Below are 144,179 nucleotides of genomic sequence, written 5' to 3' on the forward strand. Positions count from 1 at the left end.
CTCTATTCCCAATTCGTTAACCTTCTGATATTTGCACAAATTTCCTTTGGTCTGACAGTCTCACAGACTGCTGGAGATTTCTGTTAGTCAGTTTAGCTACAGATTGGTTATTGACTTATTGGATCAAGTAAGGCACAGCAACACACCAACTAGATTTTGCTTAACAACCTTATCTCACAGATTTTAAAGACAGCAAGATTACTGAAGTGTTTCACCATATCATTGGCTGTCCTGTAGGTCAATCTGCCAAAACTGTGGTGACGTCAACATTTTGAGTCATGAGAATATGGTATAAAGAGTGTCTGTCTACTTGGATGAATACACCAACACTACTTTCTGAGCATTTCCCTTTAGCGTATTGAGCACCAGATCCAGCTGGGAGCCAGATAAAATTGTGTGACTTTAACCGTTCATTCAAATCAGAAAGTTGAATATTATCCCAGTGAAAAATGGGTACGTTGACTATAGTTGCTTCCTTTAATTATAGAGGAGAGGGCAGGAGGTTGGTGAAAAACATAGCTTAGATCATCTGCCAAGTGTGACTATGATATGTTGTCCTATGATACTACTAACTATGCCAAGAGTAAGAGAGGCATCTCAAAAGCCTCTATTTTGGCAGTGCAGTCTTTAAACGTAGCCTCATATCAGGTTGGTTTGTATCAGAATTAATGTAGTCTACGCAATCTACCCTATCATTCTACTCTGGGTCTCTAAAAGGATACTCTTTACCACAGATTCTCTTCTGATACCCTCCTTGTAAAGATGCAGCAGTCACTATGGTTTAAACCTTCCTTGTGGCCTCTATATCACTGGCTTTCAGAGACCTTGACTTATCCAAAGTTGCAAAATGCCTATTGTGAGATTACTTCGCAGTAGCCAGAGAGAAGTTCCTTGCTCTACAGTCCAAATAATTTGGGGTAACAACGAAGAAATGTAGCAGCATATCATTTTCAAGTTACATATTGTATTCATTCACCCATTTTGGGTCATGTCTCCCCCAGGACCTGCCCGTACCTTGTCTCCCCTGTCACAAGGTGCTGCCGTATTCATCCTGCTAGTGTTGTTGGCGATGGGACGAACATCAGGACAAGAAGCTCCATACAGTGCAGACGATGTCCAGCCACTGAGAGTTGTATGTCAACCAGCCTGGCAATATGGATGTGTGTCCTGTCCAGCTGGCTTAATTGCTCTTTACCTTGGCCAATTGGACATCACCACACCCCACTACTGCTCCCATCTTACTGCTGGCAACTGGCAGATGCAGTTTTGTTTTCTCTGGTTCAGTTCTGTGCGTTTAGCTTCTGCCTCTTGTTTTCTTATATTCCTGTGGTCTGAATGATGCCTGTTTCCTTAGTCTTTTACTTGCTGATTTTGTACCATACTGCCCTCCTGGTTCTGGCCCAGTGCCCTGACCTTTCCGGCCAGCCTGCACCAACTTTCAGCAACTGTCTCTGCAGCTGTAGCACAGTGCAAGTCCAGGTCCCTGTAAAGGTAAATTCCAGGGCAACCCCTGGGATTTGGTGAACGGAGTATCCTACAGTCAAGGAAATAATTATTTGATTCCTTGCTGATTTTGGAAGATTGCCCACTGACAAAGACATGAACAGTATATAATTTTAAGGGTAGGTAAATTTTAACATTGAGAGATAGAATATCTAAAATAAAATCCAGAAAATCACTTTGAATAAACTAATTAAATGTATTTGCGTCTTGCAGTGGCAAACAAAACGTAATGCTTGGTGGCAAAAACCTTGTTGGCAAGCACAGCAGTCAGATATTTTTTGTACTTGATGATGAGGTTTGCGCACAAGTCAGGAGGAATTTTGGTCCACTCCTCTTTGCAGTTCATCTCTAAATCATAAAGATTTTGAGACTGTTATTTGGCAACTCGAAGTGTCAACTCCCTCCATAAGTTTTCTATGGGATTAAGGTCTGGAGACTGGCAAGGTCACTCCATGACCTTAGTGTGCTTCTTTTTAAGCCACTCATTTGTTGCCTTGGCTGTATATTTTGGGTCATTGTCTTGCTGGAAGACCCAGCCATGACCTATTTTTAATGTCCTGGCGGAGACAAGGATGTTGTCACTCAGGGATTTTATGGTACTTTGCTCTATCCTTTCTCCCATTGATACGGTGAAGTAGTCCTGTGCCCCCAACACACAATGTTTCCACATCCATGCTTGACAGTAGGGATGGTGTTCTTTGGGTCATAGGCAGCATTTCTCTTCCTCCAAACACGACAAGTTGAGTTAATGCCAACTATGGCAAAGTAGTCCTGTGCCCTTAGCATGGAAACACCCCCAAAACACAATGTTTCCATCTCCATGCTTGACAGTGGGGACTGTGTGCTTTGGGTCATAGGCAGCATTTCTCTTCCTCCAAACAAGGCAACATGAGTTAATGCCAAAGACCTTAATTTTTGTCTCATCTGACCACAGCACCTTCTGCCAATCACTCACAGAATAATCCAGCTGTTCATTGGCAAACTTCAGACAGGCCTGCACATGTGCCTTCTTGAGCAGGAGGACCTTACAGGCACTGCAGGATTTGAAACCTTTAGGCGTAATGTGCTACCAATGGTTTTCTTCGTGACTGTGGTCCCAGCTGCCTTGAAATCATTAACAAGTTCCCTCCATGTAGTTTTAGGCTGATCCCTCACCTTCCTCATGATCAAGGATACCCCATGAGGTGAGATTTTGCATGGTGCCCCAGATCGATGTCGATTGACAGTCATTTTGTATTTCTTCCATTTTCTTACTTTTGCACCAACAGTTGTCTACTTCTCACGCAGCATCTTATGTATGGTTTTGTAGCCCATTCCAGCTTTGTGCAGGCCTATGATCTTGTCCCTGACATCCTTAGAAAGCTCTTTAGTCTTGCCCATGTTGTAGAGGTTAGAGTCTGACTGACTCTGACTGACAGGGATTCAAGCTTCAGGAGGCTAATTTGCATATTCCAGGTGCCTTCTGGGAGAAGCGAAGTCTCCCTAAGCTAGAAGATCGTTGGGTACAGCCGGGACCAGCTGCTTCGAAAGCATCACCAAACCAGGGATTCAAGCTTCAGGAGGCTAATTTGCATATTCCAGGTGCCTTCTGGGAGAAGCGAAGTCTCCCTAAGCTAGAAGATCGTTGGGTACAGCCGGGACCAGCTGCTTCGAAAGCATCACCAAACCAGGGATTCAAGCTTCAGGAGGCTAATTTGCATATTCCAGGTGCCTTCTGGGAGAAGCGAAGTCTCCCTAAGCTAGAAGATCGTTGGGTACAGCCGGGACCAGCTGCTTCGAAAGCATCACCAAACCAGGGATTCAAGCTTCAGGAGGCTAATTTGCATATTCCAGGTGCCTTCTGGGAGAAGCGAAGTCTCCCTAAGCTAGAAGATCGTTGGGTACAGCCGGGACCAGCTGCTTCGAAAGCATCACCAAACCAGGGATTCAAGCTTCAGGAGGCTAATTTGCATATTCCAGGTGCCTTCTGGGAGAAGCGAAGTCTCCCTAAGCTAGAAGATCGTTGGGTACAGCCGGGACCAGCTGCTTCGAAAGCATCACCAAACCAGGGATTCAAGCTTCAGGAGGCTAATTTGCATATTCCAGGTGCCTTCTGGGAGAAGCGAAGTCTCCCTAAGCTAGAAGATCGTTGGGTACAGCCGGGACCAGCTGCTTCGAAAGCATCACCAAACCAGGGATTCAAGCTTCAGGAGGCTAATTTGCATATTCCAGGTGCCTTCTGGGAGAAGCGAAGTCTCCCTAAGCTAGAAGATCGTTGGGTACAGCCGGGACCAGCTGCTTCGAAAGCATCACCAAACCAGGGATTCAAGCTTCAGGAGGCTAATTTGCATATTCCAGGTGCCTTCTGGGAGAAGCGAAGTCTCCCTAAGCTAGAAGATCGTTGGGTACAGCCGGGACCAGCTGCTTCGAAAGCATCACCAAACCAGGGATTCAAGCTTCAGGAGGCTAATTTGCATATTCCAGGTGCCTTCTGGGAGAAGCGAAGTCTCCCTAAGCTAGAAGATCGTTGGGTACAGCCGGGACCAGCTGCTTCGAAAGCATCACCAAACCAGGGATTCAAGCTTCAGGAGGCTAATTTGCATATTCCAGGTGCCTTCTGGGAGAAGCGAAGTCTCCCTAAGCTAGAAGATCGTTGGGTACAGCCGGGACCAGCTGCTTCGAAAGCATCACCAAACCAGGGATTCAAGCTTCAGGAGGCTAATTTGCATATTCCAGGTGCCTTCTGGGAGAAGCGAAGTCTCCCTAAGCTAGATGATCGTTGGGTACAGCCGGGACCAGCTGCTTCGAAAGCATCACCAAACCAGGGATTCAAGCTTCAGGAGGCTAATTTGCATATTCCAGGTGCCTTCTGGGAGAAGCGAAGTCTCCCTAAGCTAGAAGATCGTTGGGTACAGCCGGGACCAGCTGCTTCGAAAGCATCACCAAACCAGGGATTCAAGCTTCAGGAGGCTAATTTGCATATTCCAGGTGCCTTCTGGGAGAAGCGAAGTCTCCCTAAGCTAGAAGATCGTTGGGTACAGCCGGGACCAGCTGCTTCGAAAGCATCACCAAACCAGGGATTCAAGCTTCAGGAGGCTAATTTGCATATTCCAGGTGCCTTCTGGGAGAAGCGAAGTCTCCCTAAGCTAGAAGATCGTTGGGTACAGCCGGGACCAGCTGCTTCGAAAGCATCACCAAACCAGGGATTCAAGCTTCAGGAGGCTAATTTGCATATTCCAGGTGCCTTCTGGGAGAAGCGAAGTCTCCCTAAGCTAGAAGATCGTTGGGTACAGCCGGGACCAGCTGCTTCGAAAGCATCACCAAACCAGGGATTCAAGCTTCAGGAGGCTAATTTGCATATTCCAGGTGCCTTCTGGGAGAAGCGAAGTCTCCCTAAGCTAGAAGATCGTTGGGTACAGCCGGGACCAGCTGCTTCGAAAGCATCACCAAACCAGGGATTCAAGCTTCAGGAGGCTAATTTGCATATTCCAGGTGCCTTCTGGGAGAAGCGAAGTCTCCCTAAGCTAGAAGATCGTTGGGTACAGCCGGGACCAGCTGCTTCGAAAGCATCACCAAACCAGGGATTCAAGCTTCAGGAGGCTAATTTGCATATTCCAGGTGCCTTCTGGGAGAAGCGAAGTCTCCCTAAGCTAGAAGATCGTTGGGTACAGCCGGGACCAGCTGCTTCGAAAGCATCACCAAACCAGGGATTCAAGCTTCAGGAGGCTAATTTGCATATTCCAGGTGCCTTCTGGGAGAAGCGAAGTCTCCCTAAGCTAGAAGATCGTTGGGTACAGCCGGGACCAGCTGCTTCGAAAGCATCACCAAACCAGGGATTCAAGCTTCAGGAGGCTAATTTGCATATTCCAGGTGCCTTCTGGGAGAAGCGAAGTCTCCCTAAGCTAGAAGATCGTTGGGTACAGCCGGGACCAGCTGCTTCGAAAGCATCACCAAACCAGGGATTCAAGCTTCAGGAGGCTAATTTGCATATTCCAGGTGCCTTCTGGGAGAAGCGAAGTCTCCCTAAGCTAGAAGATCGTTGGGTACAGCCGGGACCAGCTGCTTCGAAAGCATCACCAAACCAGGGATTCAAGCTTCAGGAGGCTAATTTGCATATTCCAGGTGCCTTCTGGGAGAAGCGAAGTCTCCCTAAGCTAGAAGATCGTTGGGTACAGCCGGGACCAGCTGCTTCGAAAGCATCACCAAACCAGGGATTCAAGCTTCAGGAGGCTAATTTGCATATTCCAGGTGCCTTCTGGGAGAAGCGAAGTCTCCCTAAGCTAGAAGATCGTTGGGTACAGCCGGGACCAGCTGCTTCGAAAGCATCACCAAACCAGGGATTCAAGCTTCAGGAGGCTAATTTGCATATTCCAGGTGCCTTCTGGGAGAAGCGAAGTCTCCCTAAGCTAGAAGATCGTTGGGTACAGCCGGGACCAGCTGCTTCGAAAGCATCACCAAACCAGGGATTCAAGCTTCAGGAGGCTAATTTGCATATTCCAGGTGCCTTCTGGGAGAAGCGAAGTCTCCCTAAGCTAGAAGATCGTTGGGTACAGCCGGGACCAGCTGCTTCGAAAGCATCACCAAACCAGGGATTCAAGCTTCAGGAGGCTAATTTGCATATTCCAGGTGCCTTCTGGGAGAAGCGAAGTCTCCCTAAGCTAGAAGATCGTTGGGTACAGCCGGGACCAGCTGCTTCGAAAGCATCACCAAACCAGGGATTCAAGCTTCAGGAGGCTAATTTGCATATTCCAGGTGCCTTCTGGGAGAAGCGAAGTCTCCCTAAGCTAGAAGATCGTTGGGTACAGCCGGGACCAGCTGCTTCGAAAGCATCACCAAACCAGGGATTCAAGCTTCAGGAGGCTAATTTGCATATTCCAGGTGCCTTCTGGGAGAAGCGAAGTCTCCCTAAGCTAGAAGATCGTTGGGTACAGCCGGGACCAGCTGCTTCGAAAGCATCACCAAACCAGGGATTCAAGCTTCAGGAGGCTAATTTGCATATTCCAGGTGCCTTCTGGGAGAAGCGAAGTCTCCCTAAGCTAGAAGATCGTTGGGTACAGCCGGGACCAGCTGCTTCGAAAGCATCACCAAACCAGGGATTCAAGCTTCAGGAGGCTAATTTGCATATTCCAGGTGCCTTCTGGGAGAAGCGAAGTCTCCCTAAGCTAGAAGATCGTTGGGTACAGCCGGGACCAGCTGCTTCGAAAGCATCACCAAACCAGGGATTCAAGCTTCAGGAGGCTAATTTGCATATTCCAGGTGCCTTCTGGGAGAAGCGAAGTCTCCCTAAGCTAGAAGATCGTTGGGTACAGCCGGGACCAGCTGCTTCGAAAGCATCACCAAACCAGGGATTCAAGCTTCAGGAGGCTAATTTGCATATTCCAGGTGCCTTCTGGGAGAAGCGAAGTCTCCCTAAGCTAGAAGATCGTTGGGTACAGCCGGGACCAGCTGCTTCGAAAGCATCACCAAACCAGGGATTCAAGCTTCAGGAGGCTAATTTGCATATTCCAGGTGCCTTCTGGGAGAAGCGAAGTCTCCCTAAGCTAGAAGATCGTTGGGTACAGCCGGGACCAGCTGCTTCGAAAGCATCACCAAACCAGGGATTCAAGCTTCAGGAGGCTAATTTGCATATTCCAGGTGCCTTCTGGGAGAAGCGAAGTCTCCCTAAGCTAGAAGATCGTTGGGTACAGCCGGGACCAGCTGCTTCGAAAGCATCACCAAACCAGGGATTCAAGCTTCAGGAGGCTAATTTGCATATTCCAGGTGCCTTCTGGGAGAAGCGAAGTCTCCCTAAGCTAGAAGATCGTTGGGTACAGCCGGGACCAGCTGCTTCGAAAGCATCACCAAACCAGGGATTCAAGCTTCAGGAGGCTAATTTGCATATTCCAGGTGCCTTCTGGGAGAAGCGAAGTCTCCCTAAGCTAGAAGATCGTTGGGTACAGCCGGGACCAGCTGCTTCGAAAGCATCACCAAACCAGGGATTCAAGCTTCAGGAGGCTAATTTGCATATTCCAGGTGCCTTCTGGGAGAAGCGAAGTCTCCCTAAGCTAGAAGATCGTTGGGTACAGCCGGGACCAGCTGCTTCGAAAGCATCACCAAACCAGGGATTCAAGCTTCAGGAGGCTAATTTGCATATTCCAGGTGCCTTCTGGGAGAAGCGAAGTCTCCCTAAGCTAGAAGATCGTTGGGTACAGCCGGGACCAGCTGCTTCGAAAGCATCACCAAACCAGGGATTCAAGCTTCAGGAGGCTAATTTGCATATTCCAGGTGCCTTCTGGGAGAAGCGAAGTCTCCCTAAGCTAGAAGATCGTTGGGTACAGCCGGGACCAGCTGCTTCGAAAGCATCACCAAACCAGGGATTCAAGCTTCAGGAGGCTAATTTGCATATTCCAGGTGCCTTCTGGGAGAAGCGAAGTCTCCCTAAGCTAGAAGATCGTTGGGTACAGCCGGGACCAGCTGCTTCGAAAGCATCACCAAACCAGGGATTCAAGCTTCAGGAGGCTAATTTGCATATTCCAGGTGCCTTCTGGGAGAAGCGAAGTCTCCCTAAGCTAGAAGATCGTTGGGTACAGCCGGGACCAGCTGCTTCGAAAGCATCACCAAACCAGGGATTCAAGCTTCAGGAGGCTAATTTGCATATTCCAGGTGCCTTCTGGGAGAAGCGAAGTCTCCCTAAGCTAGAAGATCGTTGGGTACAGCCGGGACCAGCTGCTTCGAAAGCATCACCAAACCAGGGATTCAAGCTTCAGGAGGCTAATTTGCATATTCCAGGTGCCTTCTGGGAGAAGCGAAGTCTCCCTAAGCTAGAAGATCGTTGGGTACAGCCGGGACCAGCTGCTTCGAAAGCATCACCAAACCAGGGATTCAAGCTTCAGGAGGCTAATTTGCATATTCCAGGTGCCTTCTGGGAGAAGCGAAGTCTCCCTAAGCTAGAAGATCGTTGGGTACAGCCGGGACCAGCTGCTTCGAAAGCATCACCAAACCAGGGATTCAAGCTTCAGGAGGCTAATTTGCATATTCCAGGTGCCTTCTGGGAGAAGCGAAGTCTCCCTAAGCTAGAAGATCGTTGGGTACAGCCGGGACCAGCTGCTTCGAAAGCATCACCAAACCAGGGATTCAAGCTTCAGGAGGCTAATTTGCATATTCCAGGTGCCTTCTGGGAGAAGCGAAGTCTCCCTAAGCTAGAAGATCGTTGGGTACAGCCGGGACCAGCTGCTTCGAAAGCATCACCAAACCAGGGATTCAAGCTTCAGGAGGCTAATTTGCATATTCCAGGTGCCTTCTGGGAGAAGCGAAGTCTCCCTAAGCTAGAAGATCGTTGGGTACAGCCGGGACCAGCTGCTTCGAAAGCATCACCAAACCAGGGATTCAAGCTTCAGGAGGCTAATTTGCATATTCCAGGTGCCTTCTGGGAGAAGCGAAGTCTCCCTAAGCTAGAAGATCGTTGGGTACAGCCGGGACCAGCTGCTTCGAAAGCATCACCAAACCAGGGATTCAAGCTTCAGGAGGCTAATTTGCATATTCCAGGTGCCTTCTGGGAGAAGCGAAGTCTCCCTAAGCTAGAAGATCGTTGGGTACAGCCGGGACCAGCTGCTTCGAAAGCATCACCAAACCAGGGATTCAAGCTTCAGGAGGCTAATTTGCATATTCCAGGTGCCTTCTGGGAGAAGCGAAGTCTCCCTAAGCTAGAAGATCGTTGGGTACAGCCGGGACCAGCTGCTTCGAAAGCATCACCAAACCAGGGATTCAAGCTTCAGGAGGCTAATTTGCATATTCCAGGTGCCTTCTGGGAGAAGCGAAGTCTCCCTAAGCTAGAAGATCGTTGGGTACAGCCGGGACCAGCTGCTTCGAAAGCATCACCAAACCAGGGATTCAAGCTTCAGGAGGCTAATTTGCATATTCCAGGTGCCTTCTGGGAGAAGCGAAGTCTCCCTAAGCTAGAAGATCGTTGGGTACAGCCGGGACCAGCTGCTTCGAAAGCATCACCAAACCAGGGATTCAAGCTTCAGGAGGCTAATTTGCATATTCCAGGTGCCTTCTGGGAGAAGCGAAGTCTCCCTAAGCTAGAAGATCGTTGGGTACAGCCGGGACCAGCTGCTTCGAAAGCATCACCAAACCAGGGATTCAAGCTTCAGGAGGCTAATTTGCATATTCCAGGTGCCTTCTGGGAGAAGCGAAGTCTCCCTAAGCTAGAAGATCGTTGGGTACAGCCGGGACCAGCTGCTTCGAAAGCATCACCAAACCAGGGATTCAAGCTTCAGGAGGCTAATTTGCATATTCCAGGTGCCTTCTGGGAGAAGCGAAGTCTCCCTAAGCTAGAAGATCGTTGGGTACAGCCGGGACCAGCTGCTTCGAAAGCATCACCAAACCAGGGATTCAAGCTTCAGGAGGCTAATTTGCATATTCCAGGTGCCTTCTGGGAGAAGCGAAGTCTCCCTAAGCTAGAAGATCGTTGGGTACAGCCGGGACCAGCTGCTTCGAAAGCATCACCAAACCAGGGATTCAAGCTTCAGGAGGCTAATTTGCATATTCCAGGTGCCTTCTGGGAGAAGCGAAGTCTCCCTAAGCTAGAAGATCGTTGGGTACAGCCGGGACCAGCTGCTTCGAAAGCATCACCAAACCAGGGATTCAAGCTTCAGGAGGCTAATTTGCATATTCCAGGTGCCTTCTGGGAGAAGCGAAGTCTCCCTAAGCTAGAAGATCGTTGGGTACAGCCGGGACCAGCTGCTTCGAAAGCATCACCAAACCAGGGATTCAAGCTTCAGGAGGCTAATTTGCATATTCCAGGTGCCTTCTGGGAGAAGCGAAGTCTCCCTAAGCTAGAAGATCGTTGGGTACAGCCGGGACCAGCTGCTTCGAAAGCATCACCAAACCAGGGATTCAAGCTTCAGGAGGCTAATTTGCATATTCCAGGTGCCTTCTGGGAGAAGCGAAGTCTCCCTAAGCTAGAAGATCGTTGGGTACAGCCGGGACCAGCTGCTTCGAAAGCATCACCAAACCAGGGATTCAAGCTTCAGGAGGCTAATTTGCATATTCCAGGTGCCTTCTGGGAGAAGCGAAGTCTCCCTAAGCTAGAAGATCGTTGGGTACAGCCGGGACCAGCTGCTTCGAAAGCATCACCAAACCAGGGATTCAAGCTTCAGGAGGCTAATTTGCATATTCCAGGTGCCTTCTGGGAGAAGCGAAGTCTCCCTAAGCTAGAAGATCGTTGGGTACAGCCGGGACCAGCTGCTTCGAAAGCATCACCAAACCAGGGATTCAAGCTTCAGGAGGCTAATTTGCATATTCCAGGTGCCTTCTGGGAGAAGCGAAGTCTCCCTAAGCTAGAAGATCGTTGGGTACAGCCGGGACCAGCTGCTTCGAAAGCATCACCAAACCAGGGATTCAAGCTTCAGGAGGCTAATTTGCATATTCCAGGTGCCTTCTGGGAGAAGCGAAGTCTCCCTAAGCTAGAAGATCGTTGGGTACAGCCGGGACCAGCTGCTTCGAAAGCATCACCAAACCAGGGATTCAAGCTTCAGGAGGCTAATTTGCATATTCCAGGTGCCTTCTGGGAGAAGCGAAGTCTCCCTAAGCTAGAAGATCGTTGGGTACAGCCGGGACCAGCTGCTTCGAAAGCATCACCAAACCAGGGATTCAAGCTTCAGGAGGCTAATTTGCATATTCCAGGTGCCTTCTGGGAGAAGCGAAGTCTCCCTAAGCTAGAAGATCGTTGGGTACAGCCGGGACCAGCTGCTTCGAAAGCATCACCAAACCAGGGATTCAAGCTTCAGGAGGCTAATTTGCATATTCCAGGTGCCTTCTGGGAGAAGCGAAGTCTCCCTAAGCTAGAAGATCGTTGGGTACAGCCGGGACCAGCTGCTTCGAAAGCATCACCAAACCAGGGATTCAAGCTTCAGGAGGCTAATTTGCATATTCCAGGTGCCTTCTGGGAGAAGCGAAGTCTCCCTAAGCTAGAAGATCGTTGGGTACAGCCGGGACCAGCTGCTTCGAAAGCATCACCAAACCAGGGATTCAAGCTTCAGGAGGCTAATTTGCATATTCCAGGTGCCTTCTGGGAGAAGCGAAGTCTCCCTAAGCTAGAAGATCGTTGGGTACAGCCGGGACCAGCTGCTTCGAAAGCATCACCAAACCAGGGATTCAAGCTTCAGGAGGCTAATTTGCATATTCCAGGTGCCTTCTGGGAGAAGCGAAGTCTCCCTAAGCTAGAAGATCGTTGGGTACAGCCGGGACCAGCTGCTTCGAAAGCATCACCAAACCAGGGATTCAAGCTTCAGGAGGCTAATTTGCATATTCCAGGTGCCTTCTGGGAGAAGCGAAGTCTCCCTAAGCTAGAAGATCGTTGGGTACAGCCGGGACCAGCTGCTTCGAAAGCATCACCAAACCAGGGATTCAAGCTTCAGGAGGCTAATTTGCATATTCCAGGTGCCTTCTGGGAGAAGCGAAGTCTCCCTAAGCTAGAAGATCGTTGGGTACAGCCGGGACCAGCTGCTTCGAAAGCATCACCAAACCAGGGATTCAAGCTTCAGGAGGCTAATTTGCATATTCCAGGTGCCTTCTGGGAGAAGCGAAGTCTCCCTAAGCTAGAAGATCGTTGGGTACAGCCGGGACCAGCTGCTTCGAAAGCATCACCAAACCAGGGATTCAAGCTTCAGGAGGCTAATTTGCATATTCCAGGTGCCTTCTGGGAGAAGCGAAGTCTCCCTAAGCTAGAAGATCGTTGGGTACAGCCGGGACCAGCTGCTTCGAAAGCATCACCAAACCAGGGATTCAAGCTTCAGGAGGCTAATTTGCATATTCCAGGTGCCTTCTGGGAGAAGCGAAGTCTCCCTAAGCTAGAAGATCGTTGGGTACAGCCGGGACCAGCTGCTTCGAAAGCATCACCAAACCAGGGATTCAAGCTTCAGGAGGCTAATTTGCATATTCCAGGTGCCTTCTGGGAGAAGCGAAGTCTCCCTAAGCTAGAAGATCGTTGGGTACAGCCGGGACCAGCTGCTTCGAAAGCATCACCAAACCAGGGATTCAAGCTTCAGGAGGCTAATTTGCATATTCCAGGTGCCTTCTGGGAGAAGCGAAGTCTCCCTAAGCTAGAAGATCGTTGGGTACAGCCGGGACCAGCTGCTTCGAAAGCATCACCAAACCAGGGATTCAAGCTTCAGGAGGCTAATTTGCATATTCCAGGTGCCTTCTGGGAGAAGCGAAGTCTCCCTAAGCTAGAAGATCGTTGGGTACAGCCGGGACCAGCTGCTTCGAAAGCATCACCAAACCAGGGATTCAAGCTTCAGGAGGCTAATTTGCATATTCCAGGTGCCTTCTGGGAGAAGCGAAGTCTCCCTAAGCTAGAAGATCGTTGGGTACAGCCGGGACCAGCTGCTTCGAAAGCATCACCAAACCAGGGATTCAAGCTTCAGGAGGCTAATTTGCATATTCCAGGTGCCTTCTGGGAGAAGCGAAGTCTCCCTAAGCTAGAAGATCGTTGGGTACAGCCGGGACCAGCTGCTTCGAAAGCATCACCAAACCAGGGATTCAAGCTTCAGGAGGCTAATTTGCATATTCCAGGTGCCTTCTGGGAGAAGCGAAGTCTCCCTAAGCTAGAAGATCGTTGGGTACAGCCGGGACCAGCTGCTTCGAAAGCATCACCAAACCAGGGATTCAAGCTTCAGGAGGCTAATTTGCATATTCCAGGTGCCTTCTGGGAGAAGCGAAGTCTCCCTAAGCTAGAAGATCGTTGGGTACAGCCGGGACCAGCTGCTTCGAAAGCATCACCAAACCAGGGATTCAAGCTTCAGGAGGCTAATTTGCATATTCCAGGTGCCTTCTGGGAGAAGCGAAGTCTCCCTAAGCTAGAAGATCGTTGGGTACAGCCGGGACCAGCTGCTTCGAAAGCATCACCAAACCAGGGATTCAAGCTTCAGGAGGCTAATTTGCATATTCCAGGTGCCTTCTGGGAGAAGCGAAGTCTCCCTAAGCTAGAAGATCGTTGGGTACAGCCGGGACCAGCTGCTTCGAAAGCATCACCAAACCAGGGATTCAAGCTTCAGGAGGCTAATTTGCATATTCCAGGTGCCTTCTGGGAGAAGCGAAGTCTCCCTAAGCTAGAAGATCGTTGGGTACAGCCGGGACCAGCTGCTTCGAAAGCATCACCAAACCAGGGATTCAAGCTTCAGGAGGCTAATTTGCATATTCCAGGTGCCTTCTGGGAGAAGCGAAGTCTCCCTAAGCTAGAAGATCGTTGGGTACAGCCGGGACCAGCTGCTTCGAAAGCATCACCAAACCAGGGATTCAAGCTTCAGGAGGCTAATTTGCATATTCCAGGTGCCTTCTGGGAGAAGCGAAGTCTCCCTAAGCTAGAAGATCGTTGGGTACAGCCGGGACCAGCTGCTTCGAAAGCATCACCAAACCAGGGATTCAAGCTTCAGGAGGCTAATTTGCATATTCCAGGTGCCTTCTGGGAGAAGCGAAGTCTCCCTAAGCTAGAAGATCGTTGGGTACAGCCGGGACCAGCTGCTTCGAAAGCATCACCAAACCAGGGATTCAAGCTTCAGGAGGCTAATTTGCATATTCCAGGTGCCTTCTGGGAGAAGCGAAGTCTCCCTAAGCTAGAAGATCGTTGGGTACAGCCGGGACCAGCTGCTTCGAAAGCATCACCAAACCAGGGATTCAAGCTTCAGGAGGCTAATTTGCATATTCCAGGTGCCTTCTGGGAGAAGCGAAGTCTCCCTAAGCTAGAAGATCGTTGGGTACAGCCGGGACCAGCTGCTTCGAAAGCATCACCAAACCAGGGATTCAAGCTTCAGGAGGCTAATTTGCATATTCCAGGTGCCTTCTGGGAGAAGCGAAGTCTCCCTAAGCTAGAAGATCGTTGGGTACAGCCGGGACCAGCTGCTTCGAAAGCATCACCAAACCAGGGATTCAAGCTTCAGGAGGCTAATTTGCATATTCCAGGTGCCTTCTGGGAGAAGCGAAGTCTCCCTAAGCTAGAAGATCGTTGGGTACAGCCGGGACCAGCTGCTTCGAAAGCATCACCAAACCAGGGATTCAAGCTTCAGGAGGCTAATTTGCATATTCCAGGTGCCTTCTGGGAGAAGCGAAGTCTCCCTAAGCTAGAAGATCGTTGGGTACAGCCGGGACCAGCTGCTTCGAAAGCATCACCAAACCAGGGATTCAAGCTTCAGGAGGCTAATTTGCATATTCCAGGTGCCTTCTGGGAGAAGCGAAGTCTCCCTAAGCTAGAAGATCGTTGGGTACAGCCGGGACCAGCTGCTTCGAAAGCATCACCAAACCAGGGATTCAAGCTTCAGGAGGCTAATTTGCATATTCCAGGTGCCTTCTGGGAGAAGCGAAGTCTCCCTAAGCTAGAAGATCGTTGGGTACAGCCGGGACCAGCTGCTTCGAAAGCATCACCAAACCAGGGATTCAAGCTTCAGGAGGCTAATTTGCATATTCCAGGTGCCTTCTGGGAGAAGCGAAGTCTCCCTAAGCTAGAAGATCGTTGGGTACAGCCGGGACCAGCTGCTTCGAAAGCATCACCAAACCAGGGATTCAAGCTTCAGGAGGCTAATTTGCATATTCCAGGTGCCTTCTGGGAGAAGCGAAGTCTCCCTAAGCTAGAAGATCGTTGGGTACAGCCGGGACCAGCTGCTTCGAAAGCATCACCAAACCAGGGATTCAAGCTTCAGGAGGCTAATTTGCATATTCCAGGTGCCTTCTGGGAGAAGCGAAGTCTCCCTAAGCTAGAAGATCGTTGGGTACAGCCGGGACCAGCTGCTTCGAAAGCATCACCAAACCAGGGATTCAAGCTTCAGGAGGCTAATTTGCATATTCCAGGTGCCTTCTGGGAGAAGCGAAGTCTCCCTAAGCTAGAAGATCGTTGGGTACAGCCGGGACCAGCTGCTTCGAAAGCATCACCAAACCAGGGATTCAAGCTTCAGGAGGCTAATTTGCATATTCCAGGTGCCTTCTGGGAGAAGCGAAGTCTCCCTAAGCTAGAAGATCGTTGGGTACAGCCGGGACCAGCTGCTTCGAAAGCATCACCAAACCAGGGATTCAAGCTTCAGGAGGCTAATTTGCATATTCCAGGTGCCTTCTGGGAGAAGCGAAGTCTCCCTAAGCTAGAAGATCGTTGGGTACAGCCGGGACCAGCTGCTTCGAAAGCATCACCAAACCAGGGATTCAAGCTTCAGGAGGCTAATTTGCATATTCCAGGTGCCTTCTGGGAGAAGCGAAGTCTCCCTAAGCTAGAAGATCGTTGGGTACAGCCGGGACCAGCTGCTTCGAAAGCATCACCAAACCAGGGATTCAAGCTTCAGGAGGCTAATTTGCATATTCCAGGTGCCTTCTGGGAGAAGCGAAGTCTCCCTAAGCTAGAAGATCGTTGGGTACAGCCGGGACCAGCTGCTTCGAAAGCATCACCAAACCAGGGATTCAAGCTTCAGGAGGCTAATTTGCATATTCCAGGTGCCTTCTGGGAGAAGCGAAGTCTCCCTAAGCTAGAAGATCGTTGGGTACAGCCGGGACCAGCTGCTTCGAAAGCATCACCAAACCAGGGATTCAAGCTTCAGGAGGCTAATTTGCATATTCCAGGTGCCTTCTGGGAGAAGCGAAGTCTCCCTAAGCTAGAAGATCGTTGGGTACAGCCGGGACCAGCTGCTTCGAAAGCATCACCAAACCAGGGATTCAAGCTTCAGGAGGCTAATTTGCATATTCCAGGTGCCTTCTGGGAGAAGCGAAGTCTCCCTAAGCTAGAAGATCGTTGGGTACAGCCGGGACCAGCTGCTTCGAAAGCATCACCAAACCAGGGATTCAAGCTTCAGGAGGCTAATTTGCATATTCCAGGTGCCTTCTGGGAGAAGCGAAGTCTCCCTAAGCTAGAAGATCGTTGGGTACAGCCGGGACCAGCTGCTTCGAAAGCATCACCAAACCAGGGATTCAAGCTTCAGGAGGCTAATTTGCATATTCCAGGTGCCTTCTGGGAGAAGCGAAGTCTCCCTAAGCTAGAAGATCGTTGGGTACAGCCGGGACCAGCTGCTTCGAAAGCATCACCAAACCAGGGATTCAAGCTTCAGGAGGCTAATTTGCATATTCCAGGTGCCTTCTGGGAGAAGCGAAGTCTCCCTAAGCTAGAAGATCGTTGGGTACAGCCGGGACCAGCTGCTTCGAAAGCATCACCAAACCAGGGATTCAAGCTTCAGGAGGCTAATTTGCATATTCCAGGTGCCTTCTGGGAGAAGCGAAGTCTCCCTAAGCTAGAAGATCGTTGGGTACAGCCGGGACCAGCTGCTTCGAAAGCATCACCAAACCGCGCGCCTTACGGCGCGCAAATTTTTGCCTGTAGGACATTATTGCAAGAGAGCTTGGCTGAGTAGATTACACAAGAAGGAAAACACACAGCAAGTCAGCAGGATCTAGGAGCAACATGGCAGATGTGACAACCTACATGGTGAGCTGCAGCATGTGCTACATGTTCACAGATCGACCAGAAGAAGAATCCAATTTCACCTGTCAGAAGTGTAGACTAGTGGCCCTTTTAGAAGAAAAGGTGCGGGGTCTGGAAGAAAGAATAGCAACTTTGAAACTCATCAAAGAGAATGAAGACTTTCTAGACAGAACAGAAGCATCTCTACTGGTCACAGAAGGTGAAAAAAGTGTCAGAGAACCTCCAAAAGCAGATGAGTGGAAGCATGTGACCAAAAGAAGCAAGAAGACCATGGAGAAATCACCAACCACACAACTGAAGAACCGATATCAAATCTTTGTAGAGGATGAAGATGGCACACCTAAGAATGAAGCAATACCAGCAAGCAAAAAAGAAAAGGGCACACAGCAACAACTGACAGCAAAAAGTACAGCCAAGAAGCAACGAAGAGTGGTGGTGGTGGGAGACTCACTACTGAGAGGCACAGAAGCAGCCATCTGCAGACCGGACATAACTGCAAGAGAAGTATGCTGCCTTCCAGGTGCGATGATCAAGGATGTGACCGATAGGATACCAAAGCTCTTCAGCTCCAAGGACGTCCACCCATTTCTTCTGATACATGTTGGCACCAATGACACGGCAAGGAAGGACCTACCGACAATCTGCAAGGACTTTGAAGAGTTGGGGAAGAAAGTAAAGGAACTGGATGCACAGGTAGTTTTTTCTTCTATCCTTCCAGTAGACGGGCATGGCACCAGGAGATGGAACAGGATCCTTGATGCAAACAACTGGCTAAGACGATGGTGCAGACAACAAGGATTTGGATTCCTGGACCACGGTGTGAATTACTGGTATGATGGACTCCTCGCCAGAGACGGACTACACCTCAACAAACCTGGGAAACACACATTCGCCAGAAGACTCGCTACACTCATCAGGAGGGCGTTAAACTAGAAGAGGAGGGGACGGGAAGAAAAACATTAGACTCGAACAAAGACGACCCAGGAAAACATACTCAGAAAGGAGGTAAGAACATTTCTAAAACAATCCACAGTGAGGAGATTGGAACAAAACAAAATCCTCTAAACTGCATGCTCGCAAACGCCAGAAGCCTGACAAACAAGATGGAAGAACTAGAAGCAGAAATATCTACAGGTAACTTTGACATAGTGGGAATAACCGAGACATGGTTAGATGAAAGCTATGACTGGGCAGTTAACTTACAGGGTTACAGTCTGTTTAGAAAGGATCGTAAAAATCGGAGAGGAGGAGGGGTTTGTCTCTATGTAAAGTCTTGTCTAAAGTCCACTTTAAGGGAGGATATTAGCGAAGGGAATGAGGATGTCGAGTCCATATGGGTTGAAATTCATGGAGGGAAAAATGGTAACAAAATTCTCATTGGGGTCTGTTACAAACCCCCAAATATAACAGAAAGCATGGAAAGTCTACTTCTAAAGCAGATAGATGAAGCTGCAACCCATAATGAGGTCCTGGTTATGGGGGACTTTAACTACCCGGATATTAACTGGGAAACAGAAACCTGTGAAACCCATAAAGGCAACAGGTTTCTGCTAATAACCAAGAAAAATTATCTTTCACAATTGGTGCAGAATCCAACCAGAGGAGCAGCACTTTTAGACCTAATACTATCTAATAGACCTGACAGAATAACAAATCTGCAGGTGGTTGGGCATTTAGGAAATAGCGACCACAATATTGTGCAGTTTCACCTGTCTTTCACTAAGTGGACTTGTCAGGGAGTCACAAAAACACTGAACTTTAGGAAGGCAAAGTTTGACCAGCTTAGAGATGCCCTTAATCTGGTAGACTGGGACAATATCCTCAGAAATAAGAATACAGATAAAAAATGGAAAATGTTTAAGAACATCCTAAATAGGCAGTGTAAGCGGTTTATACCTTGTGGGAATAAAAGGACTAGAAATAGGAAAAACCCAATGTGGCTAAACAAAGAAGTAAGACAGGCAATTAACAGTAAAAAGAAAGCATTTGCACTACTAAAGCAGGATGGCACCATTGAAGCTCTAAAAAACTATAGGGAGAAAAATACTTTATCTAAAAAACTAATTAAAGCTGCCAAAAAGGAAACAGAGAAGCACATTGCTAAGGAGAGTAAAACTAATCCCAAACTGTTCTTCAACTATATCAATAGTAAAAGAATAAAAACTGAAAATGTAGGCCCCTTAAAAAATAGTGAGGAAAGAATGGTTGTAGATGACGAGGAAAAAGCTAACATATTAAACACCTTCTTCTCCACGGTATTCACGGTGGAAAATGAAATGCTAGGTGAAATCCCAAGAAACAATGAAAACCCTATATTAAGGGTCACCAATCTAACCCAAGAAGAGGTGCGAAACCGGCTAAATAAGATTAAAATAGATAAATCTCCGGGTCCGGATGGCATACACCCACGAGTACTAAGAGAACTAAGTAATGTAATAGATAAACCATTATTTCTTATTTTTAGTGACTCTATAGCGACAGGGTCTGTTCCGCAGGACTGGCGCATAGCAAATGTGGTGCCAATATTCAAAAAGGGCTCTAAAAGTGAACCTGGAAATTATAGGCCAGTAAGTCTAACCTCTATTGTTGGTAAAATATTTGAAGGGTTTCTGAGGGATGTTATTCTGGATTATCTCAATGAGAATAACTGTTTAACTCCATATCAGCATGGGTTTATGAGAAATCGCTCCTGTCAAACCAATCTAATCAGTTTTTATGAAGAGGTAAGCTATAGGCTGGACCACGGTGAGTCATTGGACGTGGTATATCTCGATTTTTCCAAAGCGTTTGATACCGTGCCGCACAAGAGGTTGGTACACAAAATGAGAATGCTTGGTCTGGGGGAAAATGTGTGTAAATGGGTTAGTAACTGGCTTAGTGATAGAAAGCAGAGGGTGGTTATAAATGGTATAGTCTCTAACTGGGTCGCTGTGACCAGTGGGGTACCGCAGGGGTCAGTATTGGGACCTGTTCTCTTCAACATATTCATTAATGATCTGGTAGAAGGTTTACACAGTAAAATATCGATATTTGCAGATGATACAAAACTATGTAAAGCAGTTAATACAAGAGAAGATAGTATTCTGCTACAGATGGATCTGGATAAGTTGGAAACTTGGGCTGAAAGGTGGCAGATGAGGTTTAACAATGATAAATGTAAGGTTATACACATGGGAAGAGGGAATCAATATCACCATTACACACTGAACGGGAAACCACTGGGTAAATCTGACAGGGAGAAGGACTTGGGGATCCTAGTTAATGATAAACTTACCTGGAGCAGCCAGTGCCAGGCAGCAGCTGCCAAGGCAAACAGGATCATGGGGTGCATTTAAAGAGGTCTGGATACACATGATGAGAGCATTATACTGCCTCTGTACAAATCCCTAGTTAGACCGCACATGGAGTACTGTGTCCAGTTTTGGGCACCGGTGCTCAGGAAGGATATAATGGAACTAGAGAGAGTACAAAGGAGGGCAACAAAATTAATAAAGGGGATGGGAGAACTACAATACCCAGATAGATTAGCGAAATTAGGATTATTTAGTCTAGAAAAAAGACGACTGAGGGGCGATCTAATAACCATGTATAAGTATATAAGGGGACAATACAAATATCTCGCTGAGGATCTGTTTATACCAAGGAAGGTGACGGGCACAAGGGGGCATTCTTTGCGTCTGGAGGAGAGAAGGTTTTTCCACCAACATAGAAGAGGATTCTTTACTGTTAGGGCAGTGAGAATCTGGAATTGCTTGCCTGAGGAGGTGGTGATGGCAAACTCAGTCGAGGGGTTCAAGAGAGGCCTGGATGTCTTCCTGGAGCAGAACAATATTGTATCATACAATTATTAGGTTCTGTAGAAGGACGTAGATCTGGGTATTTATTATGATGGAATATAGGCTGAACTGGATGGACAAATGTCTTTTTTCGGCCTTACTAACTATGTTACTATGTTACTATGTTACTATGATAAATTGAGTATGTGAACAGGAGTCTTTTATAAAGGTGATTGTAGGACAGCTGTCTTTAATGCAGGTAACATAGTAACATAGTTAGTAAGGCCGAAAAAAGACATTTGTCCATCCAGTTCAGCCTATATTCCATCTGCCACCTTTCAGCCCAAGTTTCCAACTTATCCAGATCCATCTGTAGCAGAATACTATCTTCTCTTGTATTAACTGCTTTACATAGTTTTGTATCATCTGCAAATATCGACATTTTACTGTGTAAACCTTCTACCAGATCATTAATGAATATGTTGAAGAGAACAGGTCCCAATACCGACCCCTGCGGTACCCCACTGGTCACAGCGACCCAGTTAGAGACTATACCATTTATAACCACCCTCTGCTTTCTATCACTAAGCCAGTTACTAACTCATTTACACACATTTTCCCCCAGACCAAGCATTCTCATTTTGTGTACCAACCTCTTGTGCGGCACGGTATCAAACGCTTTGGAAAAATCGAGATATACCACGTCCAATGACTCACCGTGGTCCAGCCTATAGCTTACCTCTTCATAAAAACTGATTAGATTGGTTTGACAGGAGCGATTTCTCATAAACCCATGCTGATATGGAGTTAAACAGTTATTCTCATTGAGATAATCAAGAATAGCATCCCTCAGAAACCCTTCAAATATTTTACCAACAATAGAGGTTAGACTTACTGGCCTATAATTTCCAGGTTCACTTTTAGAGCCCTTTTTGAATATTGGCACCACATTTGCTATGCGCCAGTCCTGAGGAACAGACCCCGTCGCTATAGAGTCCCTAAAAATAAGAAATAATGGTTTATCTATTACATTACTTAGTTCTCTTAGTACTTGTGGGTGTATGCCATCCGGACCCGGAGATTTATCTATTTTAATCTTATTTAGCCGGTTTCGCACCTCTTCTTGGGTTAGATTGGTGACCCTTAATACAGGGTTTTCATTGTTTCTTGGGATTTCACCTAGCATTTCATTTTCCACCGTGAAAATATGTTAGCTTTTTCCTCGTCATCTACAACCATTCTTTCCTCACTATTTTTTAAGGGGCCTACATTTTCAGTTTTTATTCTTTTACTATTGATATAGTTGAAGAACAGTTTGGGATTAGTTTTACTCTCCTTAGCAATGTGCTTCTCTGTTTCCTTTTTGGCAGCTTTAATTAGTTTTTTAGATAAAGTATTTTTCTCCCTATAGTTTTTAGAGCTTCAATGGTGCCATCCTGCTTTAGTAGTGCAAATGCTTTCTTTTTACTGTTAATTGCCTGTCTTACTTCTTTGTTTAGCCACATTGAGTTTTTCCTATTTCTAGTCCTTTTATTCCCACAAGGTATAAACCACTTACAGTGCCTATTTAGGATGTTCTTAAACATTTCCCATTTATTATCTGTATTCTTATTTCTGAGGATATTGTCCCAGTCTACCAGATTAAGGGCATCTCTAAGCTGGTCAAACTTTGCCTTCCTAAAGTTCAGTGTTTTTGTGACTCCCTGACAAGTCCCCCTAGTGAAAGACAGGTGAAACTGTACAATATTGTGGTCGCTATTTCCTAGATGCCCGACCACCTGCAGATTTGTTATTCTGTCAGGTCTATTAGATAGTATTAGGTCTAAAAGTGCTACTCCTCTGGTTGGATTCTGCACCAATTGTGAAAGATAATTTTTCTTGGTTATTAGCAGAAACCTGTTGCCTTTATGGGTTTCACAGGTTTCTGTTTCCCAGTTAATATCCGGGTAGTTAAAGTCCCCCATAACCAGGACCTCATTATGGGTTGCAGCTTCATCTATCTGCTTTAGAAGTAGACTTTCCATGATTTCTGTTATATTTGGGGGTTTGTAACAGACCCCAATGAGAATTTTGTTACCATTTTTCCCTCCATGAATTTCGACCCATATGGACTCGACATCCTCATTCCCTTCGCTAATATCCTCCCTTAAAGTGGACTTTAGACAAGACTTTACATAGAGACAAACCCCTCCTCCTCTCCGATTTTTACGATCCTTTCTAAACAGACTGTAACCCTGTAAGTTAACTGCCCAGTCATAGCTTTCATCTAACCATGTCTCGGTTATTCCCACTATGTCAAAGTTACCTGTAGATATTTCTGCTTCTAGTTCTTCCATCTTGTTTGTCAGGCTTCTGGCGTTTGCGAGCATGCAGTTTAGAGGATTTTGTTTTGTTCCAATCTCCTTGCTGTGGATTGTTTTAGAAATGTTCTTACCTCCCTTCTGAGTATGTTTTCCTGGTTCTTTGTTCGAGTCTAATGTTTTTCTTCCCGTCCCCTCTTCTTCTAGTTTAACGCCCTCCTGATGAGTGTAGCGAGTCTTCTGGCGAATGTGTGTTTCCCAGGTTTGTTGAGGTGTAGTCCGTCTCTGGCGAGGAGTCCATCGTACAAGTAATTCACACCGTGGTCTAGGAATCCGAATCCTTGTTGTCTGCACCATCGTCTTAGCCAGGTAACGAGTTGATTAGGAGCATTTAACTATTCTGCAGGAGCCAGAACTCTAATGATTGGTAGGGGATCAAGTTGTTATTTCTCACTGCAAAATGCAAACACATTTATATAATTTATACAATGTGATTTTCTGGATTTTATTTTTGGCATTCTATCTCTCAATTTTAAAATGAAACTACCCTTAAAATTATAGACTGTTCATGTCTTTGCCAGTGGGCAAACTTACAAAATCAGCAAGGGATCAAATAATTATTTCCTTCACTGGTAAGTCATTTTAGAGCTGCTAAGAGACTGCTGACAGAACCACTTTATAGTTTAGTTTCAGACAGACTGGGGGGGGGGGGTAATATTTCAGGCAATTGTCCCCATATCTCACCAGCTGGAAGATCTCTGTTGAAAGTCAACCTTCTATCATTTTCCAGGACAGAAATCTTTGTCTGATTAGCAAAATATGTGTCTCTTCATAACTCTACAGTCAGATGCCACTGACCTCATTCAGCAGGGGCTGGTTCAGACCTATAAGTATTGGTTATAATTATCATCAAAAAACAGAACATTGGAGACTAAAGTTAAAAATGTGAGCAACTCCTAAATACTGTGAAATAAATATATAGGTCCAAATGTTCTGTGACTGCACTGCAAAAGCATAAAAATGGATCCTTTCTAAGTAAACAAGGTTTCCTTTCCATGACGGGTAGGCGCACAATGTAAAATAAATTAGTGCTATGAACCTCAAATTGATAGTAAATATAGCAGTAATGCATTTTCAAATAATTAAAATGACATGTTTGCAGATACTATAAATTGCATGTTTTTGTGTTTGTCTATATGTGTATAACATCGTTAGTAAGGTTGGAGCAGAGATAAGTTTTATTTTAATAGAATTGGTTTGTTTTAATTGTTATAAGTTATTTCTTTTTTTATTTTTAGAATTCCGGTGGCAGTTTATAAAGTTGGTTGTTATTAGTGCAATGTATCTTTCTCTCAAGAGAGTTTTTATTGGGTACATTTTGATCAGTTTTGATTTATTGACATGTCATCTTTCTGGTGACAGCTTGTTTATTTATTATCCATTTATACAAAGTAATTTCTTGGCTGCTATCAGTAAACATGTCAACTAGCAGTCATATTTTTCTGTATTCTTGATAAGCCAGGTTTACACTATTTGGTCTCTAATTTTAACATGTATAAAAGTTAGTTCTCCAGGTAAATGTCTGCAAAGACTTCTATTGACTGGATATATACATTTACTGATACTCAAGCAGTATATCTTATTAGCAATTGAATTGAAAAGCATAGTCATCCAAGCTAAATAAATATTATACATACATATTATACGTATCGACATACAGTAGGATTCATCTAGAGCATATCTACTATATAATTGTCTAAGGGTCACTTCCGTCTGTCTGTCTTTCTGTCTGTCTTTCTGTCACGGATATTCATTGGTTGCGGCCTCTGTCTGTCATGGAAATCCAAGTTGCTGATTGGTCGCGGCAAAACAGCCACGACCAATCAGCAACGGGCACAGTCCGGAAGAAAATGGCCGCTCCTTACTCCCCGCAGTCAGTGCCCGACGCCCGCATTCTCCCCTCTGGTCACCGCTCACACAGGGTTAATGCCGGCGGTAATGGACCACGTTATGCCACGGGTAACGCACTCCGTAACCGCTGCTATTAACCCTGTGTGTCCCCAACTTTTTACTATTGATGCTGCCTATGCGGCATCAATAGTAAAAAAATGCAATGTTAAAAATAATTAAAAAAACAAAAAACCTGCTATTCTCAACCTCCGTCGTCGCGTCCTGTCCTCGGTATTGCAAGCGGCAGGTTCTGGGGCCAAGGATGGTATGCGAGAAGGACCTTCCATGACGTCACGGTCATGTGACCGCGACGTCATCACAGGTCCTGCGCTCATACCAACCCTGGGACCAGAAGCTGCCACTTGCACTGCACACAGGCGACAGGACTACAGTCATGGCCAGAAGTTTTGAGAATGACACCAAAATTATATTTTCACATGATCTGCTGCCCTCTGGTTTTTATTAGTGTTTGTCTGATGTTTATATCACATACAGAAATATAATTGCAATCATATTATGAGTACCAATAGGTTATATTGACAGTTAGAATGAGTTAATGCAGCAAGTCAATATTTGCAGTGTTGACCCTTCTTCTTCAAGACCTCTGCAATTCTCCCTGGCATGCTCTCAATCAACTTCTGGACCAAATCCTGACTGATAGCAGTCCATTCTTGCATAATCAATGCTTGCATTTTGCCAGAATTTGTTGGTTTTTGTTTGTCCACCCGTCTCTTGATGATTGACCACAAGTTCTCAATGGGATTAAGATCTGGGGAGTTTCCAGGCCATGGACCCAAAATCTCTATGTTTTGTTCCATGAGCCATTTAGTTATCACCTTTGCTTTATGGCAAGGTGCTCCATCATGCTGGAAAAGGCATTGTTGGGTGCCAAACTGCTCTTGGACGGTTGGGAGAAGTTGCTCTTGGAGGACATTCTGGTACCATTCTTTATTCATGGCTGTGTTTTTAGGCAAGACTGTGAGTGAGCCGATTCCCTTGGCTGAGAAGCAACCCCACACATGAATGGTTTCAGGATGCTTTACAGTTGGCATGAGACAAGACTGGTGGTAGCGCTCACCTCTTCTTCTCCGAATAAGCTGTTTTCCAGATGTCCCAAACAATCGAAAAGGGGATTCATCAGAGAAAATTACTTTGCCCCAGTCCTCAGCAGTCCACTCCCTGTACCTTTTGCAGAATATCAGTCGGTCCCTGATGTTTTTTCTGGAGAGAAGTGGCTTCTTTGCTGCCCTCCTTGAAACCAGGTCTTGCTCAAAGAGTCTCCGCCTCACAGTGCGTGCAGAAGCACTCACACCAGCCTGCTGCCATTCCTGAGCAAGCTCGGCACTGCTGGTAGTCCGATCCCGCAGCTGAAACAGTTTTAAGATACGGTCCTGGCGCTTGCTGATCTTTCTTGGGCGCCCTGGAGCCATTTTGACAACAATGGAAGCTCTCTCCTTGAAGTTCTTGATGATGTGATAGAATGTTGACTGAGGTGCAATCTTTGTAGCTGCGATACTCTTCCCTGTTAGACCATTTTTGTGCAGTGCAATGATGGCTGCACGTGTTTCTTTAGAGATAACCATGGTTAACTGAAGAGAAACAATGATACCAAGCACCAGCCTCCTTTTAAAGTGTCCAGTGATGTCATTCTTACTCATGACTGATTGATCGCCAGCCCTGTCCTCATCAACACCCACACCTGTGTTAATGAATCAATCACTAAAATCATGTTAGCTGCTCCTTTTAAGGCAGGACTGCAATGATGTTGAAATGTGTTTTGGGGGTTAAAGTTCATTTTCTGGGCAAATATTGACTTTGCAAGTACAGTAATTGCTGTTAAGCTGATCACTCTGAAATTCAGGAGTATATGCAAATTGCCATTAGAAAAAATGAAGCAGTAGACTTTGGAAAAATTAATATTTGTCTCATTCTCAAAACTTTTGGCCATGACTGTACAAGGGCTCCCTCGGAAGGTGAGTATATGTTTATTTTTTATTTTAACTCTTTTTTAACCTGTTACATACATGTCTGGGCAATATATCACATGGATGGGCAAAATACTACGTGACTGGGCAATATACTACGTAGCTAGGCAGTATACTACGTGGCTGTGCTGTATACTATGTGGCTCTGTGCTGTATACTACGTCGCTGTGCAATATACTACGTCGCTGGACAATATACTACATGACTGTGCAATATACTACGTGGCTGGGCAATATACTATGTGGCTCTGTGCTCTATACTACATGACTGGGCAATATACTATGTGACTGGGCAATATACTACGTGACTTGGCAATATACTACGTGGCTGGGCAATATACTACGTGACTTGGCAATATACTACATAGCTGAGCAATATACTACGTGTCTGTGCTGTATACTATGTGACTGGGCAATATACTACGTGACTGAGCAATATACTACGTGGCTGGGCAATATACTACGTGGCTCTGTGCTGTATACTACGTCGTTGTGCAATATACTACGTAGCTGGGCAATATAGTACGTGACTGGGCAATATACTACGTAGCTGGGCAATATACTACGTGACTGGGCAATATACTACGTGGCTGGACAATATACTACGTGGCTGGGCAATATACTACATGGGCTGGGCAATATACTACGTGGACATGCATATTCTAGAATACCTGATGTGTTAGAATCGGGCCACCATCTAGTCTACTATATAATTGTCTAAGGGTCACTTCCGTCTTTCTGTCTGTCTGTCTTTCTGTCTGTCTGTCACGAATATTCATTGGTCGCGGCCTCTGTCTGTCATGGAAATCCAAGTCGCTGATTAGTCATGGCAAAACGCCCACGACCATTGGCACGACCAATCAGCGACGGCCATAGTCTGGCAGGGAAATGGCCACTGCTTTAGTGCCCTGCAGTCAGCACTGAGCACTTACACATGGTTAATGCCAGCGTTAATGGACCACGGTGTAACACACTCCGTTACTGCAGCTATTAACCCCGTGTGACCAACTTTTTAATATTGATGCTGCGTATGCAACATCAATAGTAAAAAGATCTAATGTTACAAATAATAATAATAATAAAAAAAGGTTATTCTCACCCTCGGCAGTGCAAGCGGCAGGTTCCGGTGCCAAGGATGCTATGCGAGAAGGACCTGCCATGACATCACAGTCATGTGACCGCGACGTCATCACAGGTCCTGCACTCATACCAACCCTGGGACCGGAAGCTGCCGCGTGCACCGCACACAGGCGCTAGGACTTCAAGGGGCCTTCGGAAGGTGAGTATATGTTTATTTTTTATTTTAAGTCTTTTTTTAACCATTCATATAGTGCCCACATTGCTATATACTACGTGGGCTCTGTTACATACTACGTGGGCTCTGTTATAGACTACATCTCTGTGCTATAGACTATGTAACTGGGCAAAATACAACGTGACTGTGCAATATACAACGTGACTGTCCAATATACTACGGGGCTGTGCAATATACTACGTGCTCTGTGTTATATACTATGACGAATGTGCAATATACTATGTGGCTCTGTTATATACTACGTGGCTGTGCAATATACTACGTAGCTATGCAATATATTACGTGCCTCTACAATATACTACGTGGCTGTGTTATATGCTACGTGGCTCTGCTATATACTACGTGGCTGACCAATGTATACTACATACCTGTGCAATACACTACGTGGCTATGTTACATACTATGTGGCTGTGTTATATACTACGTACCTCTGCTATACACTATGTACGCTGTGTTACATACTACTTAGTTCTCTTATATACTATGTAACTATGTTATATACTACGTCGGTTGTGTTATATACTACGTCACTGTGCAATATAGTACGTAGCCTGTGCTAGATACTACCTACATACAGTCATGGCCAAAAGTTTTGAGAATGAGACAAATATTAATTTTTCCAAAGTCTACTGCTTCATTTTTTCTAAAGGCAATTTGCATATACTCCTGAATTTCAGAGTGATCAGCTTAACAGCAATTACTGTACTTGCAAAGTCAATATTTGCCCAGAAAATGAACTTTAACCCCCAAAACACATTTCAACATCATTGCAGTCCTGCCTTAAAAGGAGCAGCTAACATGATTTTAGTGATTGATCCATTAACACAGGTGTGAGTGTTGATGAGGACAGGGCTGGCGATCAATCAGTCATGATTAAGTAAGAATGACATCACTGGACACTTTAAAAGGAGGCTGGTGCTTGGTATCATTGTTTCTCTTCAGTTAACCATGGTTATCTCTAAAGAAACACGTGCAGCCATCATTGCACTGCACAAAAATGGTCTAACAGGGAAGAGTATCGCAGCTACAAAGATTGCACCTCAGTCAACATTCTATCACATCATCAAGAACTTCAAGGAGAGAGCTTCCATTGTTATCAAAATGGCTCCAGGGCGCCCAAGAAAGACCAGCAAGCGCCAGGACCGTATCTTAAAATTGTTTCAGCTGCGGGATCGGACTACCAGCAGTGCCGAGCTTGCTCAGGAATGGCAGCAGGCTGGTGTGAGTGCTTCTGCACGCACTGTGAGGCGGAGACACTTTGAGCAAGACCTGGTTTCAAGGAGGGCAGCAAAGAAGCCACTTCTCTCCAGAAAAAACATCAGGGACCGACTGATATTCTGCAAAAGGTACAGGGAGTGGACTGCTGAGGACTGGGGCAAAGTAATTTTCTCTGATGAATCCCCTTTTCGATTGTTTGGGACATCTGGAAAACAGCTTATTCGGAGAAGAAGAGGTGAGCGCTACCACCAGTCTTGTCTCATGCCAACTGTAAAGCATCCTGAAACCATTCATGCGTGGGGTTGCTTCTCAGCCAAGGGAATCGGCTCACTCACAGTCTTGCCTAAAAACACAGCCATGAATAAAGAATGGTACCAGAATGTCCTCCAAGAGCAACTTCTCCCAACCGTCCAAGAGCAGTTTGGCACCCAACAATGCCTTTTCCAGCATGATGGAGCACCTTGCCATAAAGCAAAGGTGATAACTAAATGGCTCATGGAACAAATCATAGAGATTTTGGGTCCATGGCCTGGAAACTCCCCAGATATTAATCCCATTGAGAACTTGTGGTCAATCATCAAGAGACGGGTGGACAAACAAAAACCAACAAATTCTGGCAAAATGCAAGCATTGATTATGCAAGAATGGACTGCTATCAGTCAGGATTTGGTCCAGAAGTTGATTGAGAGCATGCCAGGGAGAATTGCAGAGGTCTTGAAGAAGAAGGGTCAACACTGCAAATATTGACTTGCTGCATTAACTCATTCTAACTGTCAATATAACCTATTGGTACTCATAATATGATTGCAATTATATTTCTGTATGTGATATAAACATCAGACAAACACTAATAAAACCCAGAGGGCAGCAGATCATGTGAAAATATAATTTTGGTGTCATTCTCAAAACTTCTGGCCATGACTGTATTCTAGAATACCTGATACGTTAGAATCGGGCCACCATCTGGTGCAGTAATAGTTGTGTGTGTGTAATGTGGAAATACCAGTGTTTCCATATGATGTCCAATTGGTTTAGTTTGGCTCATATTCACTTAATGCCACTTCTACCTCAAAACATATACAGTAGGTATGCATGAACTAATTTAAAATTGATAGAAACAATTGTTAGAACAAAGAAATGACAAGACAGTATAAATATATATATATATATAGACTGCTCAAAAAAATAAAGGGAACACTTAAACAACAGAATGTAATTCTAAGAAAATCAAACTTCTGTGTAATCAAACTGTCCACTTAGGAAGCAACACTGTTTGACAATCAATTTTCCATGCTGTTGTGCAAATGGAATAGACAACAGATGGAAATTATTGGCAATTATCAAGAAAAGGAGTGGTTCTGCAGGTGGAGACCACAGACCTCATCTCAGTACTAATGCTTTCTGGCTGATGTTTTGGTCAATTTCTAATCTTGGTTGTGCCTTCACACTCGTAGTGGCATGAGACGGACTCTACAACCCACACAAGTGGCTCAGGTAGTGCCACTCATCCAGGATGGCACATCAATGTGAGCTGTGGCAAGAAGGTTTGCTGTGGCTGTCAGTATAGTGTCCAGAGGCTGGAGGTGCTACCAAAAGACAGGCCAGTACACGAAGAGATGTGGAGGGGGCCGTAGGAGAGCAACAACCCAGCAGCAGGACCGCTACCTCAGCCTTTGTACAAGGAGGAACAGGAGGAGCACTGCCAGAGCCCTGCAAAATGAACCCCAGCAGGCCACAAATGTGCATGCGTCTTCACAAACGGTTAGAAACCGACTCCATGAAGATAGTCTGAGTGCCTGACGTCCACCGATGGGGGTTGTGCTCACAGCCCAGCACAGTGCAGGATGCTTGGCATTTGCCACAGGACACCAGGATTGGCAAATTCGCCACTTGCACCCTGTGTTCTTCACAGATGAAAGGAGGTTCACATGTGACAGACGTGACAGAGTCTGGAGACGCCGTGGAGAGCGATCTGCTGCCTGCAACATCCCTCAGCATGACCGGTTTGGCAGTGGGTCAGTAATGTGTGGGGTGGCATTTCTTTGGAGGGCCACACAGCATTCCATGTGCTCGCCAGAGGTAGCCTGACTGCCATTAGGTACCGAGATGAGATTCTCAGACCCCTGGTGCGTTTGGCCATGGGTTCCTCCTAATGCAGGACAATGCCAGACCTCATGTGGCTGGAGTGTGTCAGCAGTTCCTGCAAGATGAAGGCATTGAAGCTATGGACTGGCCCGCCCATTCCCCAGACCTGAATCTGATTGAACACATCTGGGACATCATATCTCGCACCATCCACCAGCGTTATGTTGCATTACAGACTGTCCAGAAGTTGGCAGAAGCTTTAGTCCAGGTCTGGGAGGAGATCCATCAGGAAACCATCTGCCGCCTCATCAGGAGCATGCCCAGACATTGTAGGGAGGTCATACGGGCACGTGGAGGCCACACACGCTACTGAGCATCATTTCCTTGTCTTGAGGCATTTATACTGAAGTTGGATCAGCCTGTAACTTCATTTTCCACTTTGATTTTAAGCATCATTCCAACTCCAGACCTCCGTGGGATATTAGTTGTGATTTATGTTGATAATTTTTAGGTTTTATTGCTCTCAACACATTCCACTATGTAATGAATAAAGATTTACAACGGGAATATTTCACTCAGTGATATATAGGATGCAGGATTTTAGTATCCCCTTTCTTTTTTTGAGCAGTGTATATTTTTTACGATGTTTCAAAATTTCATAGTATTTAAGAGGTGTCACGCTCACGCCCTGACTGGTGGGCGTGAGCTCGGGGGGTTTGTGGCCCCACTGTGCCACGAACTAGACTACCCTGGAAGGGGCGTAACTATGACAGCTGCCTTGGTCTTAGCTGGAGCCTCTGATGGTGAGGTCAGACTTGTGGGGCAGGCAGCTGCCAGGTGCTACTCCAGGGTGGTGTCTGGCTGTGGCTGCTGATCCCACTTGGAGAACAGGAACACTAGGACAGGTGCGGACATCAGGCAGGACTGGCAGGTGAGCACGGATGAAACTCAGATGAGTATTCTGGCACGGCTGAGACACAAAGCTGGCAGAGACAGGACTTGCAGGAACGGCAGAGACACAGGACTGGCTGGTGTGGTGTAGGAAGGAACAGGTTTGGGCCTGTTCACACAAGAGGAGCAGGTATGGATGCTAGCTGAAAGGAAAGGAGTATGAAGAAACAGGTTGGGACCTGTTCACACGGGAGATGCAGGTATGGATATGAAGTATATAGGAAAGGAATATGAAGAAACAGGTAGGGACCTGTTCACACAGGAAGAGAAGTGCAAGGCTGCAGATAGGAGCGAAAAAGCTGCAGGAAATGGAGCAGCAACAGAAGCTAAGCAGAGCGGAACCGCAGAGAATGCGGAGAGGAGCTGCAGCAAGAGATTACTGCAGAAGCTAAGCAGAGTGGAACCACAAGGAATGCGGAGAGGAGCTGCAGCAAGAGACTACTGCAGCAGCAGAAGCTAAGGAGAGCGGAGCCACAAGGAATGTGGAGAGGAGCTGCAGCAAGAGATTCCTGCAGCAACAGGAGCAGAGTAGGACGGAGCAGAACCGCAGGAGTGCGGAGCAGAGGTAAAACTGCAAGAGAGCGGATCACAGGCAAAGTCACAAGAGCCGCAAGAGTGCAGAGCATAAGCAAACAGAAAGGACGCAAGGAAAGACACAGCAGGGAAGGAAGCCACAGTCAAGGAGACAGAGGTAGGACAAAGTTCAGAGGAGGTAATGGAACAAGACAAGGTACAAGAACAAAGACACAGGGACTATGATATTCTGCCTCCTGGAGGGTGGACAAACAAGATCAAGGCAAGGCAAGGAGAAAAGCCTCTAGAGAGGGAGTAACACAGAGCAAGGCCTGGCAACTTAGAAGCTAAACACAAACTGAGCTAACACATTGCACAGGCGCAGTCCACTGGGTGGAGCTGCACTAAAAACTGGAGGCCTCTTGGTAATGGGTCAGGAACAGACCAGACAGGTGCACCTGATTCCTATAAGAACCAGAGAGTTCAGGCACCGCCCCCCTATGCACACAGCCAGGAAGCATGCAGAGAGCAGAGGCACAGAATATGGAGCTGGCAAGAAACAGAAACCACATCATGACCTGGAGCAGTGGGTATGATAGTGTGAGAGATGAGAGGCCATGCCGTGATGCCAGCAGAGTTGTTACAAAAGGGTTGTCCAATTTAAATATCAATATGATAAAATGTTTCAAATACAGTTACATGAAAAAGTTTGGGCACCCCTATTAATCTTAAGCTTAATGTATTATAAAAATTGGGTTTTTTGCAACAGCTATTTCAGTTTCATATATCTAATAACTGTTGGACACAGTAATGTTTCTGCCTTGAAATGAGGTTTATTGTACTAACAGAAAATGTGCAATCTGCATTTAAACAAAATTTGACAGATGCATAAGTATATGAACACGATGCTCAAAAAAAGTTGCAAGCAACGTTTTCTTGTTCGGACGGTCCACCACAACACGACGCAACCGTGGCCTTTTTTTCCACAAAAATTATTTTTCAGCCCCCAGTTTTGTATTTTCCTAAGGGTAACAGGAGAAATTGGACCCCAAAAGTTTTTATCCAATTTGTCCTGAGTACGCTGATACCCCATATATGGGGGAACCACCGTTTGGGTGCATGGCAGAGCTCGGAAGGGAAGGAGTGCCGTTTGGAATGCAGACTTAGATGGATTGGTCTGCAGGCCTCATGTTGCATTTGCAGAGCCCCTGATGTACCTAAACAGTAGAAATCCCCACTAGTGACCCCATACTGGAAACTAGACCCACCAAGGAACTTATCTAGATGTGTTTTGAGAACTTTGAACCCCCAAGTGTTTCGCTACAGTTTATAACGCAGAGTCGTGAAAATAAAAAATCACTTTTTCCACAAAATAGATTTTTTAGCCCCCCAAATTTTTATTTTCCCAAGGGCAACCACAGAAATTGGACCCCCAACCCTAACCTTAACTTTAGCCCCAACCCTAACCCTAACTCTAGCCCCAACCCTAACTGTAGCCCTAACCCTAACTCTAGCCCCAACTCTAACCATAACTTTAGCTCAATCCTAACCCTAACCATAACCCTAATGGGAAAATGGAAATAAAAACATTTTTCAAATGATGAAGGGGGTTTAATTTACTTTTATAGTGGGTTTTTTAGCGGATTTTTATAATTGCCAACTGTCACACACTAAAAGATGCTTTTTATTGCAAAAGTAGTTTTTACGTCTCCACATTTTGAGAGCTATAATTTTTCCACATTTTGGTCCACAGAGTTATATGAGGTCTTGTTTTTTGCGGGTTGAGTTGACGTTTTTATTGGTACCATTTTTGGGCATGTGACATTTTTTTGGGGGGCGTTTATACCGTTCCACGTTTGATAAAATTGATAAAGCAGTTTTATTCTTCGGGTCAGTACGATTACAGTGATTACACCTCATTTATATCATTTTTTTTATGTTTTGGCGCTTTTATATGATAAAAACTATTTTATATAAAAAATAATTATTTTTGCATCGCTTTATTCTGACAACTATAACTTTTTTATTTTTTCGCTGATGATTCTGTATGGTAGCTCGTTTTTTGCGGGATAAGATGGCGGTACCATGGTTATTTATATGTGTCTTTTTTATCACGTGTTATTCCACTTTTTGTTCGGTGGTATGATAATAAAGCGTTGTTTTTTGCCTCTTTTTTTATGGTGTTCCCTGAAGGGGTTAACTAGTGGGCCAGTTTTGTAGGTCGGGTCCTTACAGACGCAGTGATACTAAATATGTGTACTTTTATTTTATTTATTTAGATAAAGAAATGTATTTATTGGAACAATGTGTGTCAGATCAGCGATTTGACAGGCAGTGCTCCAGGCTTGCCGACGCCTGCTCTCAGCAAGTGCTTGCAACCCACCTCCCTGCAGGACCCGGAAGGAGCCCCGTGGCCATTTTGGATCCGGGGCCTGCAGGGAGGAGGACGGAGGAGACCCTCTGAACAACACAATCACATCGCGTTGTTCCGAGGGTCTTGGGGAAGAACGCAGGGAACCCCCTCCCTCCGCGATGCTTCCCTATGCCGCCAGAACTTTGCAATCATGTTTGATCGCAGTGTTCCGGGGGTTAATGTGCCGGGAGCGGTCCGTGACCCCTCCTGGAACATAGTGCCAGATGTCAGCTGTAATAATCAGCTGACATCCAGCGGCGATCGGCCGCGCTCCCCCCATGAGCGTGGCCGATCGCCTATGACTTACTATCCCTTCCCTGGGAATTAAGTCACAGGTTACCTCGACGGGATAGTACATCATTTGGGATTAAGGGGTTAATCTAGTTGATTTTGAAAAAAAAGAATGATGTTGTCCAGTTAAAAAAGAAAAAGATGATTTGCCATGTAATATTATGTTAAAAGTGAGAACGATGCTTAATTTCCATACAGAATTCTATGGATTTTTTTGTTTTGAATTATTTTAAAGTCATAGCACAAGTTATTTAACTACAAAAGAAGAGCGTGATCTAGAAATCTATACATTTAGTGGTAGAAAAATTGAAAGCCTTTGACACAATATGCAGGCGTCTGTGACCGCATCATATAATACAGGGAAAAGGCTCAGCTGTACAGAGGTGAAAAACAAGATGGGAATAGAAAGTGACAGAGACTTCTGAAGTAGCCAAAAGGGATTTAAAATTCAGATACAAACCCAAGACCTTTGATACAACAGCTGTGCTGTTAGATTAGCAAGTCAAAGAAGAAACTAGTGTCCTGCCCATTTCCTGCAAGAAGGTTGGAGTTCTGTGCCATACCAGATATCACCAACTTTTTATGTCAGATTTCAGCCTCAAAGTTTTATGGCACAGTAAGTCAACCTGTTGCAAACTGTAAACAATAGCAAAGTGAGACATAGGTTGGAGAGACAACAGCCGGACATTACAGCATACTGTTACTGTATACTTATAAAATGGAGACCTTAGCAGTGAACAGCTTTAAAATATGTGATTATGTGGGCCAATAATTGAGTAAATGAATTCATGAGGGCTCTTGGCCCATGTAACTTTACAACTGACTAGTAGGGATGAGTGTATGTGCTTGGTAATACTCGGATATCACTCGAGTATCTGGGTGCTCGAATGTGCTCAGCATTCCGCAATCACTGGCTTGTGCTCCGATTTGAAACTTGAATCTCCGCCTTGCATGTTTGGTGCCTGTGATGGACTGGCAGGAACCCCATTCTATCGAAGCGGTGCAGCGCTTTATGGGGTTAATCAACTATTATTGCCAGTTCATTCCCCACTTCTCAACCTTGGTAGCTCCCCTGGTTGCCCTCAACAAGAAGGGAGCTAATACCAAATTGTGGTCGGAGGAGGTCTCCAAGGCCATCCTCTCTATCAAGTCACACTTTGCTAGCGCTCCCATTTTACATCACCCCGATGTTGATAAACCATTTATCATGGAGGTTGATGCCTCTTCTGTCGTTGTTGGAGCATTCCTTTTCCAGAAGGATGCTCAAGTTCGGAAACACCCTTGCTTCTACTTCTCCAAGACCTTCCCACCGGCAGAGAAGAATTATTCCATCGGGGACAGGGAGTTGCTAGCCATGAAGTTGGCCTTTACATAGTGGAGACACCTCTTGGAGGGGGCTCGCTATCCCTTCCAAGGATTCATCAACCACAAAAATTTGGTATATTTACAAACTGCCCAGCGGCTAAACTCTCGCCAGGCCAGATGGTCCCTCTTCTTCTCCCAGTTCCACTTCACCCTCCATTTTCTCTCCGGGAAGAAGAACACTCATTCCGACGCTCTCTCCCGCTCCTTAGTGTCATCAGAGGAGGAGGAGGCAGACCCTCAGCTTATTGTCCCTTCTGAGAGCCTGAGAATTGTGGCCGTGGTTTCGCTAGAGTCTATGACTCTAGGCAAGGCTTTTGTTCCACCTAATTTGTGACCGGAGGTTCTCTCTTGGGCCCACTCCTCCAGGGTGGGTGGACATTTTGGGACTAAGAGGACATCTGAGCTCCTAGCAAGGACATACTGGTGGCTGCATATGGCCCGTGACGTCGAAGACTATATTCGGGCGCCAAGAATAAGTCCCTTTGACAACGGCTGCTGGGTTACTTTACCCCCTGCCAGTGGTGGACAGGCCCTGGGAAATGGTCGGGATGGACTTCGTAGTGGGCTTACCCAAGACCTGTAGCTGCACCATTATTTGGGTAGTCACCGACCATTTTTGCAAAATGGTGCACTTGGTGCCTCTTCTACGGCTACCTTCTGCACGGCCTTGGTGGTGTTGTTTATTAAAAACGTTTTCCACCTACATGGTATGCCAGACAAAATTGTCTGGTCCCCAGTTTGCTTCTCGGTTCTGGAGAGAGCTTTGTCATCTACTCAGCATCGAGCTGAATCTCAAGCATACCATCCAGAGACGAATGGGTTGGTAGAGAGGGCCAACCAGACCCTGGTCACATACCTGCGACATTTTGTTTGAGCAAAGCAGGATGACTGGATATCCTTGCTACCGTGGGCGGAGTTCAAGCTGAACAATGCCGTAGCCAACTCCACTGAGCAGATCCCATTCCTACTTAACTATGGCCAGCATCCGCAGATTCTAGTGCCCTTGCTCGTGTCTTCCGCCGACTCCAGGGTGGCAAACTGGGCTGTGGAGGCATGTGACATTTGGGACCGCACACAGGATGCAATCCTGGCCTCCAAGGAGAAAATGAGGATCTCCACCGATGCACATCAGCGCCCTGCTCCGACCTTCGCTCCTGGTGACTTAGTGTGGCTCTCTGTTAGGTGTCAAGCTCCCGCCTCCACACAGGGGGAATCTCAAACCATGTCCGCTGTGGTCTCCTATTCCTCTCCAGCCGCAGTGGAGCCTGCTCAGCGGAGACGTCGGTCCCAGCGTCTGGCTCAAGCTGATACTGTGCGACTGGTTACTGCTGCCTTTCCAGGCTCTGCCTTTGTAGTCAGAACTGATGAGCAGCAAGTAGGTCTTTCTGGGATTAAGTCCTGCTTTTCCCTTACTGAGCATGCCCATGGGACAACCTCCCATTGGAGGTCGGGGGTCACATGCTCAGGTCCTGTTGCACCTCCTATTAGACCATCTGGAAGGTCCCGTAGCACTACTGCTATAAAAGGTTCGCATGGCCGCTCGGCCATGCGCTAGTGTATACTTGAAAACATGTGTGTGTAGATGTGTGAAAGTCGCTCTTTAATCATCCCCCTTCCTAGTGTTGTTGTTTGCTCGAGTATGATGGATGTTTGCTATCTAGCGCCAGACAGTGCCATCTGCACACTAAGCACACATTACAGTCCTTTTGCAGTGCCCGCTTATAAGGCAATCAGTGCGCTTTCCTGACAGTTTGTCAGTGTAGGGTGGGAATTCCCACTTGGACTCAGCATCTGACTCAGGGCGTCCTCAGTCGCGGGGTCAAAAGCCACCGAGGGTCAGAGCGGGTCCAATCACCAGCTTAGTGGGGGTGATTCATAGGGATCCCACTAGTGCCTTTTAGCTGCACCCTGTGACTGCTAACAGGGCGCAGCATATTTGTGGCGATAATGTGGAGCAACTGAGTTCGCTTCTATTCACACTGGGTGGGATCTAACCCATGTGTGAGCAAGCGTCCGTCCGCCATTACTCAGCTGCAGGTGTCATCTCTGCACGGTGGACCCCGAACTGCGAACACCCCTCATATTCCCTATTTCTATTATTTCGTGCGTTCCACCAGTCCTAACACTCTCCGTAACATAAGCTGCGAGTTGAGTCCACTAAGTTTGAGCCTCGCTACTTAGGCCACTTCAAAGTTTTGGAACAGGTTAACCCTGCGGTCAATCATCTGGCCCTTCCTCCACGCCTGGGTATCACCAACACCTTTCATGTCTCCCTCCTAAAGCCCGTTCACATGTCCCGGTTTTCTGAGCCTTCTGCTGGGACATCGGGTTCGTCCACAGACGATTACGAGGTGAATGCTATCATTGGGTGGAAGGTGGTATGTGACAAAAAATTCTATTTGGTGGATTGGAAGGGTCATGGCCAGGAGGAGAGGCTCTGGGAGCCTGTTGAGCACATTTGGGCTCTGCAGCTCATTGCTGCCTTCAAGCGTAGCAAGGCCCAAGGAGGGGGGTAATGTTAGGTGTCGAGTTCCCACCGCTACACAGGGGGAATCTCGAACCATGTCTGCTGCGGTCTCCTATTCTCCTCCAGTTAAACCTGCTCAGCAGAGACATCGATCCCAGCATCTGGCTCAAGCTGATACTGTGTGCTTGGTTACTGCTGCCTTTCCAGGCCCAGCACTTGTAGCCAGCACTGATCAGTGGTGAGCAGACGTTTCAGGGACTATGTCCTGCTTTTTCCCTACTGAGCATGCCCATGGGTCGACCTCTCATTGGAGGTCGTGGGCACATGCTCATGTCCAGTAGCAGCTCCTATTGTATCACTAGGAAGGTCCTGGAGATCTACAGCTATAAAAGGTTCACATGGCCGCACAGCCATGTGCTAGTATAAATCAGTTATTGTGTGTGGATGTATGCCTGTTCTGGTGAAAGCTCTGAATCATACCCATCACTAGTGTTGATGAATGCTTGCGAATGTTCTGTGATTCCTTGCTTGCGCTCTCTGTGCGGTGTCACAGCCCTGTGACGCAACAGGGTTCGCTTCCTTCATACCGGGTGAAGCTAATCTGTGTGTTTCTTCTCTTATTACCGCCATATAGTCTGTCATTACCGAGCAGCAGGTGTCTTTTCTGCACGGTGGACCCCGGACTACGAACACATCTCATAACGCCTCTTATTTATATTTGGTGCGTTCCGCCAGTCCTAACAGTATGGATGACCTGCTATGAATTTTTGGCAGGATTGCATTGTTTGCAGACCTTTTATGAGTGTGGAATAACCACAACTACACTTTGTTCACAATATTTGAATAAGGTACTACAGTTGGTGCCTTCAAGGGTGTGTGAAAGACCCTGCTTCTATTTTTTGGCAGCCTTTGCATTTAGTGCATATCCTTTATGAGCTTAGGAGTACCACTACATAGCAATTTGAACGGAATGTGTATGAGGCCCTCCTTTATGTCTAAGGCTAGTTTCACATTTGCGTTAGAATCCGCAGCGTTTAATCCGCATCCGCAAGTGCAGGAAAAAACGCATATAACCACGTTCAAATGCTGCGTTTTTTAGACGCATGCGTTAACGCATGCGGTTAAAAAGAACGCCGAATTTACATGCTTTTCTATGCGTTTTTTCCTGCGTTTGCATTTTTGGTGCGCATGGTTACAAATTTTACAGGAGAAAAATCTAGATAACCAGACACCGCCAATGTGACTACAGAGGGCGTGTATTATGGGATATCTTTATATAGACCCTTGAAGAGCTGAAATCTTCAGATTTTGCTCCTGTATCCTGTGTCATGATGGATCTTCGCATGGAGAGATTTTATTTCAATCTGGATTTAAGCATCAAGCTGTTCTTGCCTGTGCGTTTGCTTGCGAGCAAGACAGAAATCGCGAAAGATGGAGAAGGAGACTTCGTAGGCGTTTTGGAGACACCCCATTATTTAATTACATGAGAGATGTGGAGCCTATCACACGCTGTATGGCGAGCTTAATGCCAACCCAGACAAATTCCCGGAATATACAAGGATGTCCCAAGACTCGTTCCGGGATTTTCTTGCTCATGTCCAAGGAGCCATACGGAGACAGGACACCCTGCTCCGTAGAGCGATTCCACCAGAGGAACGTCTGCTGGTTACATTAAGGTACGTAACAAATCTAAACCAATGGCAGTGCTAATTTTGGCTGTTCTGACATGTACTGTATTTTTTTGGTATTTTCCTTTATGTCTTTAGCATAACAACACCATAAATAGAATTGATTGTAATTTTTTTTTTTCATTTTCTTCCAGATTTCTGGCAACCGGAGAGAGTTTATTATCCCTCCGCTTCCAATACCGGCTTGGAATATCACCCTGACCAGAATAGTTGCGGACACCTGCCGGGCTTTGTGGAATGTACTCCGGGATGAGTTTATACCCCTACCCACCTTGGACATGTGGATTGGAATTGCGGAAAAATTCTGGAGAGTGTGTGATTTCCCCAACTGTTTGGGAGCGATGGATGGAAAGCACATCCGCATTATAAAACCGGCCAGAACAGGATCTACTGTACTTCAATCATAAAAAATATTTTTCTGTTGTGCTCATGGCAATAGCCGATGCGGACTGTCGCTTCATCACCGTGGACATTGGAGCTTTTGGCCGTGGCAACGATTCCCAGACTTTTAAGAACTCTGATAAGGGCCGCCGTGTGTATGGCAAAAATTTTAATTTTCCACGGCCACGACCTCTCCCCAACACTCAAGGTCCACCAATGCCATTTGTTATGGTTGGTGATGAGGCCTTTCAGATGTGTGAAAACCTACTGAAGCCATATTCCAGTCGGGACTTGAACCACACTAAAAAGATTTTTAACTACAGACTGACCAGGGCCCGAAGAACAGTAGAGTGTACCTTTGGGATTCTAGTCTCAAAATGGCGCATTCTTGCATCAGCCATTAATCTAAAAATGGAGACAGTCGACGAGGTGGTCAAAGCCTGTGTGGTTCTGCACAATTACATAATGGCTAAGGAGCGGCCCAACATTGAACTGGATGAACCAGTTGCACACCCACTGCCCGATTACCGCTATCACCCGCTTCGGTCAACTGCTGAAGTTGGCCACATGCGGTACCAATTTGCTGCCTTATTTGATTCAAATATTGGACGTGTGTCATGGCAGGACAATGTTGTGTAAATGTCCTGTTGGGATTTTATTTGTACCAGTTATTTTCTTAAATGTTACTAATATTTCTCATTAATAAACTTTATTTTTTGGTATCTTGACCGTGTCTCCTATGTATTTCCTCTACAAACCAATGCTGCCGTCACACAAGCAGTATTTGGTCACTGTTTTACATCAGTATTTGTAATCCAAAACCAGGAGTGGTTGATAAATGCAGAAGTGGTGCATATGTTTCTATTATACTTTTCCTCTAATTGTTCCATTCCTGGTTTTGGCTTACAAATACTGATGTAAAATACTGACCACATACTGCTAGTGTGACGGCAGCCAGGTTGTTAGTGGTAAGGTTGTTGACGTCATTGCGTCCTTATTCTGTTCTGCAGTATCCATTGGACACAGACTGAAGAGACAATGGCTGTTTAATACAAAACAGATCTATACTCATCAAGTCAGGTGTCGTAAATAATGAATTCATGATGCACATAACAGCCTTATGAATTCACTATTTCTGACACATGTCCAGGTGAGCATAGATATGCCTTGTATTATTATTATTATTATTATTCATTTATATAGCACCATTAATACCATGGTGCTGTACATGATAAAGGGCTTGTATGACCGCCATCGTCCCTTCACTTTGTGTGAAATAGATTACGTACACATAAGAGAAAATGGAGGTTATACAAGGCAGTTCTCTACTCACCAGGTCAGGTGTCCTAACTAATGAGTTTTTGGACACCTGACCTGTTGCGTATAGTTCTGCATTGTATTGCCACCGTTTTCTCTTCAGTCTGCAACACTAGTCACAGACTAAGCAGAAGGAAGAGATTATGGATAAAATACAAGTATAAAGTTTTTGGCCCACCTCATACCTCTATACTAAAGACACACAAAACTGCATTGTTATACTTGCTAATTTTTGAGCTATGATGTGGGCAAAAAATAAAGTGTGCGGCACAGTTTTTTATTTGGCGCACGGTGTGTGTTGCCGGCAGCGAAAAACACAATTAACCAAACCTTTTTTGGGGCAAAAAACATTATTATTTATTTTTTTAACAACTAAAAAAAAAATGAACTGCGCCTGCTTGGGGTAGAGTGATGGAGACAGGGGGTATGTAGCTGTGAAGCTTGACTCACTGTGGATGACGCAGGGGTGGCAGGAGAAGGGGCAATTAAATTACTGGGGTCTGGCAGATCGGGGATGAGGCTCGACGCATGAGAGGGCTGAGACACACTGGAAGGGTGAGACAAACCTGACATTGCAAACACATTGGGAGGTGAGGGGGGAGTAAGAGAAATAGCCCGCTGTTTTTTTTCCCTTTTTGGGATCGGCGCTGCCATCTGGGGAGCCTCGGCTGGCTCATTTCTTGCGGCCTGGTCATAGTGGCCAAACTGTCAGTCTCTTTGTCCCGCTGCTGCAGCTGCATGGTTGCAGTTGGAGGTTAAAAGGCCATGCCAGGGTCCTGCTGCATCGTGGTGGTGGCGGTACGGAAGGCCATGCCAGGGTCCTGCTGCATCGTGGTGGTGGTGGTACGGAAGGCCATGCCAGGGTCCTGCTGCATCGTGGTGGTGGCGGTACAGAAAGCCATGCCTGGGTCCTGCTGCTACATCGTGGTGTCAGTGGAGGAGGTCCAAGCAGGAGCAGCGGTTGTCATGGTGGTGGCGGTGGGCTGTCCTACAGCACTCGGCATGGTGGTGGTGCTGTACTGGTGTCCGGCAGTGCTAGGAATAGAGGTGGCTGTGCAGTGGTATGCAGCAGAGGTCGGCATTGAGGTTAATCATGACAGTGAAGGCACAGGTGGATATGCCGCCACTGTCTGCTGAAAATACCGACTGTAACGGGGTCTAACAAGCTGGGGTACCTCTTTCAGTACCACCCCAAGTTTCAGGAGGTCCACTCTGCTTTTGCTGGATTCTGAATGAAGGACGCTGGCTGGAATTCCTTGGTTAAGTGAGAGCATGTAAAAGCTGACTCCCACGTATTTCCAGTCTAAAAGAACCCACTTTATTCACAGCACACAGAATATATAACACAGATACACAGGGCAGGCCAATAGAAAAAGCAGGCGAGACATACATTACAATAGCCGCAGGGGGGCGGAGCCTGCTGATATTTACTGGGGGAATTACAAAGGTGGGGGAGGACAGAAGGGGGATATCTTGTCCTCTCTGCCCAGGGGCGCAGCCTGTGGACTGATGCATTTCACATGGAACCTATTATACATAATATATACTGCATAACATATTCTTGGTGCTGGGGGGTTCTGTAACACGGACTCTGCTGCATAGCCTGCACGTAAGTAGCATTGCAGGCCTGCATGACACTAAGCTGGAGATCAGGAGTAAGGTGTTCCGACATGCCGTGCTCAATTTGGTTAAAAAAATGATGTGCTGGCCTCTGGAGGACGACTTTTACTTGGTCAAGGCTTTTGGTGACCTCATTGATACATGTATTCATGTGGCTAAGAGAAATATCCATTCGGTTACCCAAAGCCTTGAGTCCTTTGTGAAAAACTGAGCTCAAGTGCAAAAACTCGGGCATGATGCCCTCTGCCACTGCCGGGAGGAGCCCCCCAAAAAAGGGAAAGAGGAACACATGATGGACCAGCTTCCTGGTCTCCAGGTAGTGTGGCAGGCCCACTTGCTGCAGCGCTGCAGGATGGCTGGGACGGGTCCATGGCTGTCTGATGAAGGACCACTTCAGAATCTGGGCCAACAGTGTTGCTCCATGTGCTGTGAAAAAAGGAAAAAAAAATTAATACCAAAAATTAACCAGATGCCAAATCCTGTGGAATAGAAACATACATATTATGGCAATACAACACAACCAAATGCACAGGAGAAATACTTACGTTCTCTGGGCAAGGACCGGTCTTAAAAATGCCAGAATGCAATGGTATTTGTACTTTCGGATCCTTGCTCCTGAACCACTGGGAACATGGCACTCTTGACGCAGGTCCTTGTTGAAGCGATCCTTCATCGAATGCCAACATATTTTGACTTTGAGCACTGGTGAAAAAACAAAACATAATGGTTAGACAATGTACTTTTGGCCGTGCTCACACAACTGTGTGTGATGAGAGAAACTTCTGAGAGTTTATCTCATCACACACAATTGTGTGAGCACGGCCAAGGTCTCTGCTGCTTCACACTGCATTACAATACTTACAAAATGCATTTCGGACCCGAGTAGGGGCGTTGTCCCAGCCATCCCACATCGCTTTGGATCTGGATAAGTTGGAAACTTGAGCTGAAAGGTGGCAGATGAGGTTTAACAATGATAAATGTAAGGTTATACACATGGGAAGAAGGAATCAATATCACCATTAAACACTGAACGGGAAACCACTGGGTAAATCTGACAGGGAGAAGGACTTGGGGATCCTAGTTAATGATAAACTTACCTGGAGCAGCCAGTGCCAGGCAGCAGCTGCCAAGGCAAACAGGATCATGGGGTGCATTTAAAGAGGTCTGGATACACATGATGAGAGCATTATACTGCCTCTGTACAAATCCCTAGTTAGACCGCACATGGAGTACTGTGTCCAGTTTTGGGCACCGGTGCTCAGGAAGGATATAATGGAACTAGAGAGAGTACAAAGGAGGGCAACAAAATTAATAAAGGGGATGGGAGAACTACAATACCCAGATAGATTAGCGAAATTAGGATTATTTAGTCTAGAAAAAAGACGACTGAGGGGCGATCTAATAAGCATGTATAAGTATATAAGGGGACAATACAAATATCTCTCTGAGGATCTGTTTATAACAAGGAAGGTGACGGGCACAAGGGGGCATTCTTTGCGTCTGGAGGAGAGAAGGTTTTTCCACCAACATAGAAGAGGATTCTTTACTGTTAGGGCAGTGAGAATCTGGAATTGCTTGCCTGAGGAGGTGGTGATGGCGAACTCAGTCGAGGGGTTCAAGAGAGGCCTGGATTTCTTCCTGGAGCAGAACAATATTGTAACATACAATTATTAGGTTCTGTAGAAGGACGTAGATCTGGGGATTTATTATGATGGAATATAGGCTGAACTGGATGGACAAATGTCTTTTTTCAGCCGTACTAACTATGTTACTATGTTATGTTACCTCATTCCATAGGCGCCGGATCGTCACATTGTCCGAGTGTTGTGGAACCCGGGTGTCCCACAACGGGACTCGTTCCTGGACCAGGGAGATGAGGAGGTCATTTTCTATGAGGTCTTCATCCCGTTCTGGAACCTAAAAATTAAATAAAGACATTAATGTTGAATACATTAACATAAGGAAAAGAAAGAAAACAGAGGATGGAAAATGGCATGAACAACCCCTTTCCCCCAAGGGTGGTTTGCACGTTAATGACCGGGCCAATTTTTACAATTCTGACCACTGTCCCTTTATGAGGTTATAACTCTGGAACACTTCAACGGATCTTGGCGATTCTGACAATGTTTTCTCGTGACATATTGTACTTCATGATAGTGGTAAAATTTCTTTGATATAACTTGCGTTTATTTGTGAAAAAAATGGAAATTTGGCAAAAATTTTGAAAATTTGGCAATTTTCCAACTTTGAATCTTTCTGCCCTTAAATAACAGAGATATGTCATGTAAAATAAATAATAAGTAACATTTCCCACATGTCTACTTTACATCAGCACAATTTTGGAACCAAAAAATTTCTTTGTTAGGGAGTTATAAGGGTTAAAAGTTGACCAGCAATTTCTAATTTTTACAACACCATTTTATTTTAGGGACCACATCTCATTTGAAGTCATTTTGAGGGGTCTATATGATAGAAAATACCCAAGTGTGACACCATTCTAAAAGCTGCACCCCTCAAGGTTCTCAAAACTACATTCAAGAAGTTGATTAACCCTTCAGGTGTTTCACAGGAATTTTTGGAATGTTTAAATAAAAATTAACATTTAACTTTTTTTCACAAAAAATTTACTTCAGCTCCAATTTGTTTTATTTTGCCAAGAGTTACAGGAGAAAATGGACCGCAAGCCTTGTTGTACAATTTGTCTTGAGTACGCCGATACCCCATAAGTGGAGGTAAACCACAGTTTGGGCGCAATTTCTCATTTTTACAACACCAATATTTTTTAGGGACCACATCACATTTGAAGTCATTTTGAGGGGTCTATATGATAGAAAATAACCAAGTGTGACACCATTCTAAAAACTGCACCCCTCAAGGTGCTCAAAACCACATTCAAGAAGTTTATTAACCCTTCATTTGTTTTACAGTAATTTTTGGAATGCTTTTAAAAAAAATTAACATTTAACTTTTTTTCACAAAAAATTTATTTCAGCTCCAATTTGTTTTATTTTCCCGAGAGTAAGAGAAGAAATTGGACCCCAAAAGTTGTTGTGCCATTTGTTCTGAGTACGCCGATACCCCACATGTGGGGGTAAACCACTGTTTGGGCGCATGGTAGAGCTCGGAAAGGAAGGAGCGCCGTTTGACTTTTCAATGCAAAATTGACTGGAATTGAGATGGGACGCCATGTTGCGTTTGGAGAGCCCCTGATGTACCTAAACATTGAAACCCCCAACAAGTGACACCATTTTGGAAAGTAGACCCCCTAAGGAACTTATCTAGATGTGTGGTGAGCATTGTAACCCACCAAGTGCTTCACAGAAGTTTATAATGTAGAGGCGTAAAAAAAAATCATATTTTTTCACAAATATGATTTTTTGCCCCCAATTTTTTATTTTCCAAAGGGTAAGAGAAGAAATTGGACCCCAATAGTTGTTGTGCCATTTGTTCTGAGTAAGCCGATACCCCACATGTGGGGGTAAACCACTGTTTGGGCACATGGCAGACCTCGGAAGGGAAGAAGCGCCATTTGACTTTTCATTGCAAAATTGACTAGAATTGAGGTGGGACACCATGTCACGTTTGGAGAGCCCCTGATGGGCCTAAACATTGAAACCCCCCACAAGTGACACCATTTTGGAAATTAGACCCCCTAAGGAACTTATCTAGCAGTGTTTTGACAGCTTTGAACCCCCAAGTTTTTCACTACAGTTTATAATGCAGAGCCGTGAAAATAATTTTTTTTTTCACAAAAATTATTTTTTAGCCCCCAGTTTTGTATTTTCCCAAGTGTAGCAGGAGAAATTCAACCACAAAAGCTGTTATCCAATTTGTCCTGAGTACGCTGATACCCGATATGTGGGGGGGAACCACCGTTTGTGCGCATGGCAGAGCTCGGAAGGGAAGGAGCGCCATTTGGAATGCAGACTTAGATGGATTGGTCTGCAGGCGTCACGTTGCATTTGCAAAGCCCCTGATGCACCTAAACAGTAGATACCCCCAGAAGTGACACCATTTTGGAAACTAGACCCCCCAAGGAACTTATCTAGATGTGTTGTGAGAACTTTGAACCCCCACATGTTTCACTACAGTTTTTAACGCAGAGCCGTGAAAATAAAAATTAGTTTTTTCCCACAAAAGTGTTTTTTAGCCCCCCAAATTTTTATTTTTCCAAGGGTAACAAGAGAAATTGGACCCCAAAAGTTGTCCAATTTGTCCTGAGTACGCTGAAACCCCCAAGAAGTTACACCATTTTGGAAAGTAGACCCCCTAAGGAACTTATCTAGATGTGTTTTGACAGCTTTGAACCCCAAGTGTTTCACTACAGTTTATAACGCAGTATCATGAAAATAAAAATTTATTTTTTCCCACAAAAATGTTTTTTAGACCCCTGAATTTTTATTTTCCCAAGGGTAACAATAGAAATTGGACCACAATAGCTATTGTCCAATTTGTCCTGAGTATGCTGATACCCCATATGTGGGGAAGAACCACCATTTGGGCGCATGGCAGAGCTCGGAAGGGAAGGAGTGCCATTTGGAATGCAGACTTAGATGGATTGGTCTGCAAGCGTCACGTTGCAATTGCAGAGCCCCTGATGCACCTAAACAGTAGAAACCCCCCAGAATTGACACCATTTTGGAAAGTAGACCCCCTAAGGAACTTATCTAGATGTGTTTTGACAGCTTTGAACCCCCAAGTGTTTCACTACAGTTTATAACGCAGAGTCGTGAAAATAAAAATTAATTTTTTCACACAAAAATGTTTTTTTAGACCCCCAAATTTTTAATTTCCCAAGGGTAACAAGAGAAATTGGACCCCAATGGTTGTTGTCCAATTTGTCCTGAGTATGCTGATACCCAGTATGTTGGGGTAAACCCCTGTTTGGGCAAACGGGAGAGCTTGGAAGGGACGGACCACTGTTTTACTTTTTCAACGCAGAATTGGCTGGAATTGAGATCGGACGCCATGTCGTGTTTGGAGAGCCCTGATCTGCCTAAACAGTGGAAACCCCCAATTCTAACTGAAACCCTAACCCCAACACACCAATTACCCTAATCCCAAACATAACTCTAACCACACCCCTAAGCCTGACACACCCCTAACCCTAATCCCAACCGTAAATGTAACCTTAACCCTAACTTTAGCCCCAACCCTAACTTTAGCCCCAACCCTAACCCTAATTTTAGCCCCAACCCTAACTTTAGCCCCAACCCTAACTCTAACTTTAGCCCCCAACCTAACTTTAGCCCCAACCCTAACCCTAGCCCCAACCATAGCCCCAACCCTAACCCCAACCCTAGCCCCAACCCTAGCCCTAGCCCAAACCCTAACCCTAACCCCAACCCTAACCCTAACCCTAGCCCTAACCCTAGCCCTAACCCTAGCGGTATGATAATAAAGCATTGTTTATTGCCTCGTTTTTTTTTTTTACGGTGTTCACTGAAGGGGTTAACTAGTGGGGCAGTTTTATAGGTTGGGTCGTTACGGACGCGGTGATACTAAATATGTGTACTTTTATTGTTTTTTTTTAATTTAGATAAAGAAATGTATTTATGGGAACAATATTTTTTTTTTCTTTATTTAGGATTTTTTTTTTAATTTTTTTACACATCTAAAAAAAATTTTTTTTACTTTTTTACTTTGTCCCAGGGGGGACATCACTGTATAGTGACAGATCGCTGATCTGACACTTTGCAGAGCACTGTGTCAGATCAGCGATCTGGCGTGCCCTGCTGCTAGGTTACCAGAGCCTGCTCTGGACCCGGAAGTACTCCCTGCTAGTGTTGAGCATTCCGATACCACAAGTATCGGGTATCGGCCGATATTTGCGGTATCGGAATTCCGATACCGAGTTCCGATATTTTTGTGATATCGGGAATCGGTATCGGGATTAAGAATAATGTGTAAAATAAAGAATAAAAATAAAAAATATTGATATACTTACCCTCTGACGCGCCCTGGTCGTCACCGCTGCAACCGCCTTGCTTCCGTTCCGAAGAATGAGCGCGTAAAGGGCCTTCGATGACGTCGCGGCTTGTGATTGGTCGCTAAGCATTAGGAACAGAGGCTAGGCAGGAGCAGTGGAGTCATGGTCGGGTGGCAAGGCGGCAGCATGTACGTATACAAGGCTGACTGTTTACTGTATCCTCACTTTATTATTCTCGAATCTTCCTTTCTTTACTTTCCTCTTTCTTTACATTTTTCTTCTGGACTCCTTTTGTATCTTGACTTTCCTTATCCCCTTTCTGACATTGGACGCACTATTCTGTCCATGTGAGGTGGGCCCTAATTCCCAAGGATGGAATAGTACGTCCAGACCGATCGGCCACGCTCACGGGGAAAGCGCGGCCGATCGCGGCCGGGTGTCAGATGACTATCGGACCGCTCCCGGCACATGAACCCCCGGCACAATGCGATCAAACATGATCACAGTGTTCTGGCAGTATAGGGAAGCATCGCGCAGGGAGGGGGCTCCCTGCGGGCTTCCCTGAGACCCTCGGACCAACCTCACAGGGCTGCATCCGGGTCCTGCAGGAAGGTGGCTTCACAGCGCCTGCTCAGAGCAGGCTTCAGGAAGCCTCCCTACTGTGCACGTCAGATCGCTGATCAGACACAGTGCACAGCAAAGTGTCAGATCAGCGATCAGTCACTTTACTGTGATGTCCCCCCTGGGGCAAAGTAAAAAAGTGAAGAAAAAAAATTTACATGTGCAAAAAAAAAAAAAATTCCTAAATAAATAATAATAATTAAAAAAATATTGTTCCAATAAATGCATTCCTTTATCTAAATAAAAAAAACAAACAATAAAAGTACACATATTTAGTATCACCGTGTCCATAACGACTCGACCGATAAAACTGTCCCACTTGTTAACCCCTTCGGTGAACACCATAAAAAAAAAAACGAGGCAAAAAACAACGCTTTATTATCATACCACCGAACAAAAAGTGGAATAGCATGCGATCAAAAAGACGGATATAAATATGCATGGTACCAATGAAAACATAATCTTGTCCCGCAAAAAACGAGCCACCATTCAGCATCATCAGCAAAAAAATTAAAAAGTTATAGTCCTCAGAATAAAGCGATGCAAAAATAATTATTTTTTCTATAAAATAGTTTTTATCGTATAAAAGCGCCAAAACATAAAAAATGATATAAATGAGGTACCGCTGTAATCATACTGACCCGAAGAATAAAACTGCTTTATCCATTTTACCAAACGCGGAACGATATAAACGCCCCCCCCCCCCCCCCAAAAGAAATTCATGAATAGCTGGTTTTTGGTCATTTTGCCTCCCAAAAATCAGAATAAAAAGCGATAAAAAAAGTCATGTGCCCGAAAATGTTACCAATAAAAATGACAACTCGTCCCGCAAAAAACAAGACCTCACATGACTCTGTGGACCAAAATATGGAAAAATTATAGCTCTCATAATGTAGTAATGCCAAAAAATATTTTTTTGCAATAAAAAGCGTCTTTTAGTGTGTGACGGCTGCCAATAATAAAAATCCCGCTATAAATCAAACCCCCCTTCATCACCCCCTTAGTTAGGGAAAAAAAAGAAAATGTATTTATTTCCATTTTCTCATTAGGGCTAGGGTTAGGGTTAGGGCTAGGGTTAGGGTTAGGGCTAGGGTTAGGGCTAGGGTTAGGGTTAGGGCTAGGGTTAGGGCTAGGGTTAGGGTTAGGGCTAGGGTTCGGATTAAATTTACGGTTGGGATAAGGGTTAGGGGTGTGTCAGGGTGAGGGGTGTGGTTAGGGTTATGGTTGGGATTAGGGTTAGGGGTGTGTTGGGGTTAGAGGTGTGGTTGGAATTAGGGTTAGGGGTGTGTTTGGGTTAGGGTTTCAGTTAGAATTGGGGGTTTCCACTGTTTAGGCACATCAGGGCTCTCCAAACGTGACATGGCGTCCGATCTCAACTCCAGCCAATTCTGCGTTGAAAAAGTAAAACAGTGCTCTTTCCCCTCCGAGCTCTCCCGTGCACCCAAACAGGGGTTTACCCCAACATATGGGGTATCAGTGTACTCAGAACAATTTGGACAACAACTTTTCGGGTCCAATTTGTCTTGTTACCCTTGGGAATATAAAAATTTGGGGGCTAAAAACCATTTTTGTTGGAAAAAAATGATTTTTTAATTTTCACGACTCTACGTTATAAACTGTAGTGAAATACTTGGGGGTTCAAAGTTCTCACAACACATCTAGATAGGTTCCTTGGGGGGTCTAGGTTCCAATATGGAGTCATTTGTTGGGGTCCAATTTCTCTTTCTACCCTTGGGAAAATAAAAATTTGGCGGGTTAAAAAAACATTTTTATAGGAAAAAAATGTTTTTTTTTATTTTCACGGCTCTGCGTTATAAACTGTAGTGAAATACTTGGGGGTTCAAAGTTCTCACAACACATCTAGATAAGTTCCTTGGGGGGTCTAGGTTTTAATATGGGGTCACTTGTGGGGGGTTTCTACTGTTTAGGTACATCAGGGGCTCTGCAAATGCAACGTGACACCTGCAGACCAATCCATCTAAATCTACATTCCAAATGGTGCTCCTTCCCTTCTGTGCTCTGTCATGCACCCAAACGGTGGTTCTTCCCCACATATGGGGTATCAGCGTACTCAGGACAAATTGTAGAACAACTTTTGGGGTCCAAATTCTCTTGTTACCCTTGGGAAAATAAAAATTTGGGGGGCTAAAAAAAGATTTTTGTAGGAAAAAAATAATTTTTTTTTTTTACGGCTCTGCGTTATAAACTGTAGTGAAATACTTGAGGTTCAAAGTTCTCACAACACATCTAGATAAGTTCCTTGGGGGATCAAGGTTCCAATATGGGGTCACTTGTGGGGGTTTCTACTGTTTAGGTACATCAGGGGCTCAGCAAATGCAACGTGACGCCTGTCCATCTAAGTCTGCATTCCAAATGGCGTTCCTTCCCTTCCGAGCTCTGCCATGCGCACAAACGGTAGTTTCCCCCCATATTTGGGATATCAGCGTACTCAGGACAAATTGGACAACAACTTTTGGCGTACAATTTCTCCTGTTACCCTTCGGAAAATACAAAACTGGGGGCTAAAAATAATTTTCATGGAAAAAAAAAGAATTGTTATTTTCACGGCTCTGCGTCATAAACTGTAGTGAAACGCTTGGGGGTTCAAAGCTCTCACAACACATCTAGATAAGGTCCGTAGGGGGTCTACTTTCCAAAATGGTGTTACTTGTGGGGGGTTTCAATGTTTAGGCACATCAGGGGTTCTCAAATGCAACATGGCGTCCCATCTTAATTTCAGCCAATTTTGCATTGAAAAGTCAAACGGCGCTCCTTCCCTTTCGAGCTCTGCCATGCACCCAAATTGCACAACAACTTTTGGGGTACAATTTCTTCTAGTACCCTTGGGAAAATAAAAAATTGGGGGCAAAAATTTCATTTTTGTGAAAAAATATTATTTTTTATTTTTACGGCTCTACATTATAAACTTCTGTGAAGCATTGTTTGGGTCAAAGTGCTCACCACACATCTAGATAAGTTCCCTAGGGGGTCTAATTTCCAAAATGGTGTCACTTGTGGGGGGTTTCAATTTTTAGGCACATTAGTGGCTCTCCAAAAGCAACATGGCGTCCCATCTCAATTCCAACCAATTTTGCATTGAAAATTTAAATGGCGCTCCTTCCCTTCCGAGCTCTGCCATGCACCCAAACAGTGGTTTACCCCCACATATGGGGTATCAGCATACTCAGGACAAATTGCACAACAACTTTTGGGGTACAATTTCTTCTAGTACCCTTGGGAAAATAAAAAATTGGGGGCAAAAATTTCATTTTTGTGAAAAAATATTATTTTTTATTTTTACGCCTCTTCATTATAAACTTCTATGAAGCATTTTTTGGGTCAAAGTGCTCACCACACATGTAGATAAGGTTGCTCTGCCATGCGCCCAAACAGTGGTTTACCCCCACATATGGGGTATTGGGGTACTCAGGACAAATTGTACATTTTCTCATGTTATCCTTGGTGAAATAAAACAAATTGGAGCTGAAGTAAATTTTTTGTGAAAAAAATTAAATGTTCATTTTTTTAAACATTCCAAAAATTCCTGTGAAGTACCAGAAGGGTTAATAAACTGCTTGAATGTGGTTTTGAGCACCTTGAGGCGTGCAGTTTTTAGAATGGTGTCACAATTGATTATTTTCTATCATATAGACCCCTCAAAATGATTTCAAGTATGATGTGGTCCCTAAAAAAAATGGTGTTGTAAAAATTAGAAAAATTAGAAATTGCTGGTGAAATTTTAACCCTTATAACTCCCTAAAAAAAAAATTGTTTCCAAAATTGTGCTGATATAAAGTAGACATGTGGTAAGTGTTACTTTTTAAGTATTTTGTGTGACATATCTCTATGATTTAAGGGCATAAAAATTCAAAGCTGGAAAATTGCGAAATTTTCTAAATTTTTGCCAAATTTCCATTTTTTTCACATATAAATGAGGTAATATCAAAGAAATTTTACCACTATCATGAAGTACAATATGTTTCGAGAAAATAGTGTCAGAATCACCTGGATCCGTTGAAGCGTTCCAGAGTTATAACCTCATAAAGGGACAGTGGTCAGAAACGTAAAAATTGGCCCAGTCATTAAGTGCAAACCACCCTCGGGGCTTAAGGGGTTAAAAGAGCTTGGCAAAAATTAACAATAAATCTTTCTGATGCGTGGTCATCAGAAGCAGATATATTGTCTATCTGTGAGTTCTTTAAAGTACGTTGCCCTTGTACATCTTTTTGTGGAAGCGTTTCGGTGGCCACAGAACCATCATGACTTGTGCCTTCCAGAGCAGAACTATGTATGTATGATGGTGCTAATAATGATGATGATGACGAAGCATCATCAGGCTCACTACCATCTGAGGAAAAGCAATCACCGTAGTCACAAGAATCCATCTCCTCAGTGAACTCCTCAGAATGAACACTCTAATTGCTCCAGAGAATTGAGGGACCCATTTAATTGGTTCAATTTATTTGGTTTAGCATAGACAGAAGAGCCGGATGTTGTTTTTACGGGCATCTCTTCACTCCACTCTAAACTGTTACCCTTGGTGGTGTGAAGGAAGGGGTTAAAGTCCGTATTATTTATGCCCTCTTTAATATGATTCATTGGTACATTAAGGGAGTCGTCCCCAAGTAGATGTCCCTGTTGTGGGCCTAAGTCTGACCCCCTCATATGGGAGTCCGTTCCCCCCTGCAGATCTCCTATTGCTGCCATTCCTCTGAGCTGAGATGGAATTCCCCTCTCCATTCCATTGAAATAAGTGGGTCTTGGAAGGCTCTCCCTCGGTATAACCAAAGTGGAGTGCTCCAGACAAAGACCCACCGCTGCATCATGCCTCTCTCTCCCTCCACCGCCATTCCCGTTGTCTGGTCTCTCTCTCCCCCTTCACTCCCCAGTACAAACTCTGGCGCGTTATACCTAAGCCTGCCTCCTAAGATCCGGACCATCGGGGAGATCCCTCCGTGGCTGTGCTGCGGTGATACCGGTGAGTCGTCCTCTGTATCCCTCTGTAGCTTTGTGGCATACGGGATGATGATGGTCCTTCGGCGATCCTTCAGATCCTCACCTTCTGGCACCGAAGTTTTGGCTGGAGCAGGGATTCACTTCGCTAGAGTAGCTAGGACTGAGGATCTGTTAGTAGTATCCTTCCGCCGTGTCGCTGCAAAGTAGTTCCCCGCGATCTCCTGGCTTCCCCCCGTATCTTTAATAACCGGCACCGGAATTGTGGTAAGAGCAGGGGTCTTTTTAGCTACAGACCGGTCGGTCAGCTGTGCTCTTTCGGGCTGCGGATCTTTCTGTCTTTGGCCCAGCGCTTGATTTCCTTGTGGCACAGGCCTATTTGCTCCTCCCCAGAGGGAAGCAGGTCTCCATTAGATTTCTCCTGGGAACTTCTCTGCTCCGGTAAAGGAGTTTTCTTCGGTGTGCCAGCCTTTTTCTTCTCAAATCTTATTCCTGGCATGTTCCAATAAGTTGTAGAGTCTTATATTCCACGTTTTAGTAAGCCTAAGTAGCCTGTAATAGGGGATTTACAGGAGCTCCACAGATCACGTCCACTCCTGTCCCCTGCAAACCACGCCCCCCCTTTTCTCCTCTTTCTAATCTTCATGCATAGGCTGGCACACGATGCAAAGATTGAGTCAACTTCTCCCTTTTTTATCTGGTTTCACGTGTGAATTTCATATTGCCCACACATGTTACTTGCAACAGGTATGTTTGAACGAGCATCACATGGTTGAAACAAAGTTGTTTGATTACAATTTTGGAAAGCTGCAATCAATTAAATTTTCAGTGTTATGTGTGAAATTATGCCCAGTTTGCCTTTTTTTCTCAATTTTTTTGCTGTTCCAATACACACAAAGGAAATAAAGATGTATATAAAAAACATATAATTGCAATATTTTTCTTTGAAAAATACTTCATTTTCTGGAACAGTTCCAACGGTGCCAACACTTTTGGCCATGACTGTATGTTGTTAGTCCAGTTTTTAAATCACATCTAATAAATGTTTAAGATTATACTTTAGGGTGGTTTTCATATGTTATCTATTAGGTCTAGACCCCTTTAGTCAATTATCATATTTTCATGGTTATCCTGCCCACAAGTGTTAACAGGTACACCAATGCAACAGCGCAGACAATTAGGAGGTAATGGTACTGAACAAGCAACTATTTATTTAACTAACACTATAGATATATAAGCATGGTATGAAGGATAAAAGTGAACAATTATAGTATAATACAATATGGCACAACAAAAGCACAGTAATACAATTAAGCAAGATAACAGTATAGAGATATATACACTGTCGAGCAAAAGTGTAACAATGTTTTGAATTTTTGATTTTCAGGCTTTATATCTCACCATCCACCACTGGTTCAAACGTGCGACTATAACTATATTATAGACATTTATCTTGGCTATCTCATACATAAATTTGACTTCTAACTATTTTGCATATAATTAGTCATGCAGATTCTTGTCATGTCACTGCATTGTTACTGTTTTGCTCACTCGTCTCTGGCCCTCACTTGGTCCACATGGCTCGGAACTCCCGAATCTGGTCACTTAGCTTTTCACTCACATCTGACTACTCAGGTTGGCTCTTCACTCGCATCTAGGCTCTCATAAAGATGGCTATAAGCCAGCTCACTGTACTTCTCATCTGTCCTACTACAGGTTGGAGTGCCAACTACTATCCTTCAATGTCCTCCTTGGCCTTTTTGCAATTGCTAACGGTGCCACAGGTATCACCTGACCTGATATCTTCTCCAATCTCTTCCCTGAGGGAACATGCACTTCACTTTTGGGTTCCTACTGCAATTCTTTCTGATTTCACTTTCTCTATCGTCTTTAGTCAGCAGATGGCGATGCTAACTTGCAGATACTTGGCTGAAGCACTATTGTGTGCATCTTTTCACTCTTTCATCTCCTTACAGATAGATAAAACAATAGTTCTGTGAACATTGTTCTGTTTACACAGGACAATTTGCTGGCAAGAACAATAATTTTAAAATCATTTTAATTGAAGAAAGAGAGTCTTGCTGGTTTTGCTTGTGGCCTATGTAGAAAATCCAACAATTGGGAAACAGGCTTGTTTCTTGATTAACAGTCAGTGTCCGTCCTTGCTCTAATGTTTAAGATATGTTTGCGTCAGTAGCGTAGCTACCGATGGGAGCAGAGGGGGCCATCGCCTCGGGCCTGGAGCTCAGAGGGGGACAACCCGGAACTACGCTACTGTAACTGTATCGGCGCGCACAGCGCGCCGCTACAGTTACCTTCTGCGGCAGGGCAGGGAGAATCGATCTCCCTGCTCTACTGCCCTCTATGGGACCCCTGAGCAGGCCAGGGGGGGCCCGGTGCCAGTAGTGGGCCCCCCGCCCATCACCACACTGATGAGAGAAGGATTACTGCGCTGCGCTCCTTCTCCCATCATCCCCCTGTCAGTGTCTGGCACACTGACAGTGGGCGTGATTACTTCACCACCCGACACCTGCTGTCAAAAGATGAGCAGGAGGTCAGAGCACCGCTGGAACAAGGAGGAAGAGAGGTGAGTATTTATTTATTGTGTTTTTAAGATTGCTGCCTTATACTTCAGGATCTGCCTTTAGGGGGGCTGCCTTATACTTCAGGATCTGCCTATAGAGGGGCTGCCTTATACTTCAGGATCTGACTATAGGGTGCTGCCTTATACTTCAGGATCTGCCTATACTGCCTTATACTTCAGGATCTGCCTATAGAGGGGCTGCCTTATACTTCAGGATCTGACTATAGGGTGCTGCCTTATACTTCAGGATCTGCCTATAGGGGGGCTGCCTTATACTTCAGCATCTGCCTATAGGGGCGCTGCCTTATACTTCAGGATCTGCCTATAGAGGGGCTGCCTTATCCTTCAGGATCTGCCTATAGGGGGGCTGCCTTATACTTCAGGATCTGCCTTTAGGGGGGCTGCCTTATACTTCAGGATCTGCCTATAAGGGGGCTGCCTTATACTTCAGAATCTGCCTATAGGGGAGCTGCTTTATACTTCAGGATCTGCCTATAGGGGGCTGCCTTATACTTCAGGATCTGCCTATAGGGGGGCTGGCTTATACTTCAGAATCTGCCTTTAGGGGGGCTGCTTTATACTTCAGGATCTGCCTTTAAGGGGCTGCCTTATACTTCAGGATCTGCCTATAGAGGGCTGCCTTATACTTCAGGATCTGCCTATAGGGGGACTGCCTTATACTCCAGAATCTGCCTTTAGGGGGGCTGCCTTAAACTACAGGGTCTGCCTATAGGGGGCTGCTTTATACTTCAGGATCTGCCTATAGGGGGCTGCCTTATACTTCAGGATCTGCCTATAGGGGGCTGCCTTATACGTCAGGATATGACTATAGGGGGGCTGCCTTATACTTCAGGATCTGCCTATAGGGGGGCTGCCTTATACTTCAGGATCTGCCTATAGGGGGGCTGCCTTATACTTCAGGATATGCCTATATAGGGGCTGCTTTATACTTCAGGATCTGCCTTTAGGGGGGCTGCCTTATACTTCAGGATCTGCCTATAGGGGGCTGCTTTATACTTCAGGATCTGCCTATAGGGGGCTGCCTTATACTTCAGGATCTGCCTATAGGGGGCTGCCTTATACTTCAGGATCTGCCTATAGGGGGGCTGCCTTATACTTCAAGATCTGCTTATTGGGGTGCTGCCTTATACTTCAGAATCTGCCTTTAGGGGGGCTGCCTTATACTACAGGGTCTGCCTATAGGGGGGCTGCTTTATACTTCAGGATCTGCCTGTAGGGGGCTGCTTTATACTTCAGTATCTGCCTATAGGGGGCTGCCTTATACTTCAGAATCTGCCTATAGGGGGGCTGCCTTATACTTCAAGATCTGCTTATTGGGGTGCTGCCTTGTACTTCAGAATCTGCCTTTAGGGGGCTGCCTTATACTTCAGGATCTGCCTATAGGGGGCTGCCTTATACTTCAGGATCTGACTATAGGGTGCTGCCTTATACTTCAGGATCTGCCTATAGGGGGGCTGCCTTATACTTCAGCATCTGCCTATAGGGGGGCTGCCTTATACTTCAGCATCTGCCTATAGGGGCGCTGCCTTATACTTCAGGATCTGCCTATAGAGGGGCTGCCTTATCCTTCAGGATCTGCCTATAGGGGGGCTGCCTTATACTTCAGGATCTGCCTTTAGGGGGGCTGCCTTATACTTCAGGATCTGCCTATAAGGGGGCTGCCTTATACTTCAGAATCTGCCTATAGGGGGGCTGCTTTATACTTCAGGATCTGCCTATAGGGGGCTGCCTTATACTTCAGGATCTGCCTATAGGGGGGCTGGCTTATACTTCAGAATCTGCCTTTAGGGGGGCTGCTTTATACTTCAGGATCTGCCTTTAAGGGGCTGCCTTATACTTCAGGATCTGCCTATAGAGGGCTGCCTTATACTTCAGGATCTGCCTATAGGGGGACTGCCTTATACTCCAGAATCTGCCTTTAGGGGGGCTGCCTTATACTACAGTGTCTGCCTATAGGGGGCTGCTTTATACTTCAGGATCTGCCTATAGGGGGCTGCCTTATACTTCAGGATCTGCCTATAGGGGGCTGCCTTATACGTCAGGATATGACTATAGGGGGGCTGTCTTATACTTCAGGATCTGCCTATAGGGGGGCTGCCTTATACTTCAGGATCTGCCTATAGGGGGGCTGCCTTATACTTCAGGATATGCCTATATAGGGGCTGCTTTATACTTCAGGATCTGCCTTTAGGGGGGCTGCCTTATACTTCAGGATCTGCCTATAGGGGGCTGCTTTATACTTCAGGATCTGCCTATAGGGGGCTGCCTTATACTTTAGGATCTGCCTATAGGGGGCTGCCTTATACTTCAGGATCTGCCTATAGGGGGGCTGCCTTATACTTCAAGATCTGCTTATTGGGGTGCTGCCTTATACTTCAGAATCTGCCTTTAGGGGGGCTGCCTTATACTACAGGGTCTGCCTATAGGGGGGCTGCTTTATACTTCAGGATCTGCCTGTAGGGGGCTGCTTTATACTTCAGTATCTGCCTATAGGGGGCTGCCTTATACTTCAGAATCTGCCTATAGGGGGGCTGCCTTATACTTCAAGATCTGCTTATTGGGGTGCTGCCTTGTACTTCAGAATCTGCCTTTAGGGGGCTGCCTTATACTTCAGGATCTGCCTATAGGGGGCTGCCTTATACTTCAGGATCTGACTATAGGGTGCTGCCCTATACTTCAGGATCTGCCTATAGGGGGGCTGCCTTATACTTCAGCATCTGCCTATAGGGGGGCTGCCTTATACTTCAGGATCTGCCTATAGAGGGGCTGCCTTATCCTTCAGGATCTGCCTATAGGGGGGCTGCCTTATACTTCAGGATCTGCCTTTAGGGGGGCTGCCTTATACTTCAGGATCTGCCTATAAGGGGGCTGCCTTATACTTCAGAATCTGCCTATAGGGGGGCTGCTTTATACTTCAGGATCTGCCTATAGGGGGCTGCCTTATACTTCAGGATCTGCCTATAGGGGGGCTGGCTTATACTTCAGAATCTGCCTTTAGGGGGGCTGCTTTATACTTCAGGATCTGCCTTTAAGGGGCTGCCTTATACTTCAGGATCTGCCTATAGAGGGCTGCCTTATACTTCAGGATCTACCTATAGGGGGACTGCCTTATACCTCAGAATCTGCCTTTAGGGGGGCTGCCTTATACTACAGTGTCTGCCTATAGGGGGCTGCTTTATACTTCAGGATCTGCCTATAGGGGGCTGCCTTATACTTCAGGATCTGCCTATAGGGGGCTGCCTTATACGTCAGGATCTGCCTATAGGGGGGCTGCCTTATACTTCAGGATCTGCCTATAGGGGGGCTGCCTTATACTTCAGGATCTGCCTATAGGGGGGCTGCCTTATACTTCAGGATATGCCTATATAAACATAGTAACATAGTAACATAGTTAGTAAGGCCGAAAAAAGACATTTGTCCATCCAGTTCAGCCTATATTCCATCATAATAAATACCCAGATCTACGTCCTTCTACAGAACCTAATAATTGTATGATACAATATTGTTCTGCTCCAGGAAGACATCCAGGCCTCTCTTGAACCCCTCGACTGAGTTCGCCATCACCACCTCCTCAGGCAAGCAATTCCAGATTCTCACTGCCCTAACAGTAAAGAATCCTCTTCTATGTTGGTGGAAAAACCTTCTCTCCTCCAGACGCAAAGAATGCCCCCTTGTGCCCGTCACCTTCCTTGGTATAAACAGATCCTCAGCGAGATATTTGTATTGTCCCCTTATATACTTATACATGGTTATTAGATCGCCCCTCAGTCGTCTTTTTTCTAGACTAAATAATCCTAATTTCGCTAATCTATCTGGGTATTGTAGTTCTCCCATCCCCTTTATTAATTTTGTTGCCCTCCTTAGGGGCTGCTTTATACTTCAGGATCTGCCTTTAGGGGGGCTGCCTTATACTTCAGGATCTGCCTATAGGGGGCTGCTTTATACTTCAGGATCTGCCTATAGGGGGCTGCCTTATACTTCAGGATCTGCCTATAGGGGGCTGCCTTATACTTCAGGATCTGCCTATAGGGGGGCTGCCTTATACTTCAGAATCTGCCTTTAGGGGGGCTGCCTTATACTACAGGGTCTGCCTATAGGGGGGCTGCTTTATACTTCAGGATCTGCCTGTAGGGGGCTGCTTTATACTTCAGTATCTGCCTATAGGGGGCTGCCTTATACTTCAGAATCTGCCTATAGGGGGGCTGCCTTATACTTCAAGATCTGCTTATTGGGGTGCTGCCTTGTACTTCAGGATCTGCCTTTAGGGGGCTGCCTTATACTTCAGGATCTGCCTATAGGGGGCTGCCTTATACTTCAGGATCTGCCTAGAGGGGGGCTGCCTTATACTTCAGGATCTGCCTATAGGGGGGCTGCCTTATACTTCAGGATCTGCCTATAGGGGGGCTGCCTTATACTTCAGGATCTGCCTATTGGATGCTTTCTTACACTACAAGGTCTGCCTATGGGTGCTGCCTTATACTACAGGGTCTGCCTATGGGGGGCTACTTTTCACTAGAGTCTGCCTATGGGGGCTGCCTTATAGTACAGGTTATGCCTATATGGGTGCTGCCTTATACTTCAGAATCTGCCTATGGGGTGCTACCTTATACTTCAGAATCTGCCTATGGGGTGCTGCCTTATACTACAGGGTCTGCATATGGGGTGCTTATACTACAGGGTCTACCTATGGAGGTGCTGTCTTGTGCTATAGAGTCTGCCTATCGGTACTGCCTTGTTCTATAGAGTAGGCCTATGGGGAGTGCATTATACTATATGGAGTCCTTTGTGGAGTGCGCTATACTATATGGAGTCCTATGTGGAGTGCATTATACTATATGGAGACCTATGGGGACTGCATTATACTATATTTAGGATGATCTGGTGCATTATACTATATGGGTGCAATCTAGTGGGCCTTCATACAGTGTGGAGATTACAGTGAAGGGGCCATCATACAGTGTTGGAGCCATCAAACAGTTTGGGGGCTACTAAGGGGTCAGTATACTGTGTGGATGGTACTATATAGTGAGGGGGCATAATACTGTATAGGGGAGCTGTACAGGGGGCAGACTCGGGACATTATTAAATGTAAAGTGGGCACTTCTTGTTATAGGGGATCTCAGGTTACTGTGACTATCAAAGGGGCACACATGGCAATATTACTTTCTAGGGAGCAAAATGTGGGCACTGTTTTCTAGGGCACTTGCACCCGGCACTACTATATTTTAGAGAGTTGCTTTAGAATTTAGAAGGTACAGAGAACCGCTCAGCAGGTGCAGTAATAGGGACACATACGGCAGCAATGGCTCAGTATTGGGATATCAGCAGGATGAGGAGTTTGTGCAGGTTGGGAATAGATGGTGATGGGGCTGGAATATGAGAAGTGAAATGTGTCTTCGTTGTATTCTCTGCAGACGAGTCCTGGCTGGAAGAAGTTGTCATGTCAAGCTGGGCCAGATGGAAAAGATGGGAAAAGTGAACGATTCCATCAGAGAACATCAGCGGTAAGTCATTATCTGTAACTGTGCTGTGATCTATGTTCTGTAGGACTGGTATCTACCACTGACCATATGGCGGTAATATCCATGTTAGTCTTTATATAGAGATTATCTTCAGTAACAGCGCGGTCATCTGCTGAGGTTCTCCTCCACTATTAGGGCGCGTCACCGAATTTTAATGAAGGTTAAGTGGTTAGGGGCCCACTCAGAAGCTTCACCCCCCCCCTGAGCCAAAACCATAGCTACGCCTCTGGTTTGCATCAGTAATATTTTTAAACTGAAACAGAATTTGAGGCTTCTAAAATAACCTTTGAATTAAATATAATGTATAAGTATGCTCAGCTCACAGAACACTGTGCAGAAAATCATTTTTTTTCTGCATTAGAGAAGCACTCCCACAAAATGTTTATACAGGGTGGGCCATTTATATGGATACACTTAAATGAAATGGGAATGGTTGGTGACCCAGATCGGCGTGCTGAATTGCAGAATGGGCAAAACAAAAATTGGAACAGGACCCTCAGTTTACACAGAACATTATGTTCAGTGATGAGGCAAACTTTTTTGGGTGGGCCATTTATATGGATACACCTAATTAAAATGGGAATGGTGACAGTTTTCTTGCGTAGGGTGTTTTGCATTGAAATCTGCTGAAATTACCTTGGTACTGCATTCACCAGACATCAACACAATTCCTATCCGCTCCTCACGTGTAAACCACTGCGATGGCTGTAAACAAAGAGAAACTTGTAAATAACTCATGAAAGAATAAAGTTATGTTAAAACGAAGCAAACCATTGTTTTTCTTGTGAAATTCTCAATATGTTTGATGCCACATGACCCTCTTCCCATTGAAAAAAATAAAGTTGGATCCAAAATGGCCGACTTCAAAATGGCCACCATGGTCACCACCCATGGTCCCTCCCACGTACTAATGTGCCACAAACAGGAAGTTTAAATCCCCAACCATTACCATTTTATTTAGGTGTATCCACATAAATGGCCCACCCTGTAGAACAAATGTGTATGTGCATATGTAACACCTCAGGTAACCGGTTGTTACAGTGGCTTTGCTTTACTCACGGGGAAAGCGATGTCACGCTTGGAAGCAGGGAAGGATCCATTTAACAGGTAATCAGCACATACAACACCATTCTGACTTCAGGCCAGAAGGGGGAGCTCTGCACCCGACTTTAAGTGAGCTGCTCTCTCTTGTCAGGAGGAGGAGTCAGTTGCTAGGCAGTTGCTAGGCAGTTAGGAAGAGTTAGTTAGTTGGTGAGAGGAGAGCAACGAGTGAGGAAGGAAAGCTGGAGCTATGCAGACGAGTGATTCTGCAGCTCCTGGGAAGGAAAGACAGAACAGAGCAACTGATAAAGAGACTGAAAAGGAAAAGAGGCAAAGGTGAAGTTAAGGCCAGAGGAGAATAGCTGCAATTTAGCTACCTCTTGACAGAGCGCATACACCGGTGGCCGGAAAACCAAGGTTGTGGGGGGCTCTAAGACTCACAGCAGAAACCGGCAGGACAACTGAACTACAGGTCACTTGCCCGCCCTAACACAGACACAGTGGCATATAAGGCTCAGGTCATGATAGAGATGCTGTAAAAAGGCTCGAGTCACCTGTCATACAGGTTTGTGTCCCACTTCACTAAAGGACAGAGATAACTGAGAGGACCTTGCTAAGAAACCATAGGCAGTAAGGGACTACAACAACACAGCACTAAGGGGAAGGCTTTTAAACCCACCTGGTAAGGGGGAAATCCCAACTTGCTTCCAAGCCAGCCGATCCACCATCAGCACCTGTTATCCGGTACCCTGGACTGTGGCTGCCTGAATTGATTCAGTAAAGCAGTAAAGAGACTGTAACCTTGTGTCCTCTGTTTCTTATTATACCATCTTCATCTACACATGGGAGCCCTGGGGACCTACTTCACCTGTGGGAAGTTATACCATCTAGCTGCCATAACATGACCCCAGAGGACCTATTTAAGCAGCGTCGGTCTGTACTGACCGAGTACCACAGGTGGTGTCACAAACTTTCCTTATTTCTACAAATCCATTTAACATGGGCACCCAGGGCCACCGACCGGGTCGCCGCCGCCGTGACACATCCCTTTAAGTACCGGACCCGGTACCGAGTACTCCACGACCATGGCGGGCATTCCACATGTTGTATAGTGTGAGTGCAGTAAGCTACTATCCTTTCTCCGCTGTCTCCGGTATCTTGCGCCATTTTTCTCAGCTACTTACTGATGTCACCACTCTGCAGTCTGGTCGGGGTCAGGCTGCACTCTGCATGACCCTGAGCTCTCTTTTACAATGAAAGCCTATGTAGTGTCAGAACGAGGATCTAAGCGCTTTCATTGTAAATTTGACTTCCGCCTCCTGCATAGGGCATAGATGGAGCCGGCTAGTCAGTATTGCAGTGATGTGAGTGAGCAGCTGAGAAGAACAGCACTGGATACCGAAGACAGTTCAATAGGGGAATATATTACTACACTCACACTACAATGCAGGCACACACACGCATTTAATACATAAAAAAAAGTTGGGAGTGCTTTTTTAATATATTTTTATACTTACATATTTAATGTTTATAAGTTTGACATATTATATGTTTAAAATTAACAAACCATTCAGTGTGGCATATCTGAAACAACCGGACAAAACTTTTTCTGTAGTTAAATATTAATATAAGTAATCTCTTTATCCAGTAGTTGAACACATGGATCCAGGAAACAATTATGCTTGAGGTGTTGAAGTAAAGAATGCGTCTGTTTATGGAAGGGGAGCCTTCCAGGTTCAGCACAATGTCGTGTACTGATGATGCTGTATTTTTAGATATGACTTTTTTGCCTCAATAAAGGCGTTTGAAGTGGAAGATCTGGATTTGAGGCTTGCTGTCAAATGCAATGCTCAAATACTTTACATTTTAACTCTTCAGCTCTGCTGACCCACGAGCAGGTGCTTTGAGTCTTTCAAATATGTACTACTAAGTAGATCCTGTATGAAAAGGTTAAATCCTCATCATCATTATATCATTTCACAGCCCTTAGATAACAGATGCAAAACTGCATGATCAACATTATTCATACCCCCTGCTTGCCATTCCCCCCAACCCACACAGACTTACAAACAGCTTAAGCTGCAGCATTTTCTAACACCTGTCCTATAAAGAGCCCTTGACAACAATGCATCAGATGGAGGGAAGCTTTCTAAGAGATTTGATTACAAATACACCTTATCTGTCATTACTGGATCCCCCATTTACACACACTAAACACAATTATAAGAAATTGCCACAATGTACAATATACAGTGGCTTGCAAAAGTATCCCGCCCCCCCATCACACACACACACACACACACACACACACACACACACACACACACACACACACACACACACACACACCTTGGCATTTATCATGTTTTGCTACCTCACAACCTTAAAGATCAATGTTTTATTTTAGGGTTAGCATCAGTTCATGTAAAGAACATGTGTACAACTGTGAACATTTAGTTTTCTTTCTATTGTAAAGCAAACAACAAATAGGAAAAGATAACTAAAAATTTAAATGTGCATAAGTATTTTCCCCCCTAAAGTCAGTACTTTGTAGAGCCTCAATTTACAGCAATTACAGCTGCAAATCTCTTTGGATAAGTCTCTATGAGCTTTCCACATCTTGCCACTAGGATTTTTGCCCATTCCTCAATACAAAACTGCTCCAGCTCCTTCAAGTTAGATGGTTTCCTCTGGTGAGCAGCAATCTTACTGTTGGCTTGGACCATTTTCCTTGCCCCCGCTGCCGAAAATCATGATGTTACCACCACCATGTATCACTGTGAGGATCGTGTTCTTGGGGTGATGAACTTTGCTGGCTTAGCATCAGACATAGTGTTTACTTGGTGGCTAAAAAGTTCAAATTTGGTCTCATTTGACCACAGCATCTTCCACCATACATTGCAGAGTCTCTGACATGTCTTTTAGCAAACTAAAAATGAGTCTTGCAATTTTTGTGTGTAAATAAAGGTTTTTCTTCTGCCCACACTTACACTAAGGCCACCTCTATGGAGTGTGCAGCTTATTGTGGTCGTACAGACAGCTACTCCAGTCTCTGCTTGGTAATTCTGTAGCTCCTTCAGACCTGTGGTCTCTGTGCTGCCTCTCTGATTGATTCCCTCCTTGCCTGGGCTGAGAGTTTTGGTGGGCAGCCCTGTCTTGTGAGAATTCAGGTGGTACAATGATTTTTCCATTTGATGATAATGGATTTGATGGTACTTTGGGGGATTTTCAGAGATTGAGATATTTTTTTTATAACCCAACCCTGACTTGTATTTCTCAGCAATTTGGTCCCTGACTTGTTGGAGATCTCCTTGGTCTTAATGGTGTTGTTTAGTTAATGATGTCTCTTGCTTAATGATGTTGCAGCCTCTGCGACATATTAGAGAAGGTTTGTGTATACTGACAGACCATGTGACACTTAGAATGCGCACATGTGGACTTCCTTTCACTAAGAATGTTACTTATGAAGGTAATTGCTTGCACCAGAAATTTTTAGGAGGTTCTGGCTGTGTGCACACGTTGCGTTTTTTTCGCGTTTTTTTCACGTTTTTTCCCGATAAAAACGCTATAAAACCGCAAAAAAACCACATACAATTAGCATCCCATCATTTAGAATGAATTCCACATGTTTTGTGCACATGATGCGTTTTTTTCCGCAAAAAAAACGCATCGCGGTAAAAACCACAGCATGTTCATTAATTTTGCGTTTTTTTGCGGATTTCCCACTACAAAATGCATTGGGAAGTGTCCAGAAAAAACCGCAGCAAAACGCATCAAAACCGCGTCAAAACCGCGGCAAAATAGCGGTAAAAACGCATGAAGTTTTCTTGCGGATTTCTTGCAGAAAATGTCCGGTTTTTCTCAGGAATTTTCTGCGAGAAATCCTGAACGTGTGCACGTAGCCTCACAGTAAAAGGGGCGAATACATATGCACATGCCAATTTTAAGTTATTTCATCCCATAAATTTTATTTATCCCTATATTTTTCTAATTTCACTTCAACTAAGTCTATTTAGCGATGATTCATCACACACAAGTCGGATTAAAAAAATATTTAAACACAGGTTGTAATGTAAAAAAATAGGTAAAAAGCCAAAGGGGTAAATACTTTTTAAAGCCACTGTACCTCCTAGTACCTCCCAGGGTGATGAGTGGATCAGGAAAAATTCAAATTCTCATGTTTGTGTGAATTTATCTATGAGATTCAGTTCATGGAGAAGATTTTCTCTGCGAATTTTGATGTTTTGGGGATGTGTGAGCTAGAAAGGCACAGGAAACTTGGTAAAAGTTGAAGGAAAGATGAAGGCAGCACATTATCAGCAAATACTGGAGGCAAATTTGCAATTATAAGCCTGGAAGCTGTGCATGGGACGTACTTGGACGATTGAACATGACAACGATCCAAAACACAAGGCCATGTCGAACTGTCATTGGCTACAGCAGAATAAAGTGAAGGTTCTGGAGTGGCCATCTCAGTCTCCTAACCTCAATATCATTGAGTCACTCTGGGGAGATCTAAAGCGTGTAGTTCATGCTAGACAGTCCAGGAATTTACCGGAATTGGAGGCCTATTGCCAAGAAAAGTGAGCTGCTTTACCATCTGAAAAAATAAAGTACCTCATCCACACCTGCCACAAAAGACTTCACGCTGTCATTGATGTTAGAGGAGGCAATACACGGTATTAAGAAATGGAATATGTGTACTTTTATCAGGGTCATTTGGATGTTTTGGGTTGTCATTATGATTTAAAAAGAGAAAACACAGTAGTTTGACAATAAATGGCTTCACCCAACCACTAACCATAAGTGGAGAAAAAGTTTTGGTGTTAGCATTCATATTCTCTGAGAAAAAAGGCCAAGAAAGCTAAAACTCTGCCGGAGTATGTAAACTTTTGAGCACAACTGTATTGGTGGTTATGTGGATCTTGCCACTGATGGAGTTGTGCAGTGTGCACATGATTTTGTCGGCAACATGTGCGTGCAGGACAGTGTTGGTCTACATGGAAAAGTAATAGCAGCTGGGAAGCATGTACTGTGGGACAGTCACCAGAATCATTTTCTTAAAACTGTCCGTCTCCACCAGCTGGAATTGCAAAATTTCAAAGGGCAGTAATTTGGAAATGCTGTCATTCAGGACCAGCGCTCGTCGGAGGGTAGAGGAGTACTTTCACTTTTTCTCCAATGTTTGGGGGATGGACAGCTGGACGCTTCCATGGGACTTTGTGGAGATGGTCAGTGACACTGCTGCTGGTGGTGGTGCTGTCACATCCTCTCTTTGCGGAGAGCCAGATGGCTCTTTTGATTGGAAGTGGGAGGAAGAGGCCAAGACCACAGTAGAAAAGGCAGCAAGAGGAGCCTCAGATCTTCCCTTGTTTTCAGGTATGTACTCCACTGCAGCTCATGCTTTGAATTCAGAAGCCTCGTCATGCAGCTGATGCTCAGGTTCAGGATATTTATGCCTCACTTTAGGCTCTGACTTCACTGCATGCAAACCACACATCTCTTGTCATCATTACATTGCCTAAAGAAATGCCACACCAGGGCGCTCCTTTGAGCTGGCTTTGGTGTGTTCAGTTTGTTGGCACAGTGGGCAGTAGCAGATGATATACTGGCTAGGTACGTTATCATGAACAAAAACAATTAACAAAAATTGTGTAATTGCATTTTTTTTACTATTAAGTGCCTCTTGGAATTTTTATCCCTTTTATCAGTAAATTATATGACAAAATGAATGGTGTTAATCAAAACAACAACTTTTCCTGCCCCCCTCCCCCTCCCAAACAAAAAAACCCTCCTTTTATTGATGGAGCAATAAAATAGTTCTGGATATTTGAAGAAGGTGAGGAAAAAATTGAAGCGCAAAAGCAAAAAGTTCCCTGGTAAAGAATGGGTTGCAGTCAACCAATGCATTAAAGAGTTATATGGAAATTTTACAATATGATGTTCTCACCAAAATTTGCCATACAGGACTGATTAAGAAAAAAAGAAAGGTTTAAATTAATTTAGGGAGTAACAGAGTAAGACAGGGAGAGATAGAGAAAGATATTGCAAAATAATGTCCCAATAGTCATAATTCTCCTAATTGCTAATAGTCATAAACACAATGGTCACACAATGCATTATCCATTATGTTCAATGTGATTGTGACTCAATTGATTGGGTCATCGGGGCATTGAAAAAGCTATATACCAAGTTCAGCACAGCATCATCATTGTAATGGTGTGAAGATGTCAAGGGTTCAGGCTTTAGTATAAAGATTTTATCATATAATTTAAATGAAAAGTCAATTATTTTCTTCATTTTTAATTCGCAGAATAACTTTTGCATGTATAAAATAATTGATTAAAATAACCAAACTGCCCTACACCGTCTTCATTATTTCGTCTTCAGAATAAAACATAAGATAAATTACTTTGGTTCCTAACTGTGTAGCTGGAACTTAAGAGTTGGGTTATCGTCAATGAAATGATCCCTGTGGGTAGGAGCTTATCATAATACCACTGGCCCGCTTTTTAATTGCCTTATTTAAAATATCCCCATTGTTTTAATCTAGAAAACCTTGCTACCCATTCCAACTTGCTCCCTCTCATTTAATTGCTTCCTTAACAGCATAATTAGCTTTTTCTTATCTTCAGAGTATGGTCCTTAATAAGTTTTGACTGAAAAATGTTCCACTGCCTCATACTCACATCATCCCCAATGATCTGGTTAATGAATGGTAAAAGAACTGTTAGTCTACTGACCCCCAGCAGTGTCCCTACTAATTAATCGACTTGTGTGGGAGTGGGTACAAGTTTCATTGTATTGGCAGAAATTATTTCTAATTGAGAATGGTGAAGCGTTGGCGATATTGTATGAATATTATTGCTGTTATTATGTGTTAATAAGACATTGCTAATTCTCTATAGTCTTCGTACACTGGAACATGAAGCCAGAGTTAGAAGTTGTGTAACACCTAGTCAACACATAAAGAAATGCTGGACAGCCTGTTTATTGCTGCCTGCAGAAAGGACAAAGGAAAAAAAGGAAAATAATAAAACATGGATGCGATATAGGTGAGAAGATATTCTGGAAAATAAAATGGACTAAGAATGCTCAGCAGGAAGGAGTTATATAAATTGATAGCAGGATATAGAACTGGAGGAAAAGGGAATAGAAAAACCACAGAAAGGTGATAATAAAGAGACAAGTGTTGTATAATACAGTTATGGAGAAGTGGTAATGAGCAGAGACATAGATATGGAAAACAGCAGATGAGCACAATGTCCAGCTACAGCATGTTGTAAGCTTTTCCCAATGAATCCCTCATTACCTTATTAAATACAGGGTGGTCGAAAAGTAGGTGGACAGTATTTTGCAATAGGGTTATGAAGGGGGAGATTTATCATACATGGTGTAAAGTGAAACTGACTTTTCCAAAGAGTCTGTGAAGAATGAAAAGTGGAATCTGATTGGTTGCTAAGGGCAACTGAGTCAGTTTCACTTTACACCATGTTTGATAAATCTCCCCCTTCATAACTCTATGACACATACTGTCCACCTACTTTTCGACCACCCTGTATATATTAATACTAGCTGAAGAGCCCAGCGTTGCCCGGGCATAGTAACTAACTGTGGTTAGTTATAGCACCTCACTTCTCTCAATTTCCCTGTCACACCTCTCATTTTCCCCCTCACATCTCTCATTCCCCCCCAACACCTGTCATTTTGCCCTGAAACCTGTCATCTTCCCCTCAGTATACACCTGTGTCATCTCCCCTGTATATAGTATATACCTGTATGTAATCTCCTCCTGTATATAGTATATACCTGTATGTCATCTCCTCCTGTATATAGTGCATACCTGTATGTCATCTCCTCCTGTATATAGTATATACAGTACAGACCAAAAGTTTGGATACACCATCTCATTTAAAGATTTTTCTGTATTTTCAGGACTATGAAAATTGTACATTCACACTGAAAGCACCAAAACTATGAATTAACACATGTGGAATTATATACTTAACAAAAAAGTGTGAAACAACTGAAATTATGTCTTATATTCTAGGTTCGTCAAAGTAGCCACCTTTTGCTTTGATGAGTGCTTTGCACACTCTTGGCGAGCTTCAAGAGGTAGTCACCGGGAATGGTTTTCACTTCACAGGTCTGCCCTGTCAAGTTTAATAAGTAGGATTTCTTGCCTTATAAATGGGGTTGGGACCATCAGTTGTGTTGTACAGAAGTCTGGTGGATACACAGCTGATAGTCCTACTGAATAGACAGTTAGAATTTGTATTACGGCCAAAAAAAAGCAGCTAAGTAAAGAATAACGAGTGGCTATCATTACTTTAAGAAATTAAAGGGAACCTGTCACCCCCAAAATCGATGGTGAGGTAAGCTCACTGTCATCAGGGGCTTATCTACAGCATTCTGTAATGCTGTAGATAAGCCTCCAATGTTACCTGAAAGAGGAGAAAAAGACCTTAGATTATACTCACCCAGGGGCGGTCCCGCTGCGGTCTGGTCAAATGGGTGTCTCAGGTCCGCTCCGGCGCCTCCCATCTTCATTCCATGACATCCTCTTCTGGTCTTCACGCCATGGCTCCGACGCAGGCATACTTTGTCTGCCCTGTTGAGGGCAGAGGAAAGTACTGCAGTGCGCAGGCGCTGGAAAGGTCAGAGAGGCCCAGCGCCTGTGCACTGCAGTACTTTGCTCTGCCCTCAACAGGGCAGACAAAGTACGCCTGCGCCGGAGCGGTGGCATGAAGACTAGAAGAGGACGTCATGGAATGAAGATGAAAGGCGCCAGAGCAGACCTGAGACACCCATCGGAGCGGGACCGCCCCTGGGTGAGTATAATCTAACCTCTTTTTCTCCTCTATCAGGTTACATCGGGGGCTTATCTACAGCATTACAGAATGCTGTAGATAAGCCCCTGATGATGGTGAGCTTACCTCACCATCGATTTTGGGGGTGACAGGTTCCCTTTAAGGTCAGTCAGTCCGAAAAATTGGGAAAGCTTTGAAAGTGTCCCCAAGTGCAGTTCCAAAAACCATCAAGCGCTACAAAGAAACTGGCTCATATGAGGACCGCCCCAGGAAAGGAAGACCAAGAGTCACCTCTGCTTCTGAGGATAAGATCATCCGAGTCACCAGCCTCAGAAATCGCAGGTTAACAGCAGCTCAGATTAGAGACCAGGTCAATGCCACACAGAGTTCTAGCAGCAGACACATCTCTACAACAACTGTTAAGAGGAGATTTTGTGCAGCAAGCCTTCATGGTAAAATAGCTGCTAGGAAACCACTGCTAAGGACAGGATACAAGCAAAAGAGTCTTGTTTAGGCTAAAGAACACAAGGAATGGACATTAGACCAGTGAAAATCTGTGATTTGGTCTGATGAGTCCAAATTTGAGAACTTTGGCTCCAACCACAGTGTCTTTGTGCGACGCAGAAAAGGGAAACGGATGGACTCTACATTCCTGGTTCCCACCGTGAAGCATGTGGGAGGAGGTGTGATGGTGTGGGGGTGCTTTGCTGGTGACAATGTTGGGGATTGCATGACCATAAACACATCTCCAGGCTGTGTAAGGGCTACTTGACCAAGAAGGAGAGTGATGGGGTGCTACGCCAGATGACCTGGCCTCCACAGTCACCAGACCTGAACCCAATCGAGATAGTTTGGGGTGAGCTGGATCGCAGAGTGAAGGCAAAAGGGCCAACAAGTGCTAAACATCTCTTTGAACTCCTTCAAGATTGTTGGAAGACCATTCCTGGTGACTACCTCTTGAAGCTCATCAAGAGAATGCCAAGAGTGTGCAAAGCAGTCATCAAAGCAAAGGGTGGCTACTTTGAAGATCCTAGAATATAAGACATAATTTCAGTTGTTTCACACTTTTTTGTTAAGTATATAATTTCACATGTGTTAATTCATAGTTTTGATGCCTTCAGTGTGAATGTACAATTTTCATAGTCCTGAAAATACAGAAAAATCTTTAAATGAGATGGTGTGTTCAAACTTTTGGTCTGTACTGTTTCTGTTTGTCAGCTGCTCCTGTATATAGTATATACCTGTATGTGATCTCCCCTGTATATAGTATATACCTGTATGTCATCTCCCCTGTATATAGTATATACCAGTATACTATCTCCCCTGTATATAATATATACCTGTATGTCATCTCCTCCTGTATATAGTATATACCTGTATATCATCTCTCCTGCATATAATATATACCTGTATGTCATCTCCTCCTGTATATAGTATATACCTGTATGTCACCTGCTTCTGTATATAGTATATACCTGTATGTCATCTCCCCTGTATATAGTATATACCTGTATGTCATCTCCCCTGTATATAGTGTGTACCTGTATGTCATCTCCTCCTGTATATAGTGTGTACCTGTATGTCATCTCCTCCTGTATATAGTATATACCTGTATGTCATCTCCTCCTGTATATAGTATATACCTGTATGTCATCTCCTCCTCTATATAGTATATACCTGTATGTCATCTCCTTCTGTATATAGTACTAGCTAAAGAGCCCGGTGTTGCCTGGGCATAGTAAATGTCTGTGGTTAGTTATAGCACCTCACTTCTCTTATTTTCCCATCACGCCTCTCGTTTTCCCCCTCACATCTTTCATTTTCCCCCTCACATCTCTTATTTTCTCAATCACACCTCTCATTTTCCCCTCACTCCTCTTATTTTCCCCCTTACTCCTCTCATTCCCCCCTCACTAACCTCATTCCCCCCTAACACTTGTCATTTCGACCTCACATCTGCCATTTTCCGGTCACTCCACTATTTTCCCTCACTCCTCTCATTTTGCACTCACACCTTTTCATTTTCACCTCACACCTCTCATTTTCACCTCACACCTCTCATTTTCACCTCACACCTCTCATTTTCCCCTCAGTATATACATGTTTGTCATCTCCCTTATATATAGTATACACCTGAATGTCATCTCCTGTATATAGTATATACCTGTATGTCATCTCCCCTGTATATAGTATATACCTGTATGTCATCTCCCATGTAAATAGTATATACCTGCTGTATGTCATCTCCTCCTGTATATTGTATATACCTATGTGTCATCTCCTCCTGTATATAGTATATACCTGTATGTCATCTCTTCTGTATATAGTATATACCTGTATGTCATCTCCTCCTATATATAGTATATACCTGTATGCCATCTTCTGTATATAGTATATACCTGTATGTCATCTCTTCCTATATATAGTATATACCTGTATGTCATCTCCTCCTGTATGTAGTATATACGTGTGTCATCTCCTCCTGTATAAAGTATATACCTGTATGTCATCTCCTATATATAGTATATACCTGCTGTATGTCATCTCCGCTGTATGTAGTATATACCTGTGTGTCATCTCCTCCTGTATTAGACCTCATTTACACGTTATTTGGTCAGTATTTTTACCCCAGTATTTGTAAGCTAAAACTTGGAGTAAAACAATCAGAGGAAAAGTTTATAAGAAACATGTCACCATTTCTGTATTTTTATCCAGCTCGTTGTTTTGGCTTATAAATACTGAGGTAAAATATGTAATCTCCCCTGTATATAGTATATACCTGTGTCTTCTCCTCCTGTATATAGTATATACCTGTGTGTCATATCCCCCTGTATATAGTATATACCTGTATGTCATCTCCTCCTGTATATAATATGTACCTGTGTGTCATCTGCTTCTGTATATAGCATATACCTGTATGTCATCTGCTCCTGTATATAGTATATACCGGTATGTCATCTCCTCCTGTATATTGTATATATCTGTATGTCATCTCCGCTGTATATAGTATATACCTGTATGTCATCTCCTCCTGTGCATAGTATGTACCTGTATGTCATCTCCCCCTGTATATAGTATATACCTGTGTCATCTCCTCCTGTATATTGTAAATATCTGTATGTCATCTCCGTTGTATATAGTATATACCTGTATGTCATCTCCTCCTGTGCATAGTATGTACCTGTATGTCATCTCCCCCTGTATATAGTATATACCTGTGTGTCATCTCCTCCTGTATATAGTATATACCTGTGTGTCATCTCCTTCTGTATACAGTATAGACCTGTATGTAATCTCCGCTGTATATGGTATATATCTGTGTGTCATCTCCTGTATTAGACCTCGTTCACTCATTATATGGTCAGTATTTGTTCCTCAGTATTTGTAAGGTAAAACTTGGAGTAAAACAATCAGAGGAAAAGTTTATTAGAAACATGTCATCACCACTTCTGCATTTTTCTCCCACTCGTGGTTTTGGCTTATAAATACTGAGGTCAAATACTGACCAAATACTGAACGTGTGAATGTGGCCTTATACAACCTCCACCTTCAGCGCTGCACTCTTCTCCATACACAGCGTCATACTGCAGCAGCACCTCACTTTTCTCATTTTCCCACTGACATCTCTCATTTTGCCCTTCACATCTCTATCCATGAGGCTCTTCCCTTTCCCTTGACGTCATACCTCAGAGGAGCAACTCCATCCTAGACATGGCGGAGCTAGATGTGGCCTGTGCCTGCTATGTGGAGTGGGCGTGGATATGTGGAGTGGGCGTGGCTCGATACATACACACACACACATTCTCCAGAATTTCTTTTAGTCTTTGCCTGATGAAGAGGCCTGAGTAGTCTCGAAAGCTTGCAATTTGTTACCATCTTTTCAGTTAGCCATTAAAAGGTATCAACCACTGAGGACTCTCAATTCACACACACACACACACACACACACACACACACACACACACACACACACACACACACACACCACACACACAGACACACACACATACATACACTCAACTTTATATATTAGATTGAAAATGGTGATTTTTTGGATTTGATTTCTCATTTTGACTCTCATAGTTGTGGTCTACCTATGATATCAATTACAAGCCTCTCTCATATTTTTAAGTGGAAACTTGCACAATTGGTGGCTGACAAAATACTTTTTTCCCCCACTGTAACTCCTAAATGGAGTAGTGTGATTGTTGTACCCTGAAGGAAGAGGCACCTTTTTTTCATAGTTACATATCAAAAGCTATGACTCCTACATTTCATATTCTTATGTCTCACTGTCATGTGTCCGGGTTAAAACCTTTGAGCCTGTGCTTTGTCTATATCCACTGAGCCACAGCAGTTACACCTTTTCTCTAGGTGTTTATCATCTGGGAACCTTGCTTTAGTCTTTTTAGGTTGACAGGTGTTTTTGTTTATTCATTTGTCTACACAAGCACCTTTCGGGTGCGGCTCATCTTTATGCTGATTATGCATTTCACCTTGCACCAAACTTCTGTTTCTTGTTTAGGAAGTAGGCAGCATACTCATTTGAACTATGTATCTTAACGTCTTAATTTGCATTTTGAGGTTTGTTTTACCTCACTTTGTGATCTTTTTCTATATGAACACGTTATCCCTTCTGTAGGTAAATTGCATCCTGCTTTGCCCTCCAGTTTCTTAGCAGGAATGTGAAACACTCGATGGCCTTTCAGGCAGCATAAGTCCAATCTTCCATAGTTTAGGCATTTGATATTGCTAGTCCAGCCCACATAGGAACCGCAAAGGACTGCAGGGTCAGAATCTCCAGTTTGCACAGGAACAGGCTGGGTCAGTTGATGTTTTTCAGTGTTTTACCTATTTTCCCGTTGTTACACAATCATAACATTCACCTGGTGAGGCGGATCCTCAAGTCCTCTGGGCCAGATTAGCAGTTTTGAAGCAATATGGACAGATTGTGTTTATGTAGCAAGATGGTCAAGTTGGAGTGAAGTGGTGCCAAAAAACTAACAAGCTGTAGAGTAGACGCTGAACTGGTGTAGCAGATCAGTGATGACTAGGGTTGAGCGACTTTTCTTTTTATAGGATCGGGTCAGGTTTCACAAAACCCAACTTTCTCAAAAGTCGGGTCGAGTGAAATCAGCCGATCCTATAGAAAAGTCGGGGTCGGCCGAAACACGAAACCCAATGCAGTGCATTGGGTTTCTAATGGTTCCCAGGGTCTGAAGGAGAGGAAACTCTCCTTCAGGCCCTGGGATCCATATTTAAGTGTAAAATAAAGAATCAAAATAAAAAATATTGATATACTTACCCTCGGACGCGCCCTGGTTCTCACCGGCAGCCTTCCTTCCTAAGAATGAGCGCCTGAAGGACCTTCGATGACGTCACGGCTTGTGATTGGTCGCGTGAGCGGTCACATGGGCGGTCACGCGACCAATCACAAGCCGCTACGTCATCTAAGGTCCTTCAGGCGCTGATTCTTAGGGAGGAAGGCTGCGGGTTAGAACCAGGGCGCGTCCGAGGGTGAGTATATACCTATTAGGATGCGCCCTCGGACGCTTCCTTCCTAAGAATTAGCGCCTGAAGGACCTTAGATGACGTCGCGGCTTGTGATTGGTCGCGTGACCGCCCATGTGACCGCTCACGCGACCAATCACAAGCCGCGACGTCATTGAAGGCCCTTCAGGTGCTCATTCTTAGGAAGGAAGGCTGCCAGTGAGAACCAGGGCGCGTCCACGGGTGAGTATATCAATATTTTTTTATTTTTATTCTTTATTTTACACTTAAATATGAATTCCAATACCGATTCCCGATATCTTAAACATATCGGAACTCGGTATCGGAATTCCACACAGGGGTCGGGTCGGGTTTCATGAAACCCGACTTTGCCAAAAGTCGTCGACTTCTGAAAATGGCCAACCCGTTTCGCTCAACCCTAGTGATGACAGATGTAGCAAAACTGGGACAACTCATGTAGCAGGGCTCAAATAATGATGATCAATAGAGTGAAACTGGAACAGCACTAACTAGCTGGAACAGTATTCACTGTAGTGGGAGTGTTGTAGCAGTGGTGTGTGACATAACAGTGCTGGACCAATAATAACTAGAGTCATGTTTGCCACACTGTTTCAGTATTCAGAGCTGGGATGTTTATCATAGTAGCAGGGTTGTTCATTCCCTGAATACTCAGGCAGCAAACCGGTTTTAAATAACCCAGGCAGATAATAATAATAATAATAATAATAATCTTTATTTATATAGCGCCAACATATTCCGCAGCGCTTTACAGTTTAACAGTTTCAAACACAAAAGTCATAAGTAACAACGTTAACAATACAATAATTAAAGCAAAATAAGACGACCCTGCTCGTGAGAGCTTACAATCTACAATGAGGTGGGGGAGATGCAAAGTACAGGTGTGTATTTACAATGATGTATTTACAATGATGGTCCAGCCATCTTCAGGGGTTGGGGAATAGATGGGGATAGTGAATGGGCTACACACACACAAACATAACATAACTTTGATTAGTGAACGTGATAGGCCGCTCTGAACAAATGTGTTTTGAGCGAGCGCCTAAAACTAAGATGTGCAGGAGCACGTTAGGTCGCCCTGAAAACTTGGCTCGCAGCAGAACAGAAACTGTCCACTGCAGGAAGGGATGTAATGTTCACCGTTGGAGTCAGAAAAGGTGAGTAACAAATATATTGCATGACTTTTCACTTACTTTTTTTGATGGAGGTGGAAATATAGCAATTTTACCATTCTTTTTCATGTTTTGTTTTTAAAGTATTGTGCAGTGAAAATTACATCTTAACTTTTCTGAAGGTCAGTAACAAGCATATTAACTTTGGGGCCCATTCATTATTGAATTTGCATTTTTTTTGTCTATTTTTTGGTATTTTACGCCTGTTTTTCATTTGCTTCTAAATCTTATTTTAGTTGGCACCTTTTTAAGGTTTACTTGATGCGGTCGCATGTTTTTGATTTTAAGTTTACCATTATGGACGGAGTTTGGGGTTTCAAGATTTTTGTGTTGATTCATTCATTTGGAGGGATTTAAAAAGTCGTAAAATTGAGTGTGAATGTTCTCTAGTCCCCTCATGGAGTGATTTTATGTGCAACAATTATTTTCAAGCAATTTCTGAGCCATTTTGAGAACTGTGCAACTTTTTAGGTTAAAAAGATGTAAAACAGGTCAAAGACAAAAATAAAGACCTTTTTTACATTGCACAATCATGAACCTTGTGTGCCATTTTAAGGAATTTGGTGCAAAAAACAGCAAAGCAAAAACCACAAAACAAAAAATAAAAGTGACCTAAAAAACACACAAATGCTGAATCGAGTTTATTTTCTATTACTACTTTTGCATAATAAAAATACTTTACAAAATATGTTAGTGCCGAGTGTGTTTTCTATTACTATTTTTAAATAATAAAAATATTTGAAAAATATTTTAGTGTCAATGTTCAAGAACCCATAACATTTTTATTTTTCATTTGTAGTATTAGTGCTTGTTTTCTTCCTTTTTTCTTTTTACTACAATCACTTAGCAGAATCACTTACATTATCATTTTATAATATGGGTCATTACAAATGCAGTCATTTGTTTTCTTTTTTTTTTCCTGTAATAAAACATTTTTGATTGTAAAACCTTGTGTGTTTTTTATCCATTGATTTCTCACTATTATTTTTTAATATACATTTCTACTTTTTTTTTCACAATTTATTATGTGATCGTTTGATCGCTATATTTGTAGGACAGTGTGTTTTATGTGCTTGTTTGTATACAGTGTTGTTATATTAATAAACTGGGTATTAGTTCCAGCTTTTTGATGATTTGTTGTTGATTCCTTGTTTGAACTACAATTACATCCGGATCCCACAAAATTTCTGAAATATCTCTTTGAAATGTTTTGTGCAGTTTTTTATGAGCATCATAGGGCTATATTCAGATCACCTACAGTATGAAACTGTGGACAAGACATCTATTGTTGTCCAGCAATGTCTAAAAAAAGGTTTCATATTGCAGATTACCAAAGATCATCATAGGTAAAACCAAATGCTTAGTAGAAAGCACATCACGTCTTCTGTAACTAAGACACTGAGAATCTGAATGGCAGGATTATCATCATCTGATTTTTATAAGCAATTTTCACTCTTTCTTGATTTTACATTAAGCCATGCAATTCAAGGACAATCGAAATTTAGCATCAGAAGCAAGATTTAGTTAGGTATTGTTTCATGAGTGGCAATTTTGGCTGCATCGGGGATCACGTCAGCTGGAAATGTCCACTGCACCTCATCTGTAGTATCCAGGTAATTGTTGACTACTAGGAAAATATAGTAAAGAAATATGAATACAGCTGGTGTTTAATGTATGTCAAAGCTGTGCAGTATACTAAAAAAAACCATCAAGTGCAATAGAGTGTTATCCAAGATATATGAAATTAAAAAATGGAGGAGGTGCACACCTGATGGGGTTGCGTGCAACACAACCACAATTTTCGCTTTATAATCTGGTGCTACAGTGTCTATAATGAGAAACAGTGGCAGTATGGGAATGATGGGTTTTCTCTGCACTGCTGAAATTCCGATAAAGGATTCACGAGTCAGAAGATAATTCACAGTGGTTTATTGTCAACGGGTTTCAAAGTCATCCGACCTTTCCAGGACCCTTCATCCCAATATTACCTTGCTCAGACCAATTCTACTAATCCAACTTCATAGAGAATATTAAGCTAAAAGTTGCAAAAAACATTTTTTTGTTTCACTAATTAGGGTGTCACAACAAGACAAGCTCCTGCACCCCCTGTCAATCAGCTTATATAGCTGGAAATGTATGATGGCCCACTGAAGGGTATTAGGCTACGTTCACACTAGCGTTATGCTAGTGTGCGTCGGGTTAGCGTCGGGCGACGCAGCGGCGACGCACGCATCATGCGCCCCTATATTTAACATGGGGGACGCATGCGTTTTTGTTTGTTGCGTTGTGCGACGCATGCGTCTTTTTTGCCGCAAGCGTCGGACCAAGAAAACGCAACAAGTTGCATTTTTCTTGCGTCCGATTTTCGGCAAAAAACGACGCATGCGTCGCAAAACGCAGCGTTTTTGCGTGCGTTTTGCCGCGTTTTTGCGTGCGTTGTGCGTTGCGTCGCCGACGCAGCGGCGCACAACGCTAGTGTGAACGTAGCCTTAAAGAGGCACTCCCATCAAAATTTTTATCCTCTTAATATATTGCAATCATCATAATATATATATATATATATATATATATATATACACCGTATATACTCGAGTATAAGCCGACCCGAGTATAAGCCGACCCCCCTAATTTTGCCACAAAAAACTGGGAAAACTTATTGACTCGAGTATAAGCCTAGGGTGGAAATGCAGCATTTACCGGTGAATTTCAATAATAAAAATAGATCATTATTTCCCCATAGCTGTGCCATATAGTGCTCTGCGCCGTTCATTATTGCCCTATAGCTCTGCCCCATATAGTGCTCTGCGCTGTTCATTATTGCCCTATAGCTGTGCCCCATATAGTGCTCTTGCACCGTTCATTATTGCCCTAAAGCTCTGCCCCATATAGTGCTCTGCACCGTTCATTATTGCCCTATAGCTCTGCCCCATATAGTGCTCTGCACCGTTCATTATTGCCCTATAGCTGTGCCCAAAATAGTGCTCTGCACCGTTCATATTGCCCCATAGAAAGCTCTGCCGTTGTCACTGCTGCTGCTGCAGTAAAAAAAACACATACTCACCTCTCTTGCTTGCAGCTCCCGGCGTCCGGTCCCGGCGTCTCTCTGCTCTGACTGATCAGGCAGAGGGCGCCGTGCACACTATATGCGTCATCGCGCCCTCTGACCTGCACAGTCAGAGCGCAGAGACGCCGGGAAGATGGAGCGGCGCCCGGCGGCTGGAACGTGGCCATGTAACTATGACATACTTACCTGGTCCTGGCGTCCGGCTCCTTCTCCCGGACAGCTGTCTTCGGTGCCGCAGCTTCTTCCTCTATCAGCGGTCACCGACACCGCTGATTAGAGAAATGAATAGGCGGCTCCACCCCTATGGGAGGTGGAGCCGCTTATTCATTTCTCTAATGAGCGGTCCCACGTGACCGCTGATAGAGGAAGAACTGCAGCACCGAAGACCGTGGGACGGCAGGGGGAGCGCCAGGATCGCTGGAAACAGGTAAGTATGCCTCAGCGCCCTCACCCCCTCACCCGCCGACCCTGCCACCCACCTTGACTCGAGTATAAGCCGAGAGGGGCACTTTCAGCCCAAAAATTTGGGCTGAAAATCTCGGCTTATACTCGAGTATATACGGTACATATATATATGTATATATATATATATATATATATATATATATATATATATATAGCACTCTGTGTATACTATTGCTCATTTTGCCTTTCTACCCAGCTGATTCTTTTTTTTCCATTAGGTCTATGACATCACATGATTAAAAACTGACTAGATGAATCCTTCTAAGCTTTATATAATATGATGCCTGCAATATATCCAGAGGATACACATTTTAATGGGAGTGAGGATTCACACGTCTGCTGTCACATAAGCTGGACAACAGTTTAAGAAGCTTTCTCATCTGATTCCTAAGTTCATTAGACAGTCCAAGACCAAAACAGTTTAGATGGCTTGTGAGCCTCCTCTTCTCTCCCTACTCCAGCAACCAGCCCCTAGTCTGGTTTTTTACCAAACCTAATACAGAAAAGGTTCTTTTTTCTGCTGAACACTCCCCTGTTGCCAGAAATATCAGATTTATGAGCAAATATGCCACCTTACCAACTACGTTACTACATATCAGTAATATCTTTGATGAATTCTACTACAGGCCTAATATACCAATTTGTAAAGATTGCCTGAATAGGATCTCCTGGGAGATGTAGCTAATTGTAGTCTTACAGACTTGGTTAAACAAGATATTCAGGGAAACCATCCATTCCCTCCGCTCACTGCACTGCTGAGACTCTCGGTAAGCAGGTTGCTTATTCAATTATTCATAGACTCCCAAAGCATTGATGGACTTTAAACCAGCTGTATTTTGATGCTATTTTCCTCAAAGAAACAAGATATTGGAAACACATTTATTCATAGCTGTGAGATGCCACATCTATCTGGCCATGTATCAGTGATGACGGGACAGAGTGACGAGATTGAATTAGCAGTGCATGTCAGTCATACAGTAAAGATAGGCAGCAGAAGAAGAGGCAACAATAACAACACTGTATAGAAAACCAAGAATGGGGTGTGTGACAAGCTGGGATAAGTGAACCAGTATAAAAAATGCTTGTGTAATAGCATGCAGAGGTTGAAATCATGACCTGGCCCTAACTCCAGGGGGACACATAGCCCACCTGTCACATGTTGAAGTGTAAAGTATCAATAAAGAAATGAGCTATTAAATAGAGAAATAATTTATCTGCAGGAACCTTACCCACTGTACAAATAAATAGTTTACGTTCTTTATAGCTATCATAACCAACATATATATATATATATATATATATATATATATATATATATATATATATATATACAATGTTGTCATTAGAGATGAGTGGATTGTTTGAAATTCAAATTCACAGGCCTCACCAAATTTTCCAAAGAAATTTGATTTGTGGAGAATTAATTTGCACAAATAACATAATATAAAAACCTCTAATTGCCTAGAAAATGCATGCATTACACTGTAAGTTCCACTTGGATTTAATTGAACGTGTTTTGAGCTCTGTAGTGCAAACTCGTTTAGGAGTGCAACCCAAAGCTTTCACAGGTACCACTCTTTGGGGCCAGTCACATGTCCATGATGTTTAAGATAATCGTGAAGACATGTCCAATTTTGATCCGAGGATTGATCAAAATGGGCAATTCAACTCTATTGGTCTGTGAAAATATCGGACCACACTCCGAGTGCCATTTAAGTGGGGTCTAATTTTCACAAGTGTCACATTAGAGAATGGGGTGAAGCTTTTTTTTCCTCCACATATGAGAAAAAAAGATGAAAGTAATTGGTCTTTTTTTGATGACCATGAGAAAAATGAACATCTGACTGAGACCTTAAAAAAGGTGAGTTTGTTGTATCAAACCCTTGATGCACATAATATGATACATTTTTGGTTAACCCCTTTCCGAAGTTTGGCGTAATAGTACGTCCATGTCGGAATCCCTCCATTTAATGTGGGCTCCGGCGCTGAGTCCACATCTTTCCCGGCACATGTCAGCTGTTTTGAACAGCTGACATGCGCCTCTAACAGCCACGGGTGGAATCACAAACCTGTTAAATGCTGCTGTCAATCTCTGACAGCTGAATTTAACTTGTGCCTTCGGGAAGCACGCCGGAAATCCCACCCATCGGTGACCCCATCACTTGATCGCAGGTCACCGATGGGTCAGCATAACAACCAGAGGTCTCCAGCAGATTGGTTCGGCGCTCACAACAAGTGAGCATTTCTGCTACATACAGGCGATCTGATCATCGCCTGTATGTAGCAGAGCCGATCAGACAACTGCAGCTTCTAGTCTCCCATTGAAACTATTAAAGCATGGAAAAAGTAAAAAAAAGGTTTTAAAAATATAAAATAAATTAAAGATATAAAAGTTCAAATTACCTCCATTTCACCCCATTCAAAATAAAGCAACAAAAAAATCAAACATTCACATATTTGGTATCGCCACATTCAGAATCGCCCGATCTATCAATACAAAAAAAATTGATCCAATTGGTAAACGAGAAAAAGATTCAAAATGCCAGAATTACAGTTTTTTGGTTGCTGCTACACTGCAATAAAATGCAATAACAGATGATCAAAAGATCGTATCCACATCACAATGGTATCAATATAAACGTTAGCTCGACCTGCAAAAAATAAGCCCTCACCCAGCCCCAAATCATAAAAAATGGAGATATTACAGATCTCGGAATATTTCTTTCATTCAAAGTTTGCATTTTTTTTCACCACTTACATAAAAAAAGAAACTAGACATGTTTGATGCCTATGAACTCGTAATGACCTGGAGAATCATAATGGATGGTCAGTTTTAGCATTAAGTGAACATGATAAAAAAACAAACAAAAAGAACACTGTGGAATTGGACTTTTTTTGCAATTTCATCGCACTTTTTTCCTGTTTTCCAGTGAATGATATGTTACAACCAATGGTGAGGTTCAAAGGTACAACTTGTCCAGCAAAAATCATGCCCTCACATGGCCATTTTGACAGAAAAATAAAAAAGTTATGGCTCTGGGAAGAAGGGGAGCAAAAAACAAAAACTCAAAAACAAAAATTCCTCATGTCATGAAGGGGTTAAACAAATTTTGCATTTTGTCCCCAAACTTGGCAGAGATGGCTTTTTGTTATAATTAATAGTGGTGGCTAAAAATGTTCCAAAGGGCCTGAAAGTAGGTAATTATTTCACAAAAGGCAAAACAATTCAGTTTGGCATAAATTGTGGTGAATTTGGACATATGAGAGAACAATTTTCATGTAATTGGGTGATTGAACGCATGTTTCTTGGGCCCACAATTAAGAACTGATGATTAGAGATGAGCGAACCTTTCAAGGTTCGGTTTGGATTTGCTGAATGGACTGATGTTCACCGAACAGTTACTGGAACAGTTCACTGAACGGTTCATCGAACATATCTGAACCTCATTGAATTCAATGAGAAGCAAAATCAGATGCATTGACAACTCCTTCAAGGGGGTCATAAAGCTGCCCAAAAAGCTCAAATTATGGGCAGACACCATGAAAAGTGGCATCAATTGTCCCACAGTAGAAATTTTATAACGGCGCAGCAGCCAGGCATGGGTCACGCATGAGACAGGGTCTGAGCCAGCATTTACAGATTGGAATTTAAGTTTAAATGAGGGCCTGGTGGTTAAGGTAGTGGTGTAAGCCTTCTTAGCTGGGAGACCTGATACCTCATGTAAAACCTTTTTTTTTATTCCAGCCACAGTCAGATGGCACAAACATCAGTTTCATACAGTACTCTTAGTATAAAAATGTAAGGAAAGTAACACAGATGGTTAACTGATCAATTGACCCACAGCATCACCTTTTATAATTGCAGAGAAGCAGTCAGCCATGGCCCATTATACGTTAGGAAACAAAGATGCACTAAAACCAATATAAGATAATATATAAGGAGAATTATAAATATAGATCTAAAGTGAATAATATCAGTGCTCTGTGAAGGGATAGTGATTAAACACTAAAGTATGAAACAACCACAACAACCATAACATGGAGCGCCAAAGGAGTGAACCCACACAAAGGATGAATATTAAGTAGTCTTTATTAAAGTAAAGTGGCAACAATATTTTCACTTTTTATTAAATTAATAATAAAAACAACAAGTACGCGATTCTTATGGCAGGACAATTATAAAAACTATATATAGTATATATATATATAGTTCCACCATTACTCCAAAGCAACATGCCCGCTGCCTTGGGGTCATCCTTGATTCTGACCTTTCATTCACCCCCCACATCCGATCACTGGCTCGCTCTTCTTACCTGCATCTCAAAAACATTTCTAGAATTCGCCCTTTTCTTACTTTCGACTCTGCAAAAACTCTTACTGTTTCACTTATTCATTCTCGTCTGGACTATTGTAACTCTCTACTAATCGGCCTCCCTCTTACCAAACTCTCCCCGCTCCAATCTGTCCTGAATGCTGCTGCCAGGATCATATTCCTCACCAACCGTTACACCGATGCCTCTACCTTGTGCCAGTCATTACACTGGTTACCCATCCACTCAAGAATCCAGTACAAAACTACTACCCTCATCCACAAAGCACTCCATGGCTCAGCACCACCCTACATCTCCTCTCTGGTCTCAGTCTACCACCCTACCCGTGCCCTCCGCTCCGCTGATGACCTCAGGTTAGCATCCTCAATAATCAGAACCTCCCACTCCCGTCTCCAAGACTTTACACGTGCTGCGCCGATTCTTTGGAATGCACTACCTAGGATAATACGATTAATCCCCAATCCCCACAGCTTTAAGCGTGCCCTAAAAACTCATTTGTTCAGACTGGCCTACCGCCTCAATGCATTAACCTAACGATCCCTGTGTGGCCTATATTAAAAAAAAAAAAAAAATTAATTAACTGGTTCATGCAGCTTTACATGAACACCCAAGCCTTACACTATGGCTGGTCCGAATAACTATAGCAATTGTTACCATCCACCTCTCGTGTCTCCCCTTTTCCTCATAGTTTGTAAGCTTACGAGCAGGGCCCTCACTCCTCTTGGTATCTGTTTTGAACTGTATTTCTGTTATGCTGTAATGTCTATTGTATGTACAAGTCCCCTCTATAATTTGTAAAGCGCTGCGGAATATGTTGGCGCTATATAAATAAAAATTATTATTATTATTATATAGTTTTTGTAATACATATATGTTGGTGACCACCAATATTAGTTGATGCAGATAGGGATTAATTAAAAACCAATGTATAAAAAATAATGAAATAACGGATTTTTGTACCAATAAAAATCCGTGTAATAATACAATGTGCAAATCTAAACAAGTACAATAGCAAAATTGCAAAAAAATTGCAAAAAATTGCGGGCTCCAGAGAAATAAATAATGTGCACAGTACAAGAGTGTACCCTATGCTGAAATATTAATGTGCAGAGCCACAGCACATAAAAAGGCCAAGCTGTCGGCTCACAAAAACCAAATAAAGTGCATAAGTGCAAAAACTAGCTGGTGCCAAAAGATAAGCAAAACAAAATGCAAAACACAAAATTAATTAATATTATATGTGTACAAAAAATCTGAAAAAAGAGAAACACACACGATAACGAGCTAAAAGTGGCCAAATTATAGTATAAAATATAGGACATATATCCTTGTGCCACATAAATCAATGTGCAGAGCCACAGACAAAAGGCACTCAGCTATAAAGTGCAGTGTGTGAAGGATATAAATCGCTCAAAGGCACTCAATGAGTGCAATGCCACAGATGAAAGCAGCACACCGCTGCAAGCTCAGATGAAGTGCGAAGTGCAAAAGCCGTGGAAAAGGATTACTATCTGCAAAGTACCTGTAAGGGGAGTCACCAAGTCCTGATACCGCGCACCCCGACGCGCGTTTCGGAAACACGTTCCTTCGTCAGGGGGTGGCGTTTGTATATTTAGAGGCCTTTTTATAATACCATCTTCCATTGGGACGACCCGGGTGCGAGCGGCGCATGCGCCATCAGGAGGACCCGGAAGTCCAAGCGTCCTAGTCACGTGCCAGCCCGCACAGGGACGGAGTACCCGACGTTGCTAAGACACAGCGACGCGGACGCCAGGACTCCAGGACACAGACAGCGCAGGCGCACTCCCAGGAACGCCACAAGAGAAACAGAACTACACGCCGGCGGTAATGTGATCACGAGATTAACCCGTAGGAAAGAATAGACTGTTTGTCTTTATATATTTTTTCATTTTTCATTTTTTATTTTCTAATTCTTAATCTTTGTTATCTTTTTGTTTCCTATGTATAATTCTATATCCCATATTTCTTTATAATTATTATATTTCTCTTTGTTATAATGTACGTAACTAAGGTACATACATAGATTTATAGTTACTTAATTATCCCGTTTTTGTCTTTTCATATATATTTTTTTCTTTTTCTTTTTATATTATTTTCCTTATTTTTTACCCCCCTTTTTTTATTATTTGTGCAGCCCATGTATAAGTAGAGAGATATAATCTATTTTGGATCAAGTATGTACTGTTACTATGGAGACGTTGTTTGGCTATTTTAATTTTCTTTGTCTGCCCCAGTCTATTCTTTCCTACGGGTTAATCTCGTGATCACATTACCGCCGGCGTGTAGTTCTGTTTCTCTTGTGGCGTTCCTGGGAGTGTGCCTGCGCTGTCTGTGTCCTGGAGTCCTGGCATCCGCGTCGCTGTGTCTTAGCAACGCCGGGTACTCCGTCCCTGTGCGGGCTGGCACGTGACTAGGACGCTTGGACTTCCGGGTCCTCCTGATGGTGCATGCGCCGCTCGCACCCGCATCGGGGTGCGCGGTATCAGGACTTGGTGACTCCCCTTACAGGTACCTTGCAGATAGTAATCCTTTTCGACGGCTTTTGCACTTCGCACTTCATCTGAGCTTGCAGCGGTGTGCTGCTTTCATCTGTGGCATTGCACTCATTGAGTGCCTTTGAGCGATTTATATCCTTCGCACACTGCACTTTCTAGCTGTGTGCCTTTTGTCTGTGGCTCTGCACATTGATTTATGTGAGTCTCAAAATTTCCAGTTTCATTTTAGTGACCGACATCAGCCACAACCATCATAAATACTTCCATATGACAAATATATATAAATAAGGAGGGCGCATGGAAGCTCATTAAAACAGATATGAGTATAACTTTATTAACAATAATAAACACACATAAATACATGCGACTGTCACATATTGACAGTGCAGACACAGACACAACAAGTAAAAGACACCAGAAAAAGTTGGGTCTACTGCATACAACTAGTAAACATGACACCGCACAGTAGGGTATAGTAAGGTGCTGGCAAGAAAAAGATCCCCAATAACGTCTCCTCAGCAGTCCAAATCTCATGTGAAATAAATATTGACTATAATGTGTAAGTAGCTGGAGACTTTCACCCACACTAAGTGCCTAACATGAGCCACTATAGAAGTAAGGGGGGGAGAGGAATAATGGGGGACCAGAGTCTCACCTCACTGCAGATAGGCCGCTGTACACGCCCCGACGCGCGTTTCGCCTAGCTTTCTCAAGGGGGTAGTATGCTCTATTCGTGCCCATAAAACCTTTTATAAAGTGTGTAGATTGAAGACAGCTGTCCGGTACCAGATTACCGCCGTCAGCATCCGGCGCATGCGCGCGCTGCCCTCAAGGGTCCATCCCCCCCTCGCCCGGACATATCCGGCTTCAGGAGCCGGCGGGCACCAACAGGTCCCGCCCGCGCCCGCTGCAGGAAGTCGCCGGAGGAGAGAGGGCGGAGCCCCGACGGAAGCGCGCGCACGCGCACCGCGGCTAGGATTCGATGTAACCTTGGCACCGCCTCCCATGTTCAATGTAACTGAGCAATCGCAGCTTGCGCAGACATGGGGACGTAACCTCGCATTTAAGAAAAAGTCCATAACATAGAGTGGTCCATATCTAGTTCAGTTTTTTTCCTTGTGAGCCATGTCTGCAGGGAAGCGAGCAGGGAGACATCTTTGCGTAAATGCCAGGTGCATAGTTGGATACCACGGCTCCCATAGACGACCACAGGCAATTCCATTTCCACATTCCATTAGTGACTAGATAAATGCCATAAGTCGAATACGTATCGCCAGTCTAGTGGAACATATCAAACACCGGAGAGCAATGAACAACCTAAATTTAAAACATGAAACAAAAAACATATAAAACAAATGAGCATTAAAAACATAATAAAATGCAGGGAGAGGGAAGAAAAGGGAAACAAAGGGGTGATGACGTCAAAAGGTAACTGAACCTTAAACGCATATACATATTTATAAATAAGGACCAAAATTGAGGGCCTCATTAAGCCCAGCGGGCCTAACGGTGCCAAGAGTGACAATCCACATAACTTCCCGTTGTGCCAGCAATTTTTTTATATTGCCACCTCTAATACCAGTGTGTACGGCATCAATCCCTCTAACCTTAAATTCTTTGGGATCACAGTTGTGTGCCAATCGGAAATGCCTAGGAATCGTTTTGAGGGTTGATACATCATCTACTGTTCTAGCTGCACAGATGTCCCTAACGTGCTCTCTGGTCCGTATTCTCAATTCCCGTGATGTTAGTCCCACATATATAAGGGAACAGGCACATGTAGCGTAGTAAACTACATTCTTAGTGCCACATGAAATGTATTCTCTAATATTGAATATTTTTTGGTCAACAGAACTAAAGGTAGAAGTTTGGTACATATTCACGCATGCCACACAGTGACCACATTTAAAGAAACCTTTTTTGGGGTGTGTACTACCAAAAAAGTTTGGGGTCGGAGCAACATAATGACTTTTAATGAGTAAGTCGCTCAAATTTTTAGAGCGACGGGGAGTCATGAGAGGTCTATCGGTGAGGAAGGGTCTCAGAGAGGGCTCCGCACTGAGAACAGGCCAATATTTAGTTAAAATATGGCGCATATTATCCCACTCGTGGTTGAATACCGAAATGAACCTTATATTTTCTTCCTTTTTGTCACTTCTTCTTTTTTTATGGTACAGTAGAGAATTCCGAGACACCGATTTAGCCCTGTTATAGCCATTTTTTATGCACCTTTTACTATAACCGCGCTGCTCAAATCGCCTCTTCAAATCTAGTGCTTGATTTTCAAATTTTTGGTCCGTTGAGCAGATCCGCCTCACCCTTAGAAACTGTCCAACCGGGACGGCCCTAACTGTGGAATGACTATGTGCAGTGGTAGCATGTATTAATGAATTGACTGATGTTTCCTTACGAAAGACATCAGTCTGGATGGTAGAGGCTAAATCCACCTCCAGACTAATGTCCAAAAAATCAATTTTCACTGCATCATGTCTGTACGTCAATTTAATATTAAAGTTGTTATCATTAAGCATAGCCATGAACTCATCCAGCTGCTGCACCGTGCCCTGCCATAAAAATAAAACATCATCGATATAGCGTAACCAGCACAGCACATGGTCAGCGGCCCCCGCCCCCGAAGCACCAAACACCAACCTCTCCCAGAAACCCAGGAAGAGGTTGGCGTACGCGGGGGCACAGGCCGCACCCATGGCTGCGCCGCGCTTCTGATGATAAAACTGGTTTTTAAAAGTAAAAAAATTATGCGTGAGGGCAAAGTGCAGCAGCTCCAGGATGAGTTCACACAGTGGGCCGTCCAGGTTGGAGGTCTCCAGGAAGAAGCGGACCGCTCGGACCCCATCCTCGTGACTGATACACGTGTACAACGTCTCTACGTCCGCAGTCACGAGGATGGTTTCCTTATCCACAAGGAGGCCGTCAACCCTCGCAAGGACGTCCGTTGTATCCCTCACATGTGAGGGCAATGTCTCTACAATAGGTTTTAAGTAGAAATCGATAAATTTACATATAGGGTCACACAGACCACCTATTCCAGATACAATCGGACGTCCCGGTGGGCTGACGGCGTCCTTGTGGACTTTGGGAAGTAAATATAACGTCGGCACCTTCGGGCACTGCACTGTGAGTCCTTCCAGAACCTTTTTATTGATAATACCTGAATCGAAGGCTTTAATTAGGATCTTTTGGAGCCGTGCGGAGAAGGACACCATCGGGTTATAGCCTAATTTCGTATATACCTGGCTGTCCCGTAGTTGTCTAAATGCTTCTCGTTCATATTTAGTAATGGGCCAGACCACGATGTTCCCCCCCTTATCTGCCGCCTTGAACACCACATCGTCCAACGATTGTAGTTGGCGTATCGCTTCCCTCTGTTTATTGGTTAAATTATCATAACGGCGGCGTGGGGATAAAGTTTTTAATTCATTAGAGACTAGTTTAGTAAATACCTCCACCGCCGGGCAGAGTGATAAGGGAGGGAACCTCGTGGATCTGGGAAGAATAGTACTGGGAAACACACCTTCATCCTCTGGGGTCTGTTCGTCCAGGAGTTCCTCCAAAATACGTATGGTGTCCCTCTCCGCAGGGCTCCAACCCTCCAGATCATTCATACCCCTACAGTGCAGTTTCTTTAGGACCAATTTTCGTGAGAAGAGATGAAGGTCTTTCAGTGCTGTAAAATAGTTGAAACCATTAGTGGGAGAAAAAGAGAGGCCTTTACTCAGTACCTCAATCTGACTATCAGTTAATATGTGATCAGATAAATTAATTACCTGCAGACCTCCCTGAGACTTGTTCCCCACCGATATCCCCTCTGATCCCTTCTTAGCGTTTTGTCTGGTGTTCATTTTCCTACTGGTCCCACTCCCTGTGGCTCCGTCATTTGAGGCTTCGGATCGATTTTTAGTTATAGTCTGTTGTGTCTCTTCTCTCGTTGATCTGACTGAGGCTGACCGGGACCGTGATCGAGACTCATTTCTATAAAATGGGCGTGACCTTTCACCTTGATTTCTCCACTTATACATCTTGTTCTGATTTTTATCATTAATATCCCGTTGGAATTTTTTTGATTTCGTCAACTGTATTTCCTCCGCCCATTTTTGTGTCTCCTCCTGTACCTCCACATTAAACTTAACGAGGGCCTCAACAGGCATATCCCTCTTTATGTTACTTTGTAACTCCTCCATTTCTCGTTCAATATTCTGGAGGGATTCAGCATTCATTTCTTTTAATATCTGCATGAAGCCAAATGAACATACATTTGCATGACTCTCCCATCTATCCCGAATATCAGAACTTTCGACTGGGAACGAGGGGAATACCTGTACCCGTAGTCCCCTTGGTATTAAACCCTTCTGCAGATATTTGTCTAAGAATGCATGATTCCACCATATTTTAGTCCTTTTATGAGTAAGATCCTTAAATTTGTTAGTCATCTCCACAAGACCCTTATCATTCACTTCAACACCTGCAATACTGGTGTCCTTACAAACATCATTCAATTGCGAGAGCCATGCTCCGTCGCGGGCTCTGAAATCCATAGATATAGTACTGGAACCTACTGTGAGAAACACAGACAACAATACGAGTCTCAAAATTTCCAGTTTCATTTTAGTGACCGACATCAGCCACAACCATCATAAATACTTCCATATGACAAATATATATAAATAAGGAGGGCGCATGGAAGCTCATTAAAACAGATATGAGTATAACTTTATTAACAATAATAAACACACATAAATACATGCGACTGTCACATATTGACAGTGCAGACACAGACACAACAAGTAAAAGACACCAGAAAAAGTTGGGTCTACTGCATACAACTAGTAAACATGACACCGCACAGTAGGGTATAGTAAGGTGCTGGCAAGAAAAAGATCCCCAATAACGTCTCCTCAGCAGTCCAAATCTCATGTGAAATAAATATTGACTATAATGTGTAAGTAGCTGGAGACTTTCACCCACACTAAGTGCCTAACATGAGCCACTATAGAAGTAAGCGGGGGAGAGGAATAATGGGGGACCAGAGTCTCACCTCACTGCAGATAGGCCGCTGTACACGCCCCGACGCGCGTTTCGCCTAGCTTTCTCAAGGGGGTAGTATGCTCTATTCGTGCCCATAAAACCTTTTATAAAGTGTGTAGATTGAAGACAGCTGTCCGGTGCCAGATTACCGCCGTCAGCATCCGGCGCATGCGCGCGCTGCCCTCAAGGGTCCATCCCCCCCTCGCCCGGACATATCCGGCTTCAGGAGCCGGCGGGCACCAACAGGTCCCGCCCGCGCCCGCTGCAGGAAGTCGCCGGAGGAGAGAGGGCGGAGCCCCGACGGAAGCGCGCGCACGCGCACCACGGCTAGGATTCGATGTAACCTTGGCACCGCCTCCCATGTTCAATGTAACTGAGCAATCGCAGCTTGCGCAGACATGGGGACGTAACCTCGCATTTAAGAAAAAGTCCATAACATAGAGTGGTCCATATCTAGTTCAGTTTTTTTCCTTGTGAGCCATGTCTGCAGGGAAGCTATAAAGGCACTTTATAGCTGTGTGCCTTTTGTCTATGGCTCTGCACATTGATTTATGTGGCACAAGGATATATGTCCTATATTTTATACTATAATTTGGCCACTTTTAGCTCGTTATCGTGTGTGTTTCTCTTTTTTCAGATTTTTTGTTCACATATAATATTAATTAATTTTGTGTTTTGCATTTTGTTTTGCTTATCTTTTGGCACCAGCTAGTTTTTGCACTTATGCACTTTATTTGGTTTTTGTGAGCCGACAGCTTGGCCTTTTTATGTGCTGTGGCTCTGCACATTAATATTTCAGCATAGGGTACACTCTTGTACTGTGCACATTATTTATTTCTCTGGAGCCCGCAATTTTTTGCAATTTTTTGCAATTTTGCTAATGTACTTGTTTAGATTTGCACATTGTATTATTACACAAATTTTTATTGGTACAAAAATCTGTTATTTCATTATTTTTTATACATTGGTTTTTAACCCCTTTCTGACATGGGACGTACTATCCCGTCGAGGTGGGGTGGGCCCCCATGACCACGGACGGGATAGTACTTCCAGCGCGATCGGCGGCGCTCACGGGGGGAGCGTCGCCGATCGCGGCTGGGTGTCAGCTGTTTATCGCAGCTGACATCCGGCACTATGTGCCAGGAGCGGTCACGGACCGCCCCCAGCACATTAACCCCTGGCACACCGCGATCAAAGATGATCGCGATGTGCCGGCGGTATAGGGAAGCTTCCCGCAGGGAGGGGGCTCCCTGCGGGCTTCCCTGAGCCCCCCGCAGCAACGCGATGTGATCGCGTTGCTGCGAGGGTCTCACCTCCCTCCCTGCTTCCTCCAGCCCCGGATCCAAGATGGCCGTGGATCCGGATCCTGCAGGGAGGGAGGTGGCTTCACAGAGCCTGCTCAGAGCAGGCACTGTGAAGGCTGCAGCGCTGCATGTCAGATCAGTGATCTGACAGAGTGCTGTGCACACTGTCAGATCACTGATCTGTGATGTCCACCCCTGGGACAATGTAAAAAAGTAAAAAAAAAATTTTCAAAATGTGTAAAAAAAAATAAAAAAAAATATTCCTAAATAATGAAAAAAAAAAAAAATTATTCCCCTAAATACATTTCTTTATCTAAATAAAAAAAAACAATAAAAGTACACATATTTAGTAACGCCGCGTCCGTAACGACCCGACCTATAAAACTGGCCCACTAGTTAACCCCTTCAGTAAACACCGTAAGAAAAAAAAAAAAAAACGAGGCAAAAAACAACGCTTTATTATCATACCGCCGAACAAAAAGCGGAATAACACGCGATCAAAAAGACAGATATAAATAACCATGATACCGCTGAAAGCATCATCTTGTCCCGCAAAAAACGAGCCGCCATACAGCATCATCAGCAAAAAAAAAAAAGTTATAGTCCTGAGAATAAAGCGATGCAAAAATAATTATTTTTTCTATAAAATAGTTTTTATCGTATAAAAGCGCCAAAACATAAAAAAATGATATAAATGAGGTATCGCTGTAATCGTACTGACCTGAAGAATAAAACTGCTTTATCAATTTTACCAAACGCGGAACGGTATAAACGCCTCCCCCAAAAGAATTTCATGAATAGCTGGTTTTTGGTCATTCTGCCTCGCAAAAATCGGAATAAAAAGCGATCAAAAAATGTAACGTGCCCAAAAATGTTACCAATAAAAACGTCAACTCGTCCCGCAAAAAACAAGACCTCACATGACTCTGTGAACCAAAATATGGAAAAATTATAGCTTTCAAAATGTGGTAACGCAAAAAATATTTTTTGCAATAAAAAGCGTCTTTCAGTGTGTGACGGCTGCCAATCATAAAAATCCGCTAAAAAACCCGCTATAAAAGTAAATCAAACCCCCCTTCATCACCCCCTTAGTTAGGGAAATATTAAAAAAATGTATTTATTTCCATTTTTCCATTAGGGTTAGGGCTAGGGCTAGGGTTAGGGCTAGGGTTAGGGTTTGGGTTAGGGCTAGGGTTAGGGCTAGGGTTAGGGCTAGGGTTAGGGCTAGGGCTAGGGCTAGGGCTAGAATTAGGGCTAGGGTTAGGGCTAGGGTTAGGGCTAGGGTTAGGGCTAGGGTTAGGGCTACAGTTTGGGTTGGGGCTAAAGTTAGGGTTGGGGCTAGGGTTAAGGCTACAGTTAGGGTTGGGGCTAAAGTTACGGTTAGGGTTTAGATTACATTTACAGTTGGGAATAGGGTTGGGATTAGGGTTAGGTGTGTGTCAGGGTTAGAGGTGTGGTTAGGGTTACTGTTGGGATTAGGGATAGGGGTGTGTTTGGATTAGGGTTTCAGTTATAATTGGGGGGTTTCCACTGTTTAGGCACATCAGGGGCTCTCCAAACGCGACATGGCGTCCGATCTCAATTCCAGCCAATTCTGCATTGAAAAAGTAAAACAGTGCTCCTTCCCTTCCGAGCTCTCCCGTGTGCCCAAACAGGGGTTTACCCCAACATATGGGGTATCAGCGCACTCAGGACAAATAGGACAACAACTTTTGTGGTCCAATTTCTCCTGTTACCCTCGGAAAATACAAAACTGGGGGCTAAAAAATAATTTTTGTGGGAAAAAAAAAGATTTTTTATTTTCACGGCTCTGCGTTATAAACTGTAGTGAAACACTTGGGGGTTCAAAGTTCTCACAACACATCTAGATAAGTTCCATGGGGGTCTAGTTTCCAATATGGGGTCACTTGTGGGGGATTTCTACTGTTTAGGTACATTAGGGGTTCTGCAAACGCAATGTGACGCCTGCAGACCATTCCATCTAAGTCTGCATTCCAAATGGCACTCCTTCCCTTCCGAGCCCTCCCATGCGCCCAAACGGTGGTTCCCCCCAACATATGGGGTATCAGCGTACTCAGGACAAATTGGACAACAACTTTTGGGGTCAAATTTCTCCTCTTATCCTCGGGAAAATACAAAACTGGGGGCTAAAAAATAATTTTTGGGGGAAAGATTTTTTTTTTCAATTTTCACGGCTCTGCGTTACAAACTGTAGTGAAACACTTGGGGGTTCAAAGCTCTCACAACACATCTAGATGAGTTCCTTAGGGGGTCTAGTTTCCAAAATGGTGTCACTTGTGGGGGGTTTCTACTGTTTCGGTACATTAGGGGCTCTGCAAATGCAATGTGACACCTGCAGACCATTCCATCTAAGCCTGCATTCCAAATGGAGCTCCTTCCCTTCCGAGCCCTCCCATGCGCCCAAACAGTGGTTCCCCCCACATATGGTGTATCATCGCACTCAGGACAAATTGGGCAACAAATTTTGGGGTCCAATTTCTCCTGTTACCCTCGGGAAAATACAAAACTGGGGGCTAAAAAAAATAATTTTTGTGGGAAAAATTTTTTGTTTTATTTTTACGGCTCTGCATTATAAACTTCTGTGAAGCACTTGGTGGGTCAAAGTGCTCACCACACATCTAGATAAGTTCCTTAGGGGGTCTACTTTCCAAAATGGTGTCACTTGTGGGGGGTTTCAATGTTTAGGCACATCAGGGGCTCTCCAAACGCAACATGGCGTCCCATCTCAATTCCTGTCAATTTTGCATTGAAAAGTCAAACGGCGCTCCTTCCCTTCCGAGCTCTCTCATCCGCCCAAACAGTGGTTTACCCCAACATATGGGGTATCAGCGTACTCAGGACAAATTGTACAACAAATTTTGGTGTCCAATTTCTTCTCTTACCCTTGGGAAAATAAAAAATTGGGGGCGGAAAGTTAATTTTTGTGAAAAAATATGATTTTTTATTTTTACGGTTCTACATTATAAACTTCTGTGAAGCACTTGGTGGGTCAAAGTGCTCACCACACATCTAGATAAGTTCCTTAAGGGGTCTACTTTCCAAAATGGTGTCACTTGTGGGGGGTTTCAATGTTTAGGCACATCAGGGGCTCTCCAAACGCAACATGGTGTCCCATCTCAATTCCTGTCAATTTTGCATTGAAAAGTCAAACGGCGCTCCTTCCCTTCCGAGCTCTCCCATCCGCCCAAACAGTGGTTTACCCCCACATATGGGGTATCAGCGTACTCAGGACAAATTGTATAACAACTTTTGGGGTCCAATTTCTTCTCTTACCCTTGGGAAAATAAAAAATTGGGGGCGGAAAGTTAATTTTTGTGAAAAAATATGATTTTTTATTTTTACGGTTCTACATTATAAACTTCTGTGAAGCACTTGGTGGGTCAAAGTGCTCACCACACATCTAGATAAGTTCCTTAAGGGGTCTACTTTCCAAAATGGTGTCACTTGTGGGGGGTTTCAATGTTTAGGCACATCAGGGGCTCTCCAAACCAAACATGGCGTCCCATCTCAATTCCAGTCAAGTTTGCATTGAAAAGTCAAATGGCGCTCCTTCGCTTCTGAGCTCTGCCATGCGCCCAAACAGTGGTTTACCCCCACATGTGGGGTATTGTCGTGCTCAGGACAAATTGTACAACAATGTTTGGGGTCTATTTTCTCCTGTTACCCTTGGTAAAATTAAACAAATTGGAGCTGAATTAAATTTTTTGTGAAAAATAGTTAAATGTTCATTTTTATTTAAACATTCAAAAAATTCCTGTGAAGCACCAGAAGGGTTAATAAACTTCTTGAATATGGTTTTGAGCACCTTGAGGGGTGTAGTTTTTAGAATGGTGTCATACTTGGGAATTTTCTATCATATAGACCCCTCAAAATGACTTCAAATGAGATGTGGTCCCTAAAATAAAATGGTGTTGTAGAAATGAGAAATTGCTGGTCAACTTTTAACCCTTATAACTCCCTAACAAAAAAAATTTTGGTTCCAAAATTGTGCTAATGTAAAGCAGACATGTGGGAAATGTTACTTATTAAGTATTTTGTGTGACATATCTCTGTGATTTAATTGCATAAAAATTCAAAGTTGGAAAATTGCGAAATTTTCAAAATTTTCGCCATATTTCCATTTTTTTCACAAATAAACGCAGGTAATATCAAAGAAATTTTACCATTGTCATGAAGTACAATATGTCACGAGAAAACATTGTCAGAATCACTGGGATCCGTTGAAGCGTTCCAGAGTTATAACCTCATAAAGGGACAGTGGTCAGAATTGTAAAAATTGGCCCGGTCATTAACGTGCAAACCACCCTTGGGGGTAAAGGGGTTAATTAATCCCTATCTGCATCAACTAATATTGGTGGTCACCAACATATATGTATTACAAAAACTATATATAATTTTTATAATTGTCCTGCCATAAGAATCGCGTACTTGTTGTTTTTATTATTAATTTCATAAAAAGTGAAAATTTTATATAATATTGTTGCCACTTTACTTTAATAAAGACTACTTAATATTCATCCTTTGTGTGGGTTCACTCCTTTGGCGCTCCATGTTATGGTTGTTGTGGTTGTTTCAGCCATGGCACATGCATAAGGTACTGGTCTGGATGTAGGGGATGGGAAAGTATTGTTGTTCCCTCTTCTCCCCAAGCCTTTTAAGAATGAAAATGTTGTATATTATTAATGTGTTCATACACAGGGGTACTGCTGCACATAAAGTGTACTACCACTGTGTTCAAGAGTACTGCTACACATTACAAGTGTATTGCTCTGTATATTTGATTGTTTACATGCTTTACACATTGGCACACTTTGGGTTAGGGAAAGTTTGTCCCCGGGCCCAGTATAGTGATAGTGGCATAGTGTCCATAGTTGGCCATTAGAGGGGGGCACTGTAGTGTATAGTTAGAGTAGAATGGGTACAGTGGCATAAGATAGTTGGGCTTCTTGGATTTAGTTAGTCAGTGTCTGGGCACCCATGCAGCTCAGTGGGCTTCCTGGCCAGGAGTCACTGTGCCCCACAACGTTATAAGAGATGGAGTCCAGGATAGAACAGCACACTAAAGAATTCCTCTAGGAGGAAAAGAGTACGGGAACTGTTATGATCTGGTGGCCTAGGAGCAGCAAGAGACGTACTCTGGAGAAGGTGGTACCTGTACTGACTGCAGACCCTGAACTTAGCACCGCAACTAGAAGTAGCCGTGGGATGTACCTAACACTCCCTAGACACCTCGACACAGCCTAAGGACTAACTTCCCCTAAAGATAGAAACGGGATAACTATCTTGCCTCAGAGAAAATCCCCAAAGGATAGACAGCCCCCCACAAATATTGACTGTGAGAGGAGAGGGAAATGACATGCGCAGACTGAAATCAGGATTTAGCAAAGGAGGCCTTTCTAGCTAAAAAGAAAGAATAGGACAGAGAACTATGCGGTCAGTATTAAAACACTAGAAAATATCCACCACAGAAAATACAAAACTCCACATCTGACCAAAGACATGGAGGGAATATCTGCATCTCCAGAGATACAGCTTGGCTGCAAAAAATCCTTACACAGACAAAGCTGGACAAGACAAAACATGAAAATGCACAGAACTATAAGGCCCACAGCATGTGGACAGCAAAAGCAAAGTCAGAACTTATCTTTGTTGAAAAGAACAGCAAAACAGGAGAGACCAGTCAGGGATGTGAATCCTCCAAAAACAATGGACAACTGGCACTGACTAAAGGATCAAGAAAGACTAAATAGCCCAGCCCAAATTGCAAAAAGTGGACACACCTGATAAATGCTGCGATCCAAAGACAGCAGCACTACCACTCATAACCACCGGAGGGAGCCCAAGAGCAGAATTCACAACAGTACCCCCCCCCCTCCTTGAGGAGGGGTCACCGAACCCCCACCAGAGCCCCCAGGCCGATCAGGATGAGCCAAATGAAAGGCACGAACCAAATCGTCAGCATGAACATCGGAGGCAACAACCCAAGAATTATCCTCCTGGCCATAACCCTTCCATTTGACAAGGTACTGAAGCTTCCGCCTCGAAAAATGAGAATCCAAAATCTTCTCAACCACATACTCCAACTCCCCATCAATCGACACCGGAGCCGGAGGATCAACAGAGGGAACAACGGGCACCACATACTTCCGCAACAAAGATCTATGGAAAACATTATGGATGGAAAAAGAGGCTGGAAGGGCCAAACGAAAAGACACTGGATTGATAATCTCAGAAATCCTATAAGGACCAATAAACCGAGGCTTGAACTTAGGGGAAGAAACCTTCATAGGAACATGACGGGAAGACAACCAGACTAAATCCCCAACCCGAAGCCGGGAACCAACACACCAACGACGGTTAGCAAAACGCTGAGCCTCCTCCTGAGACAACACCAAATTGTCCACCACATGAGCCCAAATTTGCTGCAGCCTGTCAACCACAGAATCCACACCAGGACAATCAGAAGGCTCAACCTGCCCTGAAGAAAAACGAGGATGAAAACCAAAATTACAAAAAAAAGGCAAAACTAAGGTAGCAGAACCAGCCCGATTATTAAGGGCAAACTCGGCCAATGGCAAGAAAGCCACCCAATCATCCTGATCAGCAGACACAAAGCATCTCAAATAAGTTTCCAAAGTCTGATTAGTTCGCTCGGTTTGGCCATTTGTCTGAGGATAAAATGCGGAAGAAAAAGACAAATCAATGCCCAGCCTTGCACAAAAGGCCCGCCAAAACCTAGAAACAAACTGGGAACCTCTATCAGACACAATATTCTCCAGAATGCCATGCAGACGAACCACATGCTGAAAAAACAATGGAACCAAATCAGAAGAGGAAGGCAATTTAGGCAAAGGTACCAAATGTACCATCTTAGAAAACCGATCACAAACCACCCAGATAAACGACATCCTCTGGGAAACCGGAAGATCTGAAATAAAATCCATAGAAATATGTGTCCAAGGCCTCTCAGGGACCGGCAAATGCAGAAGCAACCCACTAGCACGGGAACAAGGCTTGGCCCGTGCACAAGTCCCACAGGACTGCACAAAAGAACGCACATCCCGCGACAAAGAAGGCCACCAAAAGGACCTACCAACCAAATCTCTGGTACCAAAAATCCCAGGATGGCCAGCCAACACAGAACAATGAACCTCAGAAATCACTTTACTAGTCCATCTATCAGGAACAAACAGTTTCCCCACTGGACAGCGGTCAGGTCAAGAACCCGTCGTAAATCAGGGGAGATGGCAGAAAGAATCACCCCTTCCTTCAGAATGCCGACCGGCTCAAGGACCTCAGGAGAATCAGGCAAAAAACTCCTAGAGAGGGCATCAGCCTTAACATTCTTAGAACCCGGAAGATACAAGACCACAAAATCAAAACGGGAGAAAAACAGGGACCACCGAGCCTGTCTAGGGTTCAGTCGTTTGGCAGACTCGAGGTAAATCAGATTTCTATGATCGGTCAGGACCACAATACCTTGCTTGGCCCCCTCAAGCCAATGTCGCCACTCCTCAAATGCCCACTTCATAGCCAACAACTCCCGATTACCGACATCATAATTGCGTTCCGCAGGTGAAAACTTCCGAGAAAAGAAGGCACACAGTTTCATCAAGGAACCATCAGAATTCCTCTGAGACAAAACGGCCCCTGCCCCAATCTCAGACGCGTCAACCTCAACCTGACATGGAAGAGAAACATCCGGCTGACGCAACACAGTGGCAGGAGTAAATCGGCGTTTAAGCTCCTGAAAGGCAGAAACAGCCGTGGAGGACCAATTCGTCACATCAGCGCCTTTCTTCGTTAAATCGGTCAGAGGTTTAACCACACTGGAGAAGTTGGCAATGAAACGACGATAAAAATTAGCAAAGCCCAAGAATTTCTGAAGGCTCTTCACAGATGTGGGCTGAATCCAATCATGAATGGCCTGAACCTTAACAGGATCCATTTCTATAGATGAGGGAGAAAAAATGAAGCCCAAAAAAGAAACCTTCTGCACTCCAAAGAGGCACTTAGACCCCTTCACAAATAAAGCATTCTCACGGAGGATCTGAAATACCATCCTGACCTGTTTCACATGAGACTCCCAATCATCGGAAAAAATCAAAATATCATCCAAATATACAATCATGAATTTATCAAGATAACTCCGAAAGATATCATGCATGAAGGACTGGAACACAGATGGGGCGTTAGAGAGTCCGAATGGCATCACAAGGTATTCAAAATGGCCTTCGGGCGTATTAAATGCAGTTTTCCATTCGTCACCCTGCTTAATACGAACAAGATTATATGCCCCTCGAAGGTCAATCTTAGTAAACCAACTAGCCCCCTTAATCCTAGCAAACAAATCAGTAAGCAAAGGCAAAGGAAATTGAAATTTGACCGTGATCTTATTCAAGAGGCGATAATCTATACAGGGTCTCAAGGAGCCATCCTTCTTAGCAACAAAACAAAAACCTGCTCCCAATGGTGAAGAAGATGGCCGAATATGCCCCTTCTCCAAAGACTCCTTAATATAGCTCCGTATGGCGGCATGTTCTGGCGCAGACAGGTTTGTAGCAATATGTTATATGTTCATGTGGCCTCTAGAGGTCTCACTACTTTTATGTGTGTTCTATATTCTTTGTTTGGAACTTGTTGGATGTTGTTGTACTAGGAATTCATGTAATGGAGGTTGAGACATGATGTGAATAAAGAGCCTGGAGATACTCACAGAGTGTGATTTATGACAGGATTCATCAAACAGAACATGGTGGCAGCCGGGCACAGAACCTGCCAATTCTTAGAGCTTATATGAGGCTGGAACTGCACAGATCACTGCAACTGTAAGTACAGATTCCCTGAGAGTACAGAAATATGGAGACTGGTCTGAAGCCCCCTCAGAGACTGGATGTCACTTCATGTAATCTGTCCCAGACTTGGAGACATTGGAAGGAAGAGTTTACACTGTATGTGGATCTGACTGTGGGCCCCACTGATGACAAACGGAAAGTAAAGCTGTTTTATTACCTAATTGGGGAAAATGGCAGAGAATTAGCCCACACCTTGCTCCCAGACACAGACAACCTCCTCCTAGCAGACATTGTGCAGGCATTTGATAAACACTGTGACCCAAAGAAGAATGAGACAGTGGAAAGATATAAGTTTTTCACAAGACATCAGGAGGATGGTGAAAATGTGGACAGATATCTGACAGAGCTGAGGAGACTTGCAAAAACATGTGGCTTTGGAGAGATCAGGGACAGTCTAATCAAGGACAGAATGGTGTGTGGCATAAAGGACAGTCATCTCAAAGAAAGATTACTGAGAGAGGAAGGCATGACTTTAGAGAAATGTATGCAAATCTGCAGGGCTGCTGAGCTCACAAAGCACAGCCTGAAGATGATGGCAGGCACCAGTGAGAATGATGATGACAAGGTACATGCAGTATCTATGAAAGGAAAGAAAGGACCAGACTACCCTATAAACACTGTCCACTGCAAGTATTGTGGGAAAAGACATGAGAGAGACAAAACCAAGTGTCCAGCATATGGGGAAACCTGCAGGTCATGTGGCAAGAAGAATCATTCCTCTGCTGTCTGCAGGCAAGGAAGAGGCAAACAGTACAGACAGCTCCACACTGTGACACCAGACACTGACAGTGCAGAGGACATTACATGGCTACAAATGCAGTCTACAACAGAGAAAGTCAATGTAGTCGGGCAGTCGGTAGTGAAGGATGCCAAGCAGCTTTATGCAACATTCTTGTTGGATGAGAAGCCCATTAGATTTCAGCTGGATTGTGGAGCAAACTGCAATGTAATTTCATTTGATCTGCTAAACAAACAGGTTTCTATTGAGCCAACTGACAAGGTACTGGTGATGTACAACAAAAGTGTTCTGAAACCAATGGGGACATGTAAGCTAAAAATACGAAACCCATGTAACAGAAAGAGTTATAGAGTTGAATTTACCGTGTTACGGGGTGGTAACCATGTACCATTACTGGGAGTAAAAGCAGTTCAGGCAATGGACTTAATAAAAGTACAGTCTCAGAACATTATGTCTGTTGAAGTTGCCCAGGATATACAAAATCCAAAACTAAATGCAGAGCACAACTTGGACATGCAGAAAATAAAAGCAGAATATGCTGATGTATTTGAAGGTGATGGATGCTTTGAAGGTAAATATAGGCTAGAAATTGACAACACAGTGCAGCCCACCAGATTACGTACAAGAAGAGTGCCTGTAGCGTTAATGCAACTGCTGAAAGTAGAACTGCAAGATCTACAGAGAAGAGGCATGATAGCACCAGTCCATAAAAGCACAGATTGGATCAGCAGTTTGGTCATAGTGCAGAAACCATCGGGCAAGTTAAGAATATGTATTGATCCTAAGCCACTCAACAAGGCGCTGAAACGAAATCATTACCCAATGCCAACATTAGATGATGTTCTACCAGATTTATCAAAGGCTAAAATATTTTCTGTATGTGATGTAAAAAATGGATTCTGGCATGTGGCCCTGACTGAAGATTCAAGTTTATTGACAACATTTTCTTCACCATTTGGACGCTTTAAATGGCTGAAAATGCCCATGGGACTAAAACCTGCTCCAGAGATATTTCAGCAGAAATTGATGCAGGCTTTGGAAGGACTTACTGGAGTGAAGACAATAGCGGATGATATCCTAGTAGTGGGAGAAGGTGAAAATATGGAATCTGCAATCAAGGATCACGATCAGAAGATGATACAATTTTTGGACAGATGCAGAGAAAAAAACATAAAGCTGAATTTGGACATATTCAAATTGAAAATGACAGAAGTGGCCTATATTGGTCATCGACTGACTTCAACTGGGGTCAAAGTGGATCCTGAAAAGGTGAGAGCAATACAAGATTTGCCTACCCCTACTGATGTTTCTGGAGCACAACGATTTTTGGGCATGGTGAATTATCTCTCAAAATTTTGCAGACATCTGTCAGACATGTGTGAGCCACTGAGACAGCTAACCCACAAAGATGTACGCTGGGAATGGACAGAAAGCCAGGAGACCTCTTTCCGAGCAGTAAAGAATGCCATTGCAGATACAGCAACCCTAAAGTATTTCGATCCAGATCGAGAAGTGGTGGTACAATGTGATGCTTCGGAAAAAGGCCTTTGAGCCACATTAATGCAGAACAAACAGCCATTTACATTTGCAAGCAGAGCCCTTACAACAACAGAGCAGGGATATGCGCAGATTGAGAAGGAACTACTGGCTGTGGTATTTGGGATGGAGAAGTTTCACCAGTACACCTACAGTCGACGGGTAACAGTGCAGTCGGATCACAAACCATTGTAGAGCATTACAAAGAAACCATTACTAAATGCCCCAAAGAGACTACAGCGCATGCTGTTGCGACTTCAGAAATATGATGTGGACATCGGGTACTGTCCAGGAAGAGACTTACTGATTGCAGATACGCTAAGCAGAGCTTACCTTCCTATCACAAATGATGAGGAGGAAGACATTGAAACCATCAATATGTGTAACTACCTCGCAGTGTCAAAAGAAAAGGTCAAGCAAATCCAGACTTTTACAGAGAAGGATAAAAGTCTCCAGAGTTTAAAGACTGTCATCTTGCAGGGCTGGCCAAAATACAAGCAGCATGCTCCGAGGGAAGTCTCACCATTCTTCCACATAAGAGATGAATTGTCAGTGCAGCAAGGAATCATCTTTAACGCCTTTACCCCCAAGGGTGGTTTGCACGTTAATGACCAGGCCAATTTTTACAATTCTGACCACTGTCCCTTTATGAGGTTATAACTCCGAAACGCTTCAACGGATCCTGGTGATTCTGACATTGTTTTCTCGTGACATATTGTACTTCATGATAGTGGTAAAATTTCTTTGATAGTACCTGCGTTTATTTGTGAAAAAAACGGAAATTTGGCGAAAATTTTGAAAATTTCGCAATTTTCAAACTTTGAATTTTTATGCAATTAAATCACAGAGATATGTCACACAAAATACTTAATAAGTAACATTTCCCACATGTCTCCTTTACATCAGCATAATTTTGGAACCAATTTTTTTTTTTGTTAGGGAGTTATAAGGGTTAAAAGTTGACCAGCAATTTCTCATTTTTACAACACCATTTTTTTTTAGGGACCACGTCTCATTTGAAGTCATTTTGAGGGGTCTATATGATAGAAAATGCCCAAGTGTGACACCATTCTAAAAACTGCACCCCTCAAGGTGCTCAAAACCACATTCAAGAAGTTTATTAACCCTTCAGGTGTTTAATAGGAATTTTTGGAATGTTTAAATAAAAATGAACATTTAACTTTTTTACACAAAAAATTTACTTCAGCTCCAATTTGTTTTATTTTACCAAGGGTAACAGGAGAAATTGGACCCAAAAAGTTGTTGTCCAACTTGTCCTGAGTACGCTGATACCCCATATGTGGCAGTAAACCACTGTTTGGGCGCATGGGAGAGCTCGGAAGGGAAGGAGCGCAGTTTGACTTTTCAATGCAAAATTGACAGAAATTGAGATGGGACGCCATGTTGCGTTTGGAGAGCCACTGATGTGCCTAAACATTGAAACCCCCCACAAGTGACACCATTTTGGAAAGTAGACCCCCTAAGGAACTTATCTAGAGGTGTGGTGAGCACTTTGACCCACCAAGTGCTTCACAGAAGTTTATAATGCAGAACCGTAAATATAAAAAATCATATTTTTTCACAAAAATTATATTTTTGCCCCCAATTTTTTATTTTTCCAAGGGTAAGAGAAGAAATTGGACCTCAAAAGTTGTTGTCCAATTTGTCCTGAGTACGCTGATACCCCATATGTGGCAGTAAACCACTGTTTGGGCGCATGGGAGAGCTCGGAAGGGAAGGAGCGCAGTTTGACTTTTCAATGCAAAATTGACAGAAATTGAGATGGGATGCCATGTTGCGTTTGGAGAGCCACTGATGTGCCTAAACATTGAAACCCCTCACAAGTGACACCATTTTGGAAAGTAGACCCCCTAAGGAACTTATCTAGAGGTGTGGTGAGCACTTTGACCCACCAAGTGCTTCACAGAAGTTTATAATGCAGAACCGTAAAAATAAAAAATCATATTTTTTCACAAAAATTATATTTTTGCCCCCAATTTTTTATTTTTCCAAGGGTAAGAGAAGAAATTGGACCTCAAAAGTTGTTGTCCAATTTGTCCCGAGTACGCTGATACCCCATATGTGGCAGTAAACCACTGTTTGGGCGCATGGGAGAGCTCGGAAGGGAAGGAGCGCCGTTTGACTTTTCAATGCAAAATTGACAGAAATTGAGATGGGACGCCATGTTGCGTTTGGAGAGCCACTGATGTGCCTAAACATTGAAACCCCCCACAAGTGACACCATTTTGGAAAGTAGACCCCCTAAGGAACTTATCTGGATGTGTGGTGAGCACTTTGACCCACCAAGGGCTTCACAGAAGTTTATAATGCAGAGCCATAAAAATAAAACAAAATTTTTTTCCCACAAAAATTATTTTTTAGCCCCCAGTTTTGTATTTTCCCTAGGGTAACAGGAGAAATTGGACCCCAAAAGTTGTTGTCCAATTTGTCCTGAGTACGCTGATACCCCATATGTGGGGGGGAACCACCGTTTGGGCGCATGGGAGGGTTCGGAAGGGAAGGAGCGCCATTTGGAATGCAGACTTAGATGGAATGGTCTGCAGGCGTCACATTGCGTTTGCAGAGCCCCTAATGTACCTAAACAGTAGAAACCCCCCACAAGTGACACCATTTTGGAAAGTAGACCCCCTAAGGAACTCATCTTGATGTGTTGTGAGAGCTTTGAACCCCCAAGTATTTCACTACAGTTTATAACGCAGAGCCATGCAAATAAAAAATATTTTTTTTTCCACAAAAATTATATTTTAGCCCCCAGTTTTGTATTTTTCTAAGGTTAGCAGGAGAAATTGGACCCTAAATGTTGTTGTCCAATTTGTCCTGAGTACGCTGATACCCGATATGTGGGGGGGAACCACCGTTTGGGCGCATGGGAGGGCTCGGAAGGGAAGGAGCATCATTTGGAATGCAGACTTAGATGGATTGGTCTGCAGGCGTCACATTGCGTTTGCAGAGCCCCTAATGTACCTAAACAGTAGAAACCCCCCACAAGTGACCCCATATTGGAAACTAGACCCCTCAATGAACTTATCTAGATGTGTTGTGAGAACTTTGAACCCCCAAGTGTTTCACTACAGTTTATAACGCAGAGCCGTGAAAATAAAAAATCTTTTTGTTTTCCCACAAAAATTATTTTTTAGCCCCCAGTTTTGTATTTTCCCAAGGGTAACAGGAGAAATTGGTCCACAAAAGTTGTTGTCCAATTTGTCCTGAGTACGCTGATACCCCATATGTTGGGGTAAACCCCTGTTTGGGCACACGGGAGAGCTCGGAAGGGAAGGAGCACTGTTTTACTTTTTCAACGCAGAATTGGCTGGAATTGAGATCGGACGCCATGTCGTGTTTGGAGAGCCCCTGATGTGCCGAAACAGTGGAAACCCCCCAATTATAACTGAAACCCTAATCTAAACACACCCCTAACCCTAATTCCAACGGTAACCCTAACCACACCTCTAACCCTGACACACCCCTAACCCTAATCCCAACCCTATTCCCAACTGTAAATGTAATCTAAACCCTAACCCTAACTTTAGCCCCAACCCTAACTGTAGCCCCAACCCTAACCCTAACCCTAGCCCTAACCCTAGCCCTAACCCTAGCCCTAACCCTAACCCTAGCCCTAACCCTAGCCCTAACCCTAACCCTAACCCTAGCCCTAACCCTAGCCCTAACCCTAGCCCTAACCCTAGCCCTAGCCCTAGCCCTAACCCTAGCCCTAACCCTAGCCCTAGCCCTAACCCTAGCCCTAACCCTAGCCCTAACCCTAGCCCTAGCCCTAACCCTAGCCCTAACCCTAGCCCTAATGGGAAAATGGAAATAAATACATTTTTTTTTATTTTTCCCTAACTAAGGGGGTGATGAAGGGGGGTTTGATTTACTTTTATAGCGAGTTTTTTAGCGGATTTTTATGATTGGCAGCCGTCACACACTGAAAGACCCTTTTTATTGCAAAAAATATTTTTTGCAATACCACATTTTGAGAGCTATAATTTTTCCATATTTTGGTCCACAGAGTCATGTGAGGTCTTGTTTTTTGCGGGACGAGTTGACGTTTTTATTGAAAACATTTTTGGGCACGTGACATTTTTTTATCGCTTTTTGTGAGGAAGAATGACCAAAAGCCAGCTATTCATGAATTTCTATTGGGGGAGGCGTTTATACCGTTCCGCGTTTGGTAAAATTGATAAATCAGTTTTATTCTTCGGGTCAGTACGATTACAGCGATACCTCATTTATATCATTTTTTTATGGTTTGGTGCTTTTATACGATAAAAACTATTTTACAGAAAAAATAATTATTTTTGCATCGCTTTATTCTCAGGACTATAACTTTTTTATTTTTTTGCTGATGATGCTGTGTGGCGGCTCTTTTTTTGCGGGACAATATGACGCTTTCAGCGGTACCATGGTTATTTATATCTGTCCTTTTGATCGCGTGTTATTCCACTTTTTGTTCGGCGGTATGATAATAAAGCGTTGTTTTTTGCCTCGTTTTTTTTTTTTTTCTTACGGTGTTTACTGAAGGGGTTAACTAGTGGGAAAGTTTTATAGGTCGGGTCGTTACGGACGCGGCGATACTAAATATGTGTACTTTTATTGTTTTGTTTTTTTTATTTAGATGAAGAAATGTATTTATGGGAATAATATTTTTTTTTTTTTTCATTATTTTGGAATATTTTTTTTTATTTTTTTTACACATTTGGAAAATTTTTTTTTTACTTTTTTACTTTGTCCCAGGGGGGGACATCACAGATCAGTGATCTGACAGTTTGCACAGCACTCTGTCAGATCACTGATCTGACATGCAGCGCTGCAGCCTTCACAGTGCCTGCTCTAAGCAGGCTCTGTGAAGCCACCTCCCTCCCTGCAGGACCCGGATCCGCGGCCATCTTGGATCCGGGGCTCGAGCAGGGAGGGAGGTGAGGAGACCCTCGCAGCAACGCGATCACATCGCGTTGCTGCGGGGGGCTCAGGGAAGCCCGCAGGGAGCCCCCTCCCTGCGCGGTGCTTCCCTGCACCGCCGGCACATCGCGATCATCTTTGATTGCGGTGTGCCAGGGGTTAATGTGCCGGGGGCGGTCCGTGACCGCTCCTGGCACATAGTGCCGGATGTCAGCTGCGATAAGCAGCTGACACCCGGCCGCGATCGGCCGCGCTCCCCCCGTGAGCGCGGCCGATCGGCTATGACGTACTATCCCGTCCAGGGTCAGATAAGCCCAGGGCACCTCGACGGGATAGTACGTCTAAGGTCACAGAGGGGTTAAAGGAGACAGGGCTGTTATACCTGAAGTTCTCAGAAGAGGCATATTGAAGACATTGCACTCTTCTCACTTAGGCATGGAAGGATGCCTACGTCGTGCACGAGAATCAGTTTATTGGCCAGGAATGAATGACCACATAAAAAATTACATAGCACAATGTGAAATATGTGCATCCTGCAATGGTAAGCAACCAAAGGAGACATTGCAACCTCATGAAATTCCACATAGGCCTTGGTCAAAAATAGGAACAGACTTGTTCACATGGAATGACAAAGAATACCTGATTACAGTGGACTATTTCTCTAACTTCTGGGAGGTTGATTTGGTGCAGGACACAAGGGCGAGAACAGTGATTAAAAAACTCAAGGCCCATTTTGCCAGGTATGGCATTCCAGATATCGTTTTCTCTGACAATGCGGCACAGTTTACGTCGGAAGAATTCAAAACTTTCAGTAAGAAATGGGAATTTGAACACCAGACGTCTTCTCCAAGATATCCTCAGAGTAATGGGAAAGCAGAGTCAGCAGTAAAAACGGCCAAAAGACTCATGCAGAAAGCAAACCAGGCGGGTGCTGATGTATATCTGTCTATACTGGATCATAGAAACACACCCACCCAAGGCCTAGACAGCAGTCCGGCACAGAGGCTCATGAGTAGGTGTACAAAGACACTAGTACCAACTGCGTGTCATCTGTTAGAGCCAAAGCTGCTGGGAAACATCGAAGCTAAATTACAGAAGAATCAAGCTAGGCAAGCTTTCTATTACAATAAATCTGCAAAGGATCTGCCTGAGCTCCAGAGAAATGACAACATTCGGCTGCAGCCAAGCACCACATTTGACAAACACTGGCAAAAGGCAAAGGTTGTCCAGAAACTGGGACCTCGGTCTTACGAAATTCTAACAGACGACGGAAGAAGACTAAGGAGGAATCGAAGATATTTGAGGAAAACGCAAGAAAGAGATGATTCATGGCCTTTTGAACAGTATCCAGACACCCAAGACAACGAGGCAGCAAGTACAAGTCAGGCACCAACAGTGACAGCTGACCATCAGGGTGAGGACTCTGGCCAGAGACAGACAATATCAGAAGAACTACCAGATGTACCAGATGTAGAAAGTGACACATATTATATTACCAGAGCTGGCAGAATTAGCAAAAAGCCGGCACACCTCAAAGATTATATCTAACTGGACGTACTAGGTTAATTTCTAACTTTGTCATAGTATACATTAGTTTAGTATCTTTTATTGTTCCTCTAGTTAAAAGAGAAAGGATGTAGCAATATGTTATATGTTCATGTGGCCTTTAGGGGTCTCACTACTTTTATGTGTGTTCTATATTCTTTGTTTGGAACTTGTTGGATGTTGTTGTACTCTGAATTCATGTAATGGAGGTTGAGACATGATGTGAATAAAAAGCCTGGAGATACTCACAGAGTGTGATTTATGACAGGATTCATCAAACAGAACAAGGTTGAAAAGTCGGCCCTTAGGGAATTTACAACCTGGAATCAAGTCAATAGCACAATCACAGTCCCTATGCGGTGGAAGGGAACTGGATTTGGGCTCATCGAATATATCCTGGAAATCTGACAAAAACTCAGGAATTTCAGAAGAGGGGGAAGAGGAAATTGACATCAAAGGAACGTGACCATGAACCCCCTGACAACCCCAACTAGTCACAGACATAGATTTCCAATCTAACACCGGATTATGTACCTGTAACCATGGAAAACCTAGCACAATAGCATCATGCAAATTATGCAACACCAGAAAACGACAATCTTCCTGATGGGCTGGCGCCATGCACATGGTCAGCTGTGTCCAAAACTGAGGTTTATTTTTAGCCAACGGTGTAGCATCAATGCCCCTTAAAGGAATAGGGTTCTGCAAAGGCTGCAAGGGGAAACCACAACGTCTGGCAAATTCTAAGTCCATTAAGTTCAGAGCGGCGCCTGAATCCACAAATGCCATGACAGAAAATGACGATAATGAGCAGATCAAGGTCACAGATAACAGAAATTTAGGTTGTACAGTACTAATGGTAACAGAACTAGCGATTCTCTTTGTACGCTTAGGGCAATCAGAAATAACATGAGCAGAATCGCCGCAGTAAAAACACAACCTATTCTGACGCCTGAATCTTTGTCGTTCAGCTCTAGACAAAATCCTATCACACTGCATAGGCTCAGGGCTCCGCTCGGATGGCAACGCCACAGTGTGCACAACTCTGCGCTTGTGCAAGCGCCGATCAATCTGAATGGTCAGAGACATAGAATCACTCAGACCAGCAGGCGTGGGGAACCCCACCATAACATCTTTAACGGATTCAGAAAGACCCTTTCTGAAAATTGCCGCGAAGGCTTCCTCATTCCATTTAGTCAATACAGACCATTTTCTAAATTTCTGGCAATACGATTCTGCTGCTTCTTGACCCTTACACAGGGCCAACAAGGTCTTCTCTGCATGATCCACTGAATTAGGTTCATCATACAATAACCCTAGCGCCTGAAAAAAGGAGTCTACATCAAGCAAAGCAGGATTCCCAGATTCCAGGGAAAATGCCCAATCCTTAGGATCACCACGCAGCAGGGAAATAACAATTTTAACCTGCTGAATGGGATCACCAGAAGAACGGGGTTTCAGAGCAAAAACAGTTTACAGTTATTTTTAAAGCTCAAAAATTTGGACCTGTCCCCAAAAAACAAATCAGGAGTAGGAATTCTAGGCTCTAAAACCGGAGTCTGAACGATATAATCGGAAATACCCTGTACTCTAGCAGCAAGTTGGTCCACACGAGAAACCAATTCCTGAACCTCCATGCCAGCGCCTAACTCCTGAGCCACCCAGAGGAAAAGAGGGAAGGAAAGACACAACAGACTATAGAAAAAAAAATGGCTCAGCACTTTCCTTCCCTTCTTCTGAGATGCGTTTAACTCATTGTTGGCCAGTTGCACTGTTATGATCTGGTGGCCTAGGAGCAGCATGAGACGTACTCTGGAGAAGGTGGTACCTCTACTGACCGCAGACCCTGAACTTAGCACCGCAACTAGAAGTAGCCGTGGGATGTACCTAACACTCCCTAGACACCTCGACACAGCCTAAGGACTAACTTCCCCTAAAGATAGAAACGGGAAAACTATCTTGCCTCAGAGAAAATCCCCAAAGGATAGACAGCCCCCCACAAATATTGACTGTGAGAGGAGAGGGAAATGACATACGCAGACTGAATTCAGGATTTAGCAAAGGAGGCCTTTCTAGCTAAAAAGAAAGAATAGGACAGAGAACTATGCGGTCAGTATTAAAACACTAGAAAATATCCACCACAGAAAATACAAAACTCCACATCTGACTAAAGACATGGAGGGAATATCTGCTTCTCCAGAGATACAGCTTGGCTGCAAAAAATCCTTACACAGACAAAGCTGGACAAGACAAAACATGAAAATGCACAGAACTATAAGGCCCACAGCATGTGGACAGCAAAAGCAAAGCCAGAACTTATCTTTGTTGAAAAGAACAGCAAAATAGGAGAGACCAGTCAGGGATGTGAATCCTCCAAAAACAATGGACAACTGGCACTGACTAAAGGATTAAGCAAGACTAAATAGCCCAGTCCAAATTGCAAAAAGTGGACACACCTGATAAATGCTGCGATCCAAAGACAGCAGCACTATCACTCATAACCACCGGAGGGAGCCCAAGAGCAGAATTCACAACAGGGAACGCTGTGAACACAGCTGAAGGAATCTGTCCCCATAGAGAGACTTGAAGACACAAAAGAGCACAGTGAGGTCAAAAATACTCTGTTGTAAAAAAAATCACAGTAATAAGCAAGTGCTAGTCAAAAGATAGAAAAAAACAGGGTATTTAGTTGATATGTTTTTTTGCAAAAAAATGTATACTAAGCTACTCCACCAATCGTCAAGGTATGCCCATATAGAGCAGTCCTACCTAATGTATATAAACCCTATCTGATGTATTTAAAAAACCTGAACATCTGTATAGTACCTGTATAAGCAGGGTTCAAAGAGGGAATTTTCTTGTGGACACGCTGGATGGAACAGCTTTGATGCAAATGGACCCATAAGGAGTGGTGGACTCCCTAGTCTTGTAGAAACAAGAGAACAATTACAGAACCAGAAACACATGGGCTACTTGCACAATGAACACGTCTGTAGGAACCTGTTCACACACCACCAAGAAACTTGAAGACACAAAAGAGCACAGTGAGGTCAAAAATACTCTGTTGTAAAAAAATCACAGTAATAAGCAAGTGCTAGTCAAAAGATGGAAAAAACAGGGTATTTAGTTAATACTTTTTTTGCAAAAAAACCCTGTATAAGCAGGGTTCAGAGAGGGAATTTTCATGTGGACATGCTGGATGGAACAGCTTTGATGCAAATGACCCATAACGAGTGGTGGACTCCCTAGTTTTGTAGAAACAAGAGAAAAATTACAGAACCAGAAACACATTGTTAGGACTGGCGGAACGCACCTAGAATAAGATGTAATATAAATAGATGCGTTCGCAGTCCGGGGTCCACCGTGCAGGTGAAAACCTGCTGCTAGTAAATGGCAGCGTAATATGGCGGTGGAAGCGAACCCAGTTAAGCCACTGGTCCGCAGTACCGCACCAAGGAGTGCTAGCAAGGAGTCAGCGAACTCAACCCCAAGACACAGGATTGATGTGCCATCTGACTACTAGCACACAACACCGCAACTGGGTGTGTTAGGTAACTGAAATAATTAGAGCACCGAAGTGCAAACTGTGCCGTGCTGGCAGATACCACTAAGCACCCAGACGTGGGTCAGGAGGCGCACTACTGGCGCGTGGTGCTGCACTGGCGGTCACAGCAATAGACGCTGATACGTGTGTGACACGTTGAGTGGTTAGTCGGGCGCTAGATAGCAGCCATACTCCATACGTGAACAGTCATACAATAGGGTAGGGGTATTTAATGAACGACTTGCACTCACAACAAACACACATATACAATTGTACACTAGCGCATTGCCGTGCGGTCATGCACAGCTTATATAGCTGCAGTACTTTCAGGACCTTCAAATAAAGGACCAATGGGCAGCTGCCACAGAAGTTAGCCCTTTCAGGACCTGCCAGGAGGACCAATGGGAACCACTGCAGCATCTGAGCATGTGACCCTCGGTCTCCAATGGGAGATCTCACCCTGGGCATGCTCAGAAGGGAAAAAGCAGGACTTAGTCTCAAAAGCGTCCACTCGCTGCTGCCCAGCACTGGCTTTAATGGCAAAAGCTGGAGAAGCAACAGCAAGCCTAAGCACAGAGTGAGACTGAGCCAGACGCAAGGACCGTCGTCTCTGCTGAGCAGGTTTACCTGCGGCAGGAGAGGAATGGGAGACCGCAGCAGAAGCGGCCCGAGATTCCCCCTGTGCAGAAGCGGGAACTCGACCCCTAACACACATGGGCTACTTGCACAATGAACAGGTCTGTAAGAACCTGTTCACACATCACCAAGAAACTTGAAGACACAAAAGAGCACAGTGAGGTCAAAAATACTCTGTTATAAAAAAAATCACAGTAATAAGCAAGTGCTAGTCAAAAGATGGAAGAAAAACAGGGTATTTAGTTGATACGTTTTTTCCAAAAAAATGTATACTAAGCTGCTCCACCAATCGTCAAGGTATACCCATAGAGAGCAGTCCTACCTAATGTATATACGGTAATCCCTATCTGATGTATTTAAAAACCTTATCATCAGTATAGTACCTGTATAAGCAGGGTTCAGAGAGGGAATTTTCATGTGGACATGCTGGATGGAACAGCTTTGATGCAAATGACCCATAAGGAGTGGTGGACTCCCTAGTCTTGTAGAAACAAGAGAACAATTACAGAACCAGAAACACATGGGCTACTTGCACAATGAACAAGTCTGTAGGAACCAGTTCACACACCACCAAGAAACTTGAAGACACAAAAGAGCACAGTGAGGTCAAAAATACTCTGTTGAGAAAAAAATATATCAGATAGGGATTATATACATTAGGTAGGACTGCTCTATATGGGTATACCTTGACGATTGGTGGAGCAGCTTAGTATACATTTTTTGCAAAAAAAAACGTATCAACTAAATACCCTGTTTTTTCCATCTTTTGACTAGCACTTGCTTATTACTGTGATTTTTTTTTACAACAGAGTATTTTTGACCTCACTGTGCTCTTTTGTGTATTCAAGTTTCTTGGTGGTGTGTGAACAGGTTCCTACAGACTTGTTCATTGTGCAAGAAGCCCATGTGTTTCTGGTTCTGTAATTGTTCTCTTGTTTCTCATCTTTATCCTCTCAGTTTTCATACTCCTCACCCTGAGGGTCATACTCCTCTTCTTCCTGCCCTGATATCACAGTACAGTCTGCGTGGGCCTCTGGTATCTGAGTCTCATCAGGAACACCTACACCTTTAGTGGTTAATATCTAGTGACAAGGGTCTGGATTCTGCTCAGGTCCTACTTCGTCCGCCCCAGATCCAACATGAAACAATTTTGGGCATCAGTGCAGATGCTTTCCTCCTCTGGATTCTGTGACTCAAAGGAGCAGACCTCTGATGCCCATGGATTACAATGTGTGAACAGCTCTTCAGGAAGGCCACACAGAGATTCCACACAGTCAGTTTGGTGTTTGGAAATTTTTGGTGGGAAACTAGGGTGATTGGGGTGCCACCTCTCAGGATTGTATTGTGCGTGATGTTAAGATGGAGGAAGAGGAGGAGAGGCCACTTGATGCAGGGCTTGCCATCCACTGGACATGTGCTCTTTCTGAGCCTCATCTACAAGGCATAAAGCTGTGCGGCTGCCAAAAAAGGAAGTCGAGCAGCCCAGCAAGTAACAGACGTTGTCAGTGGTCTTTGAATAGGATGAGATGGTGTTTGTTCAGTTGAGCTTTCATTCACATTAACAATTAACTCACATACATGTCGAAAACCAAGCCTATTCCCCCTTCCACCACAACTTCACTTTTTCCCCACTCATGTTATAAGTAAACTTCCCCTCTTGTACCCTGCTGTTTCACAACCTTAGGCCCAAAGCTGTCAGTCACCTGTCACTAAATGAACAATCACTATTTATTTCTCTTAGATAGTGTGCCTGGACAACACTGTTATGCCTAATGATTGTTAAGTGAAAATCTGGCCTTCTGATATGCCACTGAATCAGAGTTTCATCACAAAATATTTTGAGTTGCTAGTTGGCTATCCTGGCTGCAACCCAATATTAGTCATAACGATTTGTAAGTGGAAATCTGGCCTTGTGATTTGCCACTGAAACACAGTTTTAGCACAAACCATTTGGAGTAGCTAATTGGGCCTCATGGCTGCACCACTATATTAGACCTAACAAATTGTAAGTGGAAATCTGGCCTTCGGATTTGCCATTGAAGCAAAGTTTGGAGTAGTCACTGTTTGTTAGGCAATGTATGCATGTGTTGCAGCTGTCGACATGCAGTCACGGCAACGCTAGCATGTAACTTGCAAACGATACTTGATTAGCACACGAGCGTGTTGGGATAACACCTTATCTGAGCACGCTTGCTTATCACTAGTGGACACATCTTTATCTCCAAATAGATAAACTACAATAATACAATTTTGCCATAACTCCATCTTTACACTACTTTGATATACTTGTGTACCATGATCCAAGCAAATGTTGATTAGAATGCTCAATCTGCAAGTCATGTTTCAATTCCATTGGGAATTTCATTGACTTGCACATACCTCAAATTTGCTTGCAAATACAGGTCCTTCTCAAAAAATTAGCATATAGTGTTAAATTTCATTATTTACCATAATGTAATGATTACAATTAAACTTTCATATATTATAGATTCATTATCCACCAACTGAAATTTGTCAGGTCTTTTATTGTTTTAATACTGATGATTTTGGCATACAACTCCTGATAACCCAAAAAACCTGTCTCAATAAATTAGCATATTTCACCCATCCAATCAAATAAAAGTGTTTTTTAATAACAAACAAAAAAACCAACAAATAATAATGTTCAGTTATGCACTCAATACTTGGTCGGGAATCCTTTGGCAGAAATGACTGCTTCAATGCGGCGTGGCATGGAGGCAATCAGCCTGTGACACTGCTGAGATGTTATGGAGGCCCAGGATGCTTCAATAGCGGCCTTAAGCTCATCCAGAGTGTTGGGTCTTGCGTCTCTCAACTTTCTCTTCACAATATCCCACAGATTCTCTATGGGGTTCAGGTCAGGAGAGTTGGCAGGCCAATTGAGCACAGTAATACCATGGTCAGTAAACCATTTACCAGTGGTTTTGGCACTGTGAGCAGGTGCCAGGTCGTGCTGAAAAATGAAATCTTCATCTCCATAAAGCATTTCAGCCGATGGAAGCATAAAGTGCTCCAAAATCTCCTGATAGCTAGCTGCATTGACCCTGCCCTTGATGAAACACAGTGGACCAACACCAGCAGCTGACATGGCACCCCACACCATCACTGACTGTGGGTACTTGACACTGGACTTCAGGCATTTTGGCTTTTCCTTCTCCCCAGTCTTCCTCCAGACTCTGGCACCTTGATTTCCGAATGACATGCAAAATTTGCTTTCATCAGAAAAAAGTACTTGGGACCACTTAGCAACAGTCCAGTGCTGCTTCTCTGTAGCCCAGGTCAGGCGCCTCTGCCGCTGTTTATGGTTCAAAAGTGGCTTTACCTGGGGAATGCGGCACCTGTAGCCCATTTCCTGCACACGCCTGTGCACGGTGGCTCTGGATGTTTCCACACCAGACTCAGTCCACTGCTTCCTCAGGTTTCCCAAGGTCTGGAATCGGTCCTTCTCCACAATCTTCCTCAGGGTCCGGTCTCCTCTTCTTGTTGTACAGCGTTTTCTGCCACATTGTTTCCTTCCAACAGACTTACCATTGAGGTGCCTTGATGCAGCACTCTGGGAACAGCCTATTTGTTGAGAAATTTCTTTCTGGGTCTTACCCTCTTGCTTGAGGGTGTCAATGATGGCCTTCTTGACATCTGTCAGGTCGCTAGTCTTAAGGCCCCTTCACATTTAGCGACGCTGCAGCGATACCGACAACGATCCGAATCGCTGCAGCGTCGCTGTTTGGTCGCTGGAGAGCTGTCACACAGACCGCTCTCCAGCGACCAACGATGCCGGTAACCAGGGTAAACATCGGGTAACTAAGCGCAGGGCCGCGCTTAGTAACCCGATGTTTACCCTGGTTACCATGCTAAAAGTAAAAAAAAAACAAACAGTACATACTTACCTACCGCTGTCTGTCCTCCAGCGCTGCGCTCTGCTTCTCTGCTCTCCTCCTGTACTGTCTGGGAGCCGGAAAGCAGAGCGGTGACGTCACCGCTCTGCTTTCCGGCTCACAGACAGTACAGGAGGAGTGCAGAGCGCAGCGCTGGAGGACAGACAGCTGTAGGTAAGTATGTACTGTTTTTTTTTTTTTACTTTTAGCATGGTAACCAGGGTAAACATCGGGTTACTAAGTGCGGCCCTGCGCTTAGTTACCCGATGTTTACCCTGGTTACCAGTGAAGACATCGCTGGATCGGTGTCACACACGCCGATCCAGCGATGTCTCCAGGGAGTCCAGCGACGAAATAAAGTTCTGGACTTTATTCAGCGACCAATGATCTCCCAGCAGGGGCCTGATCGTTGGTCGCTGTCACACATAACGATTTCATTAACGATATCGTTGCTACGTCACAAATAGCAACGATATCGTTAACAATATCGTTATGTGTGAAGGTACCTTTACCCATGATGGGGGTTTTGAGTAATGAACCAGGCAGGGAGTTTATAAAAGCCTCAGGTATCTTTTGCATGTGTTTAGAGTTAATTAGTTGATTCAGAAGATTAGAGTAATAGGTCGTTTAGAGAACCTTTTCTTGATATGCTAATTTATTGAGACAGGTTTTTTGGGTTATCAGGAGTTGTATGCCAAAATCATCAGTATTAAAACAATAAAAGACCTGACAAATTTCAGTTGGTGGATAATGAATCTATAATATATGAAAGTTTAATTGTAATTATTACATTATGGTAAATAATGAAATTTAACACTATATGCTAATTTTTTGAGAAGGACCTGTATAATTTACTACATGAAGAATAGTGATCAACACACCTTTGCAGGATTCTCAATTTCCCAATAAATTCTTACTGTTATCATTGCATATTGCTACATATCTGCAACATATCATATCAAGCTAATGTCTTTTTTTTAGCATAGTTCTGATTTATTGCCTCTATAAATGCAAACTACAACTTTGCCGGACAAAAATATTCATTCATTTCCCGCATTATATTAATTCTATGACAAAAAATACTGTCTGTTGAAAGACAAATGTATCATTCTTTCCTGACTCTTCAGTAAATGGTTGATAGATGCTTGGTATATTGTACAAGATTTGTATTCACATGAGAATCTCGACATGTCCATTCTAGTGACTATGTCTTCCCAGTTACTATTGCCTCTCCATCCGCTCTGCTTCTCATTCTGCCTAGAGAAGGCTATAATATACAATATATGTATATTTATTACTATTTGCTGATTGAGAAATTGTGAAGCAATAGAACCGAGCTCGGAGACTCATATCTTTCATTCCAATATTTTGCCAAGTGCACCAGATGGAATAGTCTCGAAAGACAGCTGAGACTTTCAATTAATTAACCTACCAAATACAGAGAAAATGAAGAGGCTTAGCTTTACCTTTACGTCTTCTATGTTCACAATTCTTTCTATCTAAAATATAAAGCTGAATGTGTGTGTGTATGTGTGTATGTCCGGGATTGGCATCTGCACTGTCGCAGCTACAGCCACAAAATTTTGCACAGTCACACGTCTGGACCCCGAGAGCGTCATAGGTTATGTTGTGAGTTAAAATTTTAACCCCGCACATTCCAATTCACCAAACAATTTTGCCCCTATCTACATAATGGGGAAAAAGTGAAAGGAAAAGTGTTGGAGGCAAATTGACAGCTGCCAGATGTGAACAAGGGGGACTTAATGAGTGAGAGCGATGGCGCCAGAGTATATACAGTACAGTTGCTAAGGTGGTGCCCCGACATGGGATATTCACCACACATGGGGATATGAACATGCACACAAAATGCGCCACACACTACCACGTGCTTGAACACATATCACCCTCAGCACACATTTCACCACACATACACCAACCTCGCCACATAAAAGTCGAAACACAAAAGTCGCCGCTCTAAACTCGCCACGTGCAAAACTCACTACATGCAAAACTAGGCTCACGCAAAACTCGCCACACGTGCAAAACTCACCTCATGGAAAACTCGCCACACGCAAAACTTGCACACGCTGAAAAATTGCCACATGCACAAAAGTTGCAACACATGCAAAAGTTGCCTCACACAAAACTTGCACATACTCAAAACGCATCACACATAAAACTCGCCATGCGCAAAACTTGCCATGCGCAAAACTTGCTGCACACAACTTGCTACACTTACCTGTCACATGCAACTCGACACAAAAAGTTGCTACACTCATGTCGCCACACAAAGCTCATCTCACAAAAGTCTCTACATGCATGTCGCCACACGGAACTCAACACACACAACTTGACACATGAAACTCGCCCTAAAACATTACACAAGTCTGGTATTATCCTTCAAAAATAAAAATCTGATTAATAAGCAGACAAACTACAAGAGCAACAAATGTACCATATAGGAAATACGGCAGCTGTCAGTCATATGACCTGTCTATTATGTGTATGTGTGAGCTAATATATACTGCCAGGGGGAGGGCATCCTGTTGGCTGGGGATTTATCAGGCTGCCAATTTAGCTTACAAATACTGAGGTAAAAATACTGAGCAAATAACGTGTGAACGAGGTCTAATACAGGAGGAGATGACACACAGATATATACTATATACAGGAGAAGAGAATACAAAACAACGGAGCAAAAATGTCCAAAACCACATAATTATAAAAATATACAAAATCTTTATTTATTACAAAAATGACACACTTACAACAATTGCAAATAGTGCTGTATGCACTATGCATTTAAAAGGAGACCACAGGAAGGAGACATGACAGTGACCAGGCATAGGTGGGGATATGTTGTGAATTCTGTGGTCGAGCTCCCTCCTGTGGTCATGAGTGGTACTTCGGCTGGTTCTGTCTATGAGCTTCCTCTGGTGGATGTGAGTGGGGCTGCGGCTTCTGAGTTTCCTTCCTCAGGTGACGAGGTTAAGTCGTTAGGTGCTGCTCTATTTAACTCCACCTAGTTCTTTGTTCCGTGCCTCCAGTCAATGTTCCAGTATTGGTCTTGCTCTCTCCTGGATCGTCTTGTGGCCTGTCTGCCCTGCATAAGCTAAGTTCTGCTTGTGTTACTTTTGTTTGCTATTTTTTCTGTCCAGCTTGCTATATTGGTTTGTCTTGTTTGCTGGAAGCTCTGGGACGCAGAGGGAGCACCTCCGTACCGTTAGTCGGTGCGGAGGGTCTTTTTGCGCCCTCTGCGTGGTTGTTTGTAGGTTTTTGTGCTGACTGCAAAGCTATCTTTCCTATCCTCGGTCTATTCAGTAAGTCAGGCCTCACTTTGCTAAAATCTATTTCATCTCTGTGTTTGTATTTTCATCTTTACTCACAGTCATTATATGTGGGGGGCTGCCTTTTCCTTTGGGGAATTTCTCTGAGGCAAGGTAGGCTTATTTTTCTATCTTCAGGGCTAGCTAGTTTCTCAGGCTGTGCCCGAGGCGCCTAGGTCTGGTCAGGAGCGCTCCACGGCTACCTCTAGTGTGGTGTGATAGGATTAGGGATTGCGGTCAGCAGAGTTCCCACGTCTCAGAGCTCGTCCTATGTTATTAGTAACTATCAGGTCACTTTGTGGGCTCTTAACCACCAGGTCCATTGTGTTTCTGAACCACCAGTTCATAACAGTACTGGAGGCCCAAAGTACTAATGCTTCTCATTAGAGGGAAAAGAGAAGTTCTGAGACCATTTTTTTTTCTCTGCACTGTGTTTTGTCTTTCTTTTCCCCTAGACATTTGGGTGGTTCGGGACACAGGTGTAGTGATGGACATTAAAGGTCTGTTTTCTTGTGTGGATCATCTCGCTGCAAGAGTACAAAATATTCAAGATATTGTGGTTCAGAAATCTATGTTAGAACCTAGAATTCCTATTCCCGACTTATTTTCTGGAGATAGAGCTAAGTTTCTGAAGTTCAAAAATAATTGCAAACTGTTTCTGGCTTTGAAACCCCGCTCCTCTGGTGACCCAGTTCAACAAGTTAAGATCATTATTTCTTTATTACGTGGCGACCCTCAAGACTGGGCATTTTCCCTTGCCCCAGGAGATCCTGCATTATGCGATATTGATGCGTTTTTTCTGGCGCTCGGATTGCTGTATGATGAACCTAGTTCAGTGGATCAGGCAGAGAAAAATTTGCTGGCTCTGTGTCAGGGTCAGGATGAGGTAGAGATATATTGTCAGAAGTTTAGGAAGTGGTCTGTGCTCACTCAATGGAATGAATGTGCGCTGGCAGCAATTTTCAGAAAGGGTCTCTCTGAAGCCCTTAAGGATGTCATGGTGGGATTTCCTATGCCTGCTGGTCTGAATGAGTCTATGTCTTTGGCCATTCAGATCGATCGACGCTTACGTGAGCGTAAAAATGTGCACCATTTGGCGGTATTATCTGAGCATAAACCTGAGCCTATGCAATGTGATAGGACTTTGACCAGAGCTGAACGGCAAGAACACAGACGTCGGAATGGGCTGTGTTTTTATTGTGGTGACTCCACTCATGCTATCTCCGATTGTCCTAAGCGCACTAAGCGGTTCGCTAGGTCTGCCACCATTGGTACGGTACAGTCGAAATTTCTTTTGTCCGTTACTTTGATCTGCTCTTTGTCATACTATTCTGTCATGGCATTTGTGGATTCAGGCGCTGCCCTGAATTTGATGGACTTGGACTTTGCTAGGCACTGTGGGTTTTTCTTGGAGCCCTTGCAGTGTCCTATTCCATTGAGAGGAATTGATGCTACGCCTTTGGCCAAGAATAAGCCTCAGTACTGGACCCAACTGACCATGTGCATGGCTCCTGCGCATCAGGAGGATATTCGCTTTTTGGTGTTGCATAATCTGCATGATGTGGTCGTGTTGGGGTTGCCATGGCTACAAGTCCATAACCCAGTATTGGATTGGAAATCTATGTCTGTGTCCAGCTGGGGTTGTCAGGGGGTACATGGTGATGTTCCAGTTCTGTCTATTTCATCATCCACCCCTTCTGAGGTCCCAGAGTTCTTGTCGGATTACCGGGATGTATTTGATGAGCCCAAGTCCAGTGCCCTACCTCCGCATAGGGATTGCGATTGTGCTATCGATTTGATTCCTGGTAGTAAGTTTCCTAAGGGTCGACTGTTTAATTTGTCTGTGCCTGAGCACGCCGCTATGCGGAGTTACGTAAAGGAATCCTTGGAGGAGGGTCATATTTGCCCGTCGTCGTCGCCATTGGGAGCAGGGTTCTTTTTTGTGGCCAAGAAGGATGGTTCGTTGAGACCTTGTATTGATTACCACCTTCTAAATAAAATCACAGTCAAATTTCAGTACCCCTTGCCGCTGCTGTCTGATTTGTTTTCTCGGATTAAGGGGGCTAGTTGGTTCACCAAGATAGATCTTCGTGGTGCGTATAATCTTGTGCGTATTAAACAGGGCGATGAATGGAAAACAGCATTTAATACGCCCGAGGGCCATTTTGAGTACCTGGTTATGCCATTCGGGCTTTCCAAAGCTCCATCAGTATTTCAGTCCTTTATGCATGACATCTTCCGAGAGTACCTGGATAAATTCCTGATTGTATACTTGGATGATATTTTGGTCTTCTCGGATGATTGGGAGTCTCACGTGAAGCAGGTTAGAATGGTGTTCCAGGTCATGTGTGCGAATTCTTTGATTGTGAAGGGGTCAAAGTGTCTCTTTGGTGTTCAGAAGGTTTCATTTTTGGGTTTCATTTTTTCCCCTTCTACTATCGAGATGGACCCTGTTAAAGTTCAGGCCATTTATGATTGGACTCAGCCGACATCTCTGAAGAGTCTGCAAAAGTTCCTGGGCTTTGCTAATTTTTATCGTCGCTTCATCAATAATTTTTCTAGTATTGCTAAACCATTGACTGATTTGACCAAGAAGGGTGCTGATGTGGTCAATTGGTCTTCTGCTTCTGTAGAAGCTTTTCTGGAGTTGAAGCGTCATTTTTCTTTTGCCCCTGTGTTGTGCCAGCAATATGTTTCGCTCCCGTTCCAGGTCGAGGTTGATGCTTCTGAGATTGGAGCAGGGGCTGTTTTGTCGCAAAGAAGTTCTGATGGCTCGGTGATGAAACCATGTGCCTTCTTTTCCAGGAAGTTTTCGCCTGCTGAGCGTAATTATAATGTTGGCAATCGAGAGTTGTTGGCCATGAAGTGGGCATTCGAGGAGTGGCGTCATTGGCTTGAAGGAGCTAAGCATCGCGTGGTGGTCTTGACTGATCACAAGAACTTGACTTATCTCGAGTCTGCCAAACGGTTGAATCCTAGACAGGCTCGTTGGTCGCTGTTTTTCTCCCGTTTTGACTTTGTGGTTTCGTACCTTCCGGGCTCTAAGAATGTGAAGGCGGATGCCCTGTCTAGGAGTTTTGTGCCTGACTCTCCGGGTTTGCCTGAGCCGGCGGGTATTCTCAAAGAGGGGGTAATTTTGTCTGCCATCTCCCCTGATTTACGGCAAGTGCTGCAAAAATTTCAGGCTAATAGACCTGACCGTTGCCCAGCGGAGAAACTGTTTGTCCCTGATAAATGGACGAGTAGAGTTATATCTGAGGTTCATTGTTCGGTGTTGGCTGGTCATCCTGGAATCTTTGGTACCAGAGATTTGGTGGCTAGATCCTTTTGGTGGCCGTCTCTGTCACGGGATGTGCGTTCGTTTGTGCAGTCCTGTGGGATTTGTGCTCGGGCTAAGCCCTGCTGTTCTCGTGCCAGTGGGTTGCTTTTGCCCTTGCCAGTCCCGAAGAGGCCCTGGACACATATCTCTATGGATTTTATTTCGGATCTCCCCGTCTCTTAAAAGATGTCGGTCATTTGGGTGGTTTGTGATCGCTTCTCTAAGATGGTCCATTTGGTACCCTTGTCTAAATTGCCTTCCTCCTCTGATTTGGTGCCATTGTTTTTCCAGCATGTGGTTCGTTTACATGGCATTCCGGAGAACATCGTTTCTGACAGAGGTTCCCAGTTTGTTTCGAGGTTTTGGCGAGCCTTTTGTGCTAGGATGGGCATTGATTTGTCTTTTTCCTCGGCTTTCCATCCTCAGACAAATGGCCAAACTGAACGAACCAATCAGACCTTGGAAACATATCTGAGATGTTTTGTTTCTGCTGATCAGGATGATTGGGTGTCCTTTTTGCCTTTGGCTGAGTTCGCCCTTAATAATCGGGCCAGCTCGGCTACTTTGGTTTCGCCATTTTTCTGCAATTCTGGTTTCCATCCTCGTTTCTCTTCAGGGCAGGTTGAGTCTTCGGACTGTCCTGGTGTGGATACTGTGGTGGATAGGTTGCAGCAGATTTGGACTCATGTAGTGGACAATTTGACATTGTCCCAGGAGAAGGCTCAACGTTTCGCTAACCGTAGGCGCTGTGTGGGTCCCCGGCTTCGTGTTGGGGATTTGGTTTGGTTGTCGTCTCGTTTTATTCCTATGAAAGTTTCCTCTCCTAAGTTTAAGCCTCATTTCATTGGTCCGTATAGGATTTCTGAGGTTCTTAATCCTGTGTCTTTTCGTTTGACCCTTCCAGCTTCTTTTTCCATCCATAATGTATTCCATAGGTTATTGTTGCGGAGATACGTGGCACCTGTGGTAAATTCCATTGATCCTCCTGCCCCGGTTTTGGTTGAGGGGGAGTTGGAGTATATAGTGGAGAAGATTTTGGATTCTCGTATTTCGAGACGGAAACTCCAGTACCTGGTTAAGTGGAAGGGTTATGGTCAGGAAGATAATTCCTGGGTCTTTGCCTCTGATGTTCATGCTGCCGATCTGGTTAGTGCCTTTCATTTGGCTCATCCTGGTCGGCCTGGGGGCTCTGGTGAGGGTTCGGTGACCCCTCCTCAAGGGGGGGGGGGTACTGTTGTGAATTCTGTGGTCGAGCTCCCTCCTGTGGTCATGAGTGGTACTTCGGCTGGTTCTGTCTATGAGCTTCCTCTGGTGGATGTGAGTGGGGCTGCGGCTTCTGAGTTTCCTTCCTCAGGTGACGAGGTTAAGTCGTTAGGTGCTGCTCTATTTAACTCCACCTAGTTCTTTGTTCCTTGCCTCCAGTCAATGTTCCAGTATTGGTCTTGCTCTCTCCTGGATCGTCTTGTGGCCTGTCTGCCCTGCATAAGCTAAGTTCTGCTTGTGTTACTTTTGTTTGCTATTTTTTCTGTCCAGCTTGCTATATTGGTTTGTCTTGCTTGCTGGAATGTTATGGCTGGCAATCAGGCAACACAGCGTGCAGTAATCAGCGCACATACAGAGATCTGGCAATAACCAAAAACAATAGGACGAGCTCTGAGACGTGGAATCTCTGTAGACTGCAGTACCTGATCTATCCTCACACAACTATAAGCAGCAGTGGATTGCGCCTAACAACTACCTATGCAACTCGGCACTGCCTGAGGAGCTGACTAGCCTGAAGATAGAAATACAAGCCTGACTTACCTCAGAGAAATACCCCAAAGGAATAGGCAGCCCCCCACATATAATGACTGTTAGCAAGATGAAAAGACAAACGTAGGAATGAAATAGATTCAGCAAAGTGAGGCCCGATATTCTAGACAGAGCGAGGATAGCAAAGAGAACTATGCAGTCTACAAAAAACCCTAAAACGAAAACCACGCAAAGGGGCAAAAAGACCCACCGTGCCGAACTAACAGCACGGCGGTGCACCCCTCTGCTTCTCAGAGCTTCCAGCAAAAGACAATAGCAAGCTGGACAGAAAAAAACAGAAAACAAACTAGAAGCACTTATCTAGCAGAGCAGCAGGCCCAAGGAAAGATGCAGTAGCTCAGATCCAACACTGGAACATTGACAAGGAGCAAGGAAGACAGACTCAGGTGGAGCTAAATAGCAAGGCAGCCAACGAGCTCACCAAAACACCTGAGGGAGGAAGCCCAGAGACTGCAATACCACTTGTGACCACAGAAGTGAACTCAGCCACAGAATTCACAACAGTACCCCCCCCTTGAGGAGGGGTCACCGAACCCTCACCAGAACCCCCAGGCCGACCAGGATGAGCCACATGAAAGGCACGAACAAGATCTGGGGCATGGACATCAGAGGCAAAAACCCAGGAATTATCTTCCTGAGCATAACCCTTCCATTTGACCAGATACTGGAGTTTCCGTCTAGAGACACGAGAATCCAAAATCTTCTCCACAATATACTCCAATTCCCCCTCCACCAAAACAGGGGCAGGAGGCTCCACAGATGGAACCATAGGTGCCACGTATCTCCTCAACAACGACCTATGGAATACATTATGTATGGAAAAGGAGTCTGGGAGGGTCAGACGAAAAGACACCGGATTGAGAATCTCAGAAATCCTATACGGACCAATAAAACGAGGTTTAAATTTAGGAGAGGAAACCTTCATAGGAATATGACGATAAGATAACCAAACCAAATCCCCAACACGAATTCGGGGTCCCACACGGCGTCTGCGATTAGCGAAAAGCTGAGCCTTCTCCTGGGACAAGGTCAAATTGTCCACTACCTGAGTCCAGATCTGCTGCAACCTGTCCACCACAGAATCCACACCAGGACAGTCCGAAGACTCAACCTGTCCTGAAGAGAAACGAGGATGGAACCCAGAATTGCAGAAAAATGGAGAGACCAAGGTAGCCGAGCTGGCCCGATTATTAAGGGCGAACTCAGCCAACGGCAAAAATGACACCCAATCATCCTGGTCAGCGGAAACAAAACATCTCAGATATGTTTCCAAGGTCTGATTGGTTCGTTCGGTCTGGCCATTAGTCTGAGGATGGAAGGCCGAGGAGAAAGATAGGTCAATGCCCATCCTACCACAAAAGGCTCGCCAGAACCTCGAGACAAACTGGGAACCTCTGTCAGAAACAATATTCTCAGGAATGCCATGTAAACGAACCACATGCTGGAAGAACAAAGGCACCAAATCAGAGGAGGAAGGCAATTTAACCAAGGGCACCAGATGGACCATTTTAGAAAAGCGATCACAGACCACCCAAATGACCGACATTTTTTGAGAAACGGGAAGGTCAGAAATGAAATCCATCGAAATATGTGTCCAAGGCCTCTTCGGGACCGGCAAGGGCAAAAGCAACCCACTGGCACTTGAACAGCAGGGCTTAGCCCTAGCACAAATTCCACAGGACTGCACAAAAGCACGCACATTCCGTGACAGAGATGGCCACCAGAAGGATCTAGCAACCAACTCCCTGGTACCAAAGATTCCTGGATGACCGGCCAGCACCGAACAATGAAGTTCAGAGATAACTTTACTAGTCCACCTATCAGGGACGAACAGTTTCTCGGCCGGACAACGATCAGGTTTATTAGCCTGAAATTTCTGCAACACTCTCCGCAAATCAGGGGAGATGGCAGACACAATGACTCCTTCCTTGAGGATACTCGCCGGCTTAGATAACCCCGGAGAGTCGGGCACAAAACTCCTAGACAGAGCATCCGCCTTCACATTTTTAGAGCCCGGAAGGTATGAAATCACAAAATCAAAACGAGCAAAAAATAACGACCAACGGGCCTGTCTAGGATTCAAGCGCTTGGCAGACTCGAGATAAGTCAAGTTCTTATGATCAGTCAATACCACCACGCGATGCTTAGCACCCTCAAGCCAATGACGCCACTCCTCGAATGCCCATTTCATGGCCAGCAACTCTCGGTTGCCCACATCATAATTACGCTCAGCAGCAGAAAATTTCCTGGAAAAGAAAGCACATGGTTTGAACACTGAGCAACCAGAACCTCTCTGTGACAAAACCGCCCCTGCACCAATCTCAGAAGCATCAACCTCGACCTGGAACGGAAGAGAAACATCAGGTTGACACAACACAGGGGCACAGCAAAAACGACGCTTCAACTCCTGAAAAGCTTCCACGGCAGCAGAAGACCAATTAACCAAATCAGCACCCTTCTTGGTCAAATCGGTCAATGGTCTGGCAATGCTAGAAAAATTACAGATGAAGCGACGATAAAAATTAGCAAAGCCCAGGAATTTCTGCAGACTTTTTAGAGATGTCGGCTGAGTCCAATCCTGGATGGCCTGAACCTTAACCGGATCCATCTCGATAGTAGAAGGGGAAAAGATGAACCCCAAAAATGAAACTTTCTGCACACCGAAGAGACACTTTGATCCCTTCACGAACAAGGAATTAGCACGCAGTACCTGGAAAACCATTCTGACTTGCTTCACATGAGACTCCCAATCATCTGAGAAGATCAAAATGTCATCCAAGTAAACAATCAAGAATTTATCCAGATACTCACGGAAAATGTCATGCATAAAAGACTGAAAAACAGATGGAGCATTGGCAAGTCCGAACGGCATCACCAGATACTCAAAATGACCCTCGGGCGTATTAAATGCCGTTTTCCATTCATCTCCCTGCCTGATTCTCACCAGATTATACGCACCACGAAGATCAATCTTAGTAAACCAACTAGCCCCCTTAATCCGAGCAAACAAGTCAGAAATCAATGGCAAGGGATACTGAAACTTAACAGTGATCTTATTAAGAAGGCGGTAATCAATACACGGTCTTAGCAAACCATCCTTCTTGGCTACAAAAAAGAACCCTGCTCCCAATGGTGACGACGATGGGCGAATATGTCCCTTCTCCAGGGACTCCTTCACATAACTGCGCATAGCGGTGTGTTCAGGTACGGACAAATTAAATAAACGACCCTTAGGGAATTTACTACCAGGAATCAAATCGATAGCACAATCACAATTCCTATGCGGAGGTAGGGCATCAGACTTGGACTCTTCAAATACATCCTGAAAGTCCGACAAGAACTCTGGGATGTCAGAAGGAATGGATGACGAAATAGACAAAAATGGAACATCACCATGTACTCCCTGACAACCCCAGCTGGTCACCGACATAGAGTTCCAATCCAATACTGGATTATGGGTTTGTAGCCATGGCAACCCCAACACGACCACATCATGCAAATTATGCAGTACCAGAAAGCGAATAACTTCCTGATGTGCAGGAGCCATGCACATGGTCAGCTGGGCCCAGTACTGAGGCTTATTCTTGGCCAAAGGTGTAGCATCAATTCCTCTCAACGGAATAGGACACCGCAAAGGCTCCAAGAAAAATCCACAACGTTTAGCATAATCCAAATCCATCAGATTCAGGGCAGCGCCTGAATCCACAAACGCCATGACAGAATACGATGACAAAGAGCACATTAAGGTAATGGACAAAAGGAATTTGGACTGTACAGTACCAATAACGGCAGAGCTATCGAACCGCCTAGTGCGTTTAGGACAATTAGAAATAGCATGAGTAGAATCACCACAATAGAAACACAGTCTGTTCAGACGTCTGTGTTCTTGCCGTTCTACTTTAGTCATAGTCCTGTCGCACTGCATAGGCTCAGGTTTACTCTCAGGCAGTACCGCCAGATGGTGCACAGATTTACGCTCGCGCAAGCGACGACCGATCTGAATGGCCAAGGACATAGACTCATTCAAACCAGCAGGCATAGGAAATCCCACCATTACATCCTTAAGAGCTTCAGAGAGACCCTTTCTGAACAAAGCCGCTAGTGCAGATTCATTCCACAGAGTGAGTACTGACCATTTCCTAAATTTCTGACAATATACTTCTACATCATCCTGACCCTGGCATAAAGCCAGCAGATTTTTCTCAGCCTGATCCACTGAATTAGGCTCATCGTAAAGCAATCCGAGCGCCAGGAAAAATGCATCAACATTACTCAATGCAGAATCTCCTGGTGCAAGAGAAAACGCCCAGTCCTGTGGGTCGCCGCGCAAAAAAGAAATAATAATCAAAACCTGTTGAATAGGATTACCAGAAGAATGAGGTTTCAAGGCCAAAAATAGCTTACAATTATTTCTGAAGCTCAGGAACTTAGTTCTGTCACCAAAAAACAAATCAGGAATCGGAATTCTTGGTTCTAGCATCGATTTCTGATCAATAGTATCTTGAATCTTTTGTACATTTACAACGAGATTATCCGTTGAGGAGCACAGAGCCTGAATATCCATGTCCACAGCTGTGTCCTGAAGCACTCTAATGTCTAGGGGAAAAAAAAGACTGAAGAGAGAGCTAAGAAAAAAAAATGATGTCAGGATTTCTTTTTTCCCTCTATTGGGAATCATTGGTGTGGCTCCTTGTACTGTTATGGCTGGCAATCAGGCAACACAGCGTGCAGTAATCAGCGCACATACAGAGATCTGGCAATAACCAAAAACAATAGGACGAGCTCTGAGACGTGGAATCTCTGTAGACTGCAGTACCTGATCTATCCTCACACAACTATAAGCAGCAGTGGATTGTGCCTAACAACTACCTATGCAACTCGGCACTGCCTGAGGAGCTGACTAGCCTGAAGATAGAAATACAAGCCTGACTTACCTCAGAGAAATACCCCAAAGGAATAGGCAGCCCCCCACATATAATGACTGTTAGCAAGATGAAAAGACAAACGTAGGAATGAAATAGATTCAGCAAAGTGAGGCCCGATATTCTAGACAGAGCGAGGATAGCAAAGAGAACTATGCAGTCTACAAAAAACCCTAAAACGAAAACCACGCAAAGGGGCAAAAAGACCCACCGTGCCGAACTAACAGCACGGCGGTGCACCCCTCTGCTTCTCAGAGCTTCCAGCAAAAGACAATAGCAAGCTGGACAGAAAAAAACAGAAAACAAACTAGAAGCACTTATCTAGCAGAGCAGCAGGCCCAAGGAAAGATGCAGTAGCTCAGATCCAACACTGGAACATTGACAAGGAGCAAGGAAGACAGACTCAGGTGGAGCTAAATAGCAAGGCAGCCAACGAGCTCACCAAAACACCTGAGGGAGGAAGCCCAGAGACTGCAATACCACTTGTGACCACAGAAGTGAACTCAGCCACAGAATTCACAACACTGGAAGCTCTGGGACGCAGAGGGAGCACCTCCGTACCGTTAGTCGGTGCGGAGGGTCTTTTTGCGCCCTCTGCGTGGTTGTTTGTAGGTTTTTGTGCTGGGTACCCCGCTGAGAAAGCGAATACGCGAAACGCACGTCCGGGGCGCCAGGCAAGGAGGGGGCACTTGATTAAAATTGACATTTTTGCTCCGTTGTTTTGTATTCTATTCTGTCTGGAGCAGTCCCGAAATTTCGTCGCTGGCTGGGCATTTTGGGAGAACTAATCGGATTTGTTCTCTGTCATTATCTACCGTGGTGCTTCATGATCCATTGATTATATATACAGGAGAAGATGACACACAGGTATATACTATATACTGGGGAGATGACACACACATATATACTATATACAGGAGGAGATGACACACAGGTATATACTATAAATAGGGGAGATGACACACAGGTATATACTATATACAGGGGAGATGACACACAGGTATATACTATATGCAGGAGGAGATGACACACAGGTATATACTATATACAGGAGGAGATGACATACAGGTACATACTATATACAGCGGGAGATGACATACAGGTACATATTATATACAGGGGAGATGACACACAGATATATACTATATACAGGAGGAGATGACACACAGGTATATACTATAAACAGAAGGAGATGACACACAGGTATATGCTATACACAGGGGAGATGACACACATATATACTATATACAGGAGGAGATGACACACAGATATATACTATATACAGGAGCAGATGACACACAGGTATATACTATATACAGGAGGAGATGACACACAGGTATATACTATACACAGAAGGCGATGACATACAGGTACATACTATATACAGGAGGAGATGACTTACAGGTATATACTATATACAGGAGGAGATGACAAACGTATATACTATATACAGGAGGAGATGGCATACAGGTATATACAATATAAAAGAGGAGATGACACATAGGTATATAGAGGAGGATATGACATGCAGCAGGTATATACTATATACAGGAGATGACATACAGGTATATACTATATATAGAAGGAGATGACATACAGGTATATAGTATATACAGAAGGGATGACAATCAGGTATATACTATATACAGGAGGAGATGACACATAGGTATATACAATATACAGGAGGAGATGACATACAGCAGGTATATACTATTTACAGGGGAGATTACATACAGGTATATACTATATACAGGAGATGACATACGGGTGTATACTATATATAAGGGAGATGACAAACATGTATATACTGAGGGGAAAATGAGAGGTGTGAGGTGAAAATGAGGGGTGTGAGGTGAAAATGAATAGGTGTGAGTGAAAAATGAGAGGAGTGAGGGAAAATAGTGGAGTGATCGGAAAATGACAGATGTGAAGTCGAAATGACAAGTGTTAGGAGGAATGAGAGGAGTGAGGGGGAAAATGAGAGGTGTAAGGGAGAAAATGAGAGATGTGAGGGGGAAAATGAGAGGCGTGATGGGAAAATAAGAGAAGTGAGGTGCTATAACTAACCACACATATTTACTATGCCCGGGCAATTCCGGGCTCTTCAGCTAGTTCACCTATAAAATGCATATATTTAAAACATCAGAATATATTTCTGATTGATTTTTAGCTCACTTTATATAAGTAAATATTTCTTGGAAAAAAAATTTCTGTAGCAACTTATTGACAATACAAGGTCGACTCCAAGAGTGAAGAATGTGATAACACAGAGGATGATGATGATGTGGTAGTAGATCCCAGTTTATGTGAACACAGAGGCACAAAGCTGAGTAGATCATCTGAGAAGGAAGACAAGGAGGTTACGCTGCACTGTATGTCGCAGACACATAGTGATGCAGCCACGTCGAGCAATGCGTCCTCAGCCTCAACTGTGGCTTTGACCAGCAGCATCCCTGGGGTCTGCCAACTTTAAAAAAAAAAAAACTGAGTAGAGGTACAAAGTGCAAAGATTTGACTACTACATGTTTGAACCTTCACATGCACAATCATCATGCGCTACTCTAGGAATCCCACTGCAGACCAGCGGACCTCAACAACCATCAGCCGCTCCATCAATCGCATCTGCTGTTTCTTCCTCCTCCTCTGTTACCGTGCCAACTAGAGTTGAGCGACCTTGACCTTTTTAGAGTCGAGCCGGGTTTCGCGAAACCCGACTATCTCAAAAGTCGGGTTGAGTGAAATCGGCCGATTATGACGTAAAGTCGGGATCGACCGAAACACGAAACCCAATGCAAGTCAATGAGGCAGCATAGTCGGCAGTGAGTGGGGGCCAGGAAAACACCTAGAGTGCCCATTTTAATGTCAAAACCATCCATTCTTCTTAATGAAGCTTGTCAAGCGTAATTTACCTTATAATAATTGGAAGGCATTTGAAATTGGGGGTCATTTGGCTAAAGTTGTGGTGGGTAGGGCTGGTTCAAGTAATTAGTGGGCCCAGGAAATCTGGACCACGTCACGGCAGTGGAGCAGGGAGAGGTAAGTATTTCAACTTTGCAAGTGCTGTGAACCTGAGCAAGCAGGGGGGGCCCACTCGTTGGCATTGGCACTGGCACAGGGCCCCTCAAAGTACAGCGGTGTGTTTGCACGGCGGGGGCGCCTCCCACCGGCAGCAACACTTTTGCGTACCATGAGAGGCAATGTGCCAGTGACGTCGCCAACTAGTATTCCTCCCCCCACCTGATGAAGGAACCTGCACTTTCATCTGCACTTTCCTGTTTGTCCCCGTGTAAGGTGGTATGGTATGCGGGAAGGGGGACCTGACTTTCAGCAGGGTCACAATCTTGCAGTGTAGCGTGCACTGGAAATGTTGTGTTATGGGTCAATGTACCAGCAGACTCATCTATCACTGGCTGGGCAATGGGCAGGATGAGGAGGAAACACAGATATAGGCCCAAAGAATAAAGTGGGCTAAATGCAGTTCAAAATTGGTAACACAGGACTAATCAGGGGGCATTGCAGTGGAGGACAACTGGAATGAGAGGCTGACACAGAGAGTAGGCCCAAATCAGTAAGTAGTCGAAATGCAGTTCAAAATTGGCAACAGTAGTAAACAGGCGGCACAGCTTTGTTCAGTGGAGGAGAACAGCAAGGAGTGGCAGACACCGATAGTAGGCCCCAACCCAACTAGTAGGCCAAATGCAGTCTAACATTAACAACTACTTAACGAGCGCCTGAAAACGGAATTTCAGGACAGGAAACCAGGAGAACAGCAAGGAGCGGCAGACACCGATAGTAGGCCCCAAACCAACTAGTACGCCAAATGCAGTTGTTCCGTTTAACCACAATTTAATGAGAGCCTGAAGATAGAAGTTCAGGAAAGGCAACCTGGAGAACACCTTGGAGTGGAACACACCATCTCTCTACACCCCATACCCAATTTGTAGGCCTAATGCAGCGTAGTTTCCAACAACTACTAAACGAGAGCATGATGATCGAAGCATTGGCGAGGAAACCTGGGGAACACCTTGGAGTGGAACACACCATCTCTCTACAGTGGAACACACCATCTCTCTACACCCCATACCCAATTTGTAGGCCTAATGCAGCGTAGTTTCCAACAACTACTAAACGAGAGCCGGAAGATTGAAGCAATGGAGAGGAAACCTGGGGAACACCTTGGAGTGTAACACACCATCTCTCTACACCCCATACCCAATTTGTAGGCCTAATGCAGGGTAGTTTCCAACAACTACTAAACGAGAGCCGGAAGATCGAAGCTCAGGAAAGGCAACCTTGAGAACACCTTGGAGTGGAACACACCATCTCTCTACACCCCATACCCAATTTGTAAGCCCAATGCAGCGTAGTTTCCAACAACTACTAAACGAGAGCCGGAAGATCGAAGCAATGGAGAGGAAACTTGGGGAACACCTTGGAGTGTAACACACCATCTCTCTACACCCCATACCCAATTTGTAGGCCTAATGCAGCGTAGTTTCCAACAACTACTAAACGAGAGCCGGAAGATCGAAGCTCAGGAAAGGCAACCTGGGGAACACCTTGGAGTGGAACACACCATCTCTCTACACCCCATACCCAATTTGTAGGCCCAATGCAGCGTAGTTTCCAACAACTACTAAACGAGAGCCGGAAGATCGAAGCTCAGGAAAGGCAACCTGGGGAACACCTTGGAGTGTAACAAACCCTCTCTCTACACCACGGAAGGGCTGATTCTTAGGAAGGAAGGCTGTCGGAAAGAAGCAGGGCGCGTCCGAGGGTGATTATATTCTTATTAGGTATATACTCACCCTCGGAGGCGCCCTGCTTCTTTATTTGTAATGAATGTTTATTTGCAATGTGGTTTTGACTTACTCTATTTTTTTGGTAAATAATTATTTTATTATTTTCATTGTTTTGCATCTTCTTGGCAATAATATAAAGAAGACGCGACAGGACAACACTCGGTGGATGCCATATCTGTGTTTAAAATTGAAAAAACCTTTCAGTTAACTACTTGCAGGAGAAAGTTATTGTAGCTGGTGGCCATTTTTAGTACTGTACCAGATTTTTGTTGTATGTGTTTGTTTTTAATGTAAAAATGTCTGCATTTGATATCTCTCCAGTATTTTCTTTTTTATAAGCAAAATACTTATTTTTATATTTTCTGATGTTGGTTCCAGGGGTACACGGGCAGCAGTGGTGTGGTCAGTGGAGGCCTAGTGGAAGGAGTGACCGCAGACAGGCATCGAAGGCCTAAAATAATAACACATGGCTGTAGGCAATTTTAAATTGGTTACAGGGGTACACGGGCAGCAGTGGTGTGGTCAGTGGAGGCCTAGTGGAAGGAGTGACCGCAGACAGGCATCGAAGGCCTAAAATAATAACACATGGCTGTAGGCAATTTTAAATTGGTTCCAGGGGTACACGGGCAGCAGTGGTGTGGTCAGTGGAAGCCTAGTGGAAGGAGTGACCACAGACAGGCATCGAAGGCCTAAAATAATAACACATGGCTGTAGGCAATTTTAAATTGGTTACAGGGGTACACGGGCAGCAGTGGTGTGGTCAGGGGAGGCCTAGTGGAAGGAGTGACCGCAGACAGGCATCGAAGGCCTAAAATAATAACACATGGCTGTAGGCAATTTTAAATTGGTTCCAGGGGTACACGGGCAGCAGTGGTGTGGTCAGTGGAGGCCTAGTGGAAGGAGTGACCGCAGACAGGCATCGAAGGCCTAAAATAATAACACATGGCTGTAGGCAATTTTAAATTGGTTCCAGGGGTACACGGGCAGCAGTGGTGTGGTCAGTGGAGGCCTAGTGGAAGGAGTGACTGCAGACAGGCATCGAAGGCCTAAAATAATAACACATGGCTGTAGGCAATTTTAAATTGGTTACAGGGGTACACGGGCAGCAGTGGTGTGGTCAGTGGAGGCCTAGTGGAAGGAGTAACCGCAGACAGGCATCGAAGGCCTAAAATAATAACACATGGCTGTAGGCAATTTTAAATTGGTTCCAGGGGTACACGGGCAGCAGTGGTGTGGTCAGTGGAGGCCTAGTGGAAGGAGTGACCGCAGACAGGCATCAAAGGCCTAAAATAATAACACATGGCTGTAGGCAATTTTAAATTGGTTCCAGGGGTACACGGGCAGCAGTGGTGTGGTCAGTGGAGGCCTAGTGGAAGGAGTGACCACAGACAGGCATCGAAGGCCTAACATAATAACAGATGGCTGTAGGCAATTTTAAATTGGTTACAGGGGTACACGGGCAGCAGTGGTGTGGTCAGTGGAGGCCTAGTGGAAGGAGTGACCGCAGACAGGCATCGAAGGCCTAAAATAATAACACATGGCTGTAGGCAATTTTAAATTGGTTCCAGGGGTACACGGGCAGCAGTGGTGTGGTCAGTGGAGGCCTAGTGGAAGGAGTGACCACAGACAGGCATCGAAGGCCTAACATAATAACAGATGGCTGTAGGCAATTTTAAATTGGTTCCAGGGGAACATGGGCAGCAGTGGTGTGGTCAGTGGAGGCCTAGTGGAAGGAGTGACCGCAGACAGGCATCGAAGGCCTAAAATAATAACACATGGCTGTAGGCAATTTTAAATTGGTTCCAGGGGTACACGGGCAGCAGTGGTGTGGTCAGTGGAGGCCTAGTGGAAGGAGTGACCGCAGACAGGCATCGAAGGCCTAAAATAATAACACATGGCTGTAGGCAATTTTAAATTGGTTCCAGGGGTACACGGGCAGCAGTGGTGTGGTCAGTGGAGGCCTAGTGGAAGGAGTCACCGCAGACAGGCATCGAAGGCCTAAAATAATAACACATGGCTGTAGGCAATTTTAAATTGGTTCCAGGGGTACACGGGCAGCAGTGGTGTGGTCAGTGGAGGCCTAGTGGAAGGAGTGACCACAGACAGGCATCGAAGGCCTAACATAACAAAAATGTCAATACAATGGTATTGTCAGTGGCAGGCATTGAAGGATGTCAGCGCATAGACTAAACATTGGTGGAGCTGTGAGATAATTTTGCAAGTGGTAGAGCACTGTTTGAGCTGGGGTGGGGGGAAACTGTCTTGTGGCCGGCGGTACAGGCCCAGGGCCCCTCATATTACAACGATGTGTCTGACATTGGGTGCGCACCACCACCGCCAGAGACACTTTATTGTACTAGGAGGGACCCAGTGGCAGTGCCGTCGACCAAAAGCGGGCTCACCCACCTCTTCAGACAAACTGCACTCTCACGGGTGCTGTCGCCAAGTGTCGATACCACGGCCCCGTGTGGGGAGTTTGGCCATTTAGTGAGGTGTAAACATGTCGTATGCTGGACAATCAGGTGCAGAAAATTACGAGATTGGAAAAGGCATTCAGAATAGTCCACAGGCAAGACCTTTTCATAGGAAAGCTAGGTGTCAGCCGGGCAAGGTGGGGCAAAAGATTTCGAAATCCAGTTGTGGTTCATTTTAATGAAGGTTAGATCATCTACATTTTGGGTAGCCAGACGAGTCCTTTTTTCTGTTAGTATTGAACCTGCAGCACTGAATACTCTTTCTGATAGGACACTAGCTGCCGGGCAAGCAAGCTCCTGCAATGCATATTCTGCCAATTCTGGCCAGGTGTCTAATTTTGATGCCCAGTAATCAATTGGGAATGACGGTTGAGG

This window comes from Ranitomeya imitator, chromosome 3 (assembly GCF_032444005.1).
Source record: "Ranitomeya imitator isolate aRanImi1 chromosome 3, aRanImi1.pri, whole genome shotgun sequence".
NCBI lineage: Eukaryota > Metazoa > Chordata > Amphibia > Anura > Dendrobatidae > Ranitomeya > Ranitomeya imitator.